This window comes from Abrus precatorius, unplaced genomic scaffold, assembly GCF_003935025.1.
Source record: "Abrus precatorius isolate BTA unplaced genomic scaffold, Abrus_2018 Scaffold10, whole genome shotgun sequence".
NCBI classification, from domain to species: Eukaryota; Viridiplantae; Streptophyta; class Magnoliopsida; order Fabales; family Fabaceae; genus Abrus; species Abrus precatorius.
Window position 1 is genome coordinate 15,940,752 of NW_020874292.1, and position 144,179 is coordinate 16,084,930.

At 32.1% G+C, this 144,179-nt stretch overlaps 5 protein-coding genes and 1 non-coding gene across 7 annotated transcripts; 3 read left to right on the forward strand and 3 right to left on the reverse strand.

Annotated features, from left to right (window-relative positions):
• The first annotated feature begins 6,687 nt into the window (after positions 1-6,687).
• On the forward strand, positions 6,688-22,345 carry LOC113850025 (F-box/LRR-repeat protein 3). Its single transcript, XM_027480333.1, is given in 3 exon segments — positions 6,688-6,961; positions 6,964-8,439; positions 22,161-22,345. Coding segments are annotated over 2 exon segments (1,404 nt in total). The 5' UTR covers positions 6,688-6,711; the 3' UTR covers positions 8,118-8,439; positions 22,161-22,345.
• Positions 22,346-29,733: 7,388 nt separating this feature from the next.
• LOC113862989 (pericentrin-like) lies at positions 29,734-55,211 on the forward strand. Its single transcript, XM_027496344.1, has 23 exons — positions 29,734-30,008; positions 32,887-33,187; positions 33,326-33,501; positions 33,657-33,960; positions 34,395-34,495; positions 34,621-34,840; positions 38,206-38,381; positions 38,543-38,749; positions 38,916-39,213; positions 39,593-39,849; positions 40,001-40,217; positions 40,566-40,732; positions 40,885-41,173; positions 41,538-41,710; positions 41,863-42,151; positions 51,465-51,640; positions 51,795-52,080; positions 52,449-52,621; positions 52,780-53,068; positions 53,442-53,596; positions 53,774-54,062; positions 54,445-54,617; positions 54,778-55,211. The coding sequence occupies exons 1-23, from the start codon at positions 29,967-29,969 to the stop codon at positions 55,114-55,116; spliced, it is 5,097 nt and encodes a 1,698-aa protein (XP_027352145.1). The 5' UTR covers positions 29,734-29,966; the 3' UTR covers positions 55,117-55,211.
• Positions 55,212-63,648: 8,437 nt separating this feature from the next.
• LOC113848446 (pescadillo homolog) lies at positions 63,649-69,467 on the reverse strand. Its single transcript, XM_027477964.1, has 13 exons — positions 69,326-69,467; positions 68,856-68,941; positions 68,345-68,593; positions 68,124-68,249; positions 67,826-67,910; positions 67,645-67,755; positions 67,272-67,365; positions 66,889-67,181; positions 65,800-65,907; positions 65,589-65,710; positions 64,502-64,724; positions 64,174-64,383; positions 63,649-63,950 (listed from the first exon to the last, which is right to left on the reverse strand). The coding sequence occupies exons 1-13, from the start codon at positions 69,347-69,349 to the stop codon at positions 63,867-63,869; spliced, it is 1,815 nt and encodes a 604-aa protein (XP_027333765.1). The 5' UTR covers positions 69,350-69,467; the 3' UTR covers positions 63,649-63,866.
• Positions 69,468-115,429: 45,962 nt separating this feature from the next.
• LOC113850069 lies at positions 115,430-118,953 on the forward strand. Of its 2 annotated transcripts, XM_027480416.1 has the most exons (3): positions 115,430-115,557; positions 115,776-117,495; positions 117,526-118,953. In XM_027480416.1, the coding sequence occupies exons 2-3, from the start codon at positions 115,810-115,812 to the stop codon at positions 118,597-118,599; spliced, it is 2,760 nt and encodes a 919-aa protein (XP_027336217.1). In that variant the 5' UTR covers positions 115,430-115,557; positions 115,776-115,809; the 3' UTR covers positions 118,600-118,953. The 2 variants fall into 2 exon arrangements, with proteins under 2 accessions (XP_027336217.1, XP_027336208.1); XM_027480407.1 differs by having other exon boundaries at positions 115,776-118,953.
• A 7,934-nt stretch (positions 118,954-126,887) lies between these two features.
• On the reverse strand, positions 126,888-126,994 carry LOC113853439. Its single transcript, XR_003502611.1, has one exon. It is a non-coding gene; the product is annotated as a small nucleolar RNA R71 (small nucleolar RNA).
• Positions 126,995-129,040: 2,046 nt separating this feature from the next.
• Positions 129,041-129,454, reverse strand: LOC113851959. The gene has a single exon (XM_027482229.1). It carries the CDS (start codon positions 129,452-129,454, stop codon positions 129,041-129,043), a length of 414 nt encoding a protein of 137 aa, XP_027338030.1.
• Between the last annotated feature and the right edge of the window lie 14,725 nt (positions 129,455-144,179).

Consider the following 144,179-nt stretch of genomic DNA (forward strand, 5'->3'; position numbering starts at 1 on the left):
AGAGGCCAACATATGTGCCGATTTATTAGCTAAACTTGGTCTTAAAGAGATGTCTCCATATACTGAGTTTTCTGCTGCCCCTATTTCTCTTCTCCCTTTTTTGAATCTGGATGCTAGTGGTGCTTGGCATTCTAGAATTGTGGTCTAAGTTTTGTTTTTGCTAGATCTGTGACCCCGTTTATTATTAAAAAAAAATGGTTTATGATATAAATGTTAGTTCTTTTATAGATATTTTTTTCATGTACAATATTAAAAAAACCATAAAAGTTTCATTAAAGAGAATCATATATCTAAAGTAACATTCCTGAGCATATATAATTTCATAATTTTTTAAATAATAATTATGAAGATCTTATAAAAAATATTATTAATTAATATTTTAATGATATCAATTAAAGATTAAATATATATTTAATCATTATAATTTATACTTATTTACAATTTAATTTCTATATTTAAAAATTTATATTTTAATTTTATATAAGTATTTTTTATATTCTAATTCTTATATTATAACATGATTAAGCAAAAGTTATTGTTTATTTGTAATATTTTTATTAATGATATTATAACATGATCAAAACAAACAAAACACTCGTAATGATCAGAATATAAATTTTTAAATTAATTTGTAAATAACTATTAATTATAAAAATTACATATACATATTTTAATTATAAATTAAACATATTTGTTTATAAAAATATTTAAATATATTAAAAGTAATACATTAATAATATTTTTGTGAATACTCAATTTTATCTAGGTCCACTCCCATTTAAATAAAATTTTAAAATATAAAATAAAAAAATAAAAAATTAAAGATTTTATAAAGAGTTAGGATTTATGAATTTAAAATTTTAAAAAATAAAATTAGATTCTATAGAATTTAAAATGTTAGACTAATTTAAAATGTTAGATTCAATAAAAGGTTAGGATTTAAGAATTTAAAAATTAAAATAAAATAAAAATTAGATAGGATTTAAAATTTTAGATTCTATAAGAGTTTAGGATTTAAAAATTAAATTTATAGATATTTTAGTTATTGAAAAAAAAAATGATTGGAGGGTAGATATTTAAGAGAAGTGGATAAGAGGGTTGACAAAAGTTGATGGGCGATTATCAAAAAATAAAAGGTCATGGGAAGCTTAAGCCTTTTATCTAAATAAAAAAATAAAAATATATATTAAATGAAATATAAGATTTTAGAAAATGCTTATAAATAGGAAGCTTAAGTCCTAAAAAAGATGAGACTTCTTTTTTTAAAGATGGTGAAACAAAAGGGAAAAGAACTGAAATCTTTTAAAGAATACAGGAAACAAAATAGAGGAGAAAAAAATAGATAGATTTGGGAGATAGGAAAAAGAGAGAGAACTCAAGAGAGAGCTCGAAAAACAAAGAAGAAAGATCAAAGAGAGAAAAAAAGAGAATTTTTTTTAGAATATAATAAAACAACGAAGAGAGAAAAAAAGTGATAGAAAAATAGATATTCTAAAAGTAATTCTTAAAGTACACAGAGTCGATAACATGTGTGAGATTAAAGGAGAAAGTTCTAATTAAAGAACCCTAATCCACCATGAAAGAGTCAACAAAACAAGCACAAAGAGAATAAAAAATATTTTATTGGATAGTCAAGTAAAGACTTATTTTATTTTATTTTTTATAATTCTTCTTTGTGTGTTTTCTCTTTTTCATTTTTTTTCTTGTTTTATTGATTCTCATTTGTTTATGCCAAAATTATAAAAAAAAAAACTTAAATTTTTTTTGCTTTTATTCCTTTCTTCTTGCTAGTGAAAATTTAATTTTTGCAAAAATTCAAGAAAAATCTAATTTTGTGAAATTCTAGAAATTTTTTTTCTCTTTTTTCCTTTGTCCTTACTAGTAAAAGTTTAATTTTTTACAAAACTCTAACTATTTTTAAAATCCAAGAAAAATCTAATTTTTTGAAATCATAGAAATTTTTTTTTCCTTTTTTCCTTTCTTCTTACTAGTAAAAACTTAATTTTTACAAAACCCTAACTTTTTCACAAAAAAAAGTTAAACCTTTTCCAACCCTAAAAAAATAAAACCTTTTTTAAAACTCTAAAAAAATAAAAAGTGAATCTTTTTAACCTAAATTCTCTTTTGACCCTAAAATTCAAATCATTTTCAACCAAATTTTTTTTACCTTATTTTTTTAAACCCTTGAAATCTTTCTTTTTCATAAATAAAAAAAAAATCTAATTTCATTACAAATTCTAACAAAAAAACTAATACTTAAATTAAAGTTAGAATTATTTTCTTGTTATTTTTATTTACTTTTGTTTTTGTACATTTTCGTTTATTTTATATATTTCTCTTTTGCTCCCCCTTTGTATGCAAAAATTTAATATTAATATGTACATAAATCTTTTGTTGTCTAACAAAGAGAATTTTTTGAATGCACGTACAACACATAAATATTTTGTTATCTACAAAAAAGGAATTTTTTAAATCTATAGAATGGCCAATTAATTTTGATAAAGTAATGATCCAACTTTAACGTTGCTTAAATGATGAGAGTTTATTGAGTAGTTATATGTCAACTTGAACTCTATGCAAAAGTGTATTTACTTCAAAATAATAATAATAAAGTAAAAATCAAGTTTTCAAAAATAAAATATTTTAAACTTACCCTAATTTTTTTTTAATTTTTTGATTTTTTTAATTAAAAGTTTTTTTTAATATTTTTTTTAATAAATTTTAGTGGCGACTTTCTGTTATTATTTTTTTAAAACTGATTGTAACTCTTTTTTACAATTCTTCTTTTTCTCTATGTTGGTCGCCACCAAATGAGAAACCTTAACTTTGGATTTTAAAAAAAGTTAAGATTTTTTAAAAATTAAATTTTTACTAGTAAGGAGAAAGGAATAAAAGGGAAAAAAATTTCTAGGATCACTAAATTATATTTTTCTTAGATTTTTGTAAAAATTAAATTTTACTAGTAAGAAGAAAGGAACAAAAGGGAAAAAAATTTATAGGTTAGATTTTTAAAATTTTTTTTAGCATAAACAAATGAGAATCAAGAAAACAAGAAAAGATAAAAATAAAATAAGTTCTTACTTGACTGTCAAACAAAAAGAAAAATCGCTAATGTGTTTATTCTTCCTTGTACTTATTTTGTCAACTCTTTCGTGGTGGATTAGGGTTCTTAGATTGAAACTCTCTTCTTCAACCTTTGATGTGTTATTGACTTTAGTACGTGTATATTGAAAATTGCTTTTAGGATATTTGTTTCTTCTCGTGACTTTTTTTTCTCTTTCTTCTTTATTTCAACGTATTCTTAAAAAAGTTTCTTCTCTTATTTTCTCTCCTTTTTATCTTTCTTCTTTGTTTCTTAAGTTTTCTCTTTTTCCTCTCTGTCTCCCAAGTCTCTCTCTCTCTTTCTCTTCTCTTTTGTTTCTCATGTTCTCCAAAAGATTTTAGTTCTCTCACTTTTTGTTTCACTATCTTCAAAGAAAATTTTCTCCTTTTGAGGACTTAAGCTTCTTATTTACAGGAACTTTTTGAAACCCTAAATTCTATTTAATATATATTTTTATTTCTTATTTAGATAAAAAGTTTAAACTTCCCATTACCCCTTATTTTCCTATGACCACCCAACTTTTTTTCAACCGTCTCATCCACTTCTTCTAAAGCTCTACCTTTTAATTATTTTTTTATTAACCAAAATATCTACCTATTTAAAATTTAAATTCTAAATCCTAACATTTTATAGAATCTAAAATTTTAAATTTTATCTAATTTTTATTTTATTTTAATTTTTAAATTCTTAAATTCTAATCTCTTATAGAATCTAACATTTTAAATCCTACTTAATCTAATTTTATTTTTTTAAATTTTAAATTTATAAATCCTAACTCAATAGAATCTTTAATTTTAAATTTTATATTTTAAAATTTTATTTAGATTAGAGTGGACCGGATAAAATTGAGTATTCATAATTTTAACATATATTTTTTTACTTTTAATTCTTCAAGACTAGTATTTAACTTTTTTAAATGACATGCAGGTCCTGTGGGAATTTTTGGCAGAGCTGTTTACAAAAACTGGAAATTGGTGGAACTTCAATTTAGAGCTGAAAGACGAAGCCTCTGAACAAAATGAATTGAAATGAGAAGATCTGAAAACCAACGCCTAATTTGCGATTTATGCACCAAATTTTTAGAAATTGAAACAAACCAAAATTGACTTAGTTCAAGGTGGGATTAATGCTTCTGCACTAATTTGAGATTTCTGCTTCAAGCTCAGCATTTTTGCATCTGCACTACTTTTGCAATTTTCATCAAAAAATAAATAATTTTTTAAAAAATTTCATGATCAAAAAACTTAAAATTAAACTAGTAAAAGCTTTTTGTTGCACCACACTAGTTTTGTTGTGCCTTTTTCAATGGCTAAGTTGAAGACTTCATCCCGTATTTTCAAATTTCAAGCATGCATTCTGAGTTCTACCATGTTCAAATGTTGTACCTTATTTTGCAGCACCTTGTATTTGTAACATAAAGAAGAGCATTATCATTAGGTGAAACCAGTATTTTTGTTATAAAACCGATTGTATGTTGAATCTCTATACTTGGTATTCCCATTAGGTAAAATCAGTATTTTCGTTATAAAACCAATTGTATGTCGAATCTCTATACTTGGTGTTTATAATTTGGTTTAGAAAATGATAAATAAGAATTTGAAATACTAGTTTTAAGATAATAAATAATATACTGAAACAAATGATAAATAATAATAATATTTTTTTTATCATTTAGTGCACATTATACATAAATTAACGCATTTTTATATGGTTTTAATTTAGTTCGTGTAGAACTTTCACAAACAAATGGCATGTATTGCACTTGGAATATTCTGTATGAGAAAAAATTTATTGTATTTTTAATGTAATGGACACTATCCTTTTGAAACTAAAGAAGAAAATTTTGTTTGCTCTGGTAAGAGATCGAAGTAATATGCCTTCAATAGTTTATATTCTTACAATTCTAGTTTATATTGCAATATTTAAAATTATTATATTTACAATAACATGACATAACAAGCACATTTGTTGTTACGTAAAGTGTGTATAAAATTATATTAAGAGTAACATTATTATGATTCCTTACTTGGTTTCGATTTGGATTCCATTCCAAAGCTACAATTTCATTTATGCTCTTTTAAGCCTCTTTCGAATTTCGATTACATGATAAAGAAAAAGAAAAATGTGAAAAGACCTGTGGCGTGATCTTAAATTTTTTATTTACTTGTCTGAATGCATGACTTTGTAACCACAGGTGGTTCTGTGGCTGTGAATAAACACAGGTTTTATTAGCATGATTTTGATATTGAATATTATTATGAAAAGTCGACATTATATCATACTATTAAAATTCAATTGCGTCCATTAGAACGCGTGAACTTCAATGCTCCAAATACCCCAAAGCCGCCAAAACCAGCAATCTCCTCCTACAATGCTACTCTTTTTATGGACTGTCAAAGTCCATAAAAATAACATTTCAATTTTATACTATATCTTTAAAATACATATATATAAAATATAAAATAATATATTTATTATTTTAATAATTCAAGTGACGACATTATAAATTTAAAAATATAATATGAATTTCATTTATAAATATTATGTTCACTAAAATTATTACCTAGTTAAACCAAAAATTGGTTTACGTGGTATAAATTATTATTTTTTATTTTGAGAGATTGATATAAATCATATTTGTTCTTTTGGACAGCACTCACTAATATAATTTAAAGTCATATAGTTAAATTTGATCGTTCATAAGATGTGATTTTGAATCTAATTCCATAATAATAATAATTAACATCAATAGAAATAAATTACTATTCCTTGGCATATTTATAAATCTGTCTAAAGATATTTTTTATTTTTTTCTAATTTTTTTTGCTAATTACATTTTTTTTTATTTCAGCCAAACGCTACTTAACATTTAAATAAAAATAAAATAAATATTCATTTTTTTCAGTTATAGTTAGCAAATCACAATATAAATATATTAAAAGTATATATAGAGTAATTCCTTTATATAAGTATTAAAGTTAAATACTTAAATTATTTAATAATTTTTTATATAATATAAATCTGACTAATTTAACCATTTGAATTGTTTTATGTTATTTTTATAATCATATATATAAATTTTATATAATTTAAATATTTATAAATATGTTATCTAAAATTTAATATTTAGTTATATTTTAAAAAAATATTACATGATGTATAAAGGTGAGAATGATAAAATATATGAGTGGTAAAATATTAAAACAAAATTAAACATGAATGTTCAAATTTAAATACAATTTAATAATTTGAAAATGGAACACATTTAAAGGTAAAATCAAGGACACAACCTAAAATATACACGTCTCTCATAAAAGAACTTTGATTTATTTGCTTCGTAAAAAATGCGGTGCTCATTTAGGGAGAATAAAGAAAAGAACTAATAAAAAAGAAATATTTTATAAATAAAATATGTGTAATTGATATGGATTTGAAAGGGAAGGACGTGGCTTACACGTCCTCGGCAACTGCGTCTAAGACTCTACCCAAAATCACTTGTCTTCTTGCCTAATAAACTCTCTCTCTCTCTCTCTTTCCTTTCCCTCTCTTAAAAAACCAGAACTTGTGGAGTTGTCGCTGGTGGTTCGACGGAACAGAGAGTGGGAGAGATGGAGGAGAGGCTTTACGATGAACTAATGCAAGAAATATTCCAGAGGCTTCCCTCAGCTTCATGTTGTTCTGTGCCCCTTGTGTGCAAGAGGTGGCTCCATCTCTACCGTTCTTCCAGAACATCCCTCACCCTTCGCCTCTCCCATCGCTCATGCCTCCTCCCTTCTCTCTCCTCTTTCCTCTCCCACCACACTTCTCTCTCTTCCCTCTCTCTCTCCCTCTCTCCCCCCTTCTCTCCCCCCCTCTCCCCCTTCTCCTCTCGGTCATCTCTTCCTCTTCTCCCAACCTTCTCGCTCTCAGCTTCATGGCCGGCCCCGTTTCTCTCTCCTCCCTCCTTTCTCTCTCCAACTCATGCCCCCGCCTGACATCCCTCTCTATCGCCCTCTCCAGGCCCATATTCCTCAAATGGCTCTTGTCCTTCCCTTGCTTGAAAGACTTGTCTATATCCTTGTGTTCTTATCATGATGGCGGTGGTTGTCTTCGCGAGGTGAATATGGAACATGGGGTGCTGGAAAGTGAATTTTTTGATGCGGAATTGGGGCTGGAGAGTCTTTGTTTGGTGGGTATTACTGGAGATGATAGGGGGTTTGGTTGGTTATGGAGGAGCTGTACGAAGCTCAAGAGGTTGAAGCTTCAGGGCTGTCAAGGTATTGGAGGCTCTTACTCCTCTTTTGTGAGGTGCTTGCAGGGTCTTCAAGAGGTGGAACTCAGAACATGTAGGAGTGTGGTTGATGGGGTTCTCTTGAAACTCGTGGAGCATTGCGATTCTTTGAATTCGCTTTTGGTTCATGATGGTGGTAGCAGAGAGGGGTTGCTACAGTTCTTTTCTCAATGCAGGTCTAAGATACTTAAACTTGATCTTCGTTTACCTTTGGACCTTAATAATGACCATCTTTCAGCTGTCGCCGGAAATTTCAGAGGCCTTTCGAGTCTTAGGCTTCAGAGTTGTTGTTTTGTCAATGGTGAGGGCCTTAAGGCTCTTGGGATGGCAATGAGTAATGGGCTTGAAGAATTGGCTCTGATTAATTGCGATGTGGTTGAAAGAGAACCTGGGCTGCTTGCCACTTTGGGGCAGCATTTGAGGCAATTGAGGAAACTAGACTTGTCACATAATGAAATGTTGCTTGACAAGGAGTTCATTTCCATGTTAGTTTCGTGCATTCATTTGATTGATTTGAGGGTGAGAGGGTGTAAAGGACTCACCAGTGTTGCTATGGTTTCCATGCTTAGGAGCTGCAAGCGCCTTGAAAATGTAGATATTATGCACTGTTTTGGGATTGAATCTGATGCTATTGAGCTGTTTGTTAAGAATTCTTCTCGTTTGAGGAGGATAGAGGTTGAGGGAAGCAAGGTTTCTGATGCTGCAAAAACATGGGCATCAAGTAAATTTATTGAAGTTGTTTGATTGGCTTGGTGGAAGGTTGAAAGAAGCAAGTGTATATTTCTTAAGTTTAAAATAAACAGGTATACTTCACACTTCACTCTGCTGATCACTGTATTTATTGTTACGTTCACGTGTCTGTAATTTATGTTTGGAAAATATGAAGAATATTTTCTTCTCTCTTACTCTTTCGATTTCATTTTGTGGGATCAATCAAATAATGTAACGTTTATATTTATCTACAAAAGGGTGGATGCTGAAAGAACCACCGTTCACGGTTCACACTCCTGATTACTCTATTTATTTTATTACATTCACGTTTCTATAAAGCGCCATTTATATTTATGTACGAAAATGAGACAAATACAACATGTTTTTAGGCCCATGCTCAGTTTCTGTTCTGTTGGAACTGGTTTGATATTGTGCGACTGATAGGCGAGTGTGTAAATATACAATATAATCCCTTTATGTTTCATTTTGGGTGTACAAGAACAAGTGGATTGGTGTGTGGTCCATAAAACTGATTTTGCTAACTCATTTATGCGTCCATAAAACTGACTATACCCACTGGCACGACGTCAGAAGACAGCTATATGGGTGGTGCATTATAAAGTATGGGGCTAACTTTAATTTAATTAAAAATTAAAGGTGGATGGTTAATTGCAACTGCAATTTAATGAAGAGTGGGAATCCAGCAATTTCTAAGTTGCAGTTTGATAGGGGAGGAATTGACATACTACTTTGATATGATATATATTGCACGAAAATGTAATGGGAAAGTAGGGATATTAGGTGGGGGAAATTGAACACTTGACAATTTATTTGCTGTGTGGATTTCAGGTGCACCATGCGCTTAGTTGTGTTGCATTTTGACCTATGTTGTATTTTGTTATCGGTTTTCAGAACGTGGAGGAAAATCCCAAGTGTGAATAACTTAGTTAGCATGGATAAAATGTGAAGTATAAGCATTAAATTTGAAATTGTTATGGAATTAAATTGCCTTCCATAGCCATTTAATGCTTGTTGAATTGTTCAAATTCAAACTTCAAGCTAGAGCTTAGAAAATTCATGCGCTCAAAAGTTGTTGTTTTAGTCACTATTGGAGGTTGGTTTTATCACTTTAAATGCCCTTTTTGTTTTTTGTTTTTTATTTTTCTCCTTTTGTTTTCTTATCCACCCTTTTCTTTTAGGTAGTTTGAAGGTGTAAGTTATTGGAGTAGCGTTCTTTTAAAGGTCGAGAGATTAAAATATTTGTTATTTTCAACTTTTCCCGCTACAGAACTTCAATTGGAATACAAGGCAATAACTTCGATATGATTGATTCGTGTCCATTGTCTATGAATTATGAGTTGTTTTCTGTAATTCCATTCATTCTAAGCTTTGCAAACAACAATTTTAGGTCGTTTTCCTTTTATTTTTTGTTTGGTTCATAATGAATGCTGCAAGGAAGCAAAACAGTACAAAAGGCTCATTTCCTATCGGCCCAAAAGTAAATAGAGTGTTAACCTAAGAGACGGATCTACCTAGCAATCATGTTTACACCCTTAAATTTTAGAAGGTCTATTATTAATATTTTGAAAATTTTTCCCAAAGCTTTTAAAAACAAATTTCTGAAATTAATTTTTAGGAAATTTATTTGAATAGATTTTGAAATTAAGTTTTCGAAAAAAATGCAATCCCTAAAATTGAACTTGCGTTTTCAGAAAAGAGAAAAAGAAATGATTTTGAGGTTATTTTAGAATAAAAAGTGTAAAGAAGGTTAAGATGGTGTTGTGTATTACTGTATTTATATAAAAAAAGAGGTGCAAAAACTGTTTGGGCCTTATTGGTTTCTCAATTTATCTCTTTTTCTGTCAAATGGCACTTTTTCTTCATGTGTTGCAATGAGTCAAAGACTCAAAAGGAAAATTGGTTATTCAATTTGGTTGCTCAACCATGCCGATGTTGAAATCTGGTTGAGAACAGTCTATTGTGGTTATGAAAGAGTTTTTTTTATTTATTTTGAGAGTTATTAATTAATGTAGGTAAAATTATACGTTTGGTCTTCTAATTTTAAATTTTTTTATTCTCTACCGTTTATTTTAGTCATTAAACTTTTATACATTCAATAAATTGGTCTTTCTTATTAGCTTCCCTTAACTTTGTTAACGTCAGTGTTGGATTGACTTAAATGTTGTTTCATTTTAATCTTTTAACTCAAGTCTGACAAGTTAGGCTTTTATTTGAGTTTTAAAATAATTTCAATATTCTGCAATAATGGATTGAAAATATGAAAGCCCATCTTGAAAATGAACTAAAGACAGTCATGACAATATCTGTACATTAATTTAGAAAACACTCATTAAAACATTTTGCCTATATTTCTTTATTCTTCTTTTTATTTTTTTTTATTATGTGTTCATGTAATGTATAATAAAAAATATATCACTTAAAATTAATACTTAAGCATTCAGTTTAGGCCAAAATTCTTATCAAATAAGTTTGTTTTTAGGAGGGAAGTAAATCTTTCTAAAAAAGTAGGCGAGGTTTCAAACTTGGTATTTTGTCCAAGTATTTTTTAAGTTAATATTTCTCTGTAAAGTGAAAATTGGACTAATTATATGACTTCAACAACTTGTCTAGAATTATCTTGTTTTATTTGATAGGATATAATTAATCTATCTTGCTAATTTGTATTTTTTTTTAGTAAGATTCACTTTTCTCTTAAATACAAATTTATGTGTATACATGAATTTTCAATGCTATGCATAAAACATAAATTCAATATAAGAACCAAAAAATGCAAAAAAAAAAAAGAATGGAAAATTTTTTTGATGGGAGGTGAGGATTTTGAAAGTGAGGAATGGACTTCCGAGGAGGACTTAGAGGAAAGAAGAAGGTGATGAGCTAGAAGACGGAGCTGATGATGACATGGAGGTTATTTAAGGTCTTGATAGCAGGAAAAAGAAAAACAATACAAATTATTGAGAAAAAGTTGAGAGGTTATGATTGCCTAAGTTTCATTATAGGGGAAAAGATGAACAGGAGAATATGTTGCTCATGGAAGAATGGTCTTATAGTGAAGCTACTAGGCCAAAAAATAGACTTCATAACTCTGGAGAATCGTTTAAAACAACTATGGTTAAGGAAGGAAGCTTTAACTCTAATTGTTTTGGGTTTTGACTGCTTCCTTATTAAGCTCACTAACAAGGATGACCTCTCTACTGCCTTATCTAATGGACCTTGGCTCATTTATGATCATTATTTGGTCATTAGGGAGTGAGTGCCTAATTTCCATCTCTCCGTTGAGACTATTGACCAAGTTACTCTATGGGTGAGAATATTAGGACTTCTGATTGAGTAGTATGACCTTGCTATTGTTTTGAAATGATTTGTAATATCATTTTTGTCTTATTTTTAAATGTTTCAATATGGTTTGCTCAACTTTAAACATCTTTAAGCAACCATATTTTCCTGGGTTTTAAGAACTTTCGCGAAATTTCATTTGTTTTAGTTTTGAATTTTTTAGGCATCACTTGCTCCAACTTTTAAATGTTTTGGTATAGTTTGCCCTTACTTTGAGAAACTTTGAAGAATCACATTTGAATCAATTTTGAACTGATTTAGGACCATATATGGCTTATTTTTAAAATGTTTTAGACATTGTTTGCTCTAGATTTTAAATGTCTTCAAATCGTTTGCCCCTTCTTTGAACAATTTTGGGTAATCACATTTGTATCAATTTTAAATTCATTTGTAACATCGTATTGTCTCGTATATTTATTTTCCTTAATTTAGACATTAGGATTACACTAGTTCTAATCCATCTCATTTCATTTAGTTTTGAAATTTTAGGGCGACATTTGCCTCAACATTTTAATATTTTAGGCATCGTCCTCCCTTATTTAGAGCTATTTTGAGTAATTACCTTCATATTTATTCATTTTAGACATATGTTTGTTCCATATTTGAAGTATCTTGGACATTGCATACTTTATTTTGAATTATTTTGAGTATCAAAGTTTGATTTTTAGAAATATCAATTGATTTACTTTTCAATATTTTTTAAGCATCTCTTGCCTTAACTTTGAACCAATTTGAATTATCAAGTTTATCCTCATTTTGAAATGTTTCAAGCATCTTTTGTCTCAAATTTGAGCATTATTTTGTTTATGACATTTTCAAACATCCTGGGCATTGTTTGCCTAAATTTTGTGTAGCTTTAGGCAATTTCATTTGTCGTACTTTTAAACTATTTGGACATCATGTTTGCTGATTGTGTTTCTAAAATATTCTAAACATTATTTGCCCTATGATTGTTTTGTGAGTATCTTTGAGTAATCACATTTGTCTTATTTTTTTAACTGATTTAGGACATTATATTTGTCATTTTGTTTTTTTGAAATATTTCAAACATTGTTTGCCCCTTGCTTTGAGCTTTTTTGGACAATCATGTTTACCTCAATTTTGAACCTAATATGAGACATGTTCGTTCCTGTTTAAACACTTCAAGTATCATTTGCTCAACTTTGAGTATTTTTAGATTATCACATTTTTAGTTTTTACTTCTTTTCAAACATCTTGTTTACCCCATTTTTAATGCTCGACCATTATTTGCCATATTTTGAATTATCTAAGACATCAAATTTGCTCTAATTTTGTTTTTATCAATTTGAGGTATAATGTTTGTCCCCCCTTTCAATTGCTTGGAGTTAAAGCATTTTTCTTGATCTTTGAGTTGATTTCATGATATCATTTCGTCTCTTTTTTAAGAAAGTTTGCAGTTCACTATGCCAAAAAGCACAAATTTGGATAGCAGTTTTTACTAACCGTTTTGTATAAGATAGTAAGAGAGCGGTTAGCGTTGAACCGCTATCTAATATACCTTTTTAAGAGCAGTTTATCTGAAACCGCTCTCTATTATACACTTATAAGAGCGATTTATCTGGAACTGCTTTCTAAAGTTAACTTGGAGAGCGGTTATTAAATAATCGCTATCAAAAATTTGATATTTTAGTTAGCAAACTACTCTCTAAAGTTAACTTGGAGAGCAGTTATTAAATAACCATTATCAAAAAGTCGATATTTTAGTTAACGGTTGACACGTGAAACCACTCTGAGAAGTGTAGATCTTAACCGTTCTCTAAAGTTATATTTCAAATTAAACCCTAACCCTCAAAACTGCTCATCCCTGTTCTTGAGCCTATTCGATAACTCTAAATTTCTCTTTGGTCATTGTGTTACATATTTCCACCACCATCTACACCGTTGATATTACATTCGCACTCTCAAGGTATATTCATCATCATCTATGTGTTGTCTAAAGTTACATTACTAAGATGCACTTTTTTTTTGCTTGTGTTGAATAGTTACAAGCGTCCCCTTGTTGATCCTTGACTTCAGGTGAACTATGACTAAATTAGTAGAACTACATTGCTTTGAGGTTAATGAGATTGTATATTTTTGTATTTTTGTTAAACTTGTTATATGTATTTTTTGAGTAACGTTGCTTGAGAAAGGACATGGATTTTATTTTATTTTTTTATGTAGTAAAAGCTTTAATTCAAAATGTGGAACTTTAGGTTAGGTAATTTCTGTTATTGTTAGTTTGGTTATTTAGGATTTTTTGAACATTATATTTGTAGACTGGTTTTATGTAATGCAGGTGATTATTCTAAAAATGCATTTGATTGTTCTAGAAATTGATGTTGCCAAATTAAAACCTTAGGTTATTTCTATTGTGTTTTTTTATTGTTCCAATATATGTGTCTGCCCGATTATGTGAAATTGCTTTGTGTGCTATAAATGAAATTGATGTTAGGTACCTAAGTTATACAAAATAGATATTTGCTAACTACAATATAAATGGCAGAACATGTGAATGCACATTATTGTTATGTTTTATCTATTTTTTTATAAGTTTGCTATATGTTTTGTTATTTGATAAAAGACATAAACTCATTGTACATTGTTATGCCTTATGAAATGCTATGAATGCATGAAAATTGTTAGTGATTGTACTTTGAAATTATTAATTAAAATATGAAATTGAGTGAAATCTTAGTTTCTCATTTGAGATTCAAAATAACAATTGAATAAATCATTATTTTTAATCTCAAATTATCAAAGTTGGACAATTTGTGAACAAAGTTTTACATTCATTGGTTAGCAAATACTTCTGATAATGTTGTATATTATACTTGATAAAATTTTGGTGTGGAGCATTTCTCATTGTTTCTTGATGCATGCTTGATTGAGGTAAATAGTTTTATATTTAAGTTGTGTACTAGGAGACTAATGCAAAATGCTATCAAAATTTTGCCAAGTGTAAAATACAAGATTTAAGCAGCAATTATTAATTAAAGCATGAAAAATTTTATTCTCAAATAGGATAGGGCCTTACCATGTGAGACTTAATAAGACATTGACAAATGTAATTATTATAACCGTAGTTCGAGCAAATATAGATCAAAGTTGGATGGTAGCTAATCGTTTGACTGAAGAATATGAAGATAGAGTGAAGGAGTTTATTAGATTTGCAATTAAGCATGCTACATATGTTAACTTTATTCCCTGTCTTTGTTGGTGTTGTTTGAATATGATGCAAGTAAATATAAAAGAATTGAAGGAACATCTAATATGCAATGAGATTGACAAAAAACATACTTGTTGGACAAAACACGGTGAGATATAAGGTGGAAGTACATCATATAACATGAAATTCAATCTCTATTACTCAGAGACATTAAGAAAAGATAAGAGTGATCATGTTGAAAACATTACAAATGTTGCTGAAGAAGATCTTAGAGATTGTCCAAAAATGTTTGAGAGGCTAAAAGATGATGTAGAAACACCATTATACAATTGTCACAACTGGACAGTCGCATTGGTACGGCGAATACGTGTTTAAGAAAAATATCTTTTTGGAATAAAAAATATTTTCTAAAAAATCAAAAAAGTTGTCATCAAAGTTTATTTTAAGAAAACTTTGAAAAAACTTTTAAAATAATATGATCTTCAAAAATGAATTCGGAGTCATTTACGTGTAGGGAAGATATTAGTACCTTATAACATCCATTTAAAAATAGTTATCTTAAATTAATTGTGCAAATTCATTTTAATTTTAAAAAATATTTATTTAACCCCTAAATAATAGTTATTTTTATTTTTATTTTAGAAGAACAAAAATTATTATTGAAATGTTAATCAGTATCTTAAAAGAGAAATTTTATTTTTTTTACTTGACGAGTCTGATTTCTGCTCTTACGTATCTCCAGGTGTAATTAGAAACTCAAAGTCACGTAGTTTTATATTAAAAATCATGAAGTTTGTTGATTAAAAGAAATTTTAGTAAAATAAAGTTTATTTTGAGATTAAAATGATTTTTCTAAGTATAATATTTAGGATACAAGATAACGCATTTATACATGTATCCTATGAGAAACAATACTGAAGGTGAAGGAAGATCACACAACTATATTGCAAATCGTTTAATTTTTTTTAATAATAAAAAAAGATTATAGTTTGTAAATGAGAAAAAGTTTGAATTTAAAAATTTATATTGAAAGAAAATTTAAGATAGTATAAGTTACATAAACCCTCATAATTTAATAGATAATCGAAGGCAATATAAATTGCACATTGATATTGTAGAAATTTGTATAAATAAGTAAAGAAATGTTTAGTTGTTTAATTTATCAAAATTAGAAATATGACTTAAGAAAATATGAAATTAATTTCATTTTAATAAAAGACATAAATCTATTTGAATTGATTAAAGAAGAGATTTATTTAATATAAAGATTAAAATTTTATTTGATAAATTTATATTGCATAGGACCCAAGGTAATGTTGGTATACAAAAGTCTTTACGATTTAAAGCGTATAAAGGTAGAAATACTACATAATAACACTATAAATCGTTGCATTAGTATGATAAAAGTGTTTTAATTTAATTAAATAAATGAATTATTCTTTACAATAAAGAAATAGAGAAATATTTTCAATTAAATGATACATTTTAATTAAATAAAAACAATTATATAGTTGATTAATTTTATAAGTTAGATTTAATTTTTATATGAATTGATGGTATATAAAACCTAAGTTAACATTGGTATACATAAGTTTTGACAATTTATAATGCATAAAAGTAGAGTCGCTACATATTAGCATTATAAATTATTCCATTAATAAAACAAAGATTTAAATTAGTTAGTTGATTAGTAAGTCAATAATTAGAGAAGAAACATATTTTGATTGATTATTAAGATAATAATTTAATTAATTAAAGACAACATATAATAATTAATATTGTATAAAGCCTAGATAATGTAAGTATATATAGAGTTTTATCAATTTATAATACATGATGATAGAGAAGCTACACATTAGTATTATAAATTGATAGTATTATATTATTTATTGATTATATTAAAGGAAGTAAATCAAAAATTTAAATTTAAATTACATCAATACTCTACAAATATACAATAAATAAAAAAATTATATTAAAAAGTAAATAATCAAAATAATAATTAAACATAAATAATAGAATAATATAAAAAATATTAAGAAGAATTTATTGTTAATATTAAAATAAAATAAATTTTACAAATAAAAATACAATTCACATATAATATGATAAAAAATTATATTATGTTTAATCAATTTTAATGATTTTTTATCATAATTGTTCTAATTATCATTGCTTAAAAAATATAAATGAAATATGAAGATTTAAAATAAAAGGTATTTTATTTAAAGTAAAATAGAATAAATAAAATTAGATAGTAAATAAGTAAAATTATAAGGCTAGAGAAAAAAAAGAAAGAAAGAAAAATATAGAGAGGCCCAAACAATAAAAAGAAAGAAAGAAAAAACATTAAGCTTAACCGATAAAAAATACCTAATAACTAAACAGAAGATGAAAAATAAAAAAAATAAAATAATTGAATTAAGAAAAAGTAAGTCAAATAAAGTATAATAGCTTAGATGTAGGTGCATATGTAGAGCTCAAGTTGCATGTTTTATATTGTCTAATCAAATCAAATATAATAAAATAATAGTAAATATTAATAAACATTAGAAAAATAATAAAAATGTAATGAAAGGGATGATTACAGTACACACAATGCCCACATCTTATACATATATCAATTCAAATTCAACAGATTAAATCATAATATTCCATTAAAAAAAAAGAAAAAAAAGTGATTTAGTATGTCTTTTGTTCAGGGCATACATCTATATAGAGTAAGTAAGAAAACAACCGAGAAGAAATAAGCTTACGCAAAGCAAGTTTAAAAAAAAAAAAGAACCGAGGAAGAAGAAATAAGTTTGCCCATAGTAAGTTTTAAAAAAACAACCAAAGAAGAAGGAATAAACTTACTGATATAACGATTCGAACGGTGGGGTAGTGATTAATTGTATACTATCTTTCCTTCCTTTTTATTTTCTTCTTCTCCTCTCTTATTTTTTGCATTTGTTTTTTTTATATTGTATTCTCTTTTTCAAACTTTTTTTGTATTCTTCTTTCGCTTTGTTATCTTGATCTTCAAAACTTTTTCTTAGAAGTTTTCTCCTTTGTTTTTTTGTTTCCCCCCTTTTTCTCTAGATTTTTTTTACTTGTGTATTTATATGGGTCGTTTAGGGTTTTTACAAAATGCCAAAAGCCGTACGTTTTTCCTTTTTCGTGCTTAAATTGGTTTTTGATATTGGGGTATAAGCTTGTATAGAGCAAGTTTTTGTTTTCGGGAACCAATCTTTTTTTTTTAAAAAATTCCATTTTTCTATAAAATATTTTTATTATTTTATTTTTATATATTTTAAAAAAATTGGAGATAAAAATTGGTTTTTACAACAATGGATGCAGAAAGTTCACAAGATTGAGTTCTGTATTAAAGCTTTATAACTTAAAAGCCTCAAATATATTGACAGATAAAAGCTTCATTTATTAAATGAGATGCTAACAGAGGATAATGTGCTATATACAAGAACATATGATGCTAAACAAATACTTGCTTCCATTGGATTGATGAATCCACATTTTATTGGATTTTTACTTGTTATTTTAATGTTTCTTAATAGAAAAAAGTAAACTTAGGGTTGTAAATAACATAAAAATATCATTTTGGTCAATTTATAATAGATTTCTTAATTTTAGGTTAATTTACATTAATTTACATAGATATAGTTTGTAATTTTGATCATTTGAATAATTGTGCAGGAGTTTCTAGACTTTTTCCATGGATTTTTAGCATTTGAGAAAGTTTGAGGTGAAAGTGATCACTTTGGAGTCTATAGTGAACACTACAGCAAGCTTGTTCCAGAAAGGTAGACCAGAGTGATCACTATGAACCTATAGTAACAACTCCAGAAAGGCCAAAAAGTACAAGATCCTGCGCGTAGCTACTATGGAACCATAGTAGACACTCTGGAGCAGCCAAAGTTATCACTCTGATGCCAAAGTGACAACTCCAGAGAGGGCAAAAACACAGGACCTGCGCGTAAACACTATGAAGCGAGAGTAACCACTTTGGGACGTTGCGCGTTATTACTATGAAGCCAAAGTGATAACTCCAAAGAGGCCAAAATCACAGACCTTGCGCGTTATCACTATGGAATGTGCGTAATCACTTTGGAACGTTGCGCGTTATCACTATGAAACCATAGTTGTCACTTTGGGCAAAAATTTCTGCACTATAAATAGAATTTGAGAAATTAGGGTACAAAAAAAAACTTTTTTACATTTTCCTTAGATTCTTTTGTCACTTTGGGAGCATTTTGTAGAGCCTAGGATCTTTGGGTGACAGCCAGGGGTTCATTATAGGTTTTTAATTTCCAATTTCCCTTTGATTCTCATTGATTTTACATTGATGTTGCTTACGTTTCTGCATTTCCTTCTTTCATTTGTGAAGCCCATCCATATGGAGGGCTAAATTTTCTTGTAATTCCTAGTCAACTCACATGGTTTTTGAATTCTTGGGTTTAATGGCAATATTACTTTTTATTTCCTTGGATTTATTAACCCTAATCTCTGAATGAAATGAAATTTGCATGAGGGGAACATTGCTTAATGAACCCTAAATTACCCAAACAAAATTCTAATCCAAAATTGCTTAATTTTGATTAATCTTTGAGATTGCTTAATCTTAGGGATAGAGATTGGAGCCCATTAAGATGCTTAATTTTAATTGGGATGCTAAAGTTAATTTTCGCTTTTAGATTAACTTAATTCAAGGGAAAAATAGGGGATTATTGAATCATTTGGAAGAATAGTGATAGAACTCATTGATTGACTAGGGATTACTCTTCTTAATTGATTGAATTTTACTAGTTTACATTTTGCTCTTGATTAAAATCTGGAAATTGACAAACCTCCCCCCAATTTACTTGCTTTAAAATATATGTTTACACTTGTTCGATGTATGTTCCCAACCAAAAATTCCTTGGAGACAACTTAGGACAACACCCTAGTATTGCATACATTTCTTTGCATATTTAATGAGGATTAACGACAATCTTTGTGCATAACGAGTAGCAAAATACCGCATCATCATGGATTGACCCATGAGAAGATACATATTTGTCCTAATGACTGCATTTTGTTTCAAAACGAGTATGCATCACAAAGTTAATGTACAAAGTGTAATGAGTCATTATACTTAAAGAACGAATCTATACTTGCCAAAGTTGTGTGGTATTTTTTAGTAATACCCATATTAAGACACTTATTTTGTAGTTAAAAAAAATGCAAAGTAGATGACTTAACATACTAAAGGCAAAATTAGGGATGAGAAGCTTAAACATCTAGCAGATTCTCTTCAGTGAAAATTTTTTGATGATGAATATGAAGACTTTGCAGTAGAAACAAGGAATATACAATTGATGGAATGAATCCTCATGAGATGCAAAGTAGCACCCATAGTACATGACTTGTGATTTTAATAATGTGTAACCTACCTCGATGAAAAAATGAATCTATACTTAAAGAACCTACTTAAAGAACGAATCTATACTTGCCAAAGTTGTGTGGTATTTTTTAGTAATACCCAGATTAAGACACTTATTTTGTAGTTTAAAAAAATGCAAAGTAGATGACTTAGCATACTAAAGGAAAAATTAGAGATGAGAAGCTTCGACATCTAGCATATTCTCTTCAGTGAAAATTTTTTGATGATGAATATGAAGACTTTGCAGTAGAAACAAGGAATATACAACTGATGGAATGAATCCTCATGAGATGCAAAGTAGCACCCATAGTACATGACTTGTGATTTTAATAATGTGTAACCTACCTCGATGGCTTTGCATAAATCAGAAATATATGATGCTTTCTTTCGTAATCTATGGTCCTAAACAACCTAGAAATGATATCGATGTGTACTTGTCTCCTTTAATTGAAGATTTGAAGTTGTTGTGGGAAATTGGCATAGAAGTATCTGACGAATTTAGAGATTAGTCTTTCACGCTCAAGGCAATTATATATGGTACAATTAATGATTTTCCTGCTTATAGAATCTATCCGATTATAGCATAAAAGGTTAATGTGCATGTCCAATATGTTTTGGAAAAACAATAATTCAGACTTGAACACTGTCACAAGAATGTTTTCATAGGGTATCATATGTAGTTGCCACAAAGTCATCCTTTCAAAAAAAAAAAATTGCTGGAAGTTGTGAAAAACGACAATGTCCTTATTTGAAAAAAGGAGAACAAATCTTTGAAGAGGTTAAGCATATCATAAATGCTTTTGGAAAATCATTTGCCAAAAAAATTTCAACTATAGGTTGGAAGATGCCAATTTTCTTTGAGTTACCTTATTGTAAATTATTACACATAAGACACTTTGCTGATGTTATGCATGTTGAAAATGTTTGTGAAAGTATTGTTTGTATGTTATTGAACATCGTAGGAAAATAAAAAGGATGACATTAATGCAAGACTCTTGGTAAAGCTAGGAATATGATCTGATTTGGCACCAGTGAAAAAAGAAAAACACATTTTTACCATCAATAGCATATTTCTAGAAATGAGAAATGTGCTTTTTGTGAGGCTCTTTATTCAATTAAGGTTCCCGAGGGGTATTCATCAAACATAAAAAGTCTCGTAACATTGAAGGACCTAAAGTTAAAAGAATTGAAGTCTCATGATTGTCATATCTTAATGGATAATTTGATTTCTATTATTATATGGTCTATTCTACCAAAAAAATTCACATGGCAATCACCAAGCTTTATTTTTTCTTCAAGGCAATGTGTAGCAAAGTGGTTGATCTTGCAAGATTACTAGTTTTGCAAAACTACATATCTAAAACTTTATGTGAGCTTGAAAGGTATTTTCTACCTTCTTTCTTTGATATTAGGTTTATTTGACCATTCACTTGGTTGAAGAGAAAATTGTGTGGCCTTGCATATATGAGATGAATATATCTAGTTGAAAGATATATGAAGATTTTTAAAGGGTATGTAAAGAATAGAAGCTGACTAGAGGGGTGCTGAACGATATTTAGTTGAAGAAGTTATTGAGTTTTGCAATGAACACTCGTTAAAGGTGGAATCAATTGGTCTTCCAAAATTGCATTACACAGGAATGATTATAGGAGAAGGAAGCACTGGTGGTTAACAAATAGAAGCACTTGTGCGTTTTACAAAACACCCCTGAAATAAAATCTTTTATAATAGACTAAACCCTCATTTGGTCCCTAAGAGAGTTTATGTCTTGCATTTTAGTCCCTGAAAAATTAAAAATGTCACATTAGTCCTTGACTTTCATCTTTATCGGTCATTTAAGTCCTTAGATCCAGAAGTCGTTAATACACAGTAACAGAATACTGACATGTCATGTTAAGTGACACGTGTCATTGCTTATTTGGCAAAGTGACACTGACGTGTCACATGTCATTGATTACGTGACAAAAATAACGTTATATGTGGTATAATATATGTTTTTGTTACATTTTATTACTTGAAATTATAACTCATCGGACTTTTTAGTCCCTGAGATTATAACTTGTTGCTTTCTGGGTTTGTTTTGTTTTTATCTTCATAGGTTTCCTTCACATCCTCTTTAGCTTCTTCTTATGAGAATGTGATTACACACTTTTCTTCTTTAGCGGCCACAAAACTAGTTTCTATTGGTTCTCCTTCACAAATGCTATCATCTTTGGTTTGTATACCTAGTTCTTTTTTTTCTCCCTCTTATTCTTCATCTTGTTTCATTTCAATGTGTTGATCTTTCTTACCACTTCTTTCTTCTTCTTCTTCTTCTTCTTATTTGTCTTTGTGAACAGGTGATTCCTACAAATGATTAGCCAAAGCTGCTATTTTGACAAATTAGATCTACACCTCATCAATAAAAGAGCATTCTTTGGAGGATTACATATGCTAACTCTTACTTTCTCTTCTTCTTCTCCTCCTACCAACTCAATCCCTCTTCCCTTCCCTTCCCTTTCTTGCAAACCATCTTGCAAATATAGCTTCACATGAACCTTCTTTATTGTTTCCTCTACCAGATCCTCTTTCAACAGAACCTCCACCATCCTTCTCCTCTTTCTTTCTCATAGGGATTAAAATGCTCGTTCGTGACAATTTTAGGAACTAAAATGCTTGTCCATGACAATTTCGGAGACTAAAATGCTCGACAAGTTATAATCTCAATGACTAAAATAAAATGAAAACATATGTTATCCACATATGACGTTGTTTTTGTCAAGTAATCAATGACACGTGTCACTTAACGTGATACGTCAGCATCGTTTTGCCACATAAGCAATGACACATGTCACTCAATGTGACATGTCAACATTCTATTATTATGTATTAACAACGTCTGGTCTAGGGACTTAAATGCCCAATGGAGATAAAAGTCAGGGACTAATGTGACATTTTTAATTTTAGGGACTAAAATGCAAGACAAACTCTCTTGGGGAACAAAATGAAGGTTTAGTCTTTTATAATAATGCACAAAAAAATACTGAAGCATAAAATCCTAATAATGGTAAGGATTGGATTACAAAAGAACATAACCAGAGATTTAAATTCATGGCTAAAAGAGCATGTTTATGAGCAATTGATAAAGAATAACAATTTTGTTACAAAGAAGATTCGATGGTTATTAAAAAAGTCCTTGTTTTGATGCATTTTCATACATTTCTTACTTAATCAATAGGTTCACCGTTTAGACAAAAAAGCATGAGGACCAAAGTACAATGCAAAATAGTGGGATAACTCTTGTTGTTTAATTACTACATATTTCTAGTGCAAAGAATAGAAATCTCATTTATGCCAATATGTCATACTTTGTAGTCATTGAACACATGAGAATTGAATTATACAAAGTTTTGAATTGATAACTTGGGCTTTATAAGAGTCGTTTTAAGAGGGTGGGTTATCAAAATGACTTGTTTATCCTTGCATCACAGTCTCAACAAGTATTCTATGTCCCAGATCCTATTGGCAAGTCATGGTCAATTGTCTTGCTGTCTAATAATACTAATGGCGAATTTATGGAAGAAGAAGTTAATGTTGAGAATGATCCTTTGAGAAGTGTAGAACATATGTCAACTGCAGATACAGTGTAATAGATGATTGAGACTTTTATGCAAACATGATCATGAAGAGGGTATTTGGTTAAATCCCTTATTTCATTCCATAAAAGGTCATAGGAAATTTAGTAAGGTCCCTAAGAAAAGAAAAAAGGTGCACAAATCAATTTGAACTTAGTAGTTTATTTTTTTATGAATCAAGTTTACTATAATGTCATTATTTACTACAAACAATTTTCATTCTTGTAGAGATGACTTCTTTAGATAACATTGAAAGAGGTTCCTTTTTTAAGTCCGAAGAATTGAAGAAGAAAAACACTCGGGGAATAACAAAACTAAAGGCCATTAGCAAATCAAAGAAGTTAGGAAAAAAGTTACAGGTAATTTGAACCTTCACCAATACCTTTATGTGTCTTTTAAATTTATATTATTAATTTAAATATGTCTCATCACTTATAACATTTTGCAGTTAGATGAAATTTTACAGGGCAACTCATTGACCTTAACATATCAAAATTTGGACTTTTTATTAGATTTGTTACTAGAAGTACAATGCCGATTAGTTATTTTGATTAGACAAATGTGCTTACTAATCTTAAGGAACATATATGGGAGCAAGTATAGCTAAACCTCAATTCTTTCAGTATTTGTATATTGTTGTACGCGGATAATCGCTCTATAAACTATACTTTTGAAAGTAGTTTTGTGCAGAACCGTTCTCTAATATCAACATTTGAGAGCAGTTAAATAACCTCTCTTTTAGTGTAAGACATTGGATAGCGCAAGATTTTAGAACACTTATAAACACTCTTTAAGTTCAAATGAAACCGCTCTTACATCTCTTTTCTGGCGTAGTGATTGTTTGCCCTAACTAAGGGTTTCTTTGGACACTTGCACTTTTCCTATTTTTTAGTTTACTTGAGATATTATTTTGATCCTTTTTTGAATGTTTTAAGTGTTTTATTTTTTGTTAATTTTGAGTGTTTTGAGTAATTGCATTTGTAGGGTCCGAGTTGATTTAGGATATCATGTTATCCTAATTTATTATTTTGAACCTTTATAATGAGAGTTTCTTTTTTGTAATTTTTTTATTATTTGCAAATATGTCATGTGACTTTAAAAACATCGTGTACATGGAAATAAAACATTAATATATTTTTAAAAAATATAATGCTATTGAAACGGTGAGAAAGATGAAAAATGACAACTTAATTAGTCATGTTTTATAAGAATATCACATAGATGAAAATACATGATTTGCTATTTTTCTTTGCAATATGTGGATATTAAAGATACTACTATGTTTATATGCAAAGAAAGATTATTGCTTACGTTCAAAAATCTTAACAAACTAATTAATTACGTTTTGTAAAAAAAAATTGACATTCTTAAAGAGACAAATAGAGAAAAGGCTTATTTATGAATGTATTTATCTACAAAAAATTTCATTTTTGAATCATAAATATTAATAAAAGAATTTTATTCTTTTAAATGGTGCAAATAATAGGATGCGTCTTTGAACCGTGTGAGGTATGTGTGTTTGCATTATCAAAAAGTGAGAGAGAAAACCAAAATGTGGAAAGAGTGCCCCTACGAACTTGTTCATTATTTTCCATGGCTGTGCTTGTGCTACCAATCTAACTTTGTTTCTTGTTACAGACCCATTTTCATTAAACTTGTTTTTGAATGTCCATTTTGTGTCAATAATGATACTACGTTGAGAACAAGTTATCAAATGCTTTAATTAACCAGATTAAAGAAAGGTAATGTTTTTTATTTTCGGTCTTTGCAAGTATACCCCCGCAGTAGAATAGAATAAGTTCACTGTGTGCCAAATAATGTATGTTCATGAGAGAACGTATTGTCAGAATTGAGCTTATGAAAATTTTAACTGCCCAATTGATCATAGGAAATAGACATTTTGAAATACTTCAAATTTTAAAATGAGTTAAAGAAAAAAAAATCAAAACTAAGTCCAATAGCTCATTTATTAGAACAAGTTCATATTCAAACTTAAATAATTATTTAAACATTTATTTTGGCTAGATTTAGATTTCCACCTTTTATTAGGAATATTTTGTTGGAAAAATGTAATTAAAGAATATGATTTTTATAATGTGTGTCCAAGGCACATAATAAAAAAATAATAATAAAGTTTTATTGGAAATTATAGCATTTTATTTCACCAGCGCATGGAGTCTTATGATATTTTGTAATTTCAAATAAAATATTACTATATATAAGTTCTTTTTATATTTCATTAAACAAATGTTAGAAAAACGGATAAAAATTAATCTTAAGAATGTTAATTTTTAAAAAAACATTTTTAAATCATTCATACTAAGATTCTCTTTGGTAAAACTAGTTAAAAATTATATAACTTAGTCGATAGACTTATAACTGAAAACTTATGCTTTTATAAGTAGTTGATTGAATTAGAGTTGTTTGGTAATTAGTTTAAATATATTAAATAATTGAAATAGATATGTAAAATACAAGAATTAAATGAGAAAAATATTTAAGATTTGTAATTTATATAAAAGGATAAGGACAAATTAGAGATAAAATTATTATTAACTTTAAGCTATAAGTTTAATACTTCAATAACCTTTTTAATTTATAATTTTTTTCTATTTTCTTTTGTTCTCAGACAACTTTATAAGCTAACTTTTTAAAATAAAATAAACCATAAACTTTTAAATAAGTTATAAGTTTATGTTACCAAACACAACCTAAACATAGAAATCTAACATTCTCAACTTAGAATTTTTAAAGAATACTTCTATTAATACCTTCTTACTAAAATAACAATTTTTATTAGATTAAAGACATAAACGAGGATTTCAAAATATAATAATAATAATAATAATAATTATTATTATTATTATTATTATTATTATTATTATTACGTACACCTGCGCATTTTATGATCAATAAACAAGTTGATTCAATTTTATGGAACAAATGTATTAAAATAAAGGAACATTGAATGGGGATTTTGGATCAACATCATCGCGAAAACAAAGGGTTACATTGATTCAAAATTTGTACTTGCTTTGATGGAGGTGGTGGAACAACCACAGTTGCTTGGAAGATTTCTTTAACAGTGGATCGATTACCCTTTTTATTTTGAGGTTGGGACAAGCTTAGAGTATCGCAATTCTACAACTCATTTCATATTCTTTTGGTCCACACTTGAATTGTGAGCTAAAAGATACTTTATTAATGAGAGAATGAGGGTATGCATATGATGAATGAATACAACTTGTTTGGTATTCTGAGCCACTGGAAGTCCAATGATCGATCATTTAATAACATTCCAATCCTGACGCATGGGGCGGCGGGGAGGGTCCTAATAATTCAGCTTTGGTCGGTCTGAAAAGGATTGTTTCTTTGCAATGTTGTGCCACTTTTTGTTTAATGCATGCAAATGCAAATGCAAATTATCACTAAATGACAATAAAAAGCACCCAAAATGAGCTCATAGGTGCGTGTAATCTGAATGAAACAGTTTTATGTTGGAAAGTAGAGAACCCAATCCTTTGAAGTTAATGTTCCAAAACAGACAAACTCATCCACATCAGCGCATCAAAATATAATAAGATCATAAAATTAAGTTTTATTATTCAAAATTCAAAATTTAATACGGTATGTAAGATCGCATAAAAGTTTATAAACACAAAACAGTTATTAAATTTATGTTTATGGAAGATCAAATTAACCATATCAAAGGAATTTCATAACTATTTAATGTATATTTAGAAGACTATGATGTAACAAAAATAATTAGTAATTTTTATAGTATTTTATAAATTAAGAGAGCATTTTATATTCTTTTAAACGTAAAATAATTATTCTAGTTAATTTTATACTAATCAATAATGAAATTAATAATTTATTTAAAAAAGATATAAAAATTTTAATCTAAAAAATATTTAATAAATCACAACCGTTAATTTAAAATAAATATACAATACTCTCTTCAGCTTATAGTACTTTTAACAAGTATTTAATTAAAAATTAATTAACAATATACTTGGGTTACTAAACAACTACATCGTCATAAATTATTTACATAATTCTTGATTTGAGAAAATAAATAAATTAATCACATAACTTGATTTGTTATTTTTTCACCTATAAGAAGTATTAAACATAATACGTAGTTTTTTGCAAAAGATTTTCTAGGGAGCCAATACAGGCTAGGTTCTCAGTTAAACCATTTTTCATTCTCATGAGAGCATATTTCGCACCTCTGCATGTCCAATATCTGTTGCTAGTTCCAATGCTAGTACAAGGTTCAAACAGTTCATCTCACACACATTATCTCTGGAGTTCCTGTTCCACACCAACCAGCTACCATCTATATTTTCTTTGATCATGTGTTATTTTGCGGGCAACCAACCAGTAGCTGATTCCATTTGAGGTCTCTCAAAAGCAAATTTTGAGGCACGTAACACAAAATTAACCAGGCAGATCTATATTAAAAAAAGATATTGTTTTTCCATTTTTAAACCCACTAGATTGTGGCTAGTAAACATATTTTTTAGTTTGAGAAAATGAATAAATTAACAGTATTAAACATAAGAATGCCGTTAATTAGATTGTGGTTCATGCTTCATGCTGACCTTTATACATATAGCAATATATTTACTAACTTTTCAGAATACAGCCACAATTGTAGCATATCTTACAGATGTAATTCATTTCTAAGACACCTTGTAAACTCTATTAGCATGATCAATTCTGACCAGTTATGCATATCCACGTGGCACAGAACTCCGACCATGTTATGCTGCGATGCTTACATCATCTTCGGATTTATTCCAAACCAATCAATTATACACTGTATGCCTTCCTGGATATTCTCTCTCATAGTTGCTTTCCACAGCCAATATTCCACTAGCCACATGAAAGCTACTTTATTCATCTACAAAATCTTATCTTTTGTTTTTATAAATTTTCTTAATTATTAAATAAATAAATTATTTAATATATTTTATATTTTTAACATAATAATAAACAAATATTTTTATTTAGTACTTATTTTATAAAGTAGTAGAAAGATATTAGAAAAGTATAATAAAACTACTGTCTCTTGAACATTCCAAGAAAGTTTGACTTTGCTACTAAGCCAGACGCACCCCAAAAATTCCTCTCCCATTTAACCTGGCAATTGGCAAATGACTTACAAAACCTATTGAAGGATATCTACGCTACACGTAATGGAAAAAGGAGATTATGCTGGATGACACTATTTGCAGTTCATTTTGTCTCTATATTATAAATTTAAGCTTTTATTTTTGAGAAAAAACTTCATATAACATTGTCACTCTCATTTTAAACCCGTCATATAAACTTATTCATCAAACTCAAATCAAATTAATAGTTTCTTTAATTACTTTAAAAAAGTACTTAAATATCATCAATTAACATCAAGTATGATAAAACATTTAAAAATTATCATTAGAATATATTTTATTAATTAAATACATTTTTATATTTTTAATACCAGTGGAACAATCATTTTCTAAAATACTTATAACGTTATGTATATTTATCTACCATAAAAAATTAATTTAGCAATAAATTAACTAAATTTCATACTTACACAGTATAGATGTCACACCATCATCCACATCAACTCTCACAAATTACATGAGTTAAGTTGGATATTACATACTAGAAAAAACTCACAAATTACTAATAGATAGACTGAATAAAAAAGAAAAACAATAATTTAAAGACTTGTTTAAAAAAATTAAAAATGAAAAATTAAATAAAAAAATTTATAAATTTTTAGAAAACCTTATTTAAGATCACGTTATTAGTCATCAAACAAGCCATAAGCAGATTGAGAAGTTTGGCAGACCAAGCAATTCAAAGTAGGATCCTTGACTACAGAAAAGCCAACCCAAAAAAATATGGATAAATAATTATGCCTAGTGTGACTAGATGGATAAATATGGATAATAAATAAGAATTAATTTATCGTAGACATAAAGTTGAATATTAGGCATTGGGCATGTGATTGATCTATCAGCAGGACCATTGCAGTTGTGAACTACTAGTGACATGTATTACCATATTACGAGTGCTATTCACTTCAAAGGTACTTCAGTAATATTGCTATCCAAGTATATTAACATGTACATGCACACACGTCTCTACTACAGCTAGTTTCGATTAGAAGTCACAAGAAGCTCTGGCAGAACATACATAATCGAGCTAGCAGCCTATGTTCTGGGAGATCAAAAGTGAAGCAACACTACAGAAGATAGTTCGTGTTTAATTCATCAATATTCTTTTGCAATTTCACCTTCTTCCAAATTGATCAGGCCAACAACATGGAAGCTGAAACCAAGACTCCAGAAGATGCATCTGATATGGTATGTCTTTCTATTAAAGTTTTCATGACCTGATTCTAGCAGAATTAGCTTCTGTCATTGCATGTATGTACCTGAAGTAAACAGTTTGATTAGTTATCTCAATGTCGGAAGCCTTACTTCTATTGCTGCTTGATTCTCCTGCTAAACATGGTTATTATGCAGTAATATTCCTTTTGGCTTTTGGGTGTGTAGTACTTATAAACAAAAAATAGTTGGTTTGGGGATTTCTTTATCATGACAATTATTTTCATGTTTATGTGAGGAAGCATGGTCCTCTGTATAGTGGGAAGACACAGTTGGGATTTTCAGGATCCTTGAAAAATTGCCGTTATCTACCGAATATTTCCCAACTCTTGGAAATGGAAAAGATCCAAATTTAAATATATTAAGGATTTCAAATGATGTAATAAATATTTCTTTTCCAATAAATCTTTTTACTTTTAGTTACTTAAAATTAGTCCTAAGAATTGATGTTAACAAAATCCTGGATAAATATATTCTTTATTTGAAAGGAAGAAAACTATTAAGATCTCAGTAGTTGAATATATAGATGAAGTATCCCTTAAAATGACTCAGCAATCCACCCCCTCGAACTAGCTTTTGGGTTTGATTTAAGTTCAATCAGTTCCGGATTCTGTCAGGACATCAAATCCTATTCTAGTCCTGTTGTTGGGTCAGCCATAGACATCCAATCCTGTCAATGTCAAGTTCTATATGTCTAGTTTTGGGTGAAAAAGGTAGAGGGTTTAAGATTCACCTTTGGTTGAGTATGTAGACAAAGTACCCTAACGATTTGACAATCCTCTTCCCTCTAGTTAGCTTTTGGGGCTGATTTAGGCATGTACATTCCCAATTGTAACAAACACCAAGATCAATCGGTAGTGAAATGAGAAATGTTGCTATCATGGGCAAACCTATAATATGATGACTCTGGTCTACTAGAGATGTTAAGGAAATAATATTAGGGTAGCATGCCAATGAAACAGAGGTCCCTCCACAATAAACTTTCAAGATTATCCCATCCATTAATATTATTGGACATATGCGGAAGTGGAAAAATGCTTATACAAATGATAAATATAGAATGACACACAAAGAACGGTTAAATGCAACTGTGTTTAGATGCATCTATTGAAAGTGATCTAAGAGACTACAGAAAAATGAGAGCACAAGATGCAAGGGGAAAAGAAAGATGCTGATCCCTATACAATGAACTGCTATAAGTTTTTTCAATGCAATGTTTGTATGATCAATGCAACAAAAATAACAACCACCAAGTCTTATTCCAATGTATGAAGTTGGCTACATAGATCACACAATGCCACTGAACTTGGTTAAAAATTAAATTTCAGAAATATTATTAATCAAAAGATCTTTTCAAATAACATTCTCATTTCTGTCATTTCCACTTTTTTCTCATCTTCATTTAAGGCCTAGCATTTACTACCATATCAAATAGCTGGTTGTATTGTAGTATGATAAAACTTTCCTTTTAGCTTGATAGGTACTACACGGTCACAAATAATTCTTGATACCTTTCTCAACTTTAACCACCAAGCTTGTATTCTATGAGTAACATCTTCATTAATTTCCCCGTCATTCTGCATAATCAATCCTAAGTATCTGAATTGAGAAACTTGTGATATAATATCATCTCCATTTTTAACTTCCAACTCATGATCCTCATCTTGTTTTTTTTGCTAAACTTACAATGAACATACTTTGTCTTATTTCTGCTCAAACGAAAACTCTATCATATTGGTATGATAAATAAAGTTTTAATTTCTAACCTTGACTTGGAAACCAAAATTCTTGGCAGTGATGATAAAAGAGTGACAGATCCATGTGAAAGAGGTAAGGAGAACATGGATAACAAGCATAATATAACAGCCTAGTCAATAGTTTTAATTTCTATTCTAACCTTGACTTAGAAACGAAGAAGCCAAGCAAGGATGATTAAAAGAGTAACAGAGCCATGTGTAACAGATAAAGAAGACATGGACAGCAAGCATAATAGTAACAGAAACATGCAGAGGATGATATTAAAGAAATAAGCTTGAGGTACTGAACGAGAAAGTGGGAATGCCATCAGCACAAAAGCACAAATGGAAGAACACAGTCAGTCAATCAGTTCTAGCAATTAGTATATGATAAATATAGGACTAAATAGGATAAATCCATGCCTCATAAAACTGATGATTCCTCCACAGTAAATGTTACTAATAGCTATGGCAAAGCTACTTTGAAAATGAATATGAAAGGTTTAAGCTTGAAAACACATTAACAGATGGACCAAGTAAGAAAAAATTGCAATAGAAAGGGAAAAATCTAAAGATATATCTCTAACTAAGCACTGAAAGAAATAGCAGTGCCACAAGTTGACATGGTGGATGAGACAAAAATTTTAGTTGGGCTGAATGTATAGGGAAAAGGAGGAAAATGCAGAGGAAATAACTCAAATGGGACTCAGAGACCACTGAAAATAACAAAACCAATCCAGAAAAATATGATGGAGACAAGAGAGACTCAGCAGAAAAACAAACAGGAAGAAAGAAAAAAGAGGACACATAATTCTGATTCCAGAAAAGACTGAACTGCAAGCTTCAGGATTTGCTGAAAAGAGCATTGAAGAGAGAAGATATCTCTCATACATGCAAGTAGAAAAGAAAAAAAAAAAGAAAGAATGAATCAACTTACCAATGATAGCTTATTTTCTTTAGAAGTGGGAATGTTGCACTGCATTGTTTAAGTAATAAGGAAATTTTCAACTTCTGCAGAGAGCTTAATTTTGATTGTTTTTCGTATTTATTTATACTTATCAATAAGGTTATTTAGTCTAAATTAAATATCATGAGTTGATAACCTTCCATTTTTGCAGAGTCTCCAATCAGTTGAGTCAATTACAAAGATTGAAACTGAAGAAAACAAATGTCCACAAGAAAATGGTAATGATGTAAGTTCTAAATATCTATTGGTTGAGGAATCAAGGAAACCAGATAGTGGCAAGACTGGTGAAGTCACTGAAACAAGACCTCAAGATATATCTCAAGAATCAAGCAAGGCCTGTGTGGAAAGTGAAAAACAAGCTGAATACCAGCCTGAAGGATATAGCAAAAAGAACCAGATCTTGCATAGAGAATCAGAAGGACTGGTTATGATGGAAACAATACCAAAATCAAGTAAGTACATTGGAGAATAAGAAAAGGTACCAGATTCTAAGACAGGATATCTAGCATTAGCAGATGTACTAGAAAATAACAACTTAAGCAAACTTTATGGGGATGATAGTTACAAACTTCTCGTATGTATAATGACAGGTGAGCTTGAGGATGAAGCCACATCAGCATTACCCAAATTGGAAATTAACCAAGGAGAGATGGCTGGAAAAATCTTTGAGAAAGAAACAAATGAGGAAGAAGAATCAACAGTGATAGATAACGACCAGAGCTGCAGACCACAAAATGAACTTGAGCAAATGACTAAAGCTCTAGAGGTTAGACAGAATGAAGTAAATAATAAAATATTCATGTAGATGATACCTGCATTCTTTTTCACACCATAATACACTCATCCATATGTAAAATTCAATCATTTATTATCTTTTTTTGTGATGTAAATTTGATTCTTATGCTGCATATGTTAAAACAGAAAATTGATCTAACCCAATCTGTGGGCAAAGACGCTGCAAAAAATGGAGATACTGACCACCAATCTGAAGTATTCAAAATGGAGAATGAGATTGCAAAGCATTCCCATTTGGAAGGAAAGTTGACCAACGAAAGCAGTACAAGATCAAGTCAAGATGTGGAAGAACTGGAAAAGACTTCAGAAGCATACTCTACAAAAAATTCAGAGATCAAGGATGGTGGAAAAATCATGCCAGAGAAAATAATATATATCAAAGAAGCTACTGAAGCAGAGTTACAAAAATCTGAATTTGAGAGTAATCAAGGTTTGAAAATTTACAAACTGCTCTTATGTTTGAACCAAATTTTCATTTGACATCCTAGAAACAAATGCAAGAAGCTTGTAATTTATGGGGAAAATAAAAGGGAGGCCTACGTGGTTTTTGAAACACCTTCAAACAAAAAATCTTCGCTCAGACTAGAACTGCAAACCATTGTGTTCAGATAAAAGAAACAAGAACTCAATTGTGTATGTGAATTATAACAAGTAAATTGTAATTATTTTGCCTCATAAAGCGCCTTGTTGTCTTATTGAGGGAGTGGAATTTTTTATTTTGATGTAAACATAAATCCACAAACCACAAAAAAAGGAAGAGCACCTAGTCAACCTTGTGTTGGGAATCATTCAACATAACATGAACTACTTTAGCAAACTTTGTACAGATGATAGCGTACAAACACATTATATGCACAATGACAGGTGTACTTGAGGATGAAGGTAAGGAAGAGGAATCAATTGTGACAGAGAACAATAGCAGCACAGCAGAAAGTGAACTTAAGCAAATGACTATAGTTCTTGAGGTTAGGCTGTTATGAAGTAAACAAGAAAATATTCATATAGATAACTGCATACTGTTTCACACAAACTGCTTGTGCTTATGCATCCATGCAAACAAATTTAATACTGATGCTGCAATGTCAAACAGGCAATTGAGAACCCCAAATCCATGGTCAAGATTGATGCAGAGATGGAAGAAAATGCTCACCACCAATCTGAAGCATCAAGCATGGAGAATGTGATTGTAAAACATATCAATATAGAAGGAGAAGAAATGGAAAGCAGTTCAAAAACAACTTATGAAATAGATAATGAGGAGAAGAATCCAGAGTCCCACTCAATCAACAATCCAGAGATCAAGGAATTTGGTAAAATCAAACCTAAGGAATCAATAAATATCAAAGAAGCCACTAAATAGAGTTACAAAAATCTGCTACAGAAAGTAATTATAGTTGGAAAATTCAACATCCTTCTCTTTTGTCCTTACCAAATTTGATTTTGAATCCAACAAAAAGACAACAAGCTTAAAGTCAGGATTGGCTTGACTTCTTTGGGTCTTAAAAGCTACTTTAAAGTTGAAGTTTAAAGCAGTTGGTAATTTCATGTTTCATTTAGCTTAAAAGTTACTTTTAAGTTTCTTGGGTAGTGTGTTGTTGGGTCTTGGATTTAGAATATAGAAGAAGAAGCTACTACAATCAGCTTATCTAAATGCTCTATTTTTTTTAGTACTTTCTTCATTTTAAAAAAATCATTTTTAAGAGAATTTCTAGAAATTTGTTTGGTCCAACTTTTTGAAATGTATGGGAGAACAAGGAATTGAGTGGCTTACAAAACTTTAAAGATTTTGAGAGTTAAAAATATGCTAGATGAATGGAAGACAAGTGCTTTGGTTCCTATATACAAAAGGAAGGGCCATATTTTGAATTGTGCACATTACAGAGATTAAACTTATGAGTCACAATATAAAGTTGTGGAAAAAGGTGATTGAGCATAGACTATGAAAGGAAATTGGATTGAAAACATTAATTTGGGTTTGTTGAATTTGGGCTTTAAGCCTACCTCAACCCTAAAAGCTAGTTTATAAGGTAAGGATTAATTTAACCTTTATAAGGTCTTATTTAACATTATCTATAGTCAATGTGAGACTTTTTCTTTTTATAGATATAGCAAAAGATAAGTTGCGGGGCTAGGTAAGTAGCACTGGAAAAGTCAAAGGACTAGGTTAATTGCACTAAGAAAATTAGTGGGCTAGACTTTTGTTTTTTAGCCAAGGGTGTCCCAATATTGGATCTCAATAGGCTCTGATACTATGTTGAATTTGGACTTTAAACCTAACTCAACCCAAAAGCTATCTTGTAAGGTGAGGATTGTTTTAACTTTTATAAGCTCTTATTTAGCTATATCTATAGTTGATGTGGGACATCAACATGTTTTATGCCAGAAAGGTCTAAAACATAAGATATATATTTTTTACGAAATTGATGGAAAAGTACTGCAACAAAGAAAAGAATTTACATAATATTTTTATTTACCTGGAAAAGGCATATGACCATACAAAAAGAAAAGTGTTATGGAAGGCTTTAGAAAAGAAAATGGTTCGTGTAGTATATATTTGGGCTGTATAGGATATGTATGAGGGGGTAACTACATGTATAAGAATTCTTAGAGGCAAATTTAAGGATTTCCCTATAAGGATAGGTTCAAGGCTTTGCTTACTTATTTAACCTAGTCTTATGTACTTAAAAATAACATACAAAAGATTATCCTTAAGTACATGCTTTTTGCAAACTACATAGTGTTAGTTGAGGATTAAAAAACAGAGGGTTAATGCTAAACTTGAGTTATGGAAGAAGACTTTAGAATCTAAGAGTTTTTCCAGAAGATCACTACAGGCACGGGTGAAGAGAATGAATAACATGACTCTTAGTTCGATAAAAAGGGGTAGCTGAAAGAACCTTAAAAAATGTTATTAAAATAGATCTATTGATAACTAATATTTCTAAGAATTTTGATTTTGATCGTGCTCAACGGTGTCATGTGATCCATGTAGCCATCTTCAACTAGTATAATAAGACTGGTTGTTGTTGTTTTGTTTGACCCAACTTTTTTATTTTTTTTAAGAAATTTGACAAACATGACATCTAAATTTCCTGGAAAAAATGACAAACATGGCTTTTGAATTTCCCAGATCCAAATTTCTTCGGCATAAACTAATAACATCAATATCTATGTATGGGGATTGCTATTCTCATCAAACTTTTTTGCTGTTCATACATTTTTTTTAATGTGAATTCTAGAATTTAATTTTTTTAACGTATTTAATATCTTCTGGAAACTATAGGCCTTTTTGGTGGTTAAGATAAAAGAATATGATAAAATAGTTTATCCCATCCTATTTTATTTTCAGTTGAACAATACGATATGATAGTCCAATTGAATTATCCTAACTAATTGTTCACATTCTTATCTTGGGGAGGGTAATGAATTAGGAGCCATGGGATAGGATAACTTTTTTTTTTTTTACTTCTGTACTCATACTTTGGTCCATACAAAAGTTTCAAAATTTGGAGTCCGTATAAAATATTTGGTTAGGAAATAATCACTTCTTCTTCACGAATTATTACTTTAGTCCCTCAAACTTATGTGATCTAACCAAGAACTGACACTTGGCTGGCAGTACGTATCTCAATGAAGCACGTTAGCTATATGAACTAAAATTAATAATTTGTGATAAAGTAGGGATTATATTCTAACAAAATATTTTATAAAGACTAAGTCCCAAAAATAATTATTCAAAAAATATAACTTTAATACTTTTATAAAAAAAATATTACATGAATATTTTTTAATAATTTTTTTTAAGAAAAGTATATTTTTTATAAAAGATATTTTACTCATTTTATAAAATAAAATTTTAAAATTTATTTTTTAATTATAATTTTTTACAAAAAATAATTTTTAATTGAAAAAAATAATTATAATTTATTATCAAAATTTTAACATTTTATGAACACATTTTTTATTTTAATATCTATATCTTTATTGAAAATTCAAAAAATTAAATAATTCAACAAAAAATAATATTAATTTTGATAAAAGAGTAACTTTGGCAAACATTAAATGGGAAGAAATAATGTTATTTGCTTTACTATCCTATTTTACATTACACATAGGATATTATAAGAGCTTATTCTTCCCTTATCATATCATATCTTTTTCCAACAGTCATCTTATTATTTCCTATCATGTTCACCAAAAAGGCCATAAATTCTTGAAGTTTAGCTTCTGGAATTTAGTTTCTAAAAGATATAAAATCACTTCCGAAATTATTTCCAGAATTTAATGCTAGAATTTAGATTTCAGAAGGTACAAAATTGTTTCCAGAATATAATTTCCAAAAGTGATTGGAAATTGCTTCCAGAATTTAGTTTCTGAAACACAATTCTGGAAATTAAATTCTGGAAGTCACAATAAAAAAAGTGGTGTGAATAGCAAAAAGCGTGGCGAAAAAGTTAATCTCCTCTATGTATTCAGTTTGGATTAAAGAACAATTTAATCTAATTATATATGTGGATCACAATATCTAAACAGTAATTCTTAGTCCGTATTAAAGAAACTTTCATGCCAGTGGGTTTTTAATATTTTGAAAGAAAAATATAATTGCACAAAAAATAGTATAGTAGCCAACCTTATGTGGATGATTGCGCTCAACTTCTAATTTGTATAATGACAGGTGTGGCTGCAGATAAAGCTCTGTCAACATTGCACACCATTGCATCTGTTGGAGTTGAAACAGTTGAGGAAAGCATCCAAGAAGAAATACAAAATGAAGTGGAATCAGCAGTAACAGATACCAAAGAGCAGCAGAGTCCAGAGAATGATTTGCAGGAGAAAAAGAAAGTTTCTGAGGTTTGTGCAGCCAACAACAAAATAAAATAGGAAATAATGCATGATATCTTGCATTTTAATCTATAGCCATCTTAATTCTACATCCATGCACACCAAAATAATTTCTTTTTGTCTTTTCCTGTGGTAAATATTAAGTTCTGACACAGTATATATTAAAATAGGCATTTGATCTACATGAAGTGAAAGAAAACTCAAATGTGGAATATGAAAAGAAAGCTGAAATTCAAGTTGAAGCGCAGAACCTGGACTCCATAGTAAAACATCTGAATTTAGAAGGCGAGACAATAGAAGATGACTCAGCCGCAATAGATAACAACAATAGCAACAAACCAGAAAATAAACTTGAGCAAAGAGTTGATATTGTTGAGGTTAGGCAGTAATGTAGTTAACAAGAAAATAATCGGAACCATAACAGTATGTCATTTCCCACACATAAATTGAAACATGCTTGGATATCCATGCAAACAACAATCAATCATTTATTTTCTCCATTTGTAAAACAAATTGATTCTGATACTGCATAAATTGAAACAGGCAATTGATCAACCCAAAACCATGGTTAAGGTCAGTGCAGAAAGCGAACAACATGGTGATCACCGATTGCAAGCATTGAGCATGGAGAGTATAATAACAAAGCATATCGATGCTGAAGAAAAGCTAACAATGGAAAGGAGCACAAAATCAAGTTCTGATGTGAGCAAACAGAAGAAGATACCACAATCATGTTCAGTTGAGAATTCAGATATCGAGGATGGTGGTAAAACAATGCCAGAGGAAGTAACAGATATCAAAGAAGCCATCAGTGTGGAGATACAAAAGTTTAACATACAAAGTAATTATGATTTAAAATTTTAGCAAATCCACTCCTTTGCTTTTACTGATTTTGATTTGAGATCCTAGAAGCATATACAATAAACTTATTCTTACCTGGAAAAATAAATATAAAGTATAGAAGACCTAGATGGTTTCTCAAATCCCTTGAAACAAAATTTGTTTGGCCCATAGAATAAAATTAAAAACTACGGTGTTTCTAGTTTCAAAAGAAAGAACAAATTTATCCAAATCTCTATGTGGAAGAAAACATGTAAACAATAATTCCTTGGCCAAAAAAGCAGCATGTTGGGCAGTAGGATTTTTTTTAATTTTCAACAGAGCATACGACCATAGTCCAACATGTGTTGATTATTGCATTCAACATTTTTTGGTATAAGGTGTGCCTGAGGAAAAAGTTCTATCAACTATACATACTACAGCATCATTCAGAATTCAAAGAGTTGAAGAAAGCATTCAAGAAGAAATACATGCAGAACAGAAAATACTGGATGATAAAAACCAGTCAGAATTACCCAAAACAGTAGAGAAAACTTCACAGCAGCAAAATGTTCAGGAAGAGGAATCAGCAACAACAGATGACCACATGGACTGCAGACTAGACAATGACCTTGAGAAAGCAGCCAATGCTGTTGAGGTTAGCTAGAAATAATGTTAAGAAAATAATCAGAGACATCTGCTAGATGTTCAACAAAAGTAATTGCATGTCCACACAAACTAACAACCAATCATTTATTTTCTCCATTGGCAATACAAAATTGGTTTTGAAACTGCATATGTTAAAACAGGCAACTGATCAACCAGAAACTGTAATGAAGGTCGATGTAGAAAATGAACAGATAGACCACCAATCAGAAACATCAAGCATGGAGAGCTTGATTACAGAGCATATCCACGGTGATGGAAAGATGGGATTGGAAAGCAGAACAAAATCAAGTTATGATGTTGATGAACTAGAGAAGATTCTAGAGTCACAACTGGTCAATAATTCAGAGATACCGAAAGGTAAAAAAAGAAAATACACCAGAGAAAGAAACAAATATCAAAGAATCCAATGATATGGAGTAACAAAGATATGAAAAAAAGTAACTAGGTTTTGAAACTTCAGTAACCTGCTCTTCCTTTTTTAACAAATTTGACTTGACATTCTGCAAACAAGCACAACAAGCTTATTCTTCTATGGGAAAACGTAACAATAAATTTATCCAGCTCTGTATGTGGATGACATGTAGAGCAGCTTGTTATGCTAGTGGGACCTATCTAATTTTCAAATATATACACACACATAAAAGCAGTAGCATAGACAACTTTGTGTTGGTGATTGCATTCAAACTCTCATTTGTATATCGATAGGTATGCCTGAAGATAGAGCCCCACAAACATTATCCAATACAACATCTGTCAGTGTTGAAGCAGTAGACAAAAGCATTCAAGAAATATATACAGAAACGGACTCAGCAGGTGCCAAAGAAAGGCAGATACCGAAAACAGATATTGAGATGAAAACGACAGTTCCAAAGGTTTGAGCAGATATCAGCAAAATAAACTAGAAAGTGATAGATACCACCTTGCATTTTCACACTTGCATATGCTAATTAGAAGTCCATGTCAACAAAACATTGATTTTCACCTCACACATCTTTAAGCTATGACATAGTATTTGTTGAAACAGGCATTTGTTCTGCAGGAACTGATACACCAAACCAGTGTGGAAAATGAACTGAAAGATGAACCCCAATCTGAAGCACAGAACCAGGAAATAATATTTATAAAGCATCTGAATTTGGAAGGAGAGAATACAGAAATAACTTCAACAAATGATAATGAAGAACAAGAAAAGGTTCCAGCGTCAAACAGAGTAGAAAAATTTGAGATCAATAATGATGAGGGATTCATACAAGAGGAAGCAAACAAGACGGAAGGAGCAAATAAAATGCAGTTACTGAAAACTGCATCAGAAAGTATGTGTTCAAAATTTAACTACACTTAATTACTCTTAAAACTGCCCAAGGAGATCTTTCTCTTTTCATTAAATTTGACTTCACATGCAAGAACAAATCACAACAATTTTACAAGGAAAATAAATAAAAAAACCCCAACATGATTTTACAAATCTTTAGAAACAAATATCTGTCACAAAATATTTAAATAGTATATTTGAAAGAGACACAGTTTTATTCAGTTCTGCGAGTAGATGATAACATGAAGCTTATTGGGCCAGGCGGCTATCTAAATTTTGAAAATAACATAGAGGTACAGCTAAACATTAACACGGAACACAATGTGTGCATCATTGCATTCAACAACTCATTTGTATAATGATAGGTGTGCCTGCAGATATGACACTGCAAACTTTATCAACAACGTATGTCGGCGCTGGAGCATTTGATGAAAGCAACCAAGAAGAACTGCATACAGAAGAAAAATTAGAAATGACAAGTTTCAAAGAGGGAAAGATCCCAGAAGATTATTCTGAGGAGAAAAAGAGAGTTCCCAAGGTTTGAGAGTTACAACAAGAAAATATACTAAAAGAATAGACATTATCTTTCATCTGCACACGTTAATTATGAGCCCATGATAAAAAAAATATTTATTTTCATGGCATCCAACATGTTTCAGCTGATGCAGTTTTTGTTCTAACATATAATAGGCATTTGATCTACATGAAGTGACACATCAAACCATCGTGGACCATGAGATGAAAGTTGAACCCCAAATTGAGACGCAGAAGCAGGAGACCACAGTGATAAAGCTTTTGTGTCTCGAAGGAGAGACTGCAGAAATTAATACAACTAATGATGCTGAGAAACAACAAACAGTTCCAGCAACGCCCACAGGAGAAAAACTAGCGATTGCGGATGATGGTATATTTATACAAGAGGAAGCAGAAGAGACAGAAGAAGCAAATGAAACGCAGTTACAGCAAACAGCATCAGAAAGTATGTAAACTTAAACAACACTTTATTACTCTTAAAACTGCAAAAGAAAACTCTCTTTTCTTTGATATTGACTTGACATGCAAAAGAAAGCATAAACACTTTTTCAAGGCAAATAAACAAAAAACACCAACATGATTTTACAAATCTTTAGAAACAAACATCTCTTTCACAATTTATTTTTTTAAAATTAGTATATTTGAAAGAGACACAGTTTTATTTAGTTCCATGAGTAGATAAAAGAAAAAGATTGGAAGTTTATTGTGCGAGGGGGCTATTTTAATTCTGAAGATAACATAAAGGGACAGCTAAACATTAAACACAGACAACATTGTGTGAATTGTAACATTCTCATTTCTGTATACCAGGTAGAAAAGAACATTGGTATTAATAATAGTTATATTTCTTTAAAGTTATGGAAAATATAATTTTGAAACTTTAAGAATAAGCTTGATTTACTTAAAGGGATAAAATAAGTAAAATTATTGTACTTGAATGTCTGTTTTACCCTCTACAATTTACGTATAATTATGTAAAGTAACTTATTATTTTTCTATGAAGGTTTATAAACCTCGGTATCTAAAAATGATATTTACCTGGTGAATAAATTGTAATAAAAAAGAATGAGTACCTATCTTCAATAACGAAGAGAATGGGTATTTACCAAATTGAGAATAGTTATTTAAGGGTTTTATATAGTCAGTATTTATCTAATTGAAGATTGTGAAAATATTATAAATTTTTTAACCACAAATATTTCAGTACAATTGGTTTGTATTAGAGCAAACTATTTATGCTCATTAAACTATTTATTTTTCTCTTCATGAATATAGTATATATTCATTGAAGGATGTAATTTTATAAATGATTGTATTATCTTATTTTAGTTAATTTATAGATGTCTTATAAGAATAGGAACACTAAACCACTTAAGGTTGTCCACATGTAAGATCATTATATTTTCATCTATATAGAGGCACTTATACTCAAGAACATACCTTTAGGAAATTGTTTTAAATTTCCTAAGTGAAGTATTTTCTAAAAATATATTTACATGGAGGAACTATAGGTTCATTGCTTTTAATTATTTTTCTTATGTGTTGTATTCTAAATATTTTACTAAAAAATATTTAGTATTATCAACTCTAGCTAATAGGAACTCGTGTTAAAACCTTATTCTTTTTCCATAAAACTCATGACTAACCAATGCCTATAACTCAACGAAGCCATTTAAGAAATTCTAAAATGGAAAGTGCATTCCCAATGACACATTTAGTTCAAGTGTCTCACTGTTCAATTTTAGAAGGTGAAGAGTCAATCAACATTAACCTTTATGGACATATTTATATATGTTACTAAATTCCCAAATACAACAAAAACCATGCCTTATCTCACTAGGTGAGGTGGGCTACATGGATCACATGACGCCATTGAACTCGGTCAAAAATCAAGTTTTCATAAATCTAGTTAACCAAAAGGTTTCTTTTAAAAACTTCATCTAATGTGTTTTTTCTAGTCTCCCTCGACCCCTTTTTACTAGACTATAAGTCATGCAATCTACTCTGTTCACTTCACTGGTACCTCCAAAGATATTCTTTGCATGTGATCGAACCACCTAAAATGATTTTTAGTTATTTTTTTTCACTAAAAGTGCTACTCCAATATTCTCACATATACTATCATTTCTTATTTTGGCCTGTTTTGTGCATTCATTCATCCACCTTAACATTCTCATTTTTACCACTTTCACTTTCTTCTTATGTTCCCTTAAGGCCTAAATTTCTCACTATCATATAGGATAGTTAGTTGTATTGCAGTATAGTAAAACTTTCCTTTAAGTTTTATAAGTACTTTACAGTCACAAATAATTCTTAATGTCTTTCTCCACTTTAACCACCTAGCTTGTACTTCATGAGTAACATCATTTTGTATAATTGATCCCAAGTACTTGAACTTGCAAACTTGTGGTATAATATCATCTCCAATTTTAACTTCTAATGCATGATCCTCATATTGCTTTTTGCTAAACTTACAATGTATATACTTTGACTTAGATCTACTCAAGCAAAAACTCTTACATTCTAAAGTCTCCCTCAATAACTCAAATTAAGCATGAACCTCTTCTTTTAAATCCTCAACCAACAATGTGTCATCCACAAAGAGCATTCACTTAGAGATAATCTTTTGTATGTCCCTTGTAAGTGTCAGAAAAACACAAGACACATAAAAAGATAACAAGCTAGAGTATTTTTGTGATAAGATTGCTTGCCTTCCTTGAGACCCTGTCTCTCTTTAAATATTAATTGTGAAACTTTACAAAAAGGAATATGCTGTAAATGTTCCTCTAATATAGCAGATTTTCAGGGACTATAAACAACTTCCTAAAATTGATATCTATATATGGTAATAAAATAATTCTGCAATAAACAGGTATCAATTACAACAAATATGTACAACTATATTGAGATATTGACATCCCCTCTCAAATTGATGCTGGTAAGTCATCCAGTAGCAATTTGTCAACAAGAAACTTATGTCGTGGCTTTGTCATTGCTTTAGTAAAGATATCTGTTACTTGGTGGGTAGTGGAAATGTAAGGAAGAGAGATAAGTTGTTTGTTGAAGATCTCTCTAATATAATGGCAGTTCACCTCGATGTGCTTGGTACGTTCATGGAAAACAGGAATTTTGCGATCTGAATGGCACTTGTATTATCAGCATACAATGGGGTGGAATCAGATTGTGTAAAGCCAAGTTCCTCTAAAAGACTTCGCAACCAAACAATTTCTGAACTAGTAGATGACATTGCACGATATTAAGCCTCGGTGGATGATTTAGCCACTCGGTCTTGTTTCTTACCCATCCAAGATATCAATGCATCACCTAGAAACACACACCAACCTGTAGTTGATCGGCGACTGTCGGGACAGCGGCCCAATCAGCATCACTATAAGCTGTGAGCTGCAAAGATTTACCAAAGGAAAAATACAACCCACACATAGTAGTGCCAAGGAGGTAGCGAATAATAAAACGAACAACAGCAAGATGGAGATGTCGAGGAGAGGACATAAACTGACTAACTTGGTGAACTGCATATGAAATGTCAGGGCGAGTGATTGTTAACTATATAAGACTTCCAACCAAACGTCGACAAAGAGTAGGATCAGGCAGCAAATCTCCTACGGTTTTGCTGTGTTTCACATTGACTTCCATAGGAGTATCCATCGAACTAGCACCATGTAAACCTGCCAAAGCCACAAGGTCTTGGATATATTTATATTGATTCACAAAAATTCCATTTGACCGATGATGAACTTCTAGACCCAAAAAATATGTTAGATGGCCCAGATCCTTCGTCTGAAAAGTAGAATTAAGCATTTCTTGAAGCTTGGAAATTAAGCTCCAATTTGAGCCAGTGATAACAATATCATCCACATAAATTAAGAGAAGAACTATCTCTGTAGAAGACTTATGAAAGAAAAGAGAATAATCATTGTGACTTTGTGAAAAAGAGAAGTTGAGAAGTGTACTACGAAACTTCTCAAACTAAGCGTGAGGTGCCTGCTTAAGTCCATATAAAGACCGTTTTAATCTACAAACATTCTGAGGAGAAGAAGTAGACAAACCAGGAGGAAGCTTCATGTAAATTTCTTCATTAAGATCACCGTGTAGAAAAGCATTCTTTACATCCATTTGATGAAGTGGCCAAGACTGAGATGCAACAATAGCAAGTATAGTTCTAACAGTAGTTAATTTAGCCACAGGAGCAAATGTCTCCTCATAATCAATTCAATATTCTTGCTTATTACCAAGAGCCACAAGACGTGCTTTATGACGATCCAAAGAACCATCAGAATGTAGCTTAATAGAAAAAACCTATTTACTCCCAATGAGTTTAATATTCGATGGACAAGGAACAATATCCCAAGTTTGATTCTCTTTAAGAGCCTCCAATTCCGCTTGAATAGCCTGTTTCCAACACTCTTGTTCCATTGCCTGTTTAAAACTTGATGGAACAGAAATAGAAGTCGAAGTAGTACTGAAGGATACATGGGAAAGAAAACCATACCAATCTGGAGGTCTAGATGGCCGAGTGGATCGACGAATAGGAGGCACGACAAGATGCCGGGCTAGGATCTGGATGAGAGCCTAACTTGTTACGACGTCTTTCATACACAACACTAGGTTTGAAATGTTCCACCATGGATGAATCATTTGAAAAGTGAGGCATAAGCGAAAGTGAAGAAGATTGTGGTTCAACATATGATGGAAAAAAAATTATTTTTAAAAAAAAATAACATTCCTAGATACTCTTATGCGACGAGCAGATGGATCATAACAAACATAACCTTTTTGTGAATTAGAATAACCCAAGAAGGCACACTTAACAGATTGAGCAAGAAGTTTATGATGCTCATGAATAAGAAGATGCACAAAACAAATACAACTAAATATACGAAGACCAGAATAAGAAGGAGTATATCCATGCAACTTATGAAACGGTGAAACATTACCTAACATGGGAGATGGAAGACAGTTTATTAAATGAACTGCAGTAGAAAGAGCTTCACACCAAAAACGAGGAAGAATAGATGATTCAAGAAGAAGAGTTCTAACAACATTAAGAAGATGACGATTCTTTCTTTCGGCTACGCTGTTTTGTTGTGGTGTTGAAAGATAATAGCGTTGAGAAATTATTCCTTTGTTTTGTAGAAAGACCTGAAAATCTTTAGACATATATTCCCCACCTGAATCAGATCTCAAAATTTTTATATGCTTGGAGAATTGAGTCTTAATGAAGGCTACAAAACGTTTAAAAATTGAGAAAATCTCTATTTTAGACCGAAGAAAATACACCCATGTAAAGCAATTGCAATCATCTATGAAAGTAACAAAATACTTATAGTATGTATGAGAAATAACAGGAGCAATACCCCAAACATCACTATGGATTACATCAAAACATTCAGTTGCATGGAATGAATTAGAAGGAAACGGCAGAACTTTACTTTTTCCCAATTTACATGTAGTATAATCAAAGGAAACATCAAGAATGTGAGAATTTTTATTGCCTAATGAACCAAATTTAAGCAAGGTACAAAGAATGTAAGGATTGGGATGGCCTAGACGCTTATGCCACTCTTGGTTACCAATTTTCGCATCAATACAAGCAAGTGAGAGTAAAGGAAATCTACGACAAGTTCCAGAAAGAGGAAATCTAGGAAGTTGTATAGGAAAGAGTCGTCCCACTTTAGGCCTTGTTGCGATTATTTTTCCCAACACTTGATCCTACACAATGCAACCAAAAGAAGAAAATTGCACATTACAATCATGGTCTACTAATTGTCCAACAGAAATAAGATTAGTAGATAGTCCAGGAGACACAAAAACATTAGTTAGAGATGGAGAAATATCACCAACAACACTTATATCCAGAGAATTTCCATCAGCAGTATGTATTTTTTGAGTTCCATCATATTTTTGAACATTGGGCAGAGGTACAATTATATTTGTCATATGATTAGAGGCTCCAGAATCAATATACCAAGGCAGAGAATGAGAATTAAAACTACCTGAGAATCCAAATGCAGAAAAAGCAGAAAGTATCATCTGCTGTACTATTTCAAGAGTGAGTGTATTTGGATTTTGAGATGAGGCAAAAGGTGCAGCTGTATCATGTTCAATCATAGAAGTAGCAGCAGAACTTGATGCACCAACTGAGGCATGATATGCAGTTCCTTGCCTCCTTACAGGTCGTGTGGGACATGAGGAAATGATGTGCCCCCGTTGTTTGCAATAATTACAAAATTTCTGCGAACATTCCTTTGCAATGTGACCAAACCCTTTACAACTATAGCATTGAATACCACGCACATATTTCCCTTTGCTTCTTCCTTGTGCTGCATAGGCTACATTAATTGGGTCATTAGCATTAGTTTTTTGTTCCATTGATGCTTGAGTCAGTAAGCATTGTTCTTCTCAAAGGAGTGCACTCAAACAAGCATCTAAGGAAGGTACAGGATCGCGGTTCATCAAATTAGAATGAGCCACTTCAAAGTATGGACACAACTTCATCAAAAATTGGTTCCTCTTGCTGGATTCATGTACTTTTATGATAGCAGTGAGAGCTGCATCAAGAACATCACCCTGAACATCCACGTCATGACACAAGCATCCTTAATTTCCCATTTTACCAAGGCCTCTGCATCTTTGGGAGCTAGATCCTTCCCATCAATATGACCCCATAATTCTTTCCCTTTCACGAACAATTTGAACTGAAATTCCCAGGCAAAGTAATTTTTTCCATTAAAACAAACATGGAAAGATTCTACTTTCTCACAAGACATGATGCACCAAGAAAACACAAAAGCAACAACCAAAAAATGTGTTGAGATATGTCCAAGACACAAATAACCAAGACAAAGACACTTACCACGGTTCAGAGTTTTAGCTCTGATACCATGTCAGAAAAACACAAGACACATAAAAAGATAACAAACTAGAGTATTTCTGTGATAAGATTGCTTGCCTTCCTTGAGGCCTTGTCTCTCTTTAAATATTAATTGTGAAACTTTACAAAAAGAAATATGCTGTAAATGTTCCTCTAATACAGTAGATTTTCAGGGATTATAAACAACTTCCTAAAACTGATATCTATATATGGTAATAAAATAATTCTGCAATAAACATGTATCAATTACAACAAATATGTACAGCTGTATTAAAGTGTTTTATAGTTTGCACAATTTTGGATGTCACCCTTGTTCTTGTATATAAGAACCAAAGTGTTTTTCCTAAAGTGTTTTTCCTCCATTCATCTAACACACTCTTAGGTCTTAAAATCTTATTAAAGAGCTTAGTAAACCACTCAAGTCCTTGTTTTTCTAAACTTTTCCAAACTTCTATACAGTTATTATTGGGGCCAAATACTTTACCATTGTCCATCCTCTTAAGATCTTCTTTTTCTCTAACTCGAATCTTACGGTAATATGCTAAATTTAGATCATCGCTTGCACTTCTAATCCTATTATATTCCACTTGCTCCTTGTCTATTGTTAAAAAGTTTATAAAAATATTTCTCCCATCCATCTTTGATTTCTTGATCAGAAACCAAAATTTTTCCCTTCTTCATCCTTAATACATTTAACTTGATCCAAATCTCTAGATTTTTTTTCTTTATTTTAGGCAAGCTTATAAATCTTTCGTTCATCATACATTGTCCCAAGATCTTGATAAAACCGTTCGAAAGCCTTAGAACATGCTTTTTTGTTTCATTTCTTACAATTCGATACTTTGCTCAATTTTTAGCATTGTTGCATGTATGCAAAGTTTTAAAAACACATTCTCTTCTCTTTAATCTTCACTTGCACACTTTCATTCCACTACCATGATTCCTTGTCTTTTGGTCCAAATCTCTAAATTCACCTAAAATTGTCTTAGCAACTTTCCTAAACTCTATAGCCATTTTGTCCTAAATGATATTAGAGCTACCTTGTGCAGCCCAGCTACCCTCTTTTACTAATTACTTCTAAAAGTCTAACTATTTCTCACCTTTAACTAGCCACCAGTTAATTTGTGAAACAATACCTCGTCAAGTTGTTTATTTACCAATCTTGAAACAAACATCAAAGACCAAGACCTTATGTTGTGTAGTAAGGCTCTCTCTTGGAATCAATTTGCAATCCTTACAAATTCCTTTGTCTAGATTCTTTACCAAGTAAAAATCAATTTGCAACCTTGAAGCATTGCTCTTAAAAGTGATGAAATGTTCTTTCCTCTTATTAAAACAAGTGTTCATAATCTTAAAGTTGTAGGTCATTAAGAAATTAAGAATAGATTGTCCTTTCTCGTTTAACTGTCCAAAACCAAAATCACCATGAACCCTTATAAATTGTCTTGCCTCACAATCAACATGACCATTAAAGTCTCCACCGATAAAAATCTTTTTGGTTTGTGGAATGTCTTAGACCAACTCCTCTCAATCCTCCCAAAACTTTTCTTTCAAAAGGGTTTCTGAGCCACTTGTGGAGCATAAGCATTAATGACGTTAACAGTGTCTTGTGCAACCAATAACTTGAAAGATATAATCCTATCCCCAATCCTTTTAATCTCTACCACGTTCTTTTTTCAAGTATTATCCTCAATGATTCCTACTCAGTTCTTTTCCTTGACTTTTTCTGCATACTAAAGTTTGAAACTTGTAGTATCAAGATCTTTAACCTTATTTTCAACCCATTTTGTTTCTTGAAGGCACATGTTGTAAATATTTCTACGAACCATATTGTCCACCACTTCTAACGACTTTCTTGTCAAAGTATCGATATTCCATTAACCAAATCAAAAAACACATTCTTGGACTAACTTCTTTACCCACATTTTTCTAGCCAAATATGTGGACCCTTGCTCATTTCACATTACATCTGACACCAATGTAGTTGCTCTAGCTTATTTGACACTATACTCAAGTCATGTAGGGCATTAATTCCGGGTAATGACCCAGCCATCGCACAATATCGTCATGCGTAATCCATATAAAAGGTTTCGACAAGTTCTACGTTGATTGCTGAAGGCCTAAGACAACCCTTCTCCTTTACCTAGGCTTGGGACCAATTATGAGGCCATAGGTGGAGTTGTTGATAAATTCCCATATAATCATTTAAATTAGTGTTTGTGCACAAATAAATTTCTAGTTCCTAAAGGTGTAAATCTTATAATTTATTTGCCTTGGAATTTAAGTCCATGAGACCACCTATGTACATAGAAGAAACACACATATACATGTGTATATAGTAAATGCGAAAGAGGGCTGGAACTTAAGCCCATTCCACGACAATTCTCCATTTCTCTCAATTGATATATTCCATTACTTAAAGCCATAATTGCCAAGTAGAACCCCATAGGTCATATAGAGTGTGTGGAAAATTGTTATTGTTTAGTGATGTTAGGTTTTACTGTTCTACTCTTATACTAGTTAAGAATTTAACATTCACCTTGTGAACCTATGTGGTATGCGACACATTGGATTCTTGAAGATGAAAGTGTAAGGTGGTATGAGCACCTTATGTCTTATCAAAATGTTTAGTCTCTAGGATATACCAAAGAAGGAAGTCTAGCATGTTGCATGGAACTTGAAAGTATGTTTTAATTTGACTGGTGTATAGGTAAGTTGCATGCAGATGATTCACTTCATTAAGAACAAGACATGGGTTGAGTTGTATGCTGAAAATGAACATTTCAAAAAACTTTAGACATTTTTTCCGGCAAGAAATGACTTTTCATGAATCATTACATTCAACATCTCATTTGTATAATGATAGGTGTGCCTGAAGATATGGCCCTGGAAACTTTACCAACTACAACATATGTTGGTGCTGGAGCATTTCATGAAAGCAATCAAGAAGAAATGCATGCAGAAGAAAAATTAGAAGTGACAAATACCAAAGAGGCACACATCCCAGAAGATGATACTGAGGAGAAAAAGAGAGTTCCCAAGGTTTGAGTTACAACAAGAAAATATACTAAAGGACTAGACACTATCTTTCATCTGCACACTTGCACAAGTTAATTATGAGCCTGTGATAAAAAATATTTATTTTCATGGTATCCAACAAGTTTTAGCTGATGCAGTATTTGTCATAACATATTAGGCATTTTACCTACATGAAGTGACACATCAAACCATTATGGCAAATGAGATGAAAGCTGAAACCCCAACGGAAATGCAGAACCGGCAGACCACAATGTTTGAGCTTTTGAATATTGAAGGAGAGACTGCAGAAATTAATCCATCCAATGATACTGTGAAGCAACAAACAGTTCCAACAACCCACACTGGAGAAAAACTAGAAATAGAGAGGGACGGGAATTTCATCCAAGAGGAAGCAAAAGGAAGAGAAGAAAATGAAATGCAGTCACTGCAAACTGCCTCAGAAAGTATGTTTTCAAAATTAAACAACACTTCAGTACTCTTGAAACTGCCAGACAGAACTTTCTCTTTTCATTGACATTGACATGACATGCAAGAAAAAAGCCCAAACACCTTTCAAAAGCAAGTAAATAAAAAAACATGATTTTTCAAATCATAAGAAACAAATATCTCACCAAAAAAAAAATTAAAATTAGTATATATTAAACAAACACAGTTTTATTCAATGAGTAGAAGATAACAGAAAAACAGTTAGAAGTTTATTGTGCCAGGGGGGTATTTTAATTTTCAAGATAACATAAAGGTACAGCTAAATATTAACACAGACAACATTGTGTGAATCATTGCATTCAACATCTCATTTGTATAATGATAGGTGTGCCTGAAGATATGGCCCTGCAAACTTTACCAACTACAACAAGTGTTGGTGCTGTAGCATTTGATGAAAGCAATCAAGAAGTAATGCATGCAGAAGAAGCATTAGAAGTGACAACCAAAAAGGGGCACATCCTAGAGGATGATTCTGAGGAGGAAAAAAGACTTCCCAAGGTTTGAGAGTTACAACAAGAAAATATACTAAAAGAATAGACACTATCTTTTATCTGCACACTTGCACAAGTTAATTAATGAACCAATGATAAAAATATTTATTTTCACGGTGTCCAACATGTTTTAGCTGATGCAGTATTTGTCATAATATATATTAGGCACTTGATCTACATGAAGTGACACATCAAACAATCATGGGCAATGAGATGAAAGATGAATCCCAACCTGAAATGCAGAACCAGCAGACTACAATGATAGAGCTTTTGAATCTCAAAGCAGAGATTGCAGAAATTAATCCAACGACTGGTACTGAGAAACAACAAATGGTTCCAGAAACCCACACTGGAGAAAAATTAGAAATTGAGGGTGATGGGAATTTCATAGAAGATGAAGAAAAAGGGAGAGAAGAAGCAAATGAAATGCAGTCACTGCAAACTGCATCAGAAAGTATGTTTTCAAAATTAAAACTGCCCAACAGAACTTTCTCTTTTCATTGAGATTGACTTGACATGCAGGAATAAAGCATGAACACCTTTCCAAAGAAAATATACAAAAGAACACCAACTTGATTTTCAAATCTTTAGAAACAAATATGTCACACAAAAAAAGTATAAAATTAGTATATTTGAAAAAAATACAGTTTTGTTCAGTTCTATGAGTCGAAGATAACATAAAAAGAGTAATATTTTGACAACAAAGAGCCACCTATTGTGCCAGGGTCTATTTTAATTTTGAAGATAACATAAAGGGACTGCTAAACATTAATACAGACAACATTGTGTGAATCATTGCCTTCAACATCTCAGTTGTATAATGATAGGTGTGACTGAAGATATGGCTCTGCAAATTTTACCAACTACAACATATGTTCGTGCTGGAGCATTTGGTGTAAGAAATCAAGAAGAGATGCATGCAGAAGAAGAATTAGAAGTGAGAACTGCCAAAGAGGGGCACATCCCAGAAGATGATTCCGAGGTGATAATGAGAGTTCTCAAGGTTTGAGTGAGAAGAAGAAAATATGCTAAAAGAATAGACTCTATCTTTCATCTTCACAGCTGCACACATTAATCATGAGCCCAGGATTAAAAAATATATTTTTCTTGTCATCCAACATCTTTTAGCTGATGCAATTTTTATCATAACATATAATAGGCATTTGATCGACTTGAAGTGACACATCAAACCATCATGGAAAATGAGATGAAAGCTGAACCTCAATCTGAAGTGCAGAACCAGGGGACCACAATGATAACGCATTTGAATCTGGAGGGAGATAATGTAGAAATTAATCTAACTAACAATAATATGAAACGACAGATGGTTCCAGCACCACACACAGGAGAAAAACAGGAGATTGAAGATGATGGGAACTTCATACAAAAGCAAGCAAATGAGATGGAGGAAGAAAACGAATTACAGTTACTACAAATTGCTTCAGAAAGTATGTTTTCAAATATTAAAGAATTTATTACTACTAAAACTGCAAGAGAAAACTTTCTCTTTTTATTTGACATGGACTTGACATGCAGCAAGAAATCATAAACACTTTTCCAAGGAAAATAAATGGAAAAACACCAACATGATTTTTCAAATCTTTGAAACAACTATCTCTGACACAAAAAAATTTAAAATAGTATATTTGGAAGAAACACAGTTTTGTTGAGCTCTATGAGTAGATGATAACATAAAAAGAGTAATAAAAATCAGCTGATTGTGGCAGGGGGCTATTTTAATTTGATGATAACATAAAGGTACAGTTAAACATTAACATAGACAACATTGTGTGCATCATTGCATTCAACTTCTCAGTTGTATAATAATAGGTGTGTCTGACGATATCTCCCTGCAAACTTTACCAACTACGACATATGTTGGCACTGGAGAACTTGGTGAAAGCAATCAAGGAGAAATGCATACAGAAGAGGTAGAAGTGACTACTACAAAAGAGGGGCCGATCAAAGAAGTTAATTCTGAGGAGAAAATAAGAGTTCCCAAGGTTTGAGAATGACAACAACATAATATGCTAAAAGAATAGAGACTATCATTCATTTTCACATTTGCCCAAGTTAATTATGAGTCTATGATAAAAAAAAGAAATATTTTTATGGAATCCAACATCTTTTAGCTGATGCAGAATTTGTGATAACATATAATAGGCATTTGATCTACATGAAGTGACACATCAAACCATTACGGAAAATGAGAAGAAAGCTGAATCTCAATCTGCAGTGCAGAACCAGGAGACCCCAATGATAAAGCATTTGAATCTGGAGGGAGAGACTGCAGAAATTGATCCAACTAATGATACTCAGAAACAACAACAGATTCCAGCATCACACACAGAAGAGAATCTAGAGATCAAGGATGATAGGAATTTCATACCAGAGGAAGCAGAAGAGAGGGAAGAAGTAATTGAATTGCAGCTAAAAACTGTAACAGAAAGTATGTATTTAAAATTTAAAGCCATTTTCTTTTTGACCCTAGAAAAAATTTAAAACTTCAAGCTAGCAAATATAAAAGCTGATTACATTTTCAATTGTGAGATACAATCATACTTTGTGGAGAAATGGCATTCAGAATTTACAGTTGTTAAATAAGAGAAATAACTTGCAATAACAGTAAATATCATCTACCAATGCCAACTTAATAAGTTACAAGTTAAATTTTTCCTTATTAGGAGCATGATATGGCAGTAGAAATTTTAATAACAGACATGATTTTTTATCAAAACGATTAATCAAGAACTAGTTTTACGTGGTTTAGTTTTGTGGTCTTAGAATATTTTCTTGTCTTTCAAGCAGTTTAGAGAAAAATCAACAATGTGACAAAAATCTCATAAAATAGCTCAAAATGTGTACCTTTTAATTAAAACTAAAGATCTTAGATAATCTTCTAATATTCTCTTATGTTCAGGCTTATCTTTGGCTCCTTCTTGACTCCCAAAACTTGTTGAAATGTAGTTTCCTTTGAGATGATTTTTAACTTAGAAAATTTTCATTATCCCAAACAGTAATAATTAGGTTTTCTTGAATTATAAGATTATATACTTCAAGAGTGATATAAGTTCACGCATGAGGAATCTTACGCTTCAAGGATTAGGTTTTTTATGTTCATTCTATTATTTTGAAGATTTTTTAATGTTTAAAACATGGAGCAGGACCTTTGCACACTAGTATAAGTTTAAAAACTCTTACACTTGATTTGAATCTTTTATTTGACTTAATTATAACGGTTTATAATTTATTACTTCACTGACTGTTAGATATAAGTTAAACTAAAGGTTCATATTTAGTATAAAAGTTTTTAAACTTACATTAATGTGAGAAAATTTTTCCCTTTAAAACATATGCTTAGTGCGAGAAGATTAGTGTGAGAAGATTTTCCTTTAACCAATCACTACCGATGTGTGATTGAGATGATAACATGAAAATTTAATTTTTCATAATCTAGCAAAATTAAAGGAAAATTCATAAATAAGAATTTTTTTTTAGGATTTATTGATATTTTTGTTTGAATTTTTTAATGTTAAATTTAATGAAATAAAATTAAGAAATATTAAGACTTTAATGAAGTTATAGACCACGAAAAATTCCAAGCAAAAATGAAGAAGAATAAATAATTTTGCTTATAAAATAACAAATTGATTAAGACAAATAATTACTAATTAACATTTAATTGATAATTTTTTTATCAAAAGCTTTTGAATTTATATTTTGATTCTTTGAATCTCATTTTGGACCATTTAGGACATCCAAAATCTATTCTAAAACACTACTAAAAAAGCGTTATTTATAGAAAAATCCGTCAGTAAATCCGTCTATATTACAGACAAATAAAAATTCATCTGTAATGGTCGTTTGAAGTTGACCTGCCATTTGGTGCAAAGTATTATAGACAAGAATTACAAACGAATTTTTTTGTCTGTAATTTGAAAATGGAGGAGAAATTTCGGAGCGAGAGTAACAGACGAAAATTTTCGTATGTAAATATTGTCATTTTTTATCAACTTTTCAGCTGGCAATCTACAGACAGATTTTTTTGTCTGTACTTGACGAATTTATAGACGGATAAATTTGTCCGTAATTGAACTTTTAAAATGCATCGTTTTATTAAACAATTTACAGACAGATTTTTTCATTTGTAATGTGCAAAACACATAAATCCACACCTCCTCCTTCTTCCTCATTTTGCATAATTTCCTCTCTCTCTCGCCTCTTTCTTTAGGAGCTTCAATTTTTTGGCCTTTGCGAGTGATTGGAGCATCAATTTGAAAGATAATTTACATCATTGTGTTCTTGGTATGAAACTATAACTTTTAATCGGTTTAGTTTTTTATTTTTTGATGTATTTTAGAGACTTAAAATTTCTAATATAGAATTGTAGGATTAGAGATTGTATGACTGGGAAGAAGGGTGTAGAAGTCCTTCTCTGAACTTGATTATTGTGTGTTGTGGTATTATTTGTGTTTACGGAGTTTGTAGAATATCATGTTGTAGAATTATAAAGGGATGTGCTCTAGAACGGTTTAGGATTGTAATATGTATGTTTTTTATGCATTGATTAATAGATTGTTACATAATATATAGATTATGTGTAAAGGAAATTTAGATTTTTATATTAAGTACGTGTAAACAAATGTAAGGAAATATCATATATTAATAGATATTCTGTCAAAATTTACATTAGAAATTTGTTGTATTAAGTGTAAACAGATGTTAGAAAATATTAATATATTAGGGAGATTCTGCTAAAATTTATATTAGAAATTTGTTGCATTAAGTATAAACAAATATAAGGAAATATTCATATATTAGGGGAGATTCTGTCAAAATTTATATTAGAAATTTGTTGTATTAAGTGTAAACAAATATAAGGAAATATTCATATATTAAGGGAGATTCTGCCAAAATTTACATTAGAAATTTGTGCAATGTAAAATAAAAGGTTGATACAATATTGTATATTTGGTCTCTAAACATGTATTATATTTGATTCAGACATGACAAGTAAAGGTAAAAAAGTGTTGCTTAGCTTTCTAATCATGGCAACACTCCTTCATCCACTGCTCTTACTTCCACCTCCACATCAGCTACTATGCAGACCTCGCAAGATAGGGGATAGGAGCAGTTTATCACAGTGTCTAACCCTAGATATGTTGCTCATCCCCCTTCATTACCGACTACACATACCACACAACCTTCTTCTAATGGCAATACTTTTTTGGAAGATGATCACACTGATTATTAATAATATATAATGTTATTTTATTTTTTATATTATTTTTTTAGATTTTTATTTCTTCATTTGTAATGACATTTTAATTTTATATTTTATAAATAATTTTTTATTTAAATATATAATTTTGTAGTTTTTATTATATTTATAAATTGTGATAATTAGAAACAGTAAGGAATAATTATATTTTTAAAAAATGAAACAATTTTTTTAAAATTTTATAAATGAATTACAGACAAATTTTTCTGTCTGTAAATTACAGATGGATTCAAAAATCTGTCTGTAATTATTTACCGATGCGCATATTACAGACGAACTGTAACCGTCTATAAATTTATCTATAATGCTAAAATTCGTCTGTAACAATAAAAAATTTGTCTGTAAATTTGTCTATATTTGCAAGTTTTCTAGTAGTGAAAGTTAATTATTTAGTTTTTCATTTAACTAGAAGAATTAAACTTAAAACACCGTTAAAATATAAAAATTTAAGATAGTTATTAAAATAAATTTTTATAGACTATTTTTAGGAAAAAAAATACAAAGGAAACTATAATAATTATTGAAAATTATAGAATTTAATGATACAACTTATTTTCATAAATGATGAATAAATAAATAGAAAATAAACTTATTATATTCTTAAAATTTTTAAAATTTTATAAATAAAATATTATTTAGATAATTTTTTTAAAAAATATCTAAAAAAATTTAGACACTTAAATTATGACAACTAAATTGTAAATTAAAATAACATAGAAAACTAATTATTTTTAACTAGATTAAAATACCTTAAATATTTATTTATTTACATAAATATACTTGGATATTAAATAGGGATGGCAATGAGTAAAGTACCTGATGAGCACACGTAAAATTTACCCATAATGGGTAGAGTATTTACTCGCTATATGAGTACGGGTATGGATGTGGGTAAAAATCCACAATTTTAATGGGGATGCGTGCGAGTATGGGTATTTAAGTACCCACCCCACCCTATACCCGCATATATATATATATACATGCTTGAACTTTATTCTACAATTATGCATTGAATTTTTGTATTATTATATTACTTATATGAAGTTATATAAGATTAATATAAAAATATATTTAATAATAAAGTAAACCAAAAAAATTATTTTGGTTTATATTTTTTAATAGAAAAATTTATTTACTGTTTTATATCATTTAATTAGGCTAATATAATTTAATTATTATATAGTTAATATGAGATTGAATTTTTTTACAATATTATTTATATATGATACACATAAAATATTTTTCACACAAATATTTTTGTTAATAAAATCATATTGATGTTTAAATCATAAAGTGAATGATAAATAATAAATATATTGTAAATATTTTATAAATTTTACAATCACCTACTATTACCGTAAACTTATTATTTATTAATAATATTTAAATTTTATTTTTTATATTTTAATTTAAAATAATATTTTTCTATGCAACATATGTATTAAGCACAACTATAATCTATTGAATCTAAATAATACAATTCTTACTATTTATTCACGTTCAAAGAAATTTTTGAAAAGATATAAATATAAAAAATTATTGTTAATTTTTATTTGTTAATTTTTTTCAGATAAAAAAGTATAATTTTTTTAATATACACGTATATTTCTTTATTATAAAATTTTATTGTGACCATTTATCTTTTATTCAAATTCTTTCTTTTAAAATTTATATACGTTATAAATATTTAATTCATTAAAATAATTTTTCAAAAATTTGTATTTTTGATAAAATACTTTCGTACAGTATATGAGTTAAAAATACTAGTATTAATATATATATATATATATATATATATATATTATTTTAATTAAATCTATTATTTTTCTTTCAATTTCAAATTCAAAATTTAAAAAAAATATTTTACGTATCCATTTTTTGTTGTTACTGAACTTCTTTACTATAACTCTATTTTCATTCTTAATGTCTGTCTCGTTAAAACCTAACAACTATGAAATGTTATTCATTAGAAATGTTATTCATTAGAGTTAGTTGTCAATGTCGTTACAAGAAGTCACCAAGTAATCCACACGAAGGGACAACGATTGTGCATATCTATTTTGTTGTCGCTCTGACATTGTCAATCGATCAAATCTCACACAAGATAGGGTTATCACTGACAAATAACTTGTGTGTTTAGTTTCACTTATTATTTCTAAAAATTTTAGTTTAGAAAATTATTATATTAAGATACATTTAGCATTTATGATCTTTGAATATTTATTTTTTTATCTATATTTGTACCTTGTTCGGCAACTACATATTGAATTTTTGTATTATTTTGCTACTTATGTGAAGTTATATAAACATATTTTTTTTATAAATATTTTTTCTCAAACAAAAGTGGGTAATGGGTACAAGATGGGTATACAGGTATCCAGAAGATACGGGTACGAGGATTAATATTCATACCCATGCGGGTATGGAGTCAGGTACGGGTATTTTTTTAAAACGCGGGTATGAGAATATGTACTATAGTACCTTACCTATTGTCATCCCTAATATTAAATTATATTTTAAAAAATTAGATTAAAAACAGTATATTTATAAATGTTTCACATGCATAGTACATGTTATTGTAAAAGACAGCAATGAAATTGGTATAATGTGTTATTCTTAATTAAGTAAACTCCTCAAATTTGTTTCACTAATAAATAGCGGTCTTGTATATGTGTCCTTTACTTTTAAAATTGATTCGTTAACTTTTGACATAACAATCTGTCATGCAGTTAACTCTCTAACATTAATAGACACCTGAGAAACATTAACCGGAGGAAGGGGGGAGTGGGGGCTTTGGGGAGGTAGTGGGTTAGAGGTGGCAGTGATGGCAATTGGAAACATTATTGGTATGGCAACAGTGATAGTGACAAAAATTAGTTAAATTAGTCTCTAACTTTATGTGGAAAGATGTTATTTTAGCATCTTAGATGTCGCTTAATATGACTTATCAGTAAAAATTAATGTTTTTTATATGTTTATTAATGTTAAGGACTTAATTGTATGATAGACTGTAATGTCAAGAAATTAATAGAGCAATTTTAAAAAGTAAAAAGACTAATATGCATGATCACTACAATATAAGAGATTAATTAGAGTATTTACTCATTTTTATTGAACATGGATTAGATTATACTTTGGTAAAGTTGAAAAGTAAGGATAGGCAAGGTTAGAGTTGGCAAAATGGGTTTTTTGGTCCGTTTGAGCTGACATATGGTACATAACAAGCTTTAATGAATTAGGCTAAAAAAATTTGAATCTAATTTGAGTTGTAAAAGTAGTGTACAAATAAGGTAAAACTTTATTTATTTTATAAGATTTTTATAAACTTAGACCATGTTGAATTCGACTGAATCCAACTATAAAACTATAGTCCACATTTAATTCGGGCTCAAAATACAAAGTATAAGCCCTACATTTTATCGAGTGGGTTTGAATCGGTCCAATTAGATAGACCCATTTTGCTAGCTCTAAGAAAGATTCCGAATCTGGACTTGGGATGGTTGTTGAGCAAATCCAGAAAATAATGAAGAGTATGCTCCCTCACCTTATGGAAAGTGTGGTTGTTACTAGTTCTAATTTTCCAAAATAATATAAGAAAATTACACAATTACATTCACCTGCAATTATGCAACTATATTTCTATATATTCATGTATCCAAAACTCCATATTCATTATTAACAATACATATTAACAACATATTAATAGTCATTCAAGGACCACATTAGTTGGCTAAGAAAAAAAGTATCGTGTTACAACTAGAGATACAAATAGGATAGATTAGATTATACTTTGACTAAATAGGTCTAATCTACTTAAAAATTTTGAAGCCTAAGCCTAACTTATTATCTATCGTAAACTTTTTATTAAATTTAAGTGTGATATTTATAAAAGTCTGTTTTGGCTTATTAGCCTTTTAATGACCTACTTCATATTGAGACCTTCAAATAAACAAAAAATTATTTTCTTATTTTTAATTAGAGAAGACATTTTGTTAATTTGAAAATAAATAAAAAAGAGAAAAAATAATAAAAAAAAGAGTTACATATAATATAAATAAGAAGGTACAAAGACAATGGATGAGACGAATCAGCGATTGATGTAATCGAGACAATAAATCAACATTATATATATAATATATATCAAGCAACAGTAACACAAAAGACACCAGCAAGAAAGATTTTCTCTCTTACATGTATGTAGTAGGAACACTTTTTAACTCTAATGAAAAGAATTAGAGTTTTTAATTTAAAATTCTATTTAAAATTTATTTTATTTAATATAATATTATATTATAATTTTTATATAAAATTATTTAATATATTACTGTAAATTTTATGAATTTTAAACATGTCATTCTAATAGAGTTAATAGATTTTTTCTTAAGTTCAAGCTTAACTTATTTAATTAATTAAGCATATAAAAAAGTCTAAATTAAGCCTATTATTTAAAAAAGTTAAGTCATAAGTCTCTGTCAAACAGTTTAATCTATTTGCATCTCTAATCATGTCAATACAAATGATCTAAGTAATATTACTAATAAAGAAATTATATATTTAATCAGAACTCTACGTTACAATCTATCTTCCTATACTAAAAAATAAAGTAAATATCACTTAAATATTCATGACAATCTTTTGAAATTCAAGAAAAAAAAATACAATAAATAAATGATAGATGACTCAAAAGGCTTAATAAAGTTTGTTTTAAAAAAAATTGAAATTTTATCATTTGATCTTATTTTCAAATCTATTTTCAAAAATCCTAAAATTCTATTAAAAAAATACGAAATATGTGATGTTATTAATAACATGTTTTGTTTAAATGATACACTCAATTCAAATGTTATGTAAACAAATAATGAAACATGAAAACTACTCATACAGTAACTAGAAAAAAATGAAAAAAAAAATGTTTGAGAGACAATATTGAAAAGAAAAATTAAAAAAGAGACCAAATAAAAAAATTGCAAACTTTTCAAACTTCGCAACTTTATTTAAGCCATAAGTAAAAAAGTATAGATTTACCTATTGTTGATTTGAAATGTGTTATGTTCATAAAATATTTTAATTTACATTAATAGTAAATAAACCCTCACTTTCTCATTTTATACATGTCCCTTTAGAGGATTGCATCCAAAGGAATGAGACCACTGAGGTGAAGTTTCAAAAGAACAGTAAAAAGAAAGAATGACAATTAGAAGGCCCAATGGAGGGAACAGAACGTATTCAAGGCAAACGAGGGGACGGTTTTTTATCCCAACTATTTTTCGTTTTTGGTACAAAACATTTTTCCATGACACCAAACGAGACATGTATAGCATACTTGACAATTAATCGAAGAAAGTACCATTTAGCTTTATATTGTATTTGATGTGCCAAATTGCCAATCAAATAATTTCACCTCTATACAAACTCTGACAACTCAATCACATTTTCTCATCTCTTTAATTGACCAATTAACTATGTTATTATTACCCAACTCTCTTTGTTTAACTTGTCATAACTTTGTTCAGTTTTACGTGTTATTTTCTCTTGCTCTTTCGATAGGGTTTCTGCTGGGTACTATCCTTAGCTAAGACTTGGTGTGTGGCTAAACATATTAAATTTGAAGAATATAATTGATAGGGCTTGTTCAGTTTGGGGAGCTTCTCATAGGGAATAAACCAAATAATACTTGATAACATAGCTTACTGAATTTGATCAGTTTCTTACGCACCCTAGTTGATCAAACTTTCCAATCAAAGACAATAGGTAAAAATCCAAGGCTCAAAACTGGTATATATAAATTATAGAAACTTCTGGTGCATAAACAAATGAATTCTTTTCTTTCGGCCTGTATCAGTTACAAAACAGAAAGAACGGTATTAAATTAAGTTCAGGTGCCTATATTTGGAAGCAAAAATGAACTAGCTTTTCAAATCAGTAGCTACAACACATAATGAAGTCGCTTGCTTGAGGATGCAGGATCTCTTCAACTCCTTTTCTGAGCTTCATCTATTTTCTTTTTCCGTTGTTTAATGAGATCAGTCTGAGCTTGCTTTCGTTTATTAGATATCTGAATGATAGATTTCCAGAAAAAATAAAAGTGAAATCAGAATCAACTGAAAAGACACACCTATAACGTTAATATAATAACTTCAAAGACAACCAGCCACTTTGCAAGTGGTTAGACAGGACAATTAATAAGAGAGAATAGAATTAATACTTCAGAAGTACAGAAGCAAAGCACTAGTATGAATTAACTCCACTTGGTTGGCATATGGAGGATAAAGAGTTACCTGCATGGCTTCCAATAGCTTCCTCTTTTTACGCGACATCATAAGTTTACCCATGTCAGTAACATCATCGCCATTTTCTTGAGCATTTGTAGTAGATTCTCCAGTCTGCAACACTTCAGTAGATGTTTCTTTAGAACCTGATGAAGTATATGTAGCACCTTCAAGTTCTTTTTTCAAATCCTCATGGTATTGCTGCTCCAGAATCATCATCTGCAATGCAATCATTTATATTGAAATAATTAAATATCAGAGTAACAAAAAAAGATCCCTTCCACTCGTGCCACCATTACAAGTTTACAACATGACATTCTTCACACAACATCTATACCTTCTGCTTTCTCTGAGCTGCTTCATTAGCCTCTGCTCGATCAATAATACCTTCAACCAGAAGATTTTGAGGATTTTCCAGATCTTCCTTCCCAACACCAGGAAGAGGAAGGACTTCCTTTCTGTAAGCAGCTTGCAACTGTTTAATTGTCTTTGCATAGTCAGGTACATGAGCTCCTTCGGCATCATAGTCAATAAAAGGTGACAAGTGTGGTGGAGGAATCCTGTTGACAGAAGAAACAGCTAAGCCAGGAAAGTCATCAATAAAATCAGGCAGGCTTTCTTCAGTATTACAGTACATTTGTACGTGTGTATCTATGTACATACATATGTATGTATATATGGGTGGAAGTTTATAAATTTTTCTAATAGATTCCCTTGAGTCAATTTATAACTAATGACTAGGTAAGGACAACTAAACTGTTGAATTAATTTTCTATTTTACATAAATCCTGTAGATTTGGCATTGTATCTTAATAATTAGTTAATTAAATATCATAAATTAAATGAGAATTTATTTTACTAACTTGTACAAAAACCACTATTCTGTTATATTTTAATACAACTCACTCTTTCGCTGGTATATAATAAGTTATTTAAATTATTATCCAACTTCTAATCTCACATCAAAGACAAATCAACACAGATCAGTTTTCTATGTTGCAGTAATGTTATCATTTTGGATTGACACTTTCTAAAATACTACCTCTAGTCATTTTTATAAGAAACCAGAAACTAATTTATCAACAAAAACAACTAAGCCTTATTCTACTTGGTGAAAAAAACTAATTTATCAAGACTAATAAAAAGATAGTTTTATGTTTTAAATTTATATTTGTCTGGGCAAATTAAGCTCTACTTGGTTAGACTTATGGCACCTTTCTACCAAGATCACTATAAGTCTATAACCAATAAGAACCCTAATTAACATATATGCAGAAACAAGCTTTCTGGCATGTAATAATATTAACATTGCCTACATTGTAAGATAGAGATTGTAAATTACCATAATCAACACCAAACAGGTCGAAAAATGGTAGTATAACAGAGAAATTTTTTTAAAGAAAAACAAATGGATTACATGTTACCTTCCCACCAAATAATTCTCTGTTGGCAAAATAATCCGTGCATTCACACAATCATATACCCACTGTGGTTGAACATATTCTCTTGACAGGAACCTATGTCCTTGTGCTTCCCTGTCAACAATCTAAACATATGAAAGCAATAGCTAAGTGAACCTAAGAGGAAGGTATAAAATGTTATGACACCTAAAAGATGGTATGCTTAATAACAAACCTGATGAGAAATGCTCTGGTCAGATTCCCCAAAAGGTGCCCCCTCTCCCTCCCAGGAAACTACACCACCAAAAGCAGGAATAACAAAAAGCAATGATTCCCTCGGTACCTGAAAAATTAGACCAAAAGAGATGCAAGTAATGTCAAAACATACGCACAATCAAAAGAAAATTTTCAAAATTATTGACGTAAGATTGAAAGTATGGAAACAATTTTTTTTTGAGATAGTCTGAAATGATATGGTGTTATATACACAAACATGTCATGCATCATGTGTCATCAATTTTTAACAATACAGCATAAACTTCATAGATTAATAATTTGGCAACTTCTATAAATTGTTTATTTTGCAATAGTACACAAATTCACATTATAAATATCATTTAAAAAGCATTGAAAAAGAATAAATTAACAATGCCAAAGTACAAGACAAATATCATCATGTTTTCCCGTCAAACCCGTGATTCTCTTTAAGAGAATCACCTTCAGGTATATAAAGTTTGGGCGGAGAGGAGGTTGTCCCATTCTAAGCTTGGGCATGCCAAAACGTTCAGCAAGGCCTTACAATGGGTATCAAGTTATTTCTACCACTGAAAATTCACTACTAAGAATCAAACCCCTGACCTTGTGGTCAATATTCAATCTTAACAGTCGAAGCAGTTTGAGCCAACCCTAATTGCCTCTCTAAAACAGAATATTGTATTACATATTATTATCCAATAGCATTTAGCAGAAATTTTAACAGAAGCAATTCAAGTTCTAAAACAAATTCATACATATTAAGATTATATCTAACAACATAATCATAATGCGTTACTAGCTGAGTTTAATGCTTTAAGACATGTTCCCGGTTATTAACATCATTAATCCCTATATCTAACAACAGAATCATCATGTTTTACTAGCTGATTTTAATTCTTTAAGACATGTTCCCAGTTCTTAACATCACTAATCCCTATATGACCCCTTTGTTACTGATTCTTCATTTACTTTAATGAAATGTAACTCCTTAAATACTATGTGCCAAAATACACTACTGCTGACAGGAACTACATACGAACAGTGGTGCTAAATTATCAAAAGGTCTTACCTCCCTGCTCAAGAAGAATTTCATATGTTTAAAGAGATTTTTACATTCTCTTGTATCTTGATCCTCTTCATCTTCACCAGTAACTTCCCCAACAAGGTGCATTAGTGCACCGGGCTCATTAGATGGAAGTTGATGCTGAAGTTGAGCAAGTCTTAATTCAGACTTTTCATTTCTGGTCTCTGTGTCTTTTTGCGTGGTCTTCACTTGTTCAGATTCAGCTACATGAGAAGCTTCAGAATTCACTACAGAGGGTCCGGTATTTGCACTGGCATACCTAGATAGTGCATATAGATCTGCATGATTTGAAAAAATTAATCATCAGAATATAAATATCTTTCTGCAATTCAACAAACTAAAGTTCAATTTAAGTTGAGAGAATGTACCTGCTGCCAAAGCTTCCAACCGATGATCAAGTATGGGGGGGTACTTCAAATTTATAGAATGATAGAGGCGGAAATTGACAAAGCCAAGAAGAGGCTGTAACAATAAGTTTAAGAATTAACAAAAAGCCAATCATAACAACTGAATAAAGATCAATATGAAGGATTAGGAGATGCATGTCAAATAGCAAAGAGAGAACAAGGGGCCAGTTAGCTAAATTTGGTTTACATATGGATCCTAACACAAAACCCAAACTTATTTAAATCAATTTTTTACATGATTGAATATACAGACCTAAAATCCTGTTGATTGCGTTGAGAGGAATATTGATGGCTTGACAGAATGAAGACATACAAACATGAATATGAAACTAACCTCGTATAATTGCAGAAAATTTAACATGGTAGTGATGTCAACATCATCAGATACAACCTGCTGTAGTGAATGAGGTGTTAACCATGTTATTGTCTGACCCTCAACCTCAGCCTGCCAACAAAATCAATCCATCACATGTACAATTAACATTAATGAACATTGAAAATGTCAAAATTGGTACCTGGTAGTATATGCCTTTAACAGATACAAATGTTTTTCTTAACTTGTGAGTGCGAGATATGAATGCTTGCCATTCATGTGCCAATCTAGCAAACAGATAAGGAACAAGAATAAGTTCAGAAGACGGAGATCATAACAGCAAGAGAATTGCACATTTTAAAATAAAATGCATGAAAAAACCAATGAGACTTTACCAAAATGTACCTCAAGTCCTTATTTACAAAAGAAAGATAAAGCCACAAAAGCTTTAATTCCTTCTTATATATTAATCCAAAGTTACTCAAATTCAAGGCACTTACCTTCGACATCTATGGACACATTCCACTTCAATCTTTTTGCTCTCTAATGCAGGTAATGCTGCAAAAAGATGCACCATTGTAAGGCAGTCATCCAATTCTCCAAGTGCATCCACAAATCTTGGGTACCTATAATTCAAAGAATAATGATAAAATTGGAATTTCATGACCAGCTACAGGACAAACTGAAATCAGCAAAAAAAAAAAAAAAGAACAAAACAAACCTCTGCCGAATAATCCTATCTATCTTGGGCTTGGGTGTTTTCTCCCGCAGCCTGTTTGCTCGTTCGTGGTTTTTCTTTGCCTCCGCTTTCTTTATTTTTCTCTCATGCACTCTTATTGCTCTATGTATTTCAACCAAAGGCTCATGATGAAGAAAGGCAATATCCTTCACATGGTAATAAGTCTGATGAGTTCCTTTGAACTTTTTCTTAGGCTCCCGGGGAGTGACACCTTTTAAAATGCATAGTTTCCTAAAGTGTGTAAAAAAAAAAAAAAACCAATGAGAACCAAAGTCGTTGCACTACACCACATTTTCTTTTAAATAATGTTTCAGAGTCACACTAAAGACAACTAATTTCCAAATACACAAAAGATTGAGCCAAGGAATTTTCAACCCAAAAGCACTCTCCTTTTCCTCCAAAGCTTTAAAGGACAACGTAGAGCCTTTGCTAAATTCCAACAACAGAACCTTAAATCGAATTACATATGAGCACGTTTCTTTCCATACAGTACCTGAAAAGGGGTAAACTGATTTGGAGCTGCTTGAGTGCTTGTGACCTTGTGACAAATTTAGCAGCGTTTCCCTCCTTTTTCTTCCCCTGCCATACAAAAAGATGATGATGATGATGATGATGATGATAATAAGGAACAACAGCAACTATAAGCTTTTAACTTGGAAACTCTACGGCTATAAGCATAATGAATACGATTCGAGGAAACATTCAGCTAGAAAACTTTCACTTTTTCTGTGTAATTCATTGTTGGAAATGAATAAGCGGTACGGAAAAATCAAAAGCCTAAACAAAAAGCAATAAGCACTACCGGTTCGGAGAACCAATTAAAATAATAATATAATTTCATAAACGTTAAAGCAGAGAACCATATATCATTGCAAATTGACAAAGCAATGATTGTCTGAAAGGAGAGATGCTGAGATTAAGAGAGTTTGGAGAGAGTAGTAGAAACATGTGCTCAGTTCTCACCGGGGGTCTGTAGTGCTTCACCATTGTGAGAGGAGTTGAAGAAAAGAAAAACGCAGGAACCGCTGAAAGGCGCACCCACAATCTTACTCGATAGTTAGGGTTTAAGAGGGTATACAGGTTGGGCCATTTAAACGACACCACCGTTTATAGCTCTGTTTCGGGATTTTCCCTTTTTTGACCCTATATTTTCCTCTCTCACGGTTTTTTTTTTTTTTTACAACTCTCTCCCTTTCACTCACTTCTCTTTGCATAATGAAACGGGCTTGAAGCCCAAACAATAATAAAATTAATCATGGTAACGGTATATAGAGAAGTGAATATCACTCGGTTAAAAAGTTGAAAAATATATAATTTATAATCGTTATGACCTATAATTTTTTATTGAATATTTAGTTTTTAAAATTATATTTTTTAATTTAATCCTATTTAATATAATAAAACAAATATTATTAATAATTTAAACATTGAATTTGTAAAATTCATAAAATTTAAACATAAATATTATACTATGTTTTAAATTTTTAATTATATCTTTTAATTTAATCCTATTTAATATAATAAACAATTATTATTAATAATTTAAACATTGAATTTGTAAAATTCATTAAATTTAAACATAATTATATAGTATATTTTAAATTTTCAATTAAAAATATATTTTAATTTAATAATATTTTTAAAGTACACAAAAAACTCGTTAATCTTACTAATAGAAAAATACACAATCAAATATCAAGACAAAACCTACTCCCGATTAAAAATTGAAATAATAATATAAATTATAATTTTCTCTCTTTAAAATAAACATTAATTTAATATACTAAATTACACATATATTAGTAAATATATATGTGTATTGTACTATTGTACAGATTTATATAAATATATTTATATTTTTTATTAGTTAATTTAGTTTAAAATAATTATAATTTAAATAATAATTATTTTAAATGTGATATGTAATACTTAAATTTAATTTTGAAATAAAAATTTTACAAAATAGGCATAATAAAAGTTTCATTTAAATATAATTTTTTCAACACATACTTTCATCAAAGTGTTTCAAAATAATAAGGGTTTACAAATTTATATCAAGGACTAATTCAATTATATCATAAAATTCAAAAAGTCTATGCCCTATAGCAGTATCATCCATTTCTTTACTGAGCCTGATGCTGATCGTCTTGGTCACTTGAAAAATAAATGTAAGGGTGAGTATTCTATATTATCCAACACATTCAAATATAGAGACCCACCTTACACACTTTACATGTATTTCTCATATATTCTACGTAATTATAGTCAACCACATGTATTTCTCACATATTCTACTTAATTATAGTCAATCACAAGTAACACTCTTAAGCATTTCATTTCAATCACAATCGGTGCGCTCACAGCACCAATAACATTCACAAACACACATGCGCTCATTGCACGTAGTCACGCTTACTGTAACACTGTGATTACAGTTTCACACCATGGTTGGTCGCTAATTATCCCTGCCTCACAGATACCACGTGGACGATCATGAGTCACTCGGCAAAGGTGCTGGTTAGAGGTCTAGTCAGGAGGAGGGTGTGTGGCCTGTGATGCACCCACGCTCACTATTGGTGTCATCACCACTCTCTCTTTCCCAAGGTATTTCTACTGTCTCCATCTTTCACACCTCCAATGTATCGCTGAACCATTCATAACATATTCATAACCGCATTTAACATATCCTTTCACACACATTTCAGCCACATACAGTATTCATTCGCAGCTCACGGCACATAGGCCCATATTTATTCACAATACACGGCACAAATGCTCACATTTATTCACGTTACATTTAACGCACAACAATTCCATACATACAACATCTTCAACATAATCCACATTCATCAATTAATCCCATCATACACACTATTCAACATTCATTACACTATATTCTATTCAATCTATCAGTTCTACCAAACACACATATTTCAAACAATTCACATGACATTGCATAGCAAATTACATGGCATTCAAACATAATGAGATAGGGTAGAGTCCCCCTTACCTCGAAATAAAGACCCACAACGTAAATCAACAATAAATGTGCTCCTCCAAACGAATTTCGTCCTAAGTATAGGGAAAATCTAATGAGAAACCAAGAAATCAAAGAAAAGGGAATGAAATCCAACAACTCTAACTCACAAACTTACCTCCAAATGTCCCAAACTCATTTTCAACCTTTAATCTTACTCCTAAACGGCTTTGGAGACAGTTTAATCGGTAAGAATGACTTTGGAATCGAGAGAAATGACAAAGGATTCGAAGGGAGAAGTGGAAAAATGATTTTCCCAAACCCTAAATCTCTCAAATACCCTTCTAGTCGCGACACTTTCGCTACATCGAGATATTCCCCTCGTTGCAGCGGCACCCTCTCTCACTACAACAAAAATTACGGAGAAAACTGCACTCTGGTTTTTGTAGAATCTCGCTACAGCAAGACTGTACCCAGAAATGCACCCCACACTGTCACCTTCTCTACAACGAGGGAATTCTCGCTACAGCGAGAACGCAACAGTTTCACCCCCTCTCCCAGTGCCATCTCGCTATAGCAAAAAGGGCACAGTTTTATGTCTTTCGTCCAGGGCCTTCTCATTATAGCGAGGATCCTTTTGCTATAGCGAGAACGCCTTGCACCATACACTGAGCCTATTTCAAACAATCCAGAAAATCAATCTCGATGCACAATCAACATCCACATCACATTGTATAAACATACACATATTTACACATATATTTTCATCACTATCACATCAAACTCATCACACACCTAAGTGCATATTCCAACATCGATTTATATACATATACATATACATATACATATACATATACATATATATATATATATATATATATATATAATAATAATCAATATTACTAAATTCAGGGCATTACATGATAGAAAAATAAAAAATAATAAAATGAAAATTTTGATTATTTTTTAAAATAAATTATATATAAAAATAAATATAATAATTAAACTTAATTTATATGTGACTTTAAACATACTAAATCTTAATAATAATAATTTAATTATAAATTAGTAAATATATTTGTGTATTATATAAATTATTTATATTTATATTTAATTATTTTATTTTAAAATAAAAAATAATTTAAATATAAAAATATAATAATAAAATTTTATTATATTAAATAATATCAAATAAATTACATTAAAAAAAATGATAAACACATTTTTATCTATAATTTTTTTTATATTTTATATATTTTTCATCTTCTTCAATAATAAAAATTGTTATTCTTTTTTAGTTGATGTAAACATAAAAAATAAATTAAAGAGAACATGAAAATGAAAATAAACAATAAAAATTTTAATTATTTTTAAATATAAATTTATTATACTATTATTGTTACTAAATATTTTAAAATAAAACAAAAATACATAAAACAAAGTATATACCAATGAGTAAAAATATAACAAAAAATAGTTTTTAATAAATAATAAGTTTTAGTATTATATTCACTGGTTAAGAATTGAAATAAATATTAACATAAATTTATTTGATAAATTATATATAAAATTATTAATTATAATTTTAAAATAATATATTTAAATTTGACTTAGAGAAGTGTATTGAATTATGATTTTAAAGGACTTTTTTAGTTAAAAAAAAGTTTTGCAGATCTTAAAAGACTTTACAAGATTCTGCAAGACTTTAAAATCAGGATTTTACAAGACTTATAAGTCAGAATTTTAATGGATTCTACGAGACTTTGCAAAATTTCATGAATTTTTGACATAAAGAGTTCATATACTTTTTTTCATAAATTCAAATTTAAAAAGTGTCAAAGACAAAAATAATAAAAGACAACAATGTTTGAATAAATAATAATAATAATTCCACATAATATCATGTCCTCTTAAATAGCATTCACTAATATATCTATAGCTCTACTAGTCATCTAAGCATTAACGTCTTCTCGCTCTTGCTCCTGAATTTGAATAATAGGCTCAAAATTATGATCTTCATTAATCGAGAATGTTTAAAATGAAGGTTTGTGTATTGGTTCAATTGAAAATTCATCAGAACGACATTCTTTGCAAAGAAAGTTATGTAGTACTGCACACGCTAACAAAGTTCTACTTTTGTCTTAAATAAAAATGGAGGTGCTGACTTAAAAATTGTGAACATTGATTTAAAAATATCAAATATTCTCTTGATTATATCCCTTGAAGATGCATGACGAAGATTGAATAATTCTTTCTTATTTTCAAGGTTATTACTTTCACCTGCAAAATCTTGTTAGTGATATCTCACACCTTGAAATGGAGCTAAAAATTGGTGTTGGTTAGGAAATCCACAATCCACCAAGAAATATTTACCTAATTATATATGCAATATATACTACTAATAATAATAATAATAATAATAATATTATTATTATTATTATTATCATTACTACTACTACTTAAAAAATAAGCACTTACCTTAAGCCACTTTAAGTCAATTCCTCCTTATTATGACATCATTTAGTAGCTTAGAATCATGAGCCAAACCCTCCTACCCACTAAGAACGTCAATGAACTCCAAATCAAAATTACAAGCGGCTAAAGGGGGTTGAGGTGATGAAACGCTTGAGACAAGGTGATAGATGCTGGTAAGGAGGTTCATAGTGATCTGGTGCTATGAATATATCATTGTTAAGACCATATGAAAAGTTTTTCATCCCAAAATCAACATTTTCTTCTCCAAAAGTTGTAGCATTAGTATCATCAGAGTCTACTAACATGAAAGTGTGCCCACTAACAATTCCACCCCCAACAACAATTTTCAAATCCTCATAATCAACCATACTTTTTTTCTTGAATATTGAAAATAATATAATGCACTAAACTTGTAAACTATTAATATATTTAAAAGATTTCAAAGCAATCTCACTTTTAAGTACTTTTTCCATACTTCATCTCTAACGGTAAATGTCTTTGTAATTGGGTCCCACCAAAGATAGAGTTGTTGCACATAAGTGTTGACATATTATTATATTATTTCTTAAATCACTTTATTCGACTCAAGTAATGATTTTACGTTTTAAGAAATTTAATTTTAGCATTGAGACGAGGAAGGATGACTTTCTCCATATTTAGTTTGCTAATTGACCCATTAGCATCACATAGTCCACTTTTTATAGCATCTACTATCAATTCATCAAAATCCTCCTTAGTCCAAGCTTCATAGTTTTCTTTCTCTTTTCTCTTTCCTTTATTATTTCCTTGTAAATCTTCCATTTGAATTACTAAAACAACATATGTTGGAAACTAGTTATATAAATAATTATGGATAAGAATACTTATTAAATTTATATCTCACTTAATAGGTACTTATATAATTAAATACAATATTATAGCCCCATAAAAGGCTTAACTGCTATATATATATATATATGGGGTATACACTATTATTTCTATATTTTAGATATTTAAACATCCATTTATTCAATTAAAAAAAATGTTATATGGTATAGACAAATCTCAAATTCAATAATTAAAGGTATTAGTTAACTATTTGAAGATCTGCAGTTGATTGTAGAGATCATGATATCAATTTTAGCTTTCACCTTTCCCTTTTCTTGATGTGTGTTATAAAAAAGTTACTAGTTAAAAGTTGAAACTTCAAGTGTTTTCTGTGTTATAAATCTAAGAAACAAACTTAACTAAATAGAGTAAAATAAAGCAAGTCAATAACACTGTCATTTACGTTTTCACACAAAATAGGGGAATGGAATGGGAACAATAGTATAGTATAGTGCACTTTACATTCCTAGATTATCCTACATACAACATACTTAATAATCATTCTCCAGCTCACACTGCACTTTACATTCAACATCATCACATAGCACAACAATCACACTACTCCTTATCCGACAAACATACAACCCTTATATATACATTTCCAACATATGAAAATTCATACACTTTAGGTATATGCGGCACAATTCAAAGGGAATAATAAACACATATAAATACAACCTTTATATATACATTTCCAAGAATGTAAATAAATGGTCAGAATAATATTATTTAAATTCAATAGATTATAGTTGTGCTTGTAATGCACATGTTGTATAGCAAAATATTATTTTAAATTGAAATATAAAAAATAAATTTAAATATTATCAATAAATAATAAGCTTACAGTAATAGTAGGTAATTGTAAAATTTATAAAATATTTACAATATGTTTATTATTTATCATTCACTTTATGATTTAAATATCAATATGATTTTATTAGTGAAAATATTTGTGTGAAAAATATTTTATGTGTATCATATAAATAATTTTTTTTAAAAAAGTCAATCTCATATCAACTATGTAAAAATTAAATTGTATTAGCCTAGTTAAATGATATAAAATAGTAAATAAATTTTTCTATTAAAAATATGAATCAACATAATTTTTTTGGTTTACTTTATTATTGAATATATTAATCTTATATAACTTCACATAAGTAATATAATAATATAAAAATTCAATACATAGTTGTAGAACAAAGTTCAAACATAAATAAGTTTTGTTTTATTTGTAGAAAAAGATTAACAGTTTTGTTTTGTTTTGAAATTTTACAAGGGCCAATGCTGATGATGTATACAAATGAAAGTCCATTTTTGCCAGTAGCAGAGGTTATTGAAGTATGGAAATTTTTCTTTTTATAATTTATTTGTGTTTATATTTTTTCCATAATTTTATGTAAAAATAATTGAAATTGTAATAGTTGGATTAATTCTTTTGTTGTTAACAAGTAGATTTAGAATTTGATTAATTGTTGTTATATGTAATCTAGAATTTTAGCATTAAATTAAAAAAATTATTAGTATGTTTAAGTTTAAGTGCAACAACAATTGAAAAAATAGTAAATATTGTTTAAAATTTTGCATAATGTTAGTAAAAATATACTTCAATACAAGAACTTTTTACCAGACACAATATTTTCAAATACTTCAATTGCACTCCTTCGATTTTGTTGTAAAAAAGTATTTAACATACAATTAATATCTTTATCATCACATATATTCATAACTGCGAATTATCTACCAATTAGGTTTACTAAAAATCTTGAAATCAATCTAGATATAACCTGATTAATAGATAATTTCAATTTTTATGAATCTTTCCTTCTAATGTCTCAAAACTTATTCCACGTTCAATTTTAATCATTTTATTATTTCCTTCAAAGGTAACACTCTCGTTACTTGAGAATATTCGACCATTCCAATATAATATTATTACAAAATCAGTTATCTTGCATCAACAAATTAAATCCACATACAACAAATTAAATCAGTCAAAATTAACAATTTTATTCTAAATCATATACATTTTATATCAAACATATAATGACAAAAATGTATTATTTATGTAATCAAACCTTGTTTATTAATTATTCACATATACAACATCAAATTAGAAACATAACAAAGCATTAAAAATTTAATTCTGGGCATGATTTCTTAAATTTATTTACATTTTTTTTAAAATTATACTATGTATTTAATAGTTTATGTTCTCTATTTTATATAAAATTAATTTTTTTAACTATATTTATTTCCTACTTTTACATATTTAACAGTTTTTGTAATGCCTCAAATTTTGTAATATTGTTGATTATCAATATATAAATTTATATGTGAATAGATGTTTGAATGTGTATTTGATGATGCGAATATATGTGAATTGGATGAGGATATTTGACTTGTGATTAATTTTGTTGATCAGAGAATCACTGTAGCAAGAATGCCCTGGGCATAGAGCATGAGTCTGTGGCGTTCTCGCTGAAGCAAGAGGAGTCTCACTATAGCGAGAAGGTCATGAGAGAAAAGGGTGATTCTGTTGCATTACCACTGTAGCAAGAGGCTTCTCGCTGTAGCGAGAGGGCAATAGAGGAGGGTGCATTTTTGGATGCAGTTCCGCTATAGCGAGAGGGCTCGTTGTAGCGAGATTTTGCATAAACTAGAGTGCAGTTTCTTATGAGATTTTCGCTGTACCAAAAGGGGGTGTCTCTATAGCGAGGGAACCTCGTTGCAGTGAGATGGCTCGCTGTAGTGAAAGTGTCGAGGGGTTTAGGATTTGAGAAACTCATTTCTCATCCCTATCTTCAAACTCTCTTCAATTCTCTCAACTCAAAAACTCTATTTCACCGATTAAATTATCTCCAAAGCCATTTGAGAGCTAGATTGAGGGTTGGAATCACGTTTGGAGCGTTTGGAGGTAAGTTATAAGAACTACGGTTTTGGTTTTCGTCCCCCTTCCTTATTCTTTCGATTTCTCATGGAGTTTTTCATGTGTTTAGGACCAAATCCGTTTGGAGAGCACATTTATTATTGATTGTGTTTGGGTCTTTGATTTGAGATAAGGGGGACTCTACCCTATCTCATTGTGTTTGAATTCGTTATTTTGCTATGTATTGGGATGTGAATGGTTGGAATTATGTGTGTCTTAATGGAATTGATTTGATTGTAGTGAGATTGTGGTGGAAAGGTTGTGTAGAATGTAGTGTGATGGGTGTTGACTATTGTGTGATGAAAATTGGATGTTCGAGTGTAATGTGATTGAATGTGGCACACGTGCCATGTATGAAAGTGAATATTGGGATGTGATTGAAAATATGGGTAATTGTTTGTGATTGCATACCATTTGTTGATGATGAACAATATGAAATGGTTGAATATGTGTGGAAGTGGCATGTCGATTGTGATTGTGGTTATGTTTTCAAATGTTGGAAAACTATCAATGGTTCAACGATACATTGTGGGTGTAGAAGATGAGGGTAATAGAAATACTTTGGAAAAGAGAGGATGGTGGTGACACCAACAGTGAGCGTGGGTGCACTACATGTCACACACTCTCCTTATGACTCAGCCTCTGACTAACACCTTTATTTGAGGGCTTAGTACCGCAATGTTGTATCTGTGGAGTGGGAGCTATCTAGCGACCATCCATGGTGTGAACTGAGTAAATCCCTAAAATTGAGGGCATCAGAAATCTATGATCACAGTGCCACAGTGAGGCGTGGCTAACATGCAGTGAGCGCACGTGTGTGTATGATGAATGTTTGATGGTGCAGTGAACACAATTGTTTGTGATTGAGAATGAAATGTTGGAATTACCTTGTACTTGTTGATGCGTGATTTTATAGGATTTAAGAAATTGATTTTTTTGAAATTTGATGTAATTAATTTAGTCTTGTAATGCAAATTTGTAACCCTTCCTTGATTTTGAAATACCTTATTGAATTATATATACTAGAACTATTTGAATGAAAATTTTTATTATTTTCATTTGTGTGAAATTTATCTATTTCAAAAATTAAATTAAAGTGTTACAATTTTTGAACAACATATTAAATTTATAATAATTTATTTATTTTAAAATATCTATTTTATGTTATAAGAGACAAAGTAACATAATTCTTTATTTATAAATAATTTTAAAATCCTACCATGCAAGATTAAATAATACTGCATTATTCTACTTTTTAAATTTTTTTCTTTAATTTTAACACAACAAAATTAGTATAGTTATATTTAAATATCAACATAAATTACACAACAACTTTATAATTATTAAATTGTTTAAATCATTTATGCATTAAAACCAACGTAACCATAACCACGGTTTATTTTTTATAACATTATATTAATAACCTTACACGCCAAATCGTATTTATATACTTTATAAATTTTTACTCACATCATATTAACTTTTTGTAATATTTTAAATAGTTAAAGAATTTATTATCTTTATTAAATTATTTTACATTTATTCCCATAATTTTGTAAATTTTTAATAACATCTACAAATTTTTAATCATTTATACATAATAAGTTACAATAATCATACTTAAATAAAATCTTCACATTGATTATATATTATTTTCTTTTTTTTAATAAAATTTCCATCACACTAATACAATTTTATTTTAACTACTAATTAAAAAAAATTCAATTTCATAACAATAACCAATATAAAATTTAAAATTCATAATAAAAATTTTAAAAATATAAATTTAACTAACCTTAATATCACTCTTTGCATATCCCTCCATTATATATATTTATATACACTTGTGGAATGCATATATATATTGCGCTACAAAATTGGATAAAAGAGTGCACCTAAATATTAACCAGCAACTAGTGACATGTGTCAGTTAACCAGTTGTATGGCACTCTGACAACCGATAGTCTTGTTGCAGTTTGACCAATGACATAATTATTGTTCTTGACCAGCTAATACTCTTCTGCAGTCAACACATGTTGCTATTTAAATCATCCATCATCTAATGCTCTTATTTTGATTATACTTGTTGCTTGATCTTCACCATGTGTCTTGCTATGAATGAGTATCGGTTGGAGATGAATGATAGTTTATTAAATATTAATAAAAAAATGCTATTAGACATGAAAGGATAATATTGTTGCTAACCTTGCAAAAAATCACTCCAAACAAAAAATTAGTTTTAAAACATTACTATTATAAGAATTTATTTTAAAAATTACATTATTTAAATAAATTAGCCCTCGAACTCAAAAGCTTATGTTGAGCTAGAATAATCCTATTTTAGTTTATCAACATGTTTGTTAATAAGGTTGACAAGAATTAAAACTTAGAAAAACATTTGTATAAAATTAAAAAAGATAGATATAAGAACTAATTTATTAATAAATATTAAAGTTAATTACATTTTTTAATAGCTCTGATTATGTATGATTTTGGTTTTTTAATTTTTTTAGTTAATTAAATCTTTCTATTTTTAAAATTATACACAATTAATATGCTATAATTTTTTTCTTAATTCTTAAATTTTAATTTTCTACTTAAAATATTTATAAATTGAGTTCATTAACTATGAAAATTTAACTAACCGAAATATGAAATTTAATCTAAAACAAGAAATTGAAATTTTTTCTTCAAACTCCAGTTTCACATATTATTAATTTTTAAATTTTTCATATTTAAAGTTTTAAAATTCTATCAATTATTTAATAATTTGTTTACTTTTAACTCTTTGAAATTATTTTATATTCTAATTCTAATATAAACACTCCAAACTTTAACCGAAAAAATTGGCAGGTTTTAGTAGAGAAAATGAACAAGAGATTAAATTTGTATAATTTTAAAAATAATAAAATTAATTAGCATAAAAATAAAGTTGAAGTATCAAAATCACACACAATTTAAATTATAAAATTAAAAGTATAATTAAATCTAAATATTAATTTAAAAAATAATATATATTTTAAGACCAATCTCGAATGTAAAATTGAATAAAGAATTAAAGGTAAAAAAATATTAAAAATTATGCTAAATTTCATTAAAAATCATAAAAAAATGTATCAATAGTATTTTGAAATAGATTTTTTATTTTAAATATTTTAAGCGGTTCCTTAAGGCAATGTTTGAGAGTTTGGAGGGAAAAGGAGGTAAAGGGTTTAATAGGGGAAGGGAAGGGAAGGGAAGGGAAGGGAGGGGGAAGGAATTCAGATTGTCTCCAGTTTTGGCAGAAACTGGACATCCAATTATATTTTCACTTAAGCGAAAATATAGAAAACGACAAAATTTTTTTAAGCAAAAATTGCTTAAGTGAATTTTTTTGGCTTAAGCAAATTTTGTATATCCTTCCTCAATCTTCTCTTCTCTTACTCCTCATACCTAACACTTTGTACTGAACTTCCATGTTCAACCTTCTTTAGTCTGCATATTCAACCTTGTTCATTCTCTGTACCCAACACTTCTCTTTCTCTTCCAACTCCCTCTTTCCTTCACCCCATGCCTAATTCCTTTCTTCCTCTTCCCGCTCTCACTCTACCCCATACCTATCTCTCTCTTTCCTCCATACCCAACTCTTCACCCTCTTCTCCCTCTGCCATCATTCCTATACCATTCACTCGCCTTATCTCTATCCATCCTTAGTCCTCTATTTCCCTTACACCTAGCCTCCATCTTCTTGAATGCACAAAATTCGCTTAAGCCAAAATAATTAGCTTAGACAAATTTGTAAAATTTCACTTATGCCAAAAAAATTTGCTTAAGCTATTTTTGTGTAAAATTTTTTTTATTGTTTCTTACATTTTCGCTTAAGCAATAATGGAACTGGATGTCCAGTTCCCGTCAAAATTAGAGACAATTCGGATCCAGGGGGAAGGAGGTAAAACACCTTCTTGTTTGAATGTTTAATATTGAGAGAGGAAGGTGATGGAAGGTTTAATTATGTAAATAATATTATATTTTATATCTTTTATTTATATTTTTTTTACAAAAATAAAAAATATTTTTCTTTCTCTAAAAATTAATAATTTTAAAATTACTATTTTTATTTTTTTATAAGTTTTAAAAAAATTGTCACTTGAAAAATTAACACTTTTTTTTAAAGTTAGAATCTTATTCATGAAAGAGTATTAGAAAGTGGTAGGGAGAAAACCTTAAAATGGAAGAATTCAAGAAACAAGGGTTAAAAGGGTTCAAAAAAGTCTCTAAAACCTTCTCCTCTTAATTCAGCAACTCCCAAATAATGATTAATCCCTTTTAACTCCTCTCCTTCTCTCTTAAACACACCTCCAAAACATAGCTTAAAGAGAATTGTTAATATTTTATGCTCTTTCCTACAACTACTCTCTGTTGTTTAATTTGTTTGTTGGCTCCAAAAGAATTGTGAAGTTAGCATCGGAATTTTTAATTTTCACTACAATTTCTGTAAATGGATTCTATTTCTCGAATATTGATTAGAAGGGTTCATACTCCTTACGATACCGTATCTTTAAGATATATCTTCTATTTGGAATAGGTAAAAAATATTCAATTTTTTAAAAATAAATAAACAAAATAAAAGAAATTTATCAAAAAGGAAAGGACAAAAGAAAATATTAGATTTATTTTAAAGTATAAAAAACCCAATCAATAAAAAAATAAATATTTTGCTTATTAAAAATTTTGTAAAAAAAGTAAATAATTTATGAACATTATTTATTGTAAAATAACCATTTATTGTTTTACATTTTTTTATTAAAATTGTTATTAATGAGTTCTTAACATAATTATTTTACACACAAGAGGGGTCCAAGTCCCAAACAACCAACTAGAGCAGTAGCTTAGAAAAACAAATATCGTAAACATTTTATGAAGTTGTTTGGGATAAAGAAAATTTTCTAAGTTATAAAACCATATTAGAGGATATACTTTTCGAGGTGTTTTTCAAGTCCCTTACACCCAAAACTGCTCAAAAAACAGGAAGTGGTCAAAAAATATTTTAAGTCCACAAACCTGGTTGAGCTCCAGATTTCCTCCATAATTGCTCAAAAAATAGGAAGTGGGCATAAAATATTCTAAGTCCACAAACCTGACTGAGCTCTAGATTCCCTCCATAATTGCTCGAAAAATAGGAAGTGTGCAGAAAACATTCTAAATCCACAAACGTGGTTGAGCTTCAGATTCCTTCAAGAATAGCTCGAAAACCAGGAAGTAGTTAGAAAATATTCTAAGTCCATAAAAGTGATGATAGGACTTAAAAGTTATTACAAGGCTCAGAAGCGGTTACCATCAGTTATCACTAGATGAAGGTATAACAATATGAAGAAGGATCGTGGGCAATAGCAGTTATGAAAGAAACTACAATTGACCGCACGATTAGATCCAGTCATGGATAATGGGCAATAGTTGAAGACGGTTACCAAGAATTGTCTGCGAAAAAAGCAGAACAATGGTGATTTCCGTTGCCTATAAATACGTCAAAGCTTCACTTTTCAGAGGATGATTTTTTGCACCTACACCTAAATTCTCTGAACGCTGAAACCCTGCACTGCGCCAGACACCAGCTACAAGGAGACTCACAGTGGCCCCCTATTTGCTGTTGTGAGGAGTTGTACATTATTTACTTGCACATTTACGTTTTTTCATTTTAATTGCAATTCCTTTTATTTATTTCTTTGTACACAATTTGATTCTTGCTTAGCACATTTCTGTAAAAAGCTCTACGTCTAATTAAATTCTGTTTGATTATCAATTGCTATTTCTGTTTAATTCTCTGCTTTATAACGCCAATTTTAGTGTTACATTAACAACACACGTAAAAGAACCCAAAGAGGACCTAAATCCAGTTTCCAAATTGCTCCTGGATTATTTATTTATAAACTGTTATTTTTCACCGTAAACAAATTAGCACGCCTAGTGAGACTTTATTTTGTGTGTTTTATTAAATGATTGATTGTCTTGTTACATGATATTACGTAACGAACGTTGTATTATGGCTAATAGAGGAAGGAATAGTGATTCCAGTTTTGGGAATGGTAATTCTAGAAGTGATGGCAGTAATACTAACCCAGAAAATGTAAGTGGCGATGCTAATACTGCTGCACAACCAACACCAACGACGACATTACCTATGCCGTCATCCCGAATAGTTAGCCAATTTATGGCCGATGTGCCAACCAATCTGACCTGAATTTTGGCCCAAGGCCAAGGCTGAGTAATCAGCTATTTGGCCTACCTCTTGTGTCAATGCCGTCTATTTTTAGAGTACAAACCTACTCCAACCCTATGGTGACAACCGTGTCACCCCAAAGTCACACCATTCTACCAGGAATGGGTGTGGTTTATACCATTCCACTGGGAATGGGTACGATTGACGGAGTACCAGGGACACAATTTGCATTTGGAGCTTCGAGCGGGGAATCATTGCTTGCTAGCTCTTTCTTGAACGTTGCCTTACAATCTATGAGGCAGCAAATGGATGAGAGTAATCACGAGATGGTCAATATGCTGACCCATCAGATGACCATTGTGTTGAATCCCATAGTGGAAACTACCAATACCAACTATCATGTTTTGCCTGAACAAATGCGTCGAATTGCTGACGTATTTAGGGCACCTCAAGTCCCTGTAAGACAAGGGCAAAATTTCACCCAAAATCCTGATCGAAATGCACCCAATTTCAATCAAAATGGTCCAACCGTTGAGGAAACTGGTCAAAATTTTGATCAACGCCTTTCGAGACAAAATGAGAGGAATTTCCAAGTGGACTAACTCTTAAATTTCACTCGAAATTAGAATGCTCCAGTTGAGCAAATTGGTCAAAGTTTTGACCAAAATCTTTTGAGACAAAACGAGGGTGATTTACAGGTGAATCAAGCTTTCATTATTACTCAAAATCAGAATGCTGATGAAATACTAGAGTAAGTTAGGCAAAACAATGTAGGGGAGATCCACTTTTCCAACAAAATAACCCGAATCCCTAAAACATTGCTAATGTACTCGAACAAGTGTTGAACCAACACGGTTTTGATGTAGGGTATGCTAATACTTTGTCTCAACATTTTCTGAGGCAATTTTACAGGCTGAACAGCCTCAGGGGCAGAAAGTCCCAAAATTCTTGAAATTTGCCGGAAAAACTGGTGAATCAACTGTCAAACATATAGCTAGATATGTCATAGAATGTGAGAATTTAGCTCGAAATGAAGATTTAAAGTTGAAGTACTTTCCTAGTTCTTTGACTAAGGGGGTCTTCACTTGGTTCACAACCTTGCCCCCAAATTCCATTCATAATTAGAATCAACTAGAAAGGAGATTTGATGAGCAATTCTTTCGCGGTGAAGTGAAAGTTAGTTTAATGAATTTAGTTAACATAAAAAGAATACATAATGAATCCATTGATGATTATTTGAGTAGGTTTCGACAGATGATGTTGAGATGCTTCACCCAAATCTCAGAATATGAATTAGTTTAAATGGCTGTAGGTGGGTTAGAATACTCATTAAGAAAGAAACTAATTAATCAGCAGCTAATAGACATGTCGCAATTAGCGACGAAAGTAAGACAAATCGAGCAACTTAAGGCTGAAAAGTATGCTCCAAGAAAAATTGAGAAATTACCTCATAAAGATAAAGTGGCTTACATAAGTCTCGCTGAGGGAGAGTTAGGAAGCGAGAATGACCTTGGTGAAGAAGATGTCGATTTAGGGGTAAATGTAGCTGAACTAAGGTCAGGACCTCCCTATGTTTGTTAATCTTTAAAACCACTCGAAAATAAGGATAAAATTGACCTAATAAAAGTTATGTCTTTGATGTCTCCAAATCTAATCATATTTTCGATATTTTGTTAAAAAATGGACAAATTATGTTATCTGATGATCATAAGATCCCTACTTTAAAATATTGTAAATTTTATCATGTGTATGGTCATTGGACTAATAATTGCATTCGTTTCAAGGATCTGATTCAGAACGCTATTAAGTAAGGAAGGTTGATTATGATCCAATGCAAGTTGAGGCCAACTTCGTGGAACCTATCGACATATTGATGGTTGATGTGGCTGAGAAACAAAAAGGACTGTTCGATCAAACTGTGGAGCAGGTAGAGAGAAAAGGATCTTTGGATGACACCTTGGAAATCTTCGAGAAAGAAGAAGCTGAAATCTTCCTAAGAGCAGAAGATTCACTGTTGGATTTTTTGACTCAAAAGAAAGAAGCTGACAGTGAAGTCATGTTATGCCCAAGGTGTAGCACCGTATTTGATGAAGTGGCGGCCAAAGCATTCGAGCAATTGGAAATAAAGAAACACTATCGCGTGACTACTAATCAAGTGATCACCAAGAACAAAGAAGTTCAAATGCAGAATGCTTCGATCACTATACTGGATCCCCAAATTGTTTAGAACAGGACCTTTATGCCTGCTCAAAATGTCCCGAGCAACAAGTGGGTCTGAAACGTGCTGCACCAATCACTAACTCAACCAAAGTGGCAATTGGTCGAAATGAGAGAACCTTCATAAACAACTATCATGCCCCAGCCCATTCTTTCACAACCTCAAATTTCTACTCAAACTGGATTCCATAACTGTTGTTTGCAATCTAATACTAGCAAGTGAACTAGAATTGCAGCAAGTAATGAGTAAAATTAAGATCCGAATATCATCTCCACAGGGAATTTAGGTTTCAAGTACCACTTCAAAGAATTATAACCATTTGAGCCATATGAATTTGGAAGGATAGTTGTAACATGTAATAGCAGCAAACCAGAGCAATTAAAAGTAAAGAACTTGCAGAAAAACAGAGTTTAAGATTTGTGGTGAAATGAGATAGGAATGAAGAATAGTTAGGAATTTACTTCACAAGAATGTCAATATTAATTCAATTATGCCTTTGAACATTCAAGAACTTGGTTAATTGACAATCAGTTTTGCATATTAATAGCTAAAAGTTAATCCCTTAACTCATTGACCCTAACAAGCAACTAAACCACCCTAATCACTTAGGTGAAGTTCAATTTCATGTTGCATTAAGAATTAGAATATTAGGATTGCAGAATTAAGTGTACTTATCCCTAAGAAACCCCTATTTCTGGTTGTTAATTCATATAAGAGAATCAAGTCCAATTTCCATTGGCAAATGTTCCTCTAAGGTTAATCAAATGAATTCCCATTCAAAGATTATGTAAAGTGCATAATTAACAACTCAATTAATCCAAATACTCTAATTTCAGAAGCAAGAATCAAATCAATATATCAATTCGAGTTCCATAAACTCCTAACTACAAGAAATTACACAAACATTGTGGCAGAGAAAGAGAAAGAAGGAGAAGAAGAAGAACTCAGAAAAGCCATAGCCATGAGCTTCAATCCAATTCCTCTTCTTGAAGCTTCGAGGTTTGACCCCACTCCTCTCTCTCACTCTTTCCCAATGAGAATCTAACAGAAAAAATGGAAAATGAATGAAAGACCCCGAGATCTGAGCTCAAAACATGTATTTATAGAAATCCCGATTCTTGGCGTTATCACTCTTGCTGATAAGAGTGGCCACGCAGAAGGTCGCGACGTTGTGCGTGATCACTTTTATGAGTAAAAGTGGTCACGTGCAACTTGCCAAGTTGAGGACTCTCTGGAACATCTACTTTCAATGATAAAAGTGGTTACGCATAATACTCTAAAACTTTGCCTTCTCTGGAATGTTCACTTTTGCCAGCAAGAGTGACCACGTAGAGTATCTTGAAATTCTGCCTTCTCTGGAACACTCACTTTTGCTAATAAAAGTGGTTACGCCAAGCCTGCTGGGTCTAAAGCTTCTCTGGAACGTTCGCTTTTGTTGGCAAGAGTGATAACGCACAGCTAAGCTGAGATTGAACTTCTCTGGAACGTTCACTTTCAATGATAAAAGTGATCACGCCCACACTCAACTTCTCCTTTAAGCTATGAATCACTCACTTTCGCTGGCAAGAGTAACCACACACAGCTTAAACTCCATGAGCCATGTTCTTTGAGTCTAGACTTGCTACTTTTCTGCTATTTCTCCATTGATCTATCAACCTCATGGTCTTTACTCAGCATTTTCTACAAAAACACACTTCAATTATTAATTTTTTACACAGAAAATTCATAAATGCTCAACTAACTATGTATTTAAAGAAATTCTCCAATCATTCTATTTTTATGATTTTTTTCTTCTTTTTTCAACACATTTTCCTTATGAAATGGATTAAAACTATAGTAAAATACTAGTAAAAATATGGATTCATCAATAACCCCTTAGGGAGCCACTTTCAGTCGAAAAAAGCCTTACTATAAGGCCCCTATGACTAAGACTCAATGGCGAGGGCATAAAGGATAAAAAAAGCTGAGTATGAGGCATAAGCCTTAACCCAAGCTCAGGCTCAAGTGTGAGCTTAGACCCAAGTTCAGTCAGACCCAAGGAAATGCTGTCAGAAATATACGACGCACCCCGGTTAAGATTGAAGATGAACGGTCCAGAGATCGAGTGCGATCCGGATGATGAATTGATTACCGATGTATTCGAATCAGGATTGAGGATGATCTTGAAGACATCCTTGGAGTTGTGTTGATGTTACCTTCTGAGTACGCTGAAGGAATCGGCAAAGGTGACGAAGACGACTTTTATGCTGATGATGAACCCAATAACAACCCTTGAGGTTATTGTTATCTGACAGAAGATGGTTCACTTACCAAATCATCAGCTATCTTCGAGAAGCCGACACAAGAAATGAAGAGTGTAACGCCCCAATTTTCATAGTCTAACCGTTATCTCGATAGTCGTGAATTTCTCGCAATTTCTGACCTGCTACTGTCAGAGTGAGTGATTAGATATTAGACTCAAATCGACCGTCTCGATTTGTAGAGAGTCCTGCATTTTAGAATAGCTGCATGCAAGTCACTCGGTCCTGACATCGTCCAATAATCCCTAATCTTGTTCCGTTGTGAATTTCAAGAAAACGCTTTGAAAATTGTGCCAAAAAGTGTTTTTACCTTTACTTTTCAAAAAAGTTACTTTTGCCTCAAAAGACGTGCAAAGTTAGTAATGATTACTTAGATTTTGCCATAATTACTTGGATCCTGTAATGATTGCACTTTTCGCCGTAATCATTACTTAGCCGTCGCAATGATTGCACTTTTTCATCGTAGTCAGTGCCGAGCCACTGCAATCATTGCGCCGAATCTTCCAAAATCTATTTATGGCCAATAGAATTTCATGCAAGTGTCTCGTTTTTCGATTTAAGGACGCCTTGAAATTTGAAACTTCCTTTTGTGTTTTTCGAGGAGCCACCATTATAAATTTACCTTTTCAGAATTTGTACCAAGTCTCGTCGCATTTATGACGACCAATCACATTGCATGCAATCTTAGTTTTAGAAAATCCATGCAACCTAAAAGTTTGAACCCTTGAACCGCGTGCGTAATCTTGTACTAACCTAGGCCAATTTCCATTTTTGGTAGCCAAAAATTCCACACTTGTTTCTTGCTGAATTTGTTCATTTAACCTTATTTTGTTAAAATCGTGTGCATGGCTTCATGGAATCCTATCCCTAGTTTTCATTGGCTGGCCAAAAATTCCATGCTTGATTCTTGTCACTTTGCACACAAAATTAACACATTTCTCCTTGCTTTTGGGAGCTAGAATCCGTGAGGATGGTTTCAAATATTTACAAGTCCCTAAATTACTATTCTCCTTGAAAGTTTGCACCCAATATTCCCTTGGACCCCTCACCCTTCACGTCCACTTTTGCACCATGGGAAACATGCAAATTTAGAAGCACACTAAACCAATTTCAGCAAGCAAAGATACCCCAATTGGCCACCCAAAACCGTGTGCACACTTCCAATTTTTACAAATTTCTAAACAACTATTCACTTGAGATTTTGTGCCATTATCCTTTCACACCATTCTTTACCTTATGGAAACCATACAACATACCAAATTCAGCAAGCTAACTATCCTAATTGGCTGCCCCAAAACTGAGATTCCCTAACCCTTGCACTCACCTCACTTTGTCCCAAAACATTCACACTTTGCACTCAACACACTCTCCTACCGTGAGCACTTCTTCCTCACTTTGCATCCATCACACTACCAAACACATGCAACTTTCTCTCAATCTCACCCATTCTCTCAAAGACTAAGCCGAGAGCCACCATCCTCTCAAGCACTCTTTTCCCTTCCTTTTCTCAAGGCAAAAACCGAGCGGACCAACCCTTCCAAGTTCCTCCATTTTCGTGCAAATCTCTTAAGGACATTTTTGGTGGAGAATTTTGGAGTCTTTGGTGCAACCTTTTCTCGGATTCAGCTTTGCACTTGAAGATCTTGGAGTTCAAGCCTTTTCTTCATCCATTTTTCACGTCCAAAACAAGGCAAGGGGGGAGTTCTTACCTTGCTTTAATTTATTTGCCATTTTCTTTGTGTTTTTCGTGATTGTACCATGAAAGCTCTATACTTTGCCTCTTGGAAATCTTTGGTGATGTGAATGAATCCTTGCATGATGGTTTTGGAATTTTCTTGCCTCAAAGTCCTAGTCTTTACCCTTGCATGTAAATTTACCCTTAAAAGTTACGATTTTTATGATTGCATGCCCATTTCTCTTTGAACCTTGTCTCGGTTTTTGACTTGTACCTTGCTGAAATTTTATTTAGAATGCTTCCAATACTTGAAATGGTGATTCGAAAGTGTGTGCGTCCATGGCAACCCTTGCATGTTGTTTTCCATTTGGAAAGTCTTGATTTTTCCTCTTGCATGTGTTAGATCTTCAAAAAGTTTCCATTTGTTGGCCTTGCACGTTGATTTCATATAGTGGATGCCTCGGTTTTGATCTCTTTGTGCTTGCATTCTTGTTTAAAATGTACCCTTTCTTTGGAATAGTAGAGTCGTGACCTTGCATGGCTATTTGAACCTTGTTCCTTGCGTTTTTCTCCTTGAATTCATATCTAATGAAATTGGTACTTGGATGATGTTAGGAAGTGAATGCATGTTCATTCTAAAGTGTGTAAGTGTAGAAATTTAGAGGAATTTAATGGTATTTAGGGGCTGGACAGAACGCTATTTTTTAAGTAAATGGTGGATTATCTCTTGTAATTTGGTGTGATTACCTTTGGAAATGATGTGTGAACATAAGGCAAGTGTCTTACGAAAATGTGTTACCAAAACTTGGCCTTGCTTGCCTCGGTTTTTATCCTTGGAATGGCTAGATTATTCCAAAACTTTTTATAAAAAATTTCCTTATATGCCTTAGTTAAAATAAGGTTTTGATCAAAGGAGAAAGAGACTTTTACTTGGCTGAAATTTAGGAAAGTTTACTTGATGTGTGTAAAGAGACGTTTGGAAAAATCATGGTAAGAAATTGTGTTTTGTTGGTGTGTATTTTGCTGTATGATGTGAAGTGTTATCATGGCAAGGATATATGAAAACTTTGATTTCTACCTATGTGTGAGGTGCTGGAAAAAGTGTGCATGATATGAAAATATTACTAGCTATGCTTGGTATTTCTTACGTGAAAAATAGTGACATGTGTGCTGAAATGTGTTAGTGAAATAGTGGTTGTATGGTTTAATACATGGCTGAAAATTATATGAATTGCTTGCTAAGAATCATGAATGTGCCATGAACTCACCTAATAGTTCAATCATGCATCATTGCATTTCAATGGGATGAAATCTTGATAAATTTGATGAATGTGGAAAAAGTGCAGCCTTGACATTAAAAGTGCTATGATGATAATGAACTTGTGCCCTTGGGGCTTGGAAATGGGATTGAATTGTGGCTTGATGAATGGATGAGGTGAATTATGTAATGAAACCGAGAATGTGGAATGGTTGGTGGAGTGTATGAATTGTGAGGAAAGAAAGAAGAACCAAGAGAGATGATTAAGAGTGTTGTGAGTTTGCTTGAATTGTTTAAAGGATTAGAAGGAGCTAAGATTGACCAATTCTCCTTGATTGAGTGTGAAAAACCGAGAGGTAAAATACTTAGAATTCATGTGGATTAGTCTAATTAATTAAAGGATTAGAGGGAGCTTAAGTTTGGTTGGAATTTCTTAATTGGAGAGTGAACAATCGAGAGAAGAAACCAAGTGAGTGTGGAACTTAGTGAAAATTATTGGAAACTTAGATGGAGCTAGAGGTTAATTTAATTGGGGAATCATTTAGGGTGAACCTTGAATAGCGAGAATGTCAAAGTAAAAAGTGAGACTCGATTCGAATGATAAGTAATGAATTGAATGGATTGCCACATTGGAATGTATTTTGCTACACTTGAATGACTGTGATTGTGGAATCTATCCACGAGAATGTTTGAAATACCATGGAATCTATCCATGTGATTAATGAGGCTCATGGAACCTATCCATGTTTGCTAAGCCATTGGCTTGTGTTGTGCATCGTTCTATTTTATTCGATGCTATGCTGCTGTGCTAATTTTGATAAAATGAGAAAATTATTGAATAAGACTAAAGATGCCACCTCATGCATCATTCATTGCTTGAAACGACTCGAAGGCACTTACAACCGCACAGCTTGAAGGTGTCGTTGGTTCGATCCCGAGATTCACCTACAGGGGGTGGTGAAAGGGGATCTGGAGACTCAAGTGGTAACAGGTAAGAGGCGTGCCTGTGGCAGAGTCATGATCCACCTGCAGACCTTAGCCAAACCCGACAAGGACTGCGCATACTATGGTCGTTGAGGTCCATTCCCGAAGAGACCCACTGTAGGGGCCAAACACCATTGGTGTTCTTTGATGCTGAGTGCATCCTATATATATATATTATGCTGTTGTGTAGAACGATGCAGGGAATGGAGTCCTCCGATCGCCTTCCGACTCAATTGTTGAACTCTATGATACCAACTGGGAGAGTCGCCAGTCATAGAGGATGGGATCCCCATGCATTCATATGCACATTATTGAAACATGAGAGAATATCTCTGTGAGGCTGAAACTTGCATCTATGCATCATATGCATTACTGTTAGGCAGTGAATTGGTTGTGATTATGGAATTGCTTGTGAGTGCTAGTATTGAGTATTCGTTTGATTTCTTCCATATATATCTATATGTCCTATGATGATGGAATGCCCTGATTATTCTGAGACTGCTATGAATTGTGGTGATTGATCTACCTGCGCTTGAAATGCCGCCTTCCTTGGGGTATGGCAATTATATGATGTTTGTGTTTGGAGAACTCACCCCTTGGATTTGTGTTGTTTGTATCCCTTTTCTATATGTTATAGATGGCCAGGCACAGCACGAGGGTGATGGCCCTTCCGTCTGAGGAAGACATGTGGGAGTTCGACGCCGCACCCATCAGAGTATCTTCCGTGGCTTCGCACTCGTCGTTAATGGGAAGTATAGTGGAGGCTCATGGATCACTGAGTATGTAGCTGATACCCCTGTCGAGATCATCTTTTCTGCACCCCCTGGAGACCCATGGTTACCTTACCCTGCTCCACCCATTTCTCTATCACCCACCTTTGTTGATCCCCATACACCTACCCCTGTGACCACACCTGCACCTGTTGAGAAGGATGTCCATGTGGTGGAATCCTTAGTTAGGTGTGAGGCTAGACCTTCCTCTCCACCTTCTACCTATCCACCTCCTCATTCACCTCTTGCCACCTCCCGTTCGCCTCCTCGCTCTGCTGGTTGGATTGATGATAGTGATGGAGAGCCTTCTATTGCTGCCACATCTTCTTCCCCTACCTCTTCCGAGGAATCTAACTCGATAGGAGATTATGCTCCATATTTTGTGAGATTGGGTGATGAGATGATTTTGTATTAGGGGAACTGCTCTTAGGGAGTCAGATTACTTTATTTTATATGCCTCCAACTATGTGGTTTTATTTGAGTACTTTGGATTATGTTGCTAACTATTTCACTACTTTATCGTATGGAATTATTCAGTGATGTCGAGATGTTGATGTTATATTATTATGTTATAATTGTTATGATTTGAGGTAATGAACCTCCATGTGAAAAAGGGAATGTCGAATGCAATAATTTGAGCACGTTAACTCTCTTTACAAAAAAAAAAAAAAGTCTCAGATTTTGGTGTTTTCTGTATGTGCGATATCAGAGATATGTTTCTACAATGTGTGGATTTGGGTCGTTACAAAGTGTCATATGAAACCGCTATACATCACGACTCAACTTAATGAGAAATTTTGAGTAAACAAAGTTCTCGTTGTTTTTGGGGCAGCTATCAACATTATGCCCAATTTTTTGCTAAAAAAGATCGGGAAGTCTGAAAAGGATCTATTGCCCCATAATTTAGTGCTAACAGATTATGAAGAAAAACCTTGAGTTCAAAAAGGGCTTTAATCGTCAACCTAAGGGTTGGATTTGTATCCCGAGCAACTATTTTCATGATGTAACCTCTAGAGATAGTTACAACTTATTGCTTGGAAGGGAATGGATTCATGGACTAGGAGCAGTGCCGTCATCACTCCACCAAAAACTATGCCTCTAGAACAGTAATGGGGTACTGAAGTACATCGACAGAGATCAGAGCTATTTCAAAGCCGAAGTGCATGTTAGCAACCTTAATAGCAACACTTTTGATAAGTCTTTCACTAATATTGCACCACTCTATATCAAAGATGTAGGTGGACCACACTGTGGTCCAAACCCTCACCTACCTCCACCTCACGAAATTCGACACCAGATCCGTCTGAATCCTTCAATAGGCTTTTACGGCTTCTAGGAAATGTTGGAGGTAGAAAACAATGAAAAAGATGAAGTCTAAAGAGAGCCTTTTTGCTCAAATTTTGGCTTACGTAGCCAAAAACAAAAAAAAGATGGCTTTTGAAGCCGTCGAAGCTTTGGAGGCCGATCAATCGAATTTAGCCATAGAAGATAAACTACAAAAAATTAAAACAATGGCACGCGAGGCCGTTGACTCAAAAATGACAATTCATTACCATACAGAAATCAACATGGTAGAAAGTTCAGCTTGTTTAGTCGAAAGAAGGGAAGCAGCCCTAAAAGTGGCCAAATGATTGGAGGCTGACCTGCCTGATTCAGCCAATAAAAATTTAGCTTATCCAGACGAACAGAAGAAAACAACTCTCAAGACATGTGTGATACAAGAAAACTCAGTCTTAGAGATTGAAAGCAATGAAACTTGGCTTGATTGCATTTATGATGACTTGCCGATCAGCTTCTAGCAAGATGTAACTCCAAAAGGCCCAAAAATGGAGGCACAAGATTCCTTAGAAGAAGTAAACCTTGGAGATGAGAAGGAGCCTAGGTTAACTTTCATCAGCAAATTGGTCGACAATGAAGTAAAAAGCCAGTTAATCAAATTACTAAGGGAATTTGATGATTGCTTTGCTTGGGATTATGACCAGATGCTAGGCCTTTCAAGGGAATTGGTCGAACACAGACTCCCAATTCGACCGGAAAAGAGGCCAGTGAAGCAACACCAAGGAGATTTGCGCCAAAGATTTTGCCAAAATTCAAGAAAGAGATCGAAAAGCTCCTTAAAGTCAAGTTTATCCGAACAGCTAGGTATGTCGATTGGAATTTGAACATAGTTCCCGTAATTAAGAAAAATGGCTCTCTTAGAGTTTGCATTGATTTTTGAAATTTAAATACTGCTACACCAAAAGATGAGTACCCTATGTCGGTAGTCGATATGTTAGTAGATTTGGCAGCAGGAAATGAAATTCTCAGTCTATTAGACGGATATTCAGGATATAATCAAATATTTATTGTTGAAGAGGATTTTCGATGCCCAGGGGCTTTAGGAACTTACAAATGGGTGGTAATGTCATTCGGGTTAAAAAATGCTGGAGCCACTTACCAAAGGGCAATGAACACCATTTTTCACGACATAATTGGTGAATTCATGCAAGTTTATATTAATGATATCGTTGTGAAATCCAAGTGTAAAAATGACCATGTTAGTAATCTTCGACAAGCATTTGAAAGAATGCGAAAATATGGTTTAAAAATGAATCCTCTGAAGTGTTCTTTTGGTGTTACTACAAGAAAATTTCTTGGCTTCATTGTCCACCAAAAAGGGGATTGAAATCGACAAGAATAAGGCCAAAGTAATATTTGAGACACAATCACTTTCGACTAAGAAATAACTTCAATCCTTGCTGGAGAAGATAAACTTCTTATGAAAATTTATCTCCAACCTTTCTGGTAAGACAAAAATCTTCTCACCCTTGCAAAAATTGAAGAAAGAAGAGGAATTTCGATGGGAAACCAAGCATCAAAAGGTCTTTGAGGAGATTAAGTAGTATTTGACAAAACCACCAGTAATGGTCCCGCCAACGAAAGGTTCCCCTTTAAAGCTATACATTTCGGCATTAGAAGAAACTATTGGAAGCATGTTATCATAAGAAGACGAGAATGGTGTCGAAAGAGCTGTTTATTATCTTAGTCGAATGTTAGTAGGAGTAGAATCTCGGTACAGTCCCATAGAGAAATTATGTTTGTATCTGTATTTTTCTTGTTAAAAATTGAAGTATTATATTAGGCCTTTCGATGTGTATGTTTATTCGCATCATGACATAATAAAGTATTTCTTGTCGAAACCTACTCTTCATGGTAGAATTGGAAAATGGACATTGGCGCTAACAAAATATTCTCTAATATATAAATAATTAAAATCTGTAAAAGGACAAGTCGTTACTGATTTTGTTGTCGATCACTCGATTCCAATTACAGAAGTTGATTTTATAAGCTTAAAATCATGGAAACTATACTTCGATGGCTCTAGCCACAAAAATGGAATTGGAATTGGAATTGGAATCCTATTGATCTCACTCGATGAAATCCCAACTAAACTGCTCTTCAAGATAAAATCGGCCTGTTCAAATAACAAAGCCGAATATGAAGCACTATTGGCTAGGCTTAAAATGTAGCTAATGTAACGCCTTATGTTTCTTTCCTCAATATATGATAAATTTTCATAAAAATTTATATGGTAAAGTAAATTTCATATCACAAAATCATAAAATCATATCAACCATCCTCAATATATCTTATCATCCTCAATATATCAACCAATTATTCTCACTTTTCACCGATTATTTTTCATAAAACAAGGATTATTCCATATATAATCACATACATGACAAGATCTATGAGAATACAAGTAATAAACATAACAAAATGATAAAGTAGAGCTCCCCTTACCTCAAAATAGAGCTTTTAAAAAGATTTAACCGAAGATTTGAACTCTAGAACGGAGTTTTTCTTAAGAACATCATGAACATCTATAGGAAAAAGAAAAAGAAGAGAAACGAACGTTAAATCTAACTTCAAACTTAGAGAAACTTACTTGAAATTCTTTAGAACAGACGTAGAATCACAGATCTGAAGAAAAATCTAAGTTTAGGAGGTTTAGTATGGGAGAAAATGGTGAGATATAGCCTTAGAACCTTTGAGAACCTTGGATAGGAGTGAAGAAATGAAAATTTTGTGTGAAACCCCCTTTTTATAGAAAATTTTCAAAATTTACTGTTCACCGCCGGAAACACTGTACACACGTACTGTACGCGGATGTGACGTCATGCTAATGACGTCATCGGTCACTGTACATAGGCGGTTTCACTGTTCATACGCAGTTTACTGTTCATAGGCAGTTTTACTGTTCATTTTTTAAAATATAAATTCTATCCAAATCTATTCTAATTATACTTTAACAAACCTCATTTTATTTAAATCAAAGTATAAGATGTTACAACTAACTTTCAGAGCAAGAAATGTAATGATTTGAGGAGATTTTGAGTTAGTAATAAAACAACTAACCAGAGAATATAAGTGCTTAAGTAGAAATCTCGTCAAATATTGGGTAGAAGCGAATAAATTATTACAAAAGTTTGACGAAGTAATCTTAGAGCATATTCCTTGAAATAAGAACCAAGAGGCTAATGAATTAGTCCAAATTGCCTCAAAATATAAAATTTTAAGTGAAAATCTTGCAAAATTAATTGAAATAAGAGAGAAGTTGGGATAAAAAAATCTCGAGATTCTTAACATTAACGACCTAACTGATCAAGACTGAAGGAACCCTCTAGTCAATTATCTGAGAAATCCTAACACCCGAACCGATCGAAAAACAAAATTTTGAGCGATTAATTATATAATCTTGGCTGATAAATTATACAAACGAGGTATTGAGGGAACTTTGCTTCAATGTCTTGGCGAACATGAGGCTTACATTGCCTTAGCAGAGATCCATGAAGGGATCTACAGAGCCTATCAAGTCAGAGAAAGAATAAAATAAATGTTGCTTCGAGAAGGTTTGTACTGACCCTCAATGGTTAGAGACTGTTTTGAATATGCAAAATCTTGTGAAGAATGCCAAAGATATAGGAACATTCAACATGTTCAAACTACAAAGTTGTATTTGATAATTAAGCAATGGCCCTTTTAAGGTTGGGCTTTAGATCTCATTGGCCAAATCCATTCCCCTTCGACAAAAGGCCATAAATCCATCCTTGTAGCCGTTGATTATTTTACGAAATGGGCTGAGGCAATTTTATTGAAAGAAGTTACTCATAATGATATTGTTAATTTTATTGATGAACACATAATTCATCGATTCAGAATACCAGAAACACTAACAACAGATCAGGGAATAGTTTTTGTTAGTCGAAAAGTAACTCAATATACCAAATCTTTAAATATAAAAATGTTAACTTTGACACCATATTATGATCAGGCCAATGGTCAAGTGGAGGCAGTAAATAAGATTATGATCAAATTGATAAAAAAAAGCACATTGGTTCTAAACCAAAAAATTGGCATGAGACCCTGAGCAAGTGTTGTGGGCGTATAGAAATTCTCTAAAAGAAGCTATAGGGACAACTCCATTTCGATTAGGTTACGGCCATAAAGTGGTCTTACCTGTGGAAGTTAACCTATAATCAGTTAGGTTACAACGGCAATTTGAGTTACCACATAACGATTATTGGGCTTTAATGTTCGATGAATTAAATATTCTAGACAAAAGAAAAGAATTTTGAGATCATACAACAAAAAGGTTCAATTCAAGTTATTTAATGTTAGTCACTTAGTGTGGAAAGTTATTTTACCATTTGAGAAAAAATCAAGGAAATTTGGCAAATGGTCTCCCAATTAGGAAGGCCCGTTCGAGATAGAAAGTGTGTTTTCAAATAACGCATACTCAATTCGGGAACTGGGGACTAATAGTCGAATTACGTCGATTAACGATAAATACTTGAAACCATACAAAGCAGAAATGCATGAAATAAAAATAACTTGATCAAAACAAATAAAAGTAAATTCGAACAATTAAAGCCAAATGAATCAAAGTGCATTCAAAATAGAATTCAAGTATGTACATGGTCCTAAATACGAGAAGTCAAAAATAAATACATGAAAAGAATAAAAAAGGAGGCTTCGAGCGTATTTCAATAAAAACGGCCCTCAGATTTTGATATCTTATTTTGAGGGTCGTACATTGAGCGTCTAAGCTCGAAATGTCCTCCATTGCTCGAGCCCTTTCAACAATAAGGGTCTTCACATTCTATATCAGGCCCTATCGCTTCTTTTTACAAGCCGCACTTGCCATTTTCAACATTTCTGCCTTCGTTCGAGCTCTCTCAAGTTGTTTCTCCAAATCAGCAATTCTGGCATCGACCTCTTTCATTTTTATATCAGCATTGTTAGTTGATTCCTTCAGCTTACCCAGTCCAGTTCGAGCTTCTTTCAGCTTATCAAAAGCTGAATCTTGCTTCACTCGAGCCTGCTCTTGCTTAGAACCGACTACAGAAATTTGGTCGATCATGGCCAGGGAGTCAACGAAAAGAGACTCGAAACGTTGGAGCCCTTCAGGAAATGGAGAAAGTTAAGCTTTTAACGAAGAAAGTAGGCCTTTGATCTTAGGAACTAAGTCTTTATAGTAGGAAGGTTCTTCATCATAGGTGCATCAAAGGCCAAAGACCTAAGGTCTTCGAGCAGTTTCTCGGTTGATTCAGTGGGCTTGGAGACTTCTGAGTATGACCCGAAGAGGGTTCTGGATGAAGAAGGGAATGTGAAGGACCTTACCAATAATCTGTTGATAGCACCCTTTGTATTTTCCTCCACCATAGCATTAAAATCATCAAAATTTATTTTTAAGTTCACTGATGCTTCTGGTAGAGCAACTTTGAGGTTGGGAGGACCTTCGATAGAAACAGAAGGATTTTCAAGAGCCTGGAGCCTTTCTCTAGCAGGAATCGAAACAGGTTCACACAAAGGCTCCTCTTCTTTCGAATGATAATAAACAACATTAACCTCGGGTGAACCCAGTGGCGATGTCTGTCGAGATGCGAGAGGCACCTAGAAAAAAGAAGTGAGAAAATAACATATTACAAAGAAAAAGTTTGAGTAAAATTGGTCCTTACCAAAGGAGCTTGCCCAGGTTGAACCTGGTCTTCAGAACTCGAGCTTGCCAAGCTCGAGGAATCATCTCCTGAAGAAGAACTCGAGCTCCCTGAACTCGAGGATGAAGTGACCTCTTCAACCCTCTGCGCTATGTCCTGCGGAGCTGCCTTAGGTGCCTTTCTCAAACTTTTTTGAGATTCCTCGAGAATGGGGTTCAAACATTTTTTAGGTTCTTCCCGAGCCCTGGAAGGAGAATTGACACTTGAGGTGTCACCAGTTGAAACTGAAGAAAAGGTTAAAAGATTTACTCAAAAAATAAAGCCTTACTCAAAATTGGCACAATAATACTTACCTCCGCTGATGGAGTTGAAGGTTGGTCAGGTGTCAGTCGCACGGATGTCGAAATAACCATTTTGACATGAACTTTGGATTTGGCGGAAGCCTTGGCCTTGGAGGAAGCCTTAACCTGAAAAAAGAAGAAAGGATAAATCCTAAAGAAAAATGTTATTTTAAAGAAAATCAGACAAAATTTTGAATCATTACCATGGAAACTTCGGAAGTAGTTTGGGGCGTGCTCGAAGAAGACTCTTTATGAGGTATGGATGAAGAAGGACGTTTCGAGAAGATTTCTGCTTGTTCTTAGGTGGTTCATCGTCCTCCCAGTTTTCCCGATCATATCTATCAAGGAACAGTTCAGTTGGGAAGGCTACAAAAAAACAAAGTCAATGAAGATAGAAATGAACAAAATTGTAATAAAATCCTCAAGACTCACATGGAAGGGTTACCATTTGGAAATTTAGTAAGGACCTTTACATCTTGAATTCCGAGGTGAAGATGACCCAAGTAAGTTTTCAAAAAATACCTCAAAGCCGTTACTTTATTTCGAGGAGGGGCTAAATCATTCAAAAAAGTCGAAGGAAGATCAACCCACTTTGGAGAAAGTATGGATAAAGTCAAAGCAAAATCACAATTTGGTAAAGGTGGAAAATTAGGGCAAAAATGTGTAAAAATAGTTTCCTTTAAAAAAGGTTCAAAAGAGTGAAAATCTCGATATCTAGTCATCTTTTCGTTGTTTTTTCTTGTAAAGAAATAGCGGTATAAAAAATAGTTTGGGATATCCTTTGAGGCAAATACAATACTTTAAAGAACCGTTCAAATGACTGGATTTCTCGAATATACATACCTCTTGTCTTGGCTTTTGGATCTCCCTTCTGAAATAGAGAAAAAGCAAAAGTCATCTTCCGGTTGCACGTCTCGACAGAAATATCATGCTGATGATAGTATGTAGGCAACCAACTTTGGAAAGAGTTGGTGCAATGGAAGATTGGTGCGAATTCAATAAATGAAATCTCTGGACTAAGTTTCCGAAAGAAGCTAATGTCCTCATTAAGATCATCAATGCTCTTTCAAGCATTTTCAAGAACTTCTTAATTAGACCCCTCCAACATGAAAGTAGGCATTAATTGGCTCAGGCTGAATTGTCGAGCTACAAGGTTTGGTTAATAGGCAACCACCTGATATGGCTTGGGGGTAAAACTACAAAAAAGAAGCTGACATGAAAGAAACTTCCTCCATATCGACAAACCCTCATGTTGGGCACCAGTCGTTTTCGAGGGAAAAGGGCACTTAAACCAGACTAGCCTTATCTTTTGAGCAAAAAAAGGGGCAAGCTGAGGAGTAAAAGTATGAAGGTTTAAGAAAAAATTAAAGTATTGACGAAAAGAATTACAATAATGCTTTTTAGCAACATTAGTCGTCAAAAAGGTTAAATGAAAACCTTCTATTTCTCGAGAAATATTAGGTGGCTCAGAGCTCTGTAACTTATCTTCAAAGATAGCATTCAGCCAAAGCTGAAGTAGCCAAAAAGGACCACTATTGACTGAAGGAAAGTCATTAGACTTAAATGAAACTACCGCTTCATTTAAGTTCTCATATAAGTTCCCTAAGATAAGCTTCCCAAGACATATCAAGGACTCCTCGTGTAAAAGTTGAGCTAAAGTAAGAAGGGTTTTAGGTACTTGAAGAGATCTCGAGCAGAAAACATAGGCTGAAAGCCAAAACATAAGGAAGGCAACATGTTCTTCATTAGTAACATGACCATCTCGATTCATATTCAAAGTAATGAAGAGTTAGTAGGAGAGTTTCTGAAAATTGGGGATGACATCGAGATTTTTTGGATGAGAATCTGGTCGAAATGAAGGACCAGTTGGCCTGAGCCCAGCAATGGTTGCGATATCGAAAAGGGTTGGATTAATCATACCATAAGGTAAGTGGAAAGATCTAGTTGCTCGATCCTAGAAGAAAAGAGAACTTATGATCATAGGAAAATTGTAAGATAACTTGTACCTAGACAATTGAATGACATCATAAATTCCTATGGTTCTCCAGCTATCCTGTTTTTCGCTCTCGACTCTATCTAACCAAGGCAAATACAAGTCTTTGGTTACAGGAGGCATGGTTCGGAATATTTTTTGAGCATTCTCGAGAGAATCCAAGTTATATTTCAAGGAGAATGCTAAGATCTTATCAACAGAAAATGGAAACTTGACAAATTCTTGAGGAATAAAAGGGCTTAAAAATGCATGAGGTGTCAAGCCTAATGAAAAAGGGATGAGTACTTGGAATTTCCAAATAGCCAGCTTTTCCTCCTCGAGAGGTGGCTTAGGAAGATAGCTCGAATGACCCAGAGGCACGAGCTCGGTGATCACGAGTGTCGTGCTCAGACAAATTATTAAAAATTGAATTGCATAAAAATTATGTAGTAAGAGGTGCAATCCGAGTTGTCTCCCAATGATGATAATGTTATACAATTATGAATTTGGATGGGGTTTGATTTATAAAATAACACTGATTAAAATGAAAAAATTAACAAGAATTGAAAACTCTAATCCAAGAATTTAGAAGAACTATGACCATTCTATCACCGGATTCCAATAAGATGCATTAACCAACAAATTAGTGATTAACATTAAATTCGGATGAAACCTCAATTCAAATTAAGCATTCACATGAAGACCCTCATACATTCGATTAACACACAATCGTTTAAAGTTCAGAAACCTCTAAAACCTAATTAATTTGTGTTAATTTAATTCATCAATGCCATTAATCTTAGATCTCAAACCTGAAAATCTAATTCACATTCTTCAAAAATTAATTACATACATTAACGAATAATATGTAATCAAACAACTACATAATTATCAATCCAAATGAATAACTTTAATTCAAAAATCTAATTAGCAAAAAAAAAAAAATGAAGGAAGAGATGAAACTGGATTGATTGTTGAATGAATTGCGAAACCGATCCTCAAGAATATCTCAGCCCTTTTTCAATCATTGGATTAGATTAAAGTCTAAGTCTCCATTAATGGAAGAAAATGAAAGGTAAAAACAACCAACCCTTTTTCAACCTGCTGCCCTAATTTAAATACAGGCCTTTTTAAGGGTCAAAACGTTAAAACTAATTAATAATTATTCAATTACATTAATCCTCTACTCAATAACTAGCTCTAGAATCCTTATTTGTTCAAGTTTGAATTTTGGAGGGAAAGTTATGCTTGTAATTGCTGCCCAGTATCCATGCTGAATCTGAAAAGATATTGTGTGGTATTTTTGGCCATGAAGATCTGTCTGTTTCGATTTTTGATATGAAGAGAAATTGTATCCCTAGATGTTAGTTTCAAAACGCAACTGAAATAGGCTTAAACGGACATCTGTGGACTGAGATATGGCCCAAATACTGTACCAAGGTTAGAAACCGCTAGGGCATATTTCTGACTTTTTCCAGGCCTAGTTTCAACATCTTATCATCAGAATTGGTTTCTGACCTCTTCATAGGAATTGTGCGCCTTTCTCTCAGCTTTCCTACAATAATGAAATGAGTTCTACAACTCAAGATATGACCCAGAAACCAAAACAGTATCAGAATTTGTCTAATGTTGGAAAAATTAAATAAAGCCCAAATAAAATTCAAACATCATAAAATGATTGAATTCAAACCAATTAGCAGAAAATAGGATTTATGAGCTAGGAATGAGAGGAAATAAGATTGTAAAAATTCCAATTGATCACTCAGCATTTGAGAAAGTTGAAGGAACCTTCAATTTGGACGCCATTTTCTAGAGAAAATGAAACGAAGAATAGATGAAGCAAGAAAGACTTCAACACAAAAAGAGCAGAAGAGAGAGAACAAAGCTCTTAAGAATGAAGTGAAAATGAAAGCGTAAAAATGAGAAGGTAACTCCACCTTTTATACTGGTCCCTAACCTCGTGCAAGGCCCATAAAATAGCCCAAATTCAGAATATTTTGACCCTTAGTGGGAAGTTGAAGAGATAGTGGGGCATCTTTTCGATCAAAAATCGACTAAAATCCCCATAGAACGGTGCATGTCTCAGTAATGGGACGTTTTGGGTAACTGCTAGGCACTATCCACATTTAATTCGCCAACTTTGGGCGACGTGCCTGACACAAAGCAAGTAAGTGGCAAAGACGCCATAGATATAGCAGGAAATTTGAAAAACAAAATTTTTCCAACTAATATATATTTAAAATATTAAAATCTCATAATCTGAGAAGTTAATATTTTGGGGGGCATCTGTTTGGGGTAAGAAAAATTTTCTAGGTTATAAAACCATATTAGAAGATATACTTTTCGAGGTATTTTGAGGAGTTTTTCAAGTGCCGTACACCCAAAACTGCTCGAAAGCAGAACTGGTAAGAAATTACTCTAAGTCCACAAAACTTTAGGCTTTTTTGAGGTATTTTGAGAAGTTTTCAAGTCTCTTACACCCAAAACTGTTCAAAAAATAGGAAGTGGTCAAAAAATATTTTAAGTCCACAAACCTGGTTGAGCTCCAAATTCTCTCAGGAAGTGGGCAAAAACTATTCTAAGTTCACAAACCTAACTGAGCTTCAGATTCTCTCCAGAATTGCTTGAAAAATAAGAAGCGGGTAGAAAATATTCTAAGTCCACAAACCTGGTTGAGCTCCAGATTCCCTCCAAAATTTCTCGAAAACCAGGAAGTAGTTAGAAAATCTTCTAAGTCCATAAAAGTCATGATAGGACCCTAAAGTTATTACAAGGCTCAGAAGCGGTTACCACTAGACGAAGGTATAACAATACGAAGAAGGATCGTGGGCAATAGCAGTGATGAAAGAAACCACAATCGACCACAAGATTAGAGCCAAGCGTGGATAATGGGCAGCAGTTGAATGCAGTTACCGAGAATTGTCCGAGAAAAAAGGAGAACGATGGTGATTTCCCTTGCCTATAAATTCGTCAAAGCTTCACTTTCTAGAGGACGACTTTTTGCACCCAGACACCACACCTAAATTCTCTAAACGCTGAAACCTTGCACCGCGCCAGACACCAGCTACAAGGAGACTCATGGTGGCCGTTGTTCACTGTTGTGAGGAGTCGTACGTTTATTTACCTGCACATTTATGTTCCTGCATTTTAATTTCAGTTCCTTTTGTTTATTTCTTTGTATGCAATTTGATTTTTGCTTAGCACATTTCTGTAAAAACCTTTACTTCTGATTAAATTCTGTTTGATTATCATTTGCTATTTCTGTTTAATCCTCTGCTTTATAACGCTAATTTTACTGTTATGTTAATAACACATGTAAAAGAACCCAAAGAAGACCTAAATCCAGTCCTCATATTGCTTTTGGATTATTTGTTTACAAACTGTCATTTTTCACCGTAAACAGAAGTATAGAAACTAAATTACTTGAAGGATGAATGACTTATATTAGCAAGAAGGTTTGTTGCATGATTAGCTCCCTCAAAACATGAAGTAGCACAATTTTTCATTTTCTAATCCATCTCAATGATAGCTTTCTTGCACCTAAACTCAAATAAAAGTTTGAGGCCATGGAAAGCCTCATTGAAAAAGAAACTTAAAGATTCACAAAATTTATTAGCAACTATTTTTGATCTTGCAAAAAGCTTTGACACATTAGATGGATGGAGATACTAACTAATGAAGTACCTTTTGTGAATATGGGGATTAAGATTCAAATTAGACACTCCCAAAATGTTTTGAAAAATTCTATTATAACTCAAGGATTGATAAGCTAATAAATTGTGAATCTCCTACTTATTAGTATAACCCAACTTGTATGTGTCCTTCTGTATGAATCATATTGTAGTATTAAAAAATCTTGCACTTTATCAATAGATGTCATACTATTATCAGATAGGTTCATAAGCAACTATTTACTTGTTATTGATTGTGGGTTATATTCCTTCCTTATATACACATATAAAGTCCTACCCAATGTAACTTCATAAGAATGTAAAATACAATGCATAGTATCCATAAAAGTTACGTGATAGACGGAGCAAGAAGTAAATGACATAAAAATATACAACTAAAATCCATTACAACACCAAATTATAAAAACACAAACAGCCTAACTATTCCACCACATCGTTGGTGAAGTCCTGTAGCAGCAGAAACTAAAGATACTAGAGTCTTCGAAAGGATTTTCCACCACAATGCAATTATACAAGTAATGCATGTCTAATTTGACTGTTGAAACGCTTAGCCTTTTGTCCAATTTTTGTAATTTCTTTTCTTTAAAGCATTATCTATTCCACCTTTGTCCTAAAAATAGAAATAATGTAACATCCTTAAACTTTAATTCCAATATACATAATAGTTTAGTCAAAAATTATAAAATAAAATAAATATTCTTTTTGTTATGCACTTGTAATACATATATTGAAGAAAATTAAAACTTTTCAGATAAATAACTTCATTCATAAATTAATCGAAGCAATGGAATAAGAAAAGTAAATCATAATTGCATAATTACATTATACTAATGTTAGTTACACTCAAAATTTTATTATTTATAATTAGATATAACCCATATTAGTCTAATTAAATTAGTATTAGATATCATAAGCAAAATTAAAGGGAGAAATACACTTAGCAAAATTGATAAAAAAAAATGGGATAATTTAAGGAAGAATTGGGTGATGCAACTAGGGTATGACCTAAATTTTAGTAGAGATTAATTATCCAAACCACTTGAAGTGATTCTAAACCATCTAAATTAAAGATTACAAGAGTTACAATTACTTGGGAAGAAATGAAAACAAAAAATTAAATATAAATTGCAAAATTGGCTAAAATAACAAAACTACTCCTAGAATAGGCTTGGAAAGTTGGCATATTTTGAGCAAGAAGATGATAATGAAAAATTCCAAAATTTTATGAAATTTTTTTTAACCAAATAGATTTATGTTTGTTCTAGAACCAAGTTCAAAGCTTAAGTAGAAAATTCAAATCAAATTTCAAAAAATAGTACCTATATGAGATAGAAATGACTAGAATTTTGAGTACAAATTTGCAAAATTTTCAATCCTATCTAATGTAACGCCTTGAGTTTTGTAATTCTTTTATGATAATTATGCATATGTGTAGTGATTTTGATATGCATTTTGATTTATGCTAGTGATATGGATGTGTAGATGGATATGTTGTGGTTTAAATGTGAATGCTGACTGTTGGCTGGACTGAAATGTTTGAGAAATAGGCTGAGGTTGAACTGCAGGGACATTCTTGCTATAGCGAGAAGGTCCTGGGCAAATTTGTATGTCTCTTGCTATAGCGAGAAAGGTGCAAGTGATGAGGAGGCCTCTGTTGTGTTCTCGCTGTAGTAAGAGGAGTCTCGCTATAGCAAGAAGGTAATAGAGAGGGGTAGTTTTCTGGGCTTAGTCTCGCTGTAGCGAGATTATGCATAAAAAAGTGCAAATTTGTCTAGTATTTTCGCTTTAGCGGGAAGGGATCTCGCTGTAGCCACAGATGCCTCGCTGTAACGAGAATATTGCACTATTGGGGTATTTGAGGGGTTTAGGGTTCAAAAAATGCATTTTCCACTCCTTCCCTTCATCTCTCTTTCAATTTTCTCAACCCCTAACCTGTTTTCATCGATTAAATTACCTTCAACACCGTTTATGCACTAGATTGATGGTTGGGGACATGTTTTGGACATTTAGAGGTAAGTTTTGTGAGTTAGGATTTTTATTTTTACTCCTCTTTTATTCTCTTCGATTTCTTATAGATTATTTCATGTATTTAGGACGAGAATATGTATAGGGAGCATTTTTACTATTGATTTCATAGTGGGTCTTCATTCCAAGGTAAGGGGGGCTCTACCTTATCTCTTTGTACTTAAATTTCATTTATGTTGCCAGATATTAGAATGTGGTTAAGATAAAACGTAAGAAAATGTGTGTTTTGATAGAGATTTCGTGTGGAACATAATGTGGTAGATATCGAGTAATATGTGTGATGAAAATGGTGTGACTTGCAATAGGGTTATGATGGAAATTATGTGTTTGAGTATCATATGGTTGAATGTGTGTATACATGTCATGTGTGAAAATGATTAGTGATACGATTGAGAATGTAGGTAAATGTATGAGAATGACATGTTGACTGTGATTGTGTTTGTATTTAAAATAGTTGGAAACTATGAATGGTTACAGCGGTACACTGAGGGTGTGAAAGATGGGAGCAGTAGAAATACCTTGGAAAAAAGAGAGCGGTGGTGATACTAACAGTGAGTGTGGATACACCATAGGCCGCACATTCTTCTCCTGACTCGGCCTTTGACTAATACCTTTGCAAAAGGGTTCGTGACTGCATATGTTGTACCCGTGAGGCGGGGGCTAATTGGTGACCATTGGGACGTTTTTGGTAACACTTGGCAAGTGAACCAAGCTTTGTTGTAGTAAATTGATAGCGTCCTCGGGAATTTTGTGATAATAGTGATTTTCTTTCTTGTTTATATATAAAAATAGAAAGCATGGTTGAAATAATGGTTTGCATGAAAATAAGTAAAAGCAAATAGAGTAAAATTTTAGTAGAAAACCTAATGCAAGAAAGAGATTGGATTCAAATGCACTTGCTAACACTTTATCTTCAATGAGTAAATATGATTTCAACTATCTTACTTCCACATTCATTAAGTAACTTAACCAGATCCCTCAAAATTAAGTCCTAAGATAGTTAATCTTAAAACATGATTTCTCTAGGATTAAGTATAACACCTTGCATTAAGAGCAATAACTTGAACATAAGTGGCTAAAAAACCCATGTCTATTCCTAGTACAAGAGTTTGTTAGGTGTGATGATTCAGTTTAGATTAAGAAAATGTTTCCCAACAAAATTTCAAACCCTAGTTCATAAAACGGTTGATCAAGTCGAAATAAGCATTAAGATTAGAATCACACACAAATAAGGTAACTAAATATCATATAAACTCAAGAAGAAATAGAGTTAGTAGTTACATGGAATCCAATCCAAGAGAAATCAGCCACTTATGGTGAGGGCCATAGCAAGATACAAAATGAAATTACAAGAAGAGGAAGAAATGGAGAAGGCTCCTTGTTTCCAAGCAATCTGTTCCCCACGTCTTCCTTATACTCTGTTTTCTCTTGGGTCTATCTTTCTTTCGATATTTGTATGTCTCCCTAAGTCTGCCCCAAAAATCCCAATTTTTAATTCTGCCACTGCAGCTATGGATTCACAGTTTTAGCTGTGGAGATTTGGATTGGCCTATTTACTTTGTCTTCTCATGGCTGCAGCTATAGATTCATAGCCATGGTTGTAACTCTTTGAAATTCTCGTTTTGTTGCACAATTTCATGGCTGCAGCTGTGAATTTGTGACTGTAGCCCTGGACTTCAGACTTCATCAAATTCTGTACAAAAGGAGAAATATTTTAAACCAAAACACTACCACTCTTGTGACTTCTTGAATTAAATTAATTTACCTACTTGGGAGATTAATATGCCCAGAATTATTTACATTTTAACCCAAAAAGAGTGACAAATTAATGATAAAACATGAATTTCTAGCACTTAACAACTCCCCCCAACTTATTCTTTTGTTTGTCCCCAAACAAAATAAGGACAACACAAGTCAAATTACAAACTGCTTCTTTTATCAACAAGAGGAAAGTTCACCAATCAATTCACCTTCATGAAACCATTTTTAACACACTTGAAGTGCCCACAAAATCAATCATACTCAACCAGAGAATTCACACGACAAGTCAATAACATGAATACTACAAGTCAGTGACCAAATACAATTCTCACAAGTGTATCTCTCTAATGGGTGAGTGTTTGTCTCAACTCCACACATCTTTTCTATGAACATAAGCACTAATATCATCTCTTCACTATCATTCTTGAAAAGAAAATTAAGAATCACAAGGACTTTTGAGGATTATAATGGGGCCTAGCTAACAAAGAAAGACATGATTTTTCTAGTTAAGCAAAGTTCCAAACTTTAGAGAGCAAAATGAAAATGAATAACGTCACTCAGTATTTGTTTCACTCTCTTCAATTTTCAATTTTAACCACATCTCTCAACCCAATTTCTTCCTTCAAAGTTCACTTGTACCCTCTTAATAAAATTTTTCTTTTTAACTTAATGTGGAGAACCCCCTTTATTTTAAAATTTATGTACACTATTTTAGCTTCTCTTTATTTTATTTTTTAAAAATTTTTCATGAAGCTACTTTTGTCATATTTGTACCACGATACCACTAGAGAGGTAATTCTCACTTTACAATTTACAACATGCTAATTCTCTTTTTTTTTTGGCATTGGTTTTTGGTTAATCGATGTAGATTCCTGTTGTAGAAAGCCATTTCTGTACTAGTGCAAATATAACACTACAGGTGGTAGTTGGGCGATAGTGTTGCTATGACACTAGTCGAGCCAAGTCACGATCGCTACTACACTAGTAGTTGATAGTCTTCTTATAAAAGTATTTTATGTATGCATAATATTGGACTAATACCTTTTAAATTTGAAATTTAGCATCCTAAAGCATATTTATGTTCAATCAATACTTTCAATAACTTTTTATGTTCTAACTCATTTAGTGTACTACTAATTAACATTGACTGTGTCTTATTCTTTCCTAGAAAATAATACCTAAGGTGAGTTGTGTCACGACCCCTTTTTATAAAGAATCAATGATATTTCGTATTACCATTCTTAATTACTTTATTCATTTATTTCATATTATATATATATAATTTAGAAGCATAAACATATAGCAAATAGAACTTCAACATTCACATTAACAAAATAACAAAACTGCTTTAACCATTTCTCAGATAATACCAAACTCACATAAAATTTATATGTATATGTACAACATATTGATTCAGTGAGAGTTTTCAAAATACAAGGGTTCAAAATGTAATTACATTCCTTAGCAAATTAAAAATCTAACAGTCTATACTTAATGCCTAAAATCTAGTCCACAGAAGGATTAACATTCTGATATTCCAAAAAGTTAACTCCAACATCTCTTAGCCAGACCTTCCAGCTTGAGAAGTAGACACATTCCCTGTACCTTTTGCTCACGTATCATCGTACAATCATTGCAGCACATACATACCAACACAACAAAATGCAAGGGTGAGCTTATATATTTGACAACCTTATCAATGAAATATGAATGAATATCGATAAAATTATTAAACGGCTCATAACAGTCAGCACACAACATAACACAACTTCAATAAAGCAATGTAACATGTTCAGCCTATTCCCAGCCCATCTAATGCAAATGTAGTGATTCGGTTTTCATTTGATTTCACAGCCTAAGTAATCCAGAGGAATTGTTTTTCGATCTAGGACCGACCCATCCCGGTATCTGGATCTAGACACAGCACAACTTAGCATCCTAATCAGCTCTAAAATGATGACAATGAATAGGATGCAGCACAGCTAAATCAACATATTACAGCACAACAAAATATTCATTTTCAGTCTCCATAGTACAGTCACTCATATATTCACAGCAAAACTCAGCATTTCAGCATATATTTACATCTATAACTCATTTATCACAACAAATCAACATATCATTTTCCACCACAACACTACAAATATTTATCATACAATAAGAAATACACTCATTCGATAATAATAAAATTTATTGAACTATATAAGTTTTGGGTTCTAGCTCAAGATTTAACTTATACAGCTTACTATTTTCAGCTATAATGAAATCTTTTATATAAACATCTCAGTCTCTACTAAATGAACTAGATCATATTAGGTAAGCTTCCCTTACCTAGAATGAGTTCCGAGATAGTGCTCCTAGTGGGTTTCGTAGAGAGAGATCAACCATTTAGGTGTGGAATAAAGCTTGAACGATTTAGATCCACTTAAAATGACCCGATTTAAGTACGTAAAGAAATAAGGTAAAAACTGAAAATTGAGCTTCGAGAACTCACCTAGATCTTGAGGAGATAGAAGATCTCGCTTTGATCAGGGAAAAAATTGGCTTCGAGAAGGTTTTCTCTAAGGTAATAGGAGAGAGAATAGGAAGAAAGTGTGAGAGAAAAATTGTCTTGTGAGAAAATAAAGTTTTTGGGCACTAAAGTCCCTTAAATACCCCTCCAGCGTGAGTGCTCTCTCTTAAGCGAGCTAATTCTCGCTTGAGCGAGACGTGCTCTCGCCTGGGCGAGCCAACCCTTGCTTGGGTGAGAAAACCAGACAATGAAACCTCTCAAATTTTTGATATTCTCGCTTGAGTGAGATGCATTTCACCTGGGTGAGCAACATTCTCGCTTGGACGAGATTGCGTCCAAAGAGCTACCTATTACTCCTACGACACCTCGCTTGAGCAAACACCTTTCGCTTGAGCGAGGTCACCTCTCGCCTGAGCGAGATTCATTCTCGCTCAAGGGAGGTAACAACTGAGGCAATCCTATCTGCTCTAGCTTAGGCGAGACTAATCTTGCTTGAGCAAGATACCCTGCACCCAGACTCCAAAATTTCTCTCTCAAATGAAATACTACCAATTCTTAATCATACTTTTTAAATTATCCAAACACTCAACACATTCAACCATCATTCTTCAATTCACAAAGCACTTCACATATATCAACATCATCATATGGCTCAACAAATACTCTGCTCCTTATCCGACAATTACACAACCTTTATGTTTCAACATATGACTAATTCACATGGTTCCAGTTTACGCAACTCTAATCAGTCGGCATAATAATAAATACATATAATTATACTAACCTGACAAGTTGGTAGCTATTTCTATTCTAATGCTATTTTCTTCTTTAGATTTTTCTTATTTATCAACTTTTCTTTAGATGGATTTAACTCTACTTGATTCCTACATTTAGGTTCTTCATTATTCTCACACCACTTTTCATCATTTTGATGTCACACTACATTTTTGTTATTCCATGTTCATTTTTATTAAAATCTTCATAGATTATATCATCTAAGTAGTGCACTTTCATTTAGTCAAGACTCTTAATAAGATACTTCATAACCCTAAAGATATTAAATGTTACCTAGTCATCATGCACTCTTAACATGAGCTCACTGCTTTGGACATCAATCAATGCTTCACTTATAGCTAGGAATAGTCATCCAAGAATGAGAGACATCTATATGTCTTCCATCATATCCAATAGTCACAAAATCTGTAAGAAGAATAAGTTTATTAATTTTAACCAATATGTCTATAATTATATTGCATACATTATTTTGATACATTTGTTCTTATTACTAAAATATTTATTGTGAAACTTATTTTAACAATAGTAACTTCATCGAAATGGTGCTGATAACAGTTTAATATTAGTAACACATTCTTACATGGTGTTCTACATGAAGAGGTCTTCATAGAGGTACTTTAAGGCGTCAATGTATTAATATCATGAAACTTGTCTACTTCATAAATTCTTATTTGCCCTCCAACAAGCTAGTTGCTAGTGGTTTGATGAACTTTTGTGTTTTCTCACATCTTTGAGATACAAGTATAACATTTCATCCTTTCAAAAGTTAGTTGGCAAACCTCTTTACTTAACCACAACATAACCATATATCACTTTTGTTGTTCAACAACTTTGTCAATTTATGTTAGCTGCCACTATTTCTCATTATCAATCATCTATGTCCTGCAATATATAAATGGTGCTCTCAACCAAGAACTATTTTATTCAAGAGGCTTTTATTAACTCTGGAGTGCCTATCATGATTGAAGACAATCCATCACTAGTTACAATATCTTTCTATAAAATTCTCTTATATTTTAAAAATCTAAAAAGCAAAATACAATGTTTAAAATCATCATCTAAATTAAAATATGATGTTTTTCATCAACATTTTGTGAATTATAGTAATTTGTGAATCATAATAATTTTATTTTCTTTTACAATATTTTATTATTCCTATTCTACATCTTACTTTACTACATTAAGATAAAGTCAACATGTCAAATTGATGTTAATTTAATATTTCATAAATGAACAAATATACAATGACATTGATTTTTCACATTATAAAAAAATTATTTCATTTCATATCTATTTCTAACTCAAATTAGATTACAAATATTTTTACAAAACTTTGAAAATTCACTACTTTTCATTATTTTAAAAATAAGTCAGAGTAATTAACATAAATTTTTTGACTAATTAGCTAGCCTACTAACAATTATATCAAAACTCTTGACTTTTTTTAATACCATTGTTATAGTTAGTAATTTTATATTAAGCTATTTAGTTACCTCTTTGATATTTTTTTTATATATATTATTACTTTTTGTACCATTGAGACGTAGATGCAAAAACTCTAATATATTCTGTATGTTTCTTTAAATTCTTTTTGACCAAAATTCTTTATTTTATATTAAAAACTAAAATTAATATTATTTTATGAAAATAAATACTAAAATTAAATTACAAAATTAAAATAATCAACGGTTATAAGATTGAGAATTTTTTAATGAGATCCTTCATTTGAAAAAATATTAATTTAATTTAAATTAAAATGAAATATTTGTAATATATTTACTGATATTATATAAATTAAAATATATAATTAATATTTTTTGAGCTATTAAATAATTTTTAATAAATTTTTATTAACTTTTCTCATTTGTGATAAATAGATTAAAACGTTTAAAAATTTGATAGAGATAAACATATAATTAAAAATAATTGATAATATGTAAAATTTTTAAATAAATAGATAATTAAAAAATAAATTTTCGTTCAAAATTGAAATAGAAAAGTTGCGAAGAAAAACAGCGAAATATGGCATCAAAAGAAAGCGAGTAGACGCAGAGGTGTGTTACTCGAGCAAGTGGGTGTTGTCCCTCAAGAACATCGAAATGTAAAATATCGCCGAGTCAGTTTCACTTTCCAACGCCTGAATAGCTTAGCTGTAATAACAAAAAATCAAGAGAAAACGAAAACTTTTTTGTCACTTGCGGTTATCTCGCGATACATGCAAATCAACGTTCGAGATTTTGCTTTCTATCTCCCTCTCTGTGACTCTGACTGTGACTGCGCCTTCTGTTTTTATTAATTAACTACAATAATAAAACTAAAAAAAAATTAATATTTATGTGTTGTCTAAGAATCACATTCTTCTTCTTGCATGTCAATCTGATCAGATTCCCAAGTCAATGGTTTTGATTTGAGGGCTGCTTCAAGGCACATACAGTAGCTTCTTGGGAACCCTAGCTCTCTCGGTTCTTCAGGTATTCCTATTTTGTTCCTCTTTTATTATTCCTAATTGATAATTGATTCCTTTTTGCATATTTTTATAAAACATTATTATATAAGTATCATTTTTTTAATTAATGGTTAATATTTTAAATCCCCGTATTCTGATTTTTCTGTATCCTCGTTTTACTTTCATGGAATCAAAACAAAACCCTAGAATGTGTTGATTCTTTTTTCTTTCCTCGCTGATTAGGTTGAATTTCTCGAGAAGAAGATTATCTTGTTTGATGGGTACGGTGGAGGCTCGATCAAAGGACCCATCTGGGTGTTCATCGCCTTCGCCAGAGAATGACAAGAATGAGCTAAGGGAAGCTCTGTGTGCTTTGAAAAATGGGGCCTCAGAAAACGGGGTTGGTTTCTCTGGCCATGAAAGCCAAGGTTTTAGTGATGGTGGGGTTGTTGAAGTTTTGAAGAGCAGGGTCTTTGAGACCCAGGTTTTGGTGGAGGGGGATATTGTGGGGAGAGGAGTGGTGGATGGTTTGGCTGATTCTGAGATGAACGGGGTTTCATCTTTATTGAAAATGAGAGGGAGTGGTAGGAGCTTGATGTTTTCTTATGGCAGTGAGAGTGATAGTTCTGGGAAGTTGAATGCTGGGGGTGTTTCTTTTGGGGTTGGAATGGAAGGAGTAAGAAAAGATTGGAAGAGAAGTGAGGATGAAGATGACCGATATGAGAAAAGTATGACCGTAGATGTTCCAATTGTTGATACAAGTGACAACAAGGATTTGGAAATGGAAGATTTGGGTGATGAAGAATATGGTGGGTTTTCAGTTGGTGATTTTATATGGGGGAAAATTAAGAGTCATCCCTGGTGGCCTGGAAGGATTTATGACCCTTCTGATGCTTCAGAGTTTGCTTTGAAGCTGAGACAAAAGAATAGACTCCTTGTGGCTTACTTTGGGGATGGAACCTTCGCTTGGTGCCATCCTTCTCAATTGAAGCCGTTTGAGGAAAACTTTGAGGATATGGTGAAGCAGAGTAGCGCTAGGGCTTTTATGAATGCTGTACAGGAAACTGTAAGTGAGGTTGGAAGGCTGTTGGATTTGAAGATGACTTATTCAAGTGCTGAAATGGAAATTGGGTCTGAATTTACTCGGCCCTTGGCGAGCAATTCTGGAGTCAAGGAGGGAGTTCTTATCCCTGAAAATGGTGTCGAGAAACTTCAAGATGTTCTGATTGATCCAGCAGCATTACTTTCTCGGGTGAAACAAATTGCCAAAATTATTTCCATTGGTAATATTCTGGAGCTGGAAATATTAAAGGCTCGGCTTTCAGCCTTTTACCTATCAAGAGGAGGTTATGGATTACCTAGGTATGAGGCGCCCCGGCCTGTTCCTGGGCTTGAAGATAATTTAATTGACAAAACAGTGGATGTAGGCAGCAGTAAGGGTGCAGTGGAAGCACCTGTCCAGGGGCCATTTGAAGAGGACTACTCTACCTTGCCAGTGAACCCAAAATCTGTTGAACTGAGCTATTCACATGGGATTTCAGGAAATAGATTGAATCATAGAATTAAGCAGAAAAGCATTGCTGAGATTATGGGTGAGGACAAAGATGTCAATACCAAAAATAAGAAGGTAGATGCATCTGAAAAAGCAACAGTTAGAAAGAAGAAGAAAGGCAGTGAGGATGCAATGACATCTAAACCAGTGCATAAGAGAAAAGGGTTACTTGCAAATACTGATAGAAACATGCGGAGTGATGAAAATGATGGCAGTGGTGACAAGGGGACATTGCAGCAGTTGAAAGAGAAGAGAAAAGCTTTTGGTAATGAAAACACTAGTAGTGGTAGGAAAAAGGGGACTGAGGGAAAAAGGAAAGCCAAGCAACAAAATGAGAAGGGTTCTTTGTCAAGAGAAAGAAAGAAAAGCAAGTATTTGTCCCCTCCTTTCACTATTCCAACCAGAGAGCAGAGGAAAGGAGACAGAGAATCAGAATCCCTTAAAGTTTCTAGCGAAGCTCTTGTATCAGAGCCAGGGACAGGAGCTTCTGATCAGCTTCTACTCTCCCCTGTACCTTTGAAGTGTAATGGTGAGGCACTTCAGGTGAATTTTTCCATGGAACTTGCCAAAGAACAGGACCTTCCTGATAGCTCAAATTACCAAACACCAGAAGATGGTGACCACAAGACTATTGATACAATGAAAATTCAGGTTCCTTTGGGTGAAGTTCTGTCTGAAATCCACTTTGCAGCTATTAGTCCACAAGTTCCTAGGGATTTGAATTCTCTTAAAAGAATTGTGGACTTCATATTTATCTACAGAAGCTCATTATATCGCCAAGGGTCCTACTACAAAGTATACAAGAAGCATCAAGCTAGCAAGAAAAGAAAGAAGCCAGAATCTGATATTGAGATGTTGAAGAAAGATCAAAATCAATCTGATCATACATCACCTAATAATAATTCAGAGACAAAGAAGAGAAGAAGGAAGAATGAAACAACTTCAGGTTTGCCTAAAGAGAAGCAAGCAGCTGTACATATGACTTGCAAGAAGGGTACTCGTGAAGATTCTTCAGCGGCTTCTCTTCTTGTCTCATTTGGGCCAGGATCCTCTCTGCCTTCAAAATCTGATCTTATCACACTGTATAGTAAGTTTGGAACTTTGAATGAATCCGAAACAAACATGTTCTCAAGTAGTTATACTGCTCAGGTGTTCTTCCTAAAAGCTTCTGATGCTGAAGAGGCGTTGAGCTATTCACAGAACATGAGCCCCTTCAAATCTTCTGATGCCAGTTTCAGACTTGAGTATCTTTCTGCTAGTTCCAAGTCTGAAAAATTGAAGTCTAAGGCTTCTTCTGCAAAGAAAAAAGACGATACTCCAGCCAAGGCATCTGCTTCACTGTCACCAGGTAGTGAAGCATCCAAATTAAACTACATAAAGCAGAAACTTCAGAGTCTGACCTCAATGCTAGAAGTATTGGATGGTAAATCTCCTGATATGAAGACAAAATTAGAGGGCAAGATGAAAGGGCTTTTAGAGGATGTGAACAAAATGGTTGAATCTTCTTCATCCTAGATAAACTGGAATACTTAGCTAGTAATCAGGGTAGGTTTATGATATGTCATTTCCTTTTAGTGAACTGTCTTGTTTGAGGGTCAATTTGTTTTTCCCATTTGCGAGCCTAGCTTTATTTGAGAGGTAAAAATTACCAATATCAGTATGTTGTGTAGCATATGTAACTTGCTGTATTCATAGACTGTATAGAGACCGACATCCTTTTAGATTTTCTGTCTCTTATGATAGTGGTGAAAAAACAGTTAAGTATCAAAGGTATAATGTTATCTTTTCTATAATGTTGTGTGAAATACTTTAATTCTGCGGTAGCTGTGACGCTTGATTATGATTGAAAAGGAAAAGAGATGGTGGAACCTTTTCGTGGAGACAAAGTCCTGTTTGGCCATCTATCATGATCCTCTCTTGTAGTTTCTGAATGATTGAAAACATGTTGATAAACTTATAATTAAAGCTTCAATGTAGAAGTTATAACTAATAGTGACACTGATTCAAATGTAAATCTAAACATACACAGGTTATGAATGGGATAGGAGATAATGAAATTAGTTCTGAAATTTTTCCGACAGTGGATTTCAACGCCAGCGAAGTCCTGTATGTAATAACTCTACAACAAATGCCATCTATTAGTTTCTGGTCTACAGTGCATTATGGACTTCGTTGGCAAAATCTTGGGATTTTCTGATGATGCTGGAAAGTATGATGTTTGTGATTCCAAGATTTGGTGTTGAGCACATAAATTAATGTATGTGGCAAAGAAGAGATGGTTTCTTGATATACCAGATATGAGTGCCCACTAAAATTAATTATGATTGGTTGTTTTAGATTTATTAATCATCCAATGTAGCTCACTTTGAAGGATAATAAGTTTTTCACTTATTTTTAATTGTTGATTGACATGAGATGACAAGTTTTTAACGTAAGCAATCTTTTTATCTCGTCTAGCTTATCATTTTGAGACTAATTTGAAGTAGATAAATTCGATAGCTTAATTGTATATTATTATTTTCGAATATAAATTATATATTTATTCATATATCTATTGGTGTTGCATTTTTAAAAAGATTTCATTAGTAAGAAAAATTGTTTTAAATTTAATTCACAATATGTTATAATTTTAACTTTTTAAAATCTAAAAAGCAATATACTCTTGCTTACTTCTAGTAAAATTTACTTGTTTGTACTTGATTTCTTTTATTCTGAATCTAGACTTCTGAATGGCACTGACCCATTATTTCTGCTCAACTTTTGGAGTAATTTGCAGTTGGAAAATTAATTTCATTACGTGCACTTCTAAACATTAACATCTCAACTAGAGCTAGCTATTGCCGATGTTGAAAATCATAAGAATTTGCTTTTTAATAATAGTGTCACTTGTCGTTCTCCCACTTGTCATCTGCCACCTTAGAGCATGGTCTAGTTATTTCAGCAACATCAATATGCCAACGACAGATCATAAATCGATATATAATAAATTCTTTTGCGTGATTCATCTTTCCTTGGAAAATACGTTCCTTCTTCCCACATCCTTCTTCAAATTCTTTGAACTTTGTTACAATTTTTTTTAACAGAGAAATTAAGGAAAATCTTAATTTGACCCCTAGGCTGTGTTTGATGCACATTGCAGGACAATTCAAGTAAAAAAAGGATAGCACGGTAGGTACACAAAACAAACAACTTTGTTAAAAAAAAAAAAAGTTTGCTAATGATAACATACTGTCTAATTAATATATTCTTTTAAATATATTTTTATTATTGATTAATATTTATTAAAAATCACAAAACATGTGTTGATTGTACTCTTAGTTTAATAATTCTCACCTATACATTTGTGTTTTTTTTTTATTATAAATTTCAACTAATAAATGAAAGTGACAGTAAGAGTGTTTTTTCACACTCCTATTTTGCACTTAATGACCAAGTAACAATAATAGTGAAGGTAGTTGATGCTTATTCTTTTTGTAATTTAAATATAAATAGTGCTGATTAATGTACCAATCATTTTAATTGAGTATAGCTTAGATAAATCTCACAAAAATTATGGCCAATTACTGATACTCCTTTCTTAAACTTCTATTTGAACTTAAAGTGTAGTGAATAGACATATTTTGTAGAAAAATAAAAAAAAATATTTTAAATGTTTTTGGTATTTTTTGTTATAAAGAAACAAACATAGAGTACAATACAAAAAATACCAAAAAATTAATGAACAAAACTAGTTAGAATTTGATTCAATTCCATTTGCTTCTCCTACACTGTAATTTATCTCATCTATTTCACTTTTCATGCAATCAAAGTTAAGTTCTCTACTAATGAGTTAACTCCAATTTCTTCGATGGAATTGATTCGTAGTTGTATGCGTGTCAAAATAAAATTCTAATTATTCTAACACAAGGCAACAATCAGAACCATTTCTCAAGGATCATCAAAACAATTTATCAAATCAGAGTTTAGTACAAAAGTTTAATAAAATTAATAGAACAAAGTCTAAAATAAAAGATATTAATCAATTAATTAAATTAGATACTAGCTAATTCAAGAATAAAAAGAAAAGTAACAACACTCAGTCAATTGAATTCAAAATTAATAATATTTTAATTCAAAAAATTTTAGAACAATAAACACTTTAAATAGTATAATTTTCACTAGAATTCATAAATATCTCAAAGAATAAATGTATCACTCAACTTATTATCACTCCTTAGAGGCTAAGTGTTCAACTCAAATCACCATTTCTGCAAAGATATAGCTAATAAACTCGTAAATATTCTTAGTATCTATCACTAAATGCATGCAGAAGTAGTTATAGAATCTAGCTACTGTCTTAAGTTACGAAGTTTCTAAATATTTCTGACATAAGCTAACTTCTTAATTAATTGATGCTTTCTTTTATTCAAAGTTTATAGGGATATTTTTTTTTCTGCTTTCATTGAGCAAAATCTTTAATTTACTTTTCTTTTTTTTTTTTAATTTTCCCCTAAACTTTGTTATTTTTTAAGTTTTTTACTTTGCTGCAAGCTATCTTTTTCTTTTATTTTCTTTTTATTATTTTGAGCATCGAAATTTCACATTTAATTACTCAGCAAAAGCATTAACTTTTTCCAAGTCCTTTTTTACTCAAGAAAAGGTAAAATATGGTTTTTCTCCTTTGCCGAATAATGTAAGGTTATGAAAAAATGGGATATATTAGACTAAAAATTGGCTATTAGTGGAATAATTACTGGTTAGCTTTATTTGGCGGCCTTAATCACCTCTACCTACACATGCAACAACAACTTAAACAAAAAATAATGTAAATTCTAGACTATGCAAGGGAAGGTGATCCGTGATTAACACTCACAACAAGAATAATTATCTAAAACCTAAAAATCTTCACATAGTAAATAAAATTATGGATTTAGTTTCCTTACTTCTATTTTCCATGATTGAATACCTTAAATCCTAAACAATTCTTAGCTTCATTTAATGAAATCCAAATTTAAAATAATATACAATCTCCAAATTTCATCAAATGTAATTTACTTTTCAAGACAAAAAATTATTTACATCTAAACAAACAATTGAATCTTAAAACTGGAAAGAATTAAAGAAAAATTTTCTTCAAAAATTCAGATTTTTTTTTTCATTTTAGCATATAAATCATTACAAATAAATTTTTAAAACTAAACTAGAAACAAAATTTTAAAATTTTTCTATAAATATTCCTTTCTCCAAACATAAAATAACACTGTCCTCAATGTTATAAAATTACAAAAATACACAACTTTTCAAGATAAAGGAAATTTCAATCGAATAAAGTGAGTGTTTGAGAAAAAATTGAGATACTTTTTTTTTTTTTTTTTGGTGCTGGTGTGTCGATAAGTGACTAAAACTTTGTGTGTGTTCCAAAGTGTACAACATCATACAACTCAATTACTGCATAAGATGAAGTAACAATGAGTAAAGACCAAACTATAATAATTGTACAAACTATTACCTCCAAAATGATATCCAAAATATACAGCTAAGATCAAAGTTACACAAAAAATGTTAAAAAAACAAAAAATAAACATAAAAAGTTCTAGGCTAATGGGATTGGTCAAGGTTTACAATTTTGTTTGTAGTTTGATTCTTAATTCAAATTTTTGGTTTAATTTTTATTTGGTATCTTAATTTCATTCTTTTAAGTTTCGTGTAATAGAACCTATCTTTTAGTTAGTTCCTTAAATTTAAATTAAAACAAAAATATTGACCACGTTATAACTTAATAATATGGAGCACTAGATACCTCACAAGCACAAATTTTTTGTTTGGAACTTCCTTATTTGTTTTCACCAAATCTTTAATAAATAGTTATTCTAAGAGTATGTTTGATTTCTATTTTTAAAACAGTTTCTATTTTTAAAAATTAATTTTAATATAAATTAAACATGTTCTAAGATTAATTTTTTGAACTTATTTTATATATCATTAGTATGGGTTAATGAAATTAGGGATGTTACACTAGTTACACTTTCACAAGAATCTTGCATAATCTAATTCTCTAGTAAATGTTCAATATCTTGATTGAATATACTAAATCTTAATCACAACTCTAATTTCTTATGTTAAATATGACTAAGTGATAAATCCACATTTTACTATATTTTTAACCTAGTTTTTGTTAATAAATAAGTAGAAAAGTGCTAAGCAAACTTGAAAATATCATAAAAATTGTATTAATATTCATAATTGTGTAAATAGTTTTTATTTTTAGATTTTTAGTCCAATTCTAAACAATTTGACTTAAAAGTGACTTAATCCTTGTGCAGAAGCTTGAACTGAGAATTTGAGTTGAAGATTGAAGTGAAGAAAGTAGAGGAATTGAGCCTAAAAGATGAAGAATCGAGTATTTTATGAAGGGCATAATCACTCTGAGTACATAGAGTGAACACTTTGAAGAAGAAAATTCATGAAGATCAAGAGAGTAGCTACTTCAAGTGCCCAGAGTAGCTACGTAGAGCGTGTAGCCACTTCAAGATTTTAGAGTAGCTACGCCCAAGGCTAATTCAGAACTGCACAGTGTGCGTAGCTACTTTAAGTGATCAAAGTAGCTACACAATTGAGCGTGTAACTACTTCAAATGCCTAGAGTAGCTACACAGTCAGCGCGTAGCTACTTCAAGTATTCAGAGTAGCTACGCAAAAATAACAAAATTTTAAATATTACTTCTAAGTGTCAACTTTAGACGATTTGAGTTCTTAAATCAGTTTTAGAAGCTTCTAGAAGACCTTTGATGCTAGAATTCTCAGAGATTAACATGTAGAAAGACAAAAGGCGGGAAAAACTATATAAATAGAAGTTAGAGGTTTAGAAAAAGGGACTTTTGGTTCATTTTCGTTATTTTTCACTTTGTAACTGTTTTAACTTCCAAAGGAAGTCAGAGAGAGAGATTGGGAGCGACTTTCAAGCTTCATTTCTAGAGGAATCAGAGTAAAGATTGAGTCTTTGAAGATGTTCTTCTACTTCTTGTCTTCTTCTTCTCTTACTTCTCCTTTCTCCATTGTAATGTTGTTCTAAACCTTTTTGGTTAGGGATCTATGGATCTAGATTTGATGTTATGATGTAATTGTGGATTGAATCTTGAGATTTTAATTGAATTGAGTATGTGATTCTGTTCTTAATGCAGTTGTGAACTAATCCTTCATTCAATTGAAATTAGAGAAATTTTCATCAATGGAAATTGAGTTTATTTCTCAGATCTGAATCATATGCCTAGGTTATTGAGATCTTAGGAATAAGTATCATGATCTAGTAATCCTATAATTTCCAGAACTTAATGCAGTATTTGATTAAATTTTACCTAAGGGATTAGGGAGATTTAATTAGATATTAGGATCAATGAGGCAAGGAATTGTCCTTTGGTTAAAAAAGTGAAATTGATTATCAATCCATTAAAATTCTCAAGAGTTCAGAACATGATTACATTGCAATTGAAAATCTGGTGAAGTGATTCCTAACTATTTTTCATATAACATTCTTAATACAAAATTCGTATTCTGTTTTTACAGCAAGTTTATTACCTTTTATTGTCTTTATTTCTTACTTTCACATGTTACAAACCTCTTAATGAATTGTTTTGCTCAACTAATTGTTAAATTGTGAAGTGGTAATTGAAATAAGATCCTTGTGGATGATACTTGGGGCTCATATTGAATTCCAAATTTTATTACTTGCTACAACTGCCTAGTACACTTGCTAGTTAATTCTCTAATTGTGTGACACTAAGAACAACATTAAGTTCAATAATCAATAACAACAATATGAAATGCTAAAACTCATTTAAGTTCCTAGCACGAAACCAATGTATCCATGGTGAGTTATACTCTAAAATCATGCATTTGAATCCTATGTAACATTAAATTCAAGACTAATTCTTTGCAAACTATCATAAAAATATGATATAAATTCAACTAATACAAGATTATATGAATTTCAATTTAGAATCTATCATATCTTAACTTACAAAATTAGAAATATATTAAAAAAATAGAAAAACATGAGCATGGAGAAAATATCTATAGAAATAATTTCTACGGTGTTGTCCCAATCTCATATAAACTGAAATGAAATAACAATGGAAAAACCAAAATAGGAGTAGAAGAAAAGAAAAGAGAAAATATTGCAAAGAAAACCAAAATATAGACACTTCACAGCTTAACATGAAGTTATACAATTGTACATTCCTTATTCATATTAGCTCCAAGTTAGTACGTTACACGTTAACTTTAAGAGATTCTAAAAAATTGTAGATAATTTTCTAACTCGCTAGAAGTTTGAGACATTAAAAGTTGGATGTTAGGACTTGTGCTTGAGTTTAAAGATTCTGCCAGGCAAAATGTGTTTTTGTGACATCTCAACGCCTTCACCAAATGACTTTTAGCTTTTCTGCCATCTTGTTTCTTACCTTAATTGCAATTCAGTTGTCTCCAATTTGCTCTTCATTGCATCAAAACCTATAATTGCATTAATTCGATAATTTCAACTGAGAAATTTGCAAGAAAGTTAATTTTAAGAGTAATTACAAAATTTTCATATAATCTATTGATTGATTTCTTATACAGTTTCACTTCTTTGATTGTTTTTCTCTACATAATTAATTCTATAGATATACTTAAAATGTGAATTTATCTTAATTTAAACTTAAAATTTTGTTTGTACCCAAGCAAATAATTAAAGGTTAAATAAATAAAATCAATTTATGAATTTTTTTTTGAAGTTTATGTTTTCTTGTGAAATTCTATATTTGTATTTCATTCAATCAATCAATTTTATATCCTCTTGTTACACTAAAGTCTATTATGCAAAAAAGATATCATATATCAATCTTTTACACAACCATTTCATAAAAAATACCTGATTGAGCTGTTTGTTTTCTGTTTTCTTTTCAATATCATTAATAGTAAGGAGACAACTAGATTGATCTGTTTGTTTTCTATTTTCTTTTAAATTATGTTTTTATTAATTGAATTTTGTATTACCTTTTTGCTAGTTTTTTTGCATATTGTTGTTGTCTAGTTCTATATAAATTATGTACCATTGTATGTTGTGTTTAGTTAAATGTTTAGATGTTAGTTTCCTTTCTTAATTTCTTGTAGGATATTCTGCTAGTAACTCTTCTGCACTATATTGTTCTGTATTTTGGTAATTTTTTTTAGTATTTTTGTTGTGTTTAGTTTTCTTTTTGTTATACGCGTGAAAAAAATAAAAGCAAGACTGCTCTTGTGTTTGATCCAGACATAGACAGAACATTAAGAAGGTTGAGAAACGAATTAAGAGTAGGAAATTCAACAAGCAAAGAGCAAGTATTGGAATCTACTCCTTCTACTCCTAAATAAGAAGAACTTCAAATTCCTTCTCCTACACCACCTACACCTCAAGAGAAGATAATGGCTGAACAGAACATGATGAGAACTTTAGGGGATTATGCAGTACCTAACATTCAGGGATATAACTCCTCTATAGTCAAACCTACCATACAAGCCAACCATTTTGAAATAAAACTAGCTTTACTTCATTTAGTTCAGCAAGATCAATTTTCTGGTTCAATTTTGGATGACCCTAACTTACATATCTCTAACTTTTTGCAGCTTTGTGGCACAATAAGGATGAATGGAGTCAGCGAGGATGTAATTAGATTGAGATCATTTCCATTTTCCGTAAGAGATAAAGCAAAGTGCTGGCTGCAAACTCAACCACAAGGAAGCATAACCACTTCGACAGATCTTGTCAACAAATTTCTTACCAAGTATTTTCCACCATCTAAAGCTACCAAATTAAGAGGAGAGATTACATCATTTGTGCAGCAAGAAGGGGAATCTGTATATGAGGCTTGGGAGAGATATAAAGAGTTATTGAGGAAGTGTCCACACCATTGCATACCGGAATGGATGCAGCTGGAAACTTTCTATAATGGAATGAATCCAGCCACTAGAACTATGATTGATGTAGCTGCGAAAGGATCATTGAATACAAAATCATTGGAGGAAGCTCAACGAATTATAGAAACGATGGCTTCATCTATGTATCAAAATTCTAATTCAATACACTTTACAAGGAGTGGAGGATATGAAGCTAAAATTCTTGAGACCTTCCCTGCTCAGAACCAGCAAAACCAAATGTTTTCAAAGAAAATTGCTGCACTAACTCAGCAAATAAGCAATTTATAGCCTGCTCCAATTCAGAACATGCAACTTGTTTGTGATTTTTGTGGAGGAAGTCATGTTAATGGTGCATGTGATGCACCTACAACTGAACCTCAAGAACAAGTTAATTATATGAGAAACTTTTAGAGACAACAACCTTCATTCCCACCTAATTTTCAGTATTCTAATAGTAGAAACCAATAGTATTGTAATTGGAATTCTCAAAATTCTGCTGCAAAGAATTCTAATTTTGCTTTACCTTTTTTTGGTGTAGGTCTAGTAACACAACAATCTTATTTTCAAGGGAATCCAGCCACTCAATCTTAAAGAAATAAAAAATCCTCTAACCTATGACTGAAAGGTTGAATGAGATAGAGGAGAAACATCACACCTAGCAGTCTATGAATGCAATGCAGTTCCAAAGTGAACACTTTTTAAATCAAAATGCACAACATTAAGGGATCATGTGTATACAGGGCAGTAACCACTATGGGTTCTGCACTTGGTAGATTAAATCAAAGTGAAGTGCGGTGCAATTCAACCATAGAAAGGTGAATTTCAAGACAAAGTAATGACCATTGCATAGAGTAAACTTAGAGTAAGCACTATTGTAGCAAAATGCACGAAGCAATCACTATCACAAATAAGGGTGGCTACCTTAGGGTTTGGTCTTGATAAGATGCAACAAATTAACCAAATTAAACACCTTCATCCCTTTCCATCATGCAATTGTGCCTGAAATCACATATTCCTGCAGACAATTTCAACGCAGACATGCAGAATAAAAAACCTCCAATTTATGAAATAAAAAACCCTAACGCAGAAGATATGGGGTTGGAAAATTACTTGAATCAATGTACAAAATTGGTGTGAAAATGCAGAGAAATGGGATTTTTAGTGCAAAGACGTGAGTGCGAAAGGGGAAGTTCTGAGTGAATGAGGGACGAGAGTGAGAGTGAGAGTGACAGTGAGGGCGAGAGTGGTTACTTTCTGCATATATGTGCGTTGGGTGTGGCCAGCTTCAAAACCATAGTAGACACGCACATTGGGATTTTACAAAAGGGTGTTGAACGTGGCCACTATGAAAATGAAAGTAGGAACTACAGAGAATGCCTATTTTTAAAAACTGCATGATGGGATTGCACGTAGCTACTATGAAAAATGAAAGTAGCTACGCGCAACATGTTTGCTAAAAAAGGACCCCTGCGTAGGCACTATGGAAATGTAAGTGGCAGCTATAGAGAGTGTTTCCCTGTGAATTTTTCCAATGTATCTGTGGTGGCTACTATGAAAATAAAAGTAGCTACGCGCACTCTTGTTAGCCCATAAGCCTTGAAAGTGGTTACTACTAAATGTGAAAGTGATAACTACAGAGAGCAGGATCACATACCTTAGCTAAAAGTGGCTACTATGATAGGGAAAATGGTTACCTCCCATGATGAAATTGAAACTTCTTCCCCAGAGTGACTATCTTGTGTGGTGGAAATGATCATTCATTTTTTTTTACCATACTTGGACTTCCTTGAATTTATGCATGAATTTGGTCCAAGATTTTCAATCTCACCACTGTAAAAATTTTGAGAGTATGCAGAAAATCATAACAAGTATAATGCAGAATGAAAGGTTTGAGCAGCAGAATTATGCAAGAATTCATCAATTATTACAGCTCAAATATAAGACTTTTATTAAATGCAAAAGAGCAGCTAAAATTCTTAATCAAGTTATGAGTTGCCTCTCACATAACACTTCTTTAACATCACTAGCTTTACATATGAAGGGAATTACTCAGGGCAAGGGTTATGGTTGAAGTTCATGATAAGGGCATGTAAGTCAATCTCTTCAACCTCTTCCAAAAGAACTGGACTTTGCAGGAAGTGCTTCAAACGGTGTCCATTCACCATAAAGCTCTTGTTAGTGGAGTCACTTTGGATTTCATCTACACCATGAGAAAATACCTTTGTGACTGTAAATAGTCCAATCCACCTTGATTTGAGCTTTTCGAACATGAGTTTGAGGCAAGAGTTGAACAAAAGGACATTTTGATCAATGGAAAATTCTTTCCTATATATCATCTTGTCATGGTACCTCTTGGTCTTTTCTTTGTAAATTCTTGAGTTCTCATAAGCTTCAAGGCACATCTCCTCTAGCTCTTGCAATTGCAACTTCTTTTGTTCCCCAGCTGAGTCATAATGCATATTACAAGCCTTCACTACTCAGTATGCTTTATGTTCTACCTCAACTGGAAAATGATAAGTTTTTCCATAAACCACCCTATATGGTGACATTTCCAAGGGTGTCTTAAAAGTCGTTCTGTGTGCCCACAGTGCGTCATCAAGCCTTCGACTCTAGTCTTTTCTGTGGGACTGTACTACTCTCTCAAGTATTTTCTTGATTTCTCTGTTAGAGAGTTTAGTTTGTCCATTTGTCTGTGGGTGATAAGCAGTGGAAACTTTGTGTACAACTTCATATTTTTTGAACAAGACTTCTATTGTCCTATTGCAGAAGTGACTCCCTTGGTCACTAATGATGGCTCTAGGGATTCCAAACCTGCAAAACAAGTTGCTATGGACAAAATCTGCAATAACCTTGGCATCATTAGTCCTAGTGGCCCTAGCTTCCACCCATTTCGAGACATAATCAACAACAAAAAGTATATAAAGAAAACCAAAAGATGAAGGGAAGGGTCCCATGAAGTCAATACCCCAAACATCAAAGATGTCACAATATAGTATGGGTTGTTGGGGCATCTCTTGTCTCTAAGTAATCACTCCTCCTCTCACAAGGAGAATATGTTTGCCATGAGTCTTTGAAAATTGAGGGCCAATACAGTCCTACAGTTGAGGCATGACAGAATTGTAGTATGGATGAAATCTCTTCATCAGGTATGCATCTTTTGATGACTTGATCATTGCAAAATTTTCATAAATAAGGGTCATCCTAAACGTAATGTTTGGCATCACTGTTAATCTTTTCCCATTTTGCTCTTGGTACATTTGCTAGAAAGGCCCCTGCTACTAGAAAGTTAACAATGTCACTATACTAGGGTACCTGTGAAACATACAACTCTAAGAGTTGCTCATCAGGAAAATCATATAAAAGTGGAATAGGGTCAGGAACTCCCTCTATTCTGCTCAGGTGGTCTGCTACCAAATTCTGAGTTCCACTTCTATCCTTGATCTCTAAGCTAAACTCTTGAAGTAAAAGCATCCATCTTATCAGCCTAGGCTTAGAATATGTCTTTTTTAGCAAATACCTCAAGGCTAAATGATCAGCAACTTGGATTTCACTTACACTTCTGGTAATAGATCCGAGAGGGAGATAGTAGAGCCAATCCTTGGCTGCATCCATCAGAGAGAATGGAAAAGCTTTCAATTTAACATACTCTTCAGGTACACCTTATGGCCTCATGGTCAAACAAACTATGTGGAACTCCTTGAGGTGCTTGTGTGGGTCCTCACCTGCAAGGCCATGAAATCTAGGCAACAAGTGTATTAGTCCGGTCTTGAGAACAAAAGGTGCATCAATGTCAGGATACTGTATGTATAAAGTTTGCTAAGTTACGTTAGGTGCAACCAGTTCCTTTAATGTTCTTTCATTGTCAAGCATTTGGTTTAATTAAGAATCTAAAGAATGTGGTGATAAGTAGATAGATGCAGCACAGAGTTAACAAATTCTGCAGAATTATGCAGCAAAACAGAGCAAAATGCAGAAAATTTAGAGGGGCAGAATAGTGAAATTAAAAACACAGAAACTAACAATCAAAAGTTGTAGAAAAGCAGCAGAATTATGTACCTAGATGCAAAATTACTCTTTCTATTAGGAAGCAATATCAATACTAATATATTCACAATGCAAAAAATTTAAAAACAGAACACTGAAATAGAGTGATTAACAAATTCAATGCAAAATTAACACCAAAGTTCCCAGCAGCGGCGCCAATTTAATGATCGCTCATATTGCATAAAGATTTGTCGCCAATCCTCATCAAAGTATGAAAAATTTTGTGTAGTCTAGGATGCAAGCCTAGGTTATCTCTGATGACTTTGGCTGAAAATGTGTATTAAATATGTTACAAACATTCACTATGAAAGCAATTAAAAAGGGGGGGTTTCTTTGATTTCCAGATTCAATGTAAAAAGTAATTAATGAAATTGTAAAAGTTAACCAATAAGATGTAGCAATCCTTAGTTTATTCACGTGACTCTTTCCCTATTCCTCTTAACATTTATCACTCTTCCTCTTCCTTTGAATTAGGTTAATTCAACAAGCAAGAATTAACCTTAAAATTCCATACAAATTTAAGCAAATTTAATGGACTCCAACCCTTTTCCCAAGATTACGCAACCTTAGAAATTAACTCAGAACTAAGCAAACCAAGTTAAGAATCTCATTAAAATGAATTAGGGTTAATTAAGCAATGTCCCCCTCATTCAACCATTAATTAAATTCAAAGGATTAGGGAAAATAAATTCATAAAGGAAAAGGAATTGTATTAACATTCATAACCCAGAAATTCAAGAATCCAAGTGAACTCACTAAAAGATTACAAAAGATTTAGCCCTCCATGAGGATGAGTCTCACAAATACAAGATGAAAACAAAGAGAATTCAATAACATGAATGTAAAAATCAAAGGAAAGTAAAGAGAAAATGTAAATCAAACCCTAGGTTGGGTCCTTGACTGTCACCCAAGGCTGACCTAAGCTCTACAAGTGTTCCCAAAATGGGAAAAATCTAAAAGTGTAAAAAGCTCCCAACCCTAATTTCTAAAAATCCATTTATAATGAAGTGGTCGTCATCCATAGTAGGTACTATGAAAACAATAGTAGCTATATGCAGCCTCACAGTCCTATCATTTTTCTCTGGAGTTGTCAATATGGCAAGTGATAGTGGCTATGCGCAACACGCGTAGCTACTATAGATTTGAAAGTGGCTATGCATAGTGTTGTACCAGTTTGGCCCTTGTTGTAGTTATCACTATGGATTTGAAAATAGCTATGCGTAGGACTATTGCAAATAGGGGTCTCTGTAGTGTCCACTATCACTTCTAAAAGTGATCACTTTGGTCTACCCTCTGGATCTAGCTTGATGTGGTGTCCACTATCACTTCTGAAAGTGGCTACTTTCAACTCAAATTTTCTCAAAGGCTAAAAATCTATGGAATAAGTCTAGAAATTCTTGCACAATTATTCAAATGATCAAAATTGTAAATTATATCTATGTAAATCAATGTAAATTAACCAAAAATTAAGAAACCTATGATAATTGACCTAAATGGAATTTTCATCTTATTTACACTTTCTAAGTTTGCTTTTTCTATTAAAGAACACTAAAAAGAGTAGTAATAATTCAATAAAATTTGGATTCATCACTCCCTGCCCATGTGCTGCACACCTTTGCCCCTTACTTATCTTGCACATTCCACTCACAATTTTCTTTTCTCCTTGCAGCAAAATGGTGAACACACCCAGGAAGCTGAAAAGGATGACAGCTCCAGCTCCTCAGAAGAGGAAGAAGATGAAGAGGATGCAAAGGATAACTCTTACTCCTCCAGCTAAAATGAAGACCTGATTTAGTTTTTAGCTACTTTTATTTTATTTACCTTTTAGTTAATTTTATTTCATTTTGTTGTACATATTATCCCTCATTTCCTAGTAGTTATTACACTTTATCACTTTTCTTTTCTTACTTTACTTTTACCTTACTACTTTATCCTTGAATAGTTACCTGACACCTTCATTCTCTTTTATATATAATTATTAGTTCAATTTTCATACTTCCTTTATGTGCTAAATCCATTGTGAATCTTTGTGCAGAGAATGCCCTTAGTCTCATGAAGAGGAGCATCAATTTGACCCCTGAATTGTGAGCCATCATTCATGAAAGGGGAGTGATCTCTTTGCCTTTATTTCATATGTTTTTAGTCTAATTTTTCTACATAGTAATAAATAGAAAAAACAAAAATATTTTCATTATCTTTCTCTTTTAATTCACTCCAGTTTTGTAATTCCAATTTTTTGTTCTGATTGCACTTCCCATTCAACTCATGATCATTCTTTGTTTGTGAATAATTATTGTTCCTACCATACTGAACATATTTTCTTGTAAGGTGAACTGTACTCACATGTTGCTAAGTAATTATCACTTTTTACCATGGTAGAGAATTGAGCCTTAAATTTTTTTCTATGTGCACTTTACATGTATTTTTGCATCTATCCTCTAGAATTTGCCCTGGTTCTTAACTGAATATGCATTGTGCAATTTTTCATCTAGATGGTTGAAGCCTTCTTTGCACACACTTATCTACCCTAGAATAGTCTTGCACCTAATTACCTTGTTCCAAATTATGATTTTTGCCAAACTTAGTTTGCAAGACTATTTTTCTTACCTTAAGAAAGGAATTTCTTTTGAGTTGCATCAAGAGTGAATGCAAGAAACTAAGTTTGGGGTGCTGATTATGACTGTGGTTGCTTGAGGACAAGCAAAATCTTAAGTTTGGGGTGGTGAACATCATACATGTTAATAATACATGTAAAAAAAATGTTTGAATTTGAAGAAGAGAATGATTGTCAAAGTCCATAAAAAATGATGATGAATGAATGCAAAAGAAAGAAAAAAAATAAAGCAAGGGCCTTGAGTTGGAAAGAATTTCCATATAAGGCAAAATAATGAAAACTATGGTGAAATAATGTTTGAATCTCATTTGCTGCATCATTTAATGCATTCTATTCTAGTTATTGTACTCATTCACTCAAAGAAATTCCCTTATCTTAAAAACCCCCTTGAGCTTGTGACCTTCATTGATCAAAGTTGAACCTAACCTAACCCCATTTGTGACAAACAAAGCCCTCATGATAAGTGGTTCATTGTATCTAGGGAAAGGAGATTGAGAATATGGGCAAGCATATAGTAGGGTGAGGTGAAATGCATGAATTTAGGGAAAACACTTAGCTTGAAACAATGATGAGTGAAAAGTGAAACACCATTCTGTGAGCTAGATAATTTCTTTGCATTATGTGGATTGCATGAAACCTTGCTGGATTTTTGTTTCGTCTAGTGGGACTTTGCATGAAAATAATTGATATGAGTGTGATTTCTTTGTTGAATGAATCCATGATTTTGGAAATATTAGAAGTTTCAATTAGAGTCTAAGATTGGAATGAAAATTTTGAAATTTTTTTTTGGATAAATCCAACCTTTTACATTCAATTTTCTTGAGTTTTAATTTACTTAAAGACAAGCAAAAGTTTAAGTTGGAGGTTGTGGTAAATACACATTTTGTAGATATTTTATTTATCTTTTTACAGATTTTTAATAGAAAAATGGACTTAGAAATTATAAATAGTATAAAAATCTCATTTAGGTCAAATATTATAGCTTTCTTAATTTTTGTCTTATTTATACTTATTTTTGTGAATATATTTTGCAATTTTAATAATTTGAATAATTATGCAGGAAATTCCAAACAAATTCCATGGATTTTTGGCTATTGCAAAATTATGAGGTGAAAGTGGCCACTTTCAAAAGTGATAGTGACCACTACAACAAGCTAATTCCAAAAGACAGACCAAAGTGACCACTTTTAGAAGCAATAGTGGACACTACAACAAGCCCAAAATGTTGCAGACTTGTGCGTAGCTACTATCAGAAGTGATAGTAAACACTATAAAGAGTATATCCTAGTGCAAAGTTGCGCGTAGACACTTTTGGACACCATAGTAGCTACGCGCGATACTTATAGTCACTATCACCTGCAATAGTGACAACTTCAGAAAGAAATGCAAAGGCCTGGGAGTTGCACGTAGCTACTATGATAGTAGCTACTATGGAGGACGTCAAGTTTACTATAAATAGAATTTTACCCTTTTTGGGCAGGGACTTTTTGTAGAACCTCTTCCTTTAGATATTTTAGGGTTTTCAGGATACTTTTGGAGAGCCTAAGTCGGCCTTGGGTGACAGCCAGGGGTTCAACCTAGGGTTTGATTTTCATTTCTTCTTACTTCTCTTTGATTTTTACATTGATGTTTTTGATTTCTCTTAACTTTTACTTTGTAATTGTGAGACCCATCCTTATGGAGGACTAAACCTCTTGTAATCCCTAGTGGGTTCACTTAGATTCTTGAATTTCTGGGTTTTGAATGTTAATACAAATCCTTTTCTTTCATGAATTTCTTCTTCCTAATCTCTTGAATTGAATTAATGGTTGAATGAAGGAAACATTGCTTAATTAACCCTAATTTGTTTTAATGAGATTCTAAACTTAAATTGCTTAATTCTGGGTTCATTTCTAAGGTTGCATAATCTTAGAATGAGAGATTGGAGTCCATTGAATTACTTAATTCATATGGAAACATAAGGTTGATTTTTGCTTGTTAAATTAACCTAATTCTGGGAGAAGAGGAAGAGTATTAAATCTTGAGAGGAATAGGGATAGAGTCTATATGAATGAATTAGGGGTTACTACATTTTATTGATTGAACTTTGCAATTTAATTTTCTACTTAAGTAGATTGAACTTGAAATCACAAACTGCCCCTTTTTTACTTGCTTTCTAAATACATTGAACACTACATGTTTGCTATTTGGTTACTTATCCAATGATTCATGGGAGACGACCTAAGTTAGCACATAGTATTACATTAATTTGTGTTTATATTTTGATGAGGACTCACGACAAATCTTTTGTTCATCAGCTAGTGCTAGAGAGAAGAGGATATTACAGCTATATGAGTTAGAGGAATTTAGGTAGCAGGCCTATGAAAATGCTAAGCTATTAATGATCGCTCAGATTGCATAAAGATTTGTTGCCAATCCTCATCAAAATATGCAGAAAAATTTATGTAAACTAGGATGCAAGCATAAGTTGTCTCCGATGACTTTGGTTAAGAATATACATCAAACATATTACAAACATTCACTATGAAAGCAATTAAATGGAGGGTTTTATGTAATTCCAACTTTAATAATAAGGGCAGGAAACTAAATTATAAAATTCAATCAATAAGATGTAGTAATCCCTAGTTCATTCACGTGATTCTATCCCTATTCATCTCAAGATTTAATACTCTTCCTTCTCCTCCCAGAATTGGGCTAATTTAACAAGAAAAATCAACCTTATATTTCCATACGAATTAAGCAATTCAATGGACTCCAGTCTCTCTTCCCAAGATTATGCAACCTTAGAAATAAACCCAGAATTAAGCAATTCAAGTTTAGAATCTCGTTGAAACGAATTAGGGTTAATTAAGCAATGTCTCCCTCATTCAACCATTAATTCAATTCAAGAGATTAGGAAATACAAGATGAAAGTAAAGAGAATTCAATGACATAAATGTAAAAATCAAAAGAAAGTCAAGAGAAAATGTGAATCAAACCCTAGGTTGGATCTTTGGCTATCACCTAAGGTTGACCTAAGCTCTGCAAGTATTCCCAAAATGGCAAAAATCTAAAAGTGTAAAAAGCTCCCTAACCCTAATTTCCCAAAATCTATTTATACTGAAGTGGGCGTCATCCATAGTAGCTACTATCATAAGTGATAGTAGCTATGCCCAGCCTCCCAGACCTGTCACTCTTCTCTAACATTGTCACTATGGCAGGTGATAGTGGCTTCAGTACAACTCATTGTGTACACACATCCCCTCAAATTGGGTCTCCCAGGAGGATTCTTGGAGTTACTAGAGTTGGGCTGGTGTCAACTTTCCATCTATTTCTGGTCGCCATTGTTGTTACGACCTCTATTCCAGTTCTTTCCCTTATTACTTCTTCCCTCGTCATTCTTTGACATGTGGCAAGAGGAACTAAAATGACCCTGTTGACCATATCTGAAACAAGTCACAGGATTATGATAGCAATCTCGTTTAAGATGAGGTTCTCAACAGTTATAGCAACGCAGCTGAGGTCGTCTCTACCCGCCATGATCCAGTCGTCTAGCGTCAGAAGGATTCCTCCTCTGCTAGTGATTGAGGCAGTTATATGGCTTTTTCCCATCCCGAATCTCCTTCCTCTTGAAGTCAGAGCTCTCCACACGTCTCTGAGGTCCAATACTTTTCCACGCTGCTTGCCTCGCCTTGGTATCATCCTCGTATATTCGACACTTATCCACCAATTTAGGAAAATGTACAATCTGCTAGTACCCAATTGCTTGTTTGATATCGGGTCGAAGTCCACTTTCAAATTTGGAACATCTAGCTCGATCATCAACATGAGTGAAGTAAGAGCAATACCTTGATAACTCATCAAACATAGCTGCATACTTCCTTACGCTCATATTCCCTTGTCTCAAATTAAGAAATTCTAATTCTTCATCCTCCTAAGGTCCTCGGGAAAGTACTTCTCGAGATATTTGTGACGAAAGGTTGGCCAATCTATGGCATTCCCATCCGTTACCAATTGTTGGCAAGCAATTCTCCAGCATTTCTCTGCCTCACCTGCGAGCACGAAAGTAGCATAAACAACCTTCTCATCATTCGAGCATGCCATGGCCTCAAATGTCTTCTCCAATTCCTCCAGCCAGAGTTCGGCTCCAACTGGATCAAATCCATCACGAAATTGAGAGGGCTTGTTCTTATGGAATTCGGACAACCCTCAATTTGGAGCTGGCTCATGTTGCCTCTCCAAAATACCCACTACTCTTTTGAGTAGGGCATCAATGGTCATATTCCTCTCTCTAAGCCATAAAACTCTGAAAAGCAAGTCACAGGCAAGTAAGACAGTAGGAATATCCTAGGGTTCAAAATCACAATTCTACCGAGGTAACAAGGTAATCACACAGCAAAAAAAAAAATTATCATTCAAGTCACACAAGAGTTGGTAGTTCGGGCCATACCCAGGGCCAAATGGATTGAACTGCTGATACCACTAAAATGTGACACCTAATTTTCATTAAGTTCCTAACATCATCAAGTACTAATAACCTTTTCAAAGAGACTTACGTGAGCGTACACATATAAATTTATATAATCACACCAGTAAACATCATAACATATCCATTCGACACTCTTGAATAATTTCATAAAGGAATTATCCTCAAATTTCCATATCTCATCAAGTATACAAAGGCACAATTTCAAAAGGTCACAAACACAATTTGCAATTATCCTCAAATTTCCATATCTCATCAAGTATACATAGGTACAATTTCAAGAGTTCACAAACACGATTTCCCTCTTACTCATTTCAACGTTATCCATATCAATCCATTATTGGACTCAATCAAATGGTGGAGATAAATCATCATAATCTACTTAAAAATTTGAGGAACAATAACTCAACACATAACTCTTTCTAATCTTTTCACATCATCATCAAGTATCTAACTGTTTTGTTATTTCAAGGAGTGCTCTTGACATCCACTTCTCATTCTAAGCATCCGTAATATAAATTCATATCAAATAGTAAAATATGCATATTAAAATTTTGAGGCTTTAAAACTGAATTTGAGAAGTATAAACGTATAATTGTATGAAGAGAAAGCGAGTAAATCATCTAAACCAAACTATTCAAAATGAGCATAATAGCAAAAAAGTATTTCAAAATAAAAAACCAGAGTCTTATGAGCAGTGTCAACCCATGACTATATAAACTAATTTATACATAAAATTTCAAAGGAAGAGAATCTTCGCTAGGATCGGATTCCATTCCATTAGAATCAGGTGAGTCGTGCATCGACTGAGAGCGAGGAGAAGGTGGCAAGTCATCAGGGTCATTATTGATCCATCCGATGGTGGGTGGCGATGAATGAGAAGTAAATGGAGTTAGTGGTGAAGGGCGTCGTGGAGAAGGTCCAGCCTTATTGGAAGAAGGTACGGGATTCTCAAGGAACCACAGGGTACGGGCCGGATGGAAGACTCAACAACTACAATGTCCTTCCACTCAAGTTCAGAAGTAGAATCAGGGCAAGAGGTGGGTTGGTGTTCAAAACTCATAGGGGCCTTACCTTTGTCAAAGGTTCTAGAAGACTCATGGGGTAATGTTTGGTTTGGTGAAGACGGAGAAGGTGGGTGGATAATGGTACTTCTCTCAGATGGTAGGGGTACAGAGATATCAGCAAGAAGGCAGTCACTCCAGTAGGGTTTCCAGCCATCCTCAGCGATGGGTCCTGTTCGGAGGGCAAGTGTACCCATCGAGAAGTAATAAAGGGTTCTTAAATTAAGTTCTCGAAATATCGTCCCACAAGGATTGATTTTCAATTACTAAGAATTTCCTAATTCAATTGTTTAAGCTTCTAAGATACGAAATTAATTAAAAATAAGAATTTATAAAATTAATTATAAAACTAAGAGCAAGGAATACAATGCACATCTTGGTTAAACTTATCAAAGAGAAACCTAGGGCATATGGGTTTTCTCATTCAATCATTTATGTTATTTTTCTATTTAACTCTAAATCCGATTTTCTTATGATTACCTATCATTCATACGAATACTATTAATACCTAATGGTCATGCAATATTAATATTTTTTTCTCTAAATTAACATCCCCAATGGTCATGAAGACATCAATTTAAGAAAGCTTAAGGAACCTATGAACTTGTTAATTTAATAACGATTAGAAGAGAAAGATTGGTTTGGTCCACTTAATCCTTTGTCTCGTTTTACCCTATAGATCTATTAATTAACCGAGGTACGATCGCCTGACGATATAATTAATTAGAATTAAGAAAGAAGCGCAATAGGATAAAATCTAATCACAAAGCGGAAATCAAATTTAGATTCAAACATCAAAATCCCATAAATTCATGAACAATAGTTCCCATAGCCCTAGCTATGGACTTAGTTACTCATGCTAAAGAAAAGAATTAAAACAATCATAAACAAAGCTATAAAGAAAAGAAATAACAAAACTAGAGTGTGATGAGTTTCCAGTCTTCAAGTACAGTCGCTTGAAGCTCCAAGTCTCGCCAATCATGTGCCAAGGATCCTGTGCAACAGAAAAGAGACGAGAGGTGTATCCGAAAGCCAAAGACTAGATGTAAAAACGTTGTTCCTAATGATGCCTCAGGTCTTCCTTTTTATAGGGTTTGAAAACCCTAAAAACTCTTCATAATTGGGCTTCCCGGAGATGAGCACGGCTGTGCAAGGCCTTAAGCACGACCGTGTATGGGCTTAAAGCACCCCCGTGCTTGTTAAAAGGGTCTGGGCGTGCTGGCTACTGCGAAGCTCTAATCTTCTATCAATTTGGGCCCAAAATGCACCCAAAATCTGCTTGCGGCCTCTTTATACCAACCTACACAATTAATATATAATTAGTGTAAAACCCAAATAAAATAAATGTCAAATATGAATATATGGGCTGTAAAATAATGCCTAATTACAGACTTATCAGGTCCTAAATTCAGATTGATCCATCCCTCAGTATGTGAGATGGCGCGTTGCTAGGTCGGTACGTCCATGTTTCCTTCCCTTCAAAATCTCCTCCCTATATCGTCGCCCGTTGTGGATCCATCTGTTACACAGTCATGCAAAACACCTAAGAGAACACAACACAAGGAGAAACACAGTAGAAAGGGTAAGTCTAACATAAGAATTTATCAACAGTCAAAATATAAAAAAAAATAAGAACAAGATAAGGATATCTGTAACAGCCCGACAACTTATTTGAGACTGACAACTGTCCCCACAAACCAACACAAGACTTTTCAATGTGCTTTGTCCTCACTCGCACACTTCCCAAGAACTTTCCAGAAGGTCACCCATCCCAAAATTGCTCCAAGTTAAGCACACTTAATTGGAGTTCTTAAGTGATAGGCCACCGAAAAGTAAATACATTTTGTTGTTATAGGTAGTTCTAATCAATTCCTTTAAGCTATCCTTAACTGTATATACAGTCTCTGGATCCCCCTCTCATTCCGATGTAATTTTGATTCATTCATGTGCCCCTTACCGCTAGAAGCCTGCCAGGTAGCCGCTCCTTGTCCGTGCCACCTGGCATTGGCGATCACTCTCTGCCCTCATCTAGCACCTGGGTGTCACATGCCCACCAGTTTTCGCGTGGTTCATCCTTGAACCACACCATACTGGGAGAGAGGCCTACTCTGATACCATTATTGTAACAGCTCAACAACTTATTCGGGACTGACAAATGTCCCCACAAAGCAACACAAGACTTTTCAGTGTGCTTTGTCCTCACTCGCACACTTCCCGGGAACTTCCTAGAAGGTCACCCATCCCATACTTGCTCCAAGTTAAGCACACTTAACTTTAGAGTTCTTAAGTGATAGGCCACCGAAAAGTAAATGCATTTTGTTGTTATAGGTAGTTCTAATCAATTCCTTTAATCTATTCTTAACTGTATACACAGTCTCTGGATCCTCCTCTCATTCCGATGTAAGTTTGATTCATTCATGTACCCCTTACCGCCGGAAGCTTGCCAGGTAGTCGCTCCTTGTCCGTGCCACATGGCACCTGCGATCACTCCCCGCCCTCACCTAGTGCCTAGGTGTCACAATATTTTTCCCTCCAATTTATCTTTATTCCTCAGGAATGAGTTCTACCACGATCCTCGGCAATGCTTGCTCACGTCAGTATTAGTGAAGGTTTGTTGGCGATGTGTCTTGGCCACGGTGAGCTATTCCGTGCCATTAGGGCAAACCTCCCTCACTACCCCTAAGGTTTTTTCCTTTGAACCTGAATATTCCATATTCCCCAGTTGTGTCAAACTATGACCTTGACTCTCCTTTTTCACCTCCATGTATGATACATATAAACAATCACATTACAACATCAACACTTGATATTTGTCATCACCCAACATTGTTATTCACGGTTTGTACATTCAAACTTCAAAGAAAATTCCATACTTTGTAATCATCATCGCAATTTAAACTAATGCATCCATTTACAACACAACAATCCAAATCTAAGCAAATAAGAAGTACATAATAATTTTTTCAACCATGATAAATCAGAAATATCACAGATTTTGAATCTTTTTCCTAAACATTTTGAAAGTATATTAAGAATAAACAGCCATGCACACACACACATACACGGTTTAAGGAATAAAAAGAGAAAAGGAAGAAAATGGAAATAAATATAACAACTCTTTATGAAGTATCAAAATGAAAGGTATATATATATATATATATATATATATATATATATATTCTAAATGAGTATTATTGAAAACATTACACAGGACAGCCGCGAGTTTAACTCCAATGCATTTTTATTTTTAAACTAACAGTTAATAAAAATCAGGGTTAAATGGTAGAACAAATTATTTGCAATTTAAAATCAATGGTGAGACTTTGAGTTTTAATGAAAGTGGTTTATTTGCTATTGGTAAAGTAAAAACTTGAATAGGGAAAAATTTCTTCCTTTGATTTTACCCAGAAAGACATAGACAGAAGGAAATTAATTGGGTTTCGTAAAGAGAATAACATACAATAAAGTAGAGAAATGCAAACCGAAAAGGAAATAAGTGAACTTCATAAAAATATAACATGCAACAACACATTATCTCAAGAACACTCCCTTTACTCAATCGAAAAGCAAGAACAACTAAGGATCATGAAAATATCAAGTAGTCAGTAACATGCAAATACAGTTCACCCACAATCGAATACATGCAAGTCACAAAACGTCGTCTTTACGGTATTATTCGAGTGGAATAGTTAAAGGATGAAAGAAAAACCAATTGCTTGTGAATTTTTTAACAAAGATCAGAGACGAGAGTGAGGAAGAAGAAGGCGCATGCAACATTCAATAGTATGCATTCAGGTACACACATTCACATGAATAGAAGGACTCCCCTTACCTCGTTAGAAGTGAGAATGAGAAGAAAGTTGGAAGCTTGCCCTTGTTGTTTGCAGGAAATCATCCACGAAGTAGTTTCTTGGTGGAGGTGTGAGTGTTGAAAGAAGGTGAGGGTGTAGGGTGTGAAAGGGTTCTTTGTGATTTCTTAATCTCCTTAGTGAGTTGTGGTATTGAGGAGGTGTTTCTGAAAAGAGAGCAAATGAAAGTGAACGGGGTTTAAGTATGGTAAGAGTAGGTCGTGACTCTTCGTGTCCAAATGAGCATCAGGGCTAAAGTACCGTACACAAGAAGTTAAGTTACGCCCTCTCTCTTTCTCTCTTCATCCATTATGTATTTGAATGGTGCAACCTTTCGCTTGCCCTTGGTGGATTTCTGAAGAGTTGCGCCTCCCTTCGTGAATTGCACATGCAGGATGCCATCATGATGAGCAATAAATGCAGATTAAATGGAGAAAGTGGAAAGACAAGAATTAAGGGCAGGTGCACATTTCCTAAAGCAATTATCTCAGGAGATAATTTTGAATGGTGGATTGGCCTTGATTAGGGCAAGCAATTAATGCAAGCTAGCGGTTTGAATCATTTGAGGAGGAATAATTGCATGTCACTCCATATTCCCATGGAGGTTTGGGCGCGTGTGAAAGGCAAAACATGCATGGCATAATGACAAAATAAATAGGGAAAGGAAAGGATTTTGGTTAAACATGATTAGAGCGCCATTATTAGAGAGATTTTCAAATAGTTGCCACGTAAATTATGGTGATTCACGGTGAAACGGCTAATCATAAATGGGGTAACTAGGAATACAAAAATCTGCATTAAATGTAAATAATAAAGGTTTTGATTAGGGTCATTAAGGCTGATTCCTTCTCTCTCCCTCAAGCATTAATGCAATTTCGATTACTACAATTAAAAGGGAAAAATGGGGTAAGTGGGAAAGGTGCCGTTTGGGCTTCTTTTTTTCTTCACGTGGAACATAACATGAAGAGGAGTTATTACCCACAATGAATGGCTAGTTCTTGGTGTGCCTCGTTAATAGAAAAACAAAAAGGCTTGGGTCCATTATGACTAGGTTTAAGTGGACATTAATGGTAGAAATAGAATCATTAATGGAGGTTAGGGGAAGTGCAAGAGCCACACGTGCACACTTCTCTCTCAAATGGGAATAAT

Bases quoted from the DNA above. Each gene is read 5' to 3' on its own strand.
- LOC113862989 (XM_027496344.1), top strand. From the start codon at position 29,967: ATGGAAGCTGAAACCAAGACTCCAGAAGATGCATCTGATATG. The intron at 41,174-41,537 runs GTATGTGTTCAA...GTATAATGATAG, and splicing joins ACTGAAAACTGCATCAGAAA to GTGTGCCTGCAGATATGACA. The intron at 53,069-53,441 runs GTATGTTTTCAA...GTATAATGATAG, and splicing joins ACTGCAAACTGCATCAGAAA to GTGTGACTGAAGATATGGCT.
- LOC113848446 (XM_027477964.1), bottom strand. From the start codon at position 69,349: ATGGTGAAGCACTACAGACCCCCG. The intron at 68,594-68,855 runs GTACTGTATGGA...TACACACTTTAG, and splicing joins ATCAGTTTACCCCTTTTCAG to GAAACTATGCATTTTAAAAG. The intron at 65,711-65,799 runs GTTTGTTATTAA...TCATATGTTTAG, and splicing joins ACCAGAGCATTTCTCATCAG to ATTGTTGACAGGGAAGCACA.
- LOC113850069 (XM_027480407.1), top strand. From the start codon at position 115,810: ATGGGTACGGTGGAGGCTCGATCAAAGGACCCATCTGGGTGTTCATCG.
- LOC113851959 (XM_027482229.1), bottom strand. From the start codon at position 129,454: ATGCATTATGACTCAGCTGGGGAACAAAAGAAGTTGCAATTGCAAGAG.